The sequence below is a fragment of the Delphinapterus leucas genome, chromosome 13, assembly GCF_059928025.1.
Source record: "Delphinapterus leucas isolate spDelLeu-1000000601 "Yukka" chromosome 13, BTC_Dleu_Yukka2, whole genome shotgun sequence".
Lineage (NCBI taxonomy): Eukaryota > Metazoa > Chordata > Mammalia > Artiodactyla > Monodontidae > Delphinapterus > Delphinapterus leucas.
This window is the reverse complement of record NC_143141.1, coordinates 15,526,368-15,670,546: the sequence shown is the minus strand read 5'-3', so window position 1 is coordinate 15,670,546 and position 144,179 is coordinate 15,526,368. Positions and strand designations below refer to the sequence as shown.

The 144,179-nt window shown below is 42.6% G+C and overlaps 2 protein-coding genes across 2 annotated transcripts; both read left to right on the top strand.

Annotated features, from left to right (window-relative positions):
* The first annotated feature begins 3,249 nt into the window (after window positions 1-3,249).
* Window positions 3,250-4,270, top strand: TMSB10 (thymosin beta 10). The gene is made up of 3 exons (XM_022556071.2): window positions 3,250-3,349; window positions 3,596-3,710; window positions 3,987-4,270. The coding sequence occupies exons 2-3, from the start codon at window positions 3,611-3,613 to the stop codon at window positions 4,013-4,015; spliced, it is 129 nt and encodes a 42-aa protein (XP_022411779.1). The 5' UTR covers window positions 3,250-3,349; window positions 3,596-3,610; the 3' UTR covers window positions 4,016-4,270.
* A 59,779-nt stretch (window positions 4,271-64,049) lies between these two features.
* KCMF1 (potassium channel modulatory factor 1) lies at window positions 64,050-140,752 on the top strand. The gene is made up of 10 exons (XM_089922912.1): window positions 64,050-65,144; window positions 70,421-70,481; window positions 70,864-71,038; window positions 71,292-71,419; window positions 109,939-110,106; window positions 114,128-114,267; window positions 128,010-128,111; window positions 131,076-131,250; window positions 134,452-134,734; window positions 138,643-140,752. Exons 1-10 carry the CDS (start codon window positions 64,065-64,067, stop codon window positions 138,902-138,904), a joined length of 2,574 nt encoding a protein of 857 aa, XP_089779038.1. The 5' UTR covers window positions 64,050-64,064; the 3' UTR covers window positions 138,905-140,752.
* The last annotated feature ends 3,427 nt before the right edge of the window (window positions 140,753-144,179 follow it).

Genomic DNA, 144,179 nt, shown 5'->3' with positions numbered 1-144,179 from the left:
CGTTCCAAGCAGCAGGCTGATATGTTGTCAAACAAATGACGCCCCGAGACATAAGGAAACACAGGGCACAAGCATGAGCTTGTTGACTGACTCAGAGTCATTCAGTTACTACACTAGACTTGTCACTAAGAGTCTCATCATCTTTCTATCTTCCACATCCAGAATACTGCCAGATGCCCCGTGGGCATTTGATAAACCTCTGTTGAAGAGTACGTGTGTGAGTATTATAGAAGATATTTAGGGAAAAATCCCCAAATGAGACCTAAGACCCTGGCACCCCTAAGTTATGATTTTTCTATCTCATGGGAAAATGAGTTGTGTTGCTACGTAACAAAAATTCCCAAGACTTAGTGACTTACAAAAACTGCAACATTTATTTTGCTCATGAATCTGGAATTTGGCCCGGGACAGCCTGTGTCTGCTCTACTCAGCATTACCTCACGTGCTTGCACGCTTAGTGGTTGATGCTGGCTCAGACCTCAGCTGAGGCTTGTGGTTGGAATGCCTGCAAGTGGCCTTTCCTTAGAGGTGCTTGGTTTTCTCAGAGTGTGGAGGCACCCAGAGAGAGAGTCAGGCAGAGCTGTGTGGCTCATAAATCGAAAAGCATAATTTCTGCCACATTTTATTCACTAGAAGAAAGTCACGAAGGACAGTCTATACTCAGGAATTAGTGGGACAAGTGTCGAAGAATATGCTGACTTTTAAAACCATCACCCGTAGGATTGAATGAGACTAATAGGTTTGACCGTTGTTCTTAAGCAACAAATGCCTGAGAGGATCCCTGCTTCCTTAGAGATGGGCCACAGAAGTGCACTGAGTGAGAATAAGGAATGTCTGCAAGTCTACTTAGAGCTCCTTAGTTTGGAAATCATGCAGGCTTGATATATTTGAAACATGTGTCTCTACAACTGTATCGAGAAGACATAGATTCCCTTGTTTCCCAAATAAAAGGAAGTTGGAATTGGACTTCACCAAGGGTCCAAATTAGGACAACTTCACAGGCCATAGGTGGGACCCAGGAAGGTAATACCTAAATAACACTTGGCATTGCATCTGTAGAGGAATCCAATGCCATTGAGACCCTCCAAAGAGTCGACGTCTCTGGATGTCTGGGTATTTTCATGCTCAAGTTTGGCAGATCCTTCAATCGTGTATGGTAGAGACAGTTCCAAGACCCTCCACCTCTGCTCTTACTCCTGGGCACACAGCTTGACTACATTTCCCAGCCTCCCTTGCAGTTAGGTGAGATCATGTGACTGAGTCAGGCCAAAGAGATGAGGGCAGAACTCACGGAGACTACTTCCAACCTGGTCCATAAAAACTCTAGTGCAGTCCTCTGTCTTCTCTTTTCCCATCTGCTGGCTAGATGGAGTAAAAATCCAGGACCTAGAGGAGGGCAGAGTGATGAGAGAGAAGGTACATGAGTCACTACCTAGAGGAAAGCTGCCTGAACAGAAACAGCATAAAATGTTGCTGCGTGAATGGAGAATAAACCTCCTTTGGAGGTTGTTTGTTATGGTTGTTTGCCTGACTGTGAAGTTGGATTTTTGTTTAAGAAATGTTCATTCACCTCCCTCTCCCACCATGGGTGGAATATAATACTTCTCCATTCCATTGAGGGTGGGTTTGGCCTATGGGATGTTAACAGACAAGAGGTGACGTGACATGCTTTTACGCACACTTCAACACTTCTGCACTCTCTTATGCAACAGCCATCTTGCTGTTTTCCTGTCACCTTGAGAAGAACAAGCTCCAGCTAGATCCTGGGCCAGAGCATGAGACAGCTGTGGAGCAGGCCTAGATCCAGTGAGCCTAGCTAGCTCAGCTAGCTCAACCCAGCAGCTCCTGCCTGCAGACGAGTGAGTGAGAATAAGTGATACTGCTTTAAGCTACTGAGTTTTGTGATAGCTTGTTACACAGCATACTGTGGCAATAGTTGGCTGATACACTAATGAAGTGTGTGTGCCATTCTCATGGGGCTGCCACATTAAGCTTCCACTTGATGCCTGCTTTTTATCTCATTTAAGTTTTATGCCAAAACTCTTTTACATGTGAAGAGGTACAAGAAAAGACTTGCCCAAGGTCACACAAGGAGTTTGGTATATCAAATTCATGAGCCCAAATTTATTTCCTTCTGTTCCAAACGCACTGAGGGAATGTGAAAAAAATCGGTTAAAATCAGGAAGGGATGGAACAGAACTTAGGATGTTTCCATCAAATGCCACTTCAAAAGTGTTTGGTAACACTCCTTGACATTTGGAAACTTCAGGACAAATAAAACAATGACCAGCTTCACCTCCTGGGTTGTTCATTTGTGGAACTAAAGATGTTGCACAGGATGAAGATACAACTTTTCTAAGAAAGATTTGAATAGTTGCAGTATACCACTCCCATAATGGGTTAAAAAGGGAAACAAGAACCTTTGTAGGGACACCTTCAAGGTTAACTCAAGGAGGAAAATGGAACCTGGGGACACATTATCCCCAGGAGCCCTGTGAGAGAAAGAACACCGCAAGGCCCTGGGGACGGCCTGCTCTCACCACCGCCTTTCAAACCAGGCTTGCATCAAACATCTAAGGGAGCACCAGCCACGGGTCCTGCAGGAGCTGCCCAGCTCAGGGAAGGGAGACAACCGGCCCCCAACCTGGGCAAGGAGCAGTGGAAACCTATCTGCAAGCCTCACCCCGACCCCGTCTTTTCATCTCTAGGACGCTTGGCTCGGATTCTTTTAGTGTGAGACCCCGCAGGGGTTCACCTCCCCGAGGAGAGGAAAAGGGGGGTGGGGGTGGGGGGTTTCTGGTGTGCTAAAGGCCAAAGACGTGGGGACTGCCCAGGGGTGGGGTGTCTCCTGCGAGCGGGGACGGCTGCAAAGCGCGCGAGCACGGCAGAACACCCATACTCACAACGACACGCTACACACCCACACCCACACCCAACCATACACCCCTCCCCCGCTGGCCCCCCACGCCCCTCCTGCGGGTGAGGAGCAGACTCCCGGAGAGGGGAGTGCAGCACCCTATAAAACCGAGGGCCTGGCGCCCACCCTGGCCGCGCCTGCACCCTCCACGCTGGGGACCCGGAGAGCTGTGGGCACTGGTCGCAGGGGCCCCGCGCGCGGGAAGTGCCGCGCCCAGCCCGGCGGGTAGCCAGACGGAGGGCACGGCGGGAAAGCTAGCCGCCCGCCCTGGCCCCGCCCCCCCAGCCGCCGGTGCCGCCCCCGCTGCGGCGGGCGAGGGGCGGGGCGGGGCGCGGCATATATAAGGCGAGGGGCGGGCGACGCTCTTTTGTCTCTTGCTGCAGCGACGCGAGTCAGAGCTCCGGAACCGCGGGCTTGGAGCGGAACTTTTCGGTGAGCGGCGCGCTGGGGCGGAGGCCCCATCCGGGTGGGGTCGGAGCCGCCCTTCCCCGACGGGACGCCCGGGCCGGCCGGCCACGCCCTGGGGCTGTGGACGGGGTGCGGGACGCGCCCAGATCCTTGGCCTCCGAGCTGCCGGGAACGCCCCGGCCGGAGTGCCACGTCGAGGGGCGGCGGCGGGGAGCGCGGAGGGGGCCGCTGGCCCCGGCTCCGGGCCAACCGCCTTGGTTTGCCCGCTAGGTTTGTCTTAAGAAAATGGCAGACAAGCCGGACATGGGGGAAATCGCCAGCTTCGATAAGGCCAAGCTGAAGAAGACGGAGACGCAGGAGAAGAACACCCTGCCGACCAAAGAGAGTGAGTCCGCCCCCGCCTCCGGGTCCTCGAGCTCCCAGCCCAGTCCCCACCCCGCCCTTCGCCTAAACCGAGCCCCGCACCCCATCCGGCCGATGCCTCCCGTCGGGCAGCCCCAGCCCCCCTTTCTGTTGCACAAGGCGTCTGTCCCCAACCCCAAGCCTCTTTCTTAATCCCCAGACCTCGTGGGTGCCTCGCCCAGCCCAGGTTTGTAAGCGCCTCGGTTGGCGGGTTGCAAGAGGTTCCCATCCCCCAGTGCCCGCTTCCTGCCCTCCACAGCCATTGAGCAGGAGAAGCAAGCGAAGTGAAATTTCCTAAGAACCTGGAGTATTCTCCACCTCCATCATCTTGGAGACCCTAGTCGTGATGTGGAGGAAGAGCCACCTGCAAGATGGACACGAGCGACAAGCTGCACTGTGAACCCGGGCACTCCGTGCCGATGCCACCGGCCTGTGGGTCTCTGAAGGGACCCTCCAATCGGACTGCCAAATTCTCCGGTTTGCCCTGGGATATTATAGAAAATTATTTGTATGATTAATGAAAATAAAACACACCTCGTGGCATGGCTGGCGTGGTCTGAGTCTGTTAGTTGAGTATGCGTGGGTAGTGCCACTGCAGCAGAGCTCCAGCCACCGGAGTCGGAGTTCCTGCCGCAGAGCGGGGGAGGGGGTCGCAGAATGGGCTGGCTTGCAGGGACCATCTCTTAGTTTTGAGTTTCCCTGCTTCTGTGTAAGATTTTACGGGTTATTAGCCGCCTACTCTTGCAATCCATGCAAAATTTAACCCCACTTTTCATTCCTGGAAGCTGTTTTGGAAAATGCTTTTTTAAAAGAGCAGAATTTGTTTTTGATAAGCTTTTACGGTCTCACCGTTTTCTCTGGCCTCATAGTTGTGATGAACACCAGGAGAGAACAGTGATTTAAAGTCTGAGAAGAAAGGGGGAAATGACTGAATCTGGAATGTTGGAAATTGGGCGAGGTCACAAATTCCCCGAGAGGCTTTCTCTTGGAGCTTGAAAAAGGAGGCATTGGAACAAAAACAAAGGCGGGATCCAAGGAAAGAACAGCAAGAACATCACAACTGGAGGAACCAACACCAGAACTAGAGAAGCTGTGGGGGACAGCCTAGCTTTTTGTCTTTTAACCCGGGCTCAGAACCTTCCACAAAAGCGTTAGCCATTAGAGGGAGTGCTGGGCCGAGCAGCCTCCGTTGCTGTGATCAGCAGGGAGAGTGGGAATGTGGAGGGAGGGCTGGCGCCAGCAGGGGCAGCAGCAGAGCCCTGCTGGGTCACACCCGCTGGACCCACAGGGAAGGGGCGGGCCTGCCCAGAGGCCCTAGCGGAGGAGGAGGAGAACCTGGGGCTGCAGGGCATTCTAAAGCACAAGAAACAGGCTTGTGATTTCAGGGGTGGAGTTTCCTTTTAAGGAGGGAGGAGATGACACATCGTGTAGTGATTTGTCCCATATCTGCCTGCACGTCAGGGGCCGGACACTGGGTGAGGGCAGGTAATTTGAATGAGGTGTGATCCCAGTCCACGGGGCCTTAAAAGGCAGTGGGTGAGATCTCCGCCACAGTAGACCACAGTCGGGATACCTAGGCCAAGGGAGTCACTGCCCATGTGACATGGAGCGGCTTGACAGTGAAACCTGTGCTGTGGAGGGTAAGTGGGCCTGGGGAGGAGAAATAAGGAAGGGACACATTAAGAGACCACCGGGGCAAGGGACACTAACCTTTACTGAGGTAAGGTTAAGATTTCTGAAGCGATAGCTCACAGCCCGCCTGCCTATCCGCATCTCCTTTCCCCACCTTGGCGAGGCCCCAGTTAGCTCATTTTCTGAGTGTAAAACAAAAGTGCCCTTAAGTCTCCTGGATTTTTGTCTTCTTAAATTCTTAGGAAGAGCAAGGCTCTCATGGGCACCCACCACCTCAGAATAGAAAGGATTTTCAGAAATAGTTAAATTTCCTCAGAAATTTTAAATCAGAAATCTTAAATCAGCTGTGGGCCAGGCACTGTGCTTGGAACTTTAATTCTCAGAAACTCTTATTAAGGCAGTATGATTATCATCCCATTTTATAGACGGGGAAACTAGGGTTCAGAGAGACTAGGAATTTGCTGAAGACACACAGCCAGTGAGTAGTGGAGCCAGAATCTGGGGCCAAGGGTGTGCTTTGGGGGATCTCATAACCCCAATGTTCAGGACATCCACTGCATCCAACGTTTCATGAGCATCCACTACCTGAAGCATATTTATAATTGCCCCTGTTGGGGTCCATTGTTGGGAGGTTGAGGAAAAGGAAACAAATCACTACTACCTTCAAACGGTAACACAGTTGGTGGTGAGAGGGCTTTGGCATTCCCAGGACCCTCTTACTCTCAGAAGATTCCCATGACTTTCTCACCTGCTCCGCAGGAAATCCTTTCTATTCTGAGGTGGTGGGGTGCCCATGAGAGCCTTGCTCTTCCTAAGAATTTAAGACAAAAATCCAGGAGACTTGGGCTTCCCTGGTGGCACAGTGGTTGAGAGTCCGCCTGCCAATGCAGGGGACACGGGTTCGTGCCCCGGTCAGGGAGGATCCCACATGCCGCGGAGCGGCTGGGCCCGTGAGCCATGGCCGCTGAGCCTGCACGTCCGGAGCCTGTGCTCCGCGACGGGAGAGGCCACAGTGGTGAGAGGCCCGCATATTGCAAAAAAAAAAAAAAAAAATCCAGGAGACTTAAGGGCACTTTTGTTTTCCACTCTGAGACAATGAGCTAATTGGGGCCTCGCCAAGGTGGGGAAAGGAGATGCGGATAGGCAAGCGGGCTGTGAGTTATCACTTCAGAAATCTTATCACACCACATTGATTTACAAGGTAAGGCTGGCCTTCCTCAACCCATCCCAGCTCCTGAGCTGCTTCAATGTGTGCACATCTACACATCTCTTGGTCTGAATGGTAGAACCCCCGTAAGGCCCAGAAGGCCAAGCACTGGCCAAGAAGGCTGCCTTCCTAGGCCCCACCTCTCTCCCCATGGTGGATTGCAGGGAATCCCATGGGCATCACAGTGGAGTCAGCACCAGAACCTGGAGCTGGAGTGCCAGAGAACATTGAAGCACCTCAGGCCCACCGTTACCTTCCTTCCTCCCTCCCTTATCCCACCATTTCTATTCCTTGCCACCTGGGAATACTCACACCCTTGGGAGAATTATACTGAATTACCGGTTTCTGCCCTTTTCCTCCTATCTAAGCATTCAGGAACCAATTATTAGTCCAATCACAAAACAAGGCTTGCTCTGAAACTAAAATACAATTGTAACTTTTCTTTTTAAACCTGGATTTCTGGCTTCATTTTCTTATTTCATCCCTAAGACAAGCGTTAATAATTCGGCCTCCATGTTATGAATGGGGCTCAAGGCTTGGGACTTTCCACTGTCTTTGTTAGGGTGCACCAGGGGACTCAGGACGACAGAAGGTCCCCATACACACACTCCACCTCCTATTCAATAAGCATGTGCTGAGTGCCTGGTATGTACCCCAGGCTGCTCAAGGTGCTGGGAAAACAGATGGAGGCTGCCTCAGGGAGCACCTAGGCTAGATTAGAAGGAAGACCCAGTCTGTCTTCCCAACACTTCCCAATCCCCCAGATCGCTCTCCCACCCTCTTCTCTCATCCTCAGGCAAGCACTCCCTCTTCTCAGGCAATATTAGGTGCCTTAAAATAATAGAGTCCCTCTAGATCCCTCACTCAGCATCCCCTAACGTTAGCATCTTACTTCATTATAGTCCAATTATCAGAATCAAGAAATTCACATTACACTACTATTAATCCCACTCCTGGTCATGTACCCAGACAAAACTATAATTCGAAAAGATACATGCGCCCCTACATTCACAGCAGCACTATTTACAATAGAGAAGACACAGAAATAACCTAAATGCCCATCGACAGATGAATGGATAAAGGCGTGGTACATATATACAATGGAATATTACTCAGCCATAAAAAAGAATGAAATAATGCCATTTGCAGCAACATGGATGGACCTTGAGATTATCATACTAAGTGAAGTAAGTCAGAAAAAGAAAGACAAATACCATATGATATCGCTTATATGTGGAATCCAATATATGACACAAATGAACATTCTATGAAACAAAACACTCACAGACATAGAGAACAGACTTGTGGTTGCCAAGTGGGAGGGGGCTGAGGGAGGGAAGGATTGGGAGTTTAGGATTAGCAGATGCAAACTACTATATGTAGCATGGATAAACAACAAGGCCTACTGTACAGCACAGGGAACTATATTCAATATCGTGTGATAAAACATAATGGAAAAGAACATGAAAAAGACATATAACTGAATCACTTTGCTGTACAGCAGAAACTAACACAACATTGTAAATCAACTATGCTTCAATAAATTTTTTTAAAATTATACTACTATTAACTAAACCAAAGATCTTATTCAAATGTCACCAGTTTTTCCACTAACGTCCTTTTTCTGTTCCAAGATCCTATCCAGGACCGCACGTAACATTCACTTATTTCTCTTTAGTCTCCTGCAATCTGTAGTAGTTCCTCAGTCTCTCCTTGTCTTATATGACCTTGACACTTATAAAGAGTATGGCCAAGTATCTGCTGAATATATCTCAATGCGGGTTTGTCTTATGTTTTCTCATAATTGGACTGATGTTCTAGATGTATTTTTTGGTAAGCTGCACCACATTCTTTTTGGAGTGGAAAGAAAAGATTAAGTGCCTTAGTTCTCATGCTTTTTGCCACCTTCTGTCATTTCCCTCGCATGGGAAAAACACTCCTGTGTTTCTCCTCTCTACTCTTCCTGCACTACTCAACCATACGTGCAGGAAAAACTCTTCTGTTTCTCCTTTACTCCAGCATTCTACTCACAGAATACCCTACCTCAGGTCACCAAATGGGTGGATTTTCCACACCAAGCAATTCTCAGATTCTCCAGACACCAGCTGGGTGTCCCACAATTCAATTCAGTTCTGACACCATCTACCTGGAGTTAGCATCAGAGCCCACAGGTTAAGGGCTCAGTACCACAAAACTGCCCCCTCCTCCCACTTCAGACACCAATTGCAAGTCCAACTTGACAGTATGCATCTAATAGACTGAGGCTGAGCAGAGCTGCCCTGTGACACAGTGACCCCAGGCCTAGTGATACATTCCTGAGGGACGAGTGCATGTGTCCACCAAAGGACCTGTCCAAGAATGTTCCATTCATATGGAGAGGCCCACGTACCGCAAATATATATATATGTATATATATATATATATAAACGACATTCTAGAAAAGGCAAAAATAATTTTTGACGATAAAAGTCAACAGAACCTGGGGTGATGGAAATGTTATATATCTTGATCAGAGTGGTAACTATGTGAGTGTGTAAAAAATTATCAAGATAGACACTTAAGATTAACACTCATATACACTTCACTATATGTATGTTTTACCTCAATACAAAGATTTTTTTAATCCTATGAAGAACTAAGGATTCCCAGCTTTTAAGACCACATACTACTAGCTCAGAGAGAAGATCAGAAGATTGTATAAACAGAGCCTGTATCTGGTTCCAAGGGGCAACAGGAAAACATGTTTCTCTGGCCCTTTCCTTCCTTCTTTCCTGCCTTTGAGTATTTCCCCCCATTTGAATGACCCTCCATCTCTTTTCTAATTGGTCAAATATTAGCCTACAAGGCCTTACCAGTGACCACCTTCTCCGATTAGCCCACCTCATTTCCCAACCAATGCCATTCTCTCTGTCCTGTCAGCTCCTATCTGCCCCTCTCTACTGGTACTTGGACACGTCACCTTCTCAGTGTGACTGAATGGAGAAGGATCTGTATTCATTGATACTGGTGGCACCCACAGTAGCCAGTACCTAGTAGACACTCAATAAATAATTATTGAATTGTCACTGAAATACCCCACTGGCCTCACCTGCTGCGCCTTGGCCATACTACAGCCAGGCTGCTATCAGGCCCCCTACTGTCTCACTATGGGTTCTCTTCTGCATTGAAAGGGCCTAAGCATAATTGGCATGTGGGAGTGACCATGGTTCAGGGAAGCCAAATAGCTTCATTTCCCTCCCAGAACCAGAACAGGATGCAATCCTATGACAATGAAGGGAAGTACAGTGAATTCACAATTGAGGCTATTGATGGAAAGCTATTTATTAATTACCCAGATGGCAACTGTGAGTCTCAACCAGTTAAAAGAGTTTCGATATTGGGTTGCTGATTTCTGTGAAATACAGAGGCTGTGCTCTTGTTCAGTTTAATTCAGCAGGCATTTTTTGAGTGCTAGTGAATTCCTATCACTGTACTAGGGCTGTGGAAGCTGTAAAAGACCCGCACCAACTAACTACACAAAAGGTGGAATGAAGTAAATGGTAAAGAGGGAGATCAGCAAAGCACCATGGGAAGGTATATGAAGGAACCGTGAACTCTGGACAGGTGGTTGCTTCATCGGGAAGAAGCATTTGAATGAAGACCGAGAGGAGTGAGAATGGGAGCAGGGCTTTCTTAACAGAAGGAGGAGCAGTGCATTGTGATACCGTAGCACTGCTTTTCTCCGTGGAGGGAAAGGGCAATGGTTCAGTGAAAATGGAGGACACCTCAAAATTAGCCTAGAAAGGTAAGTTGAGTTCTTTATCCTATAGACGGTTGAGAGCCACTGCAGATTTGAGGCTGGGGCAAAGTGATCTGGAATGTATTTGATAGCATGAGAAGGATGTTGTGGCAGACACAGAGGGTTATCTACCCGACCACTATCACCATCACCACCAGTTCTACCATCGCCACCATCACCACCACTACCACCACACACTTCTCACCCTCTGCTACCCTGCCTTCTTCATGGCCAAGGGAAGCCCAGTTGTATTTAGATATAAAGCAGTTGATGAACCTCAAGGGGCACAGCCCCAGGAGCGATGCTTGATTATATAAACCTAAAGCACCCAGGGGTTCAGCATTATAGAAATTCGTGAGGTTGTTTTGTTTCAGTTTGATTGTCATAAAGATTAAGGGACACTGTCGATAGTTCATGGACAAGGATCAGGAATGTCTGACATCCTGCAATGCACAGGGCAATCCCATATATCAAAGATTTGTCCCATGCCCTGCATGACTTTTTAAAAGACCCTTGGGCTTCCCTCGTGGTGCAGTGGTTAAGAATCTGCCTGCCAGTGCAGGGGACACGGGTTCGAGCCCTGGTCCAGGAGGATCCCACATGCCACGGAGCAGCTAGGCTCGTGAGCCACAACTACTGAGCCTGCGCGTCTGGAGCCTGTGCTCCGCAACGGGAGAGGCCGCAACAGTGAGAGGCCCGCGTATCGCGATGAAGAGTGGCCCCTGCTTGCCGCCGCTGGAGAAAGCCCTTGCACAGAAACGAAGACCCAACACAGCCAAAAATTAATATAAATTAATTAATTAATTTTTTAAAAATGGTCCACATCAAAAAAATCTTTTAAAAAAAATTTTTAAAAAGACTCTTTATTGTGGTATAATTACGTATAGAAAAGTACACAGATCATTAAGTATACAGCTCAATGAATCTTCACAAACTGAACACAGCCTAGTGTCTCCTTCCAGTCATATACTTATTCTAACTGCAAACAGCATGTACACAGTATGCCCATTTTTGAACTTTATGTAAATGGACCCATGACTTGTGAATAAACCACTAGACATTCATGTAGATGAAATATCTCTTTATAATCATGTGACTCCAGCAACAACCAATTTTATTCTACATTGCATTTTCCTGGAATGCAACTGCCATGTAAATGTAAATTGAAGAATGCCTTTTTTTTTTTTGGCCGGCCCTTCTGGGATCTTAGTTCCCCCACCAGGGATTGAACCCAGGCCCTCGGCAGTGAAAGCACAGAGTCCTAACCATTGGACCGCCAGGGAATTCCCCCAGGGATGCCTTTTTTTCAAACTCAGAGCTTTACAAAGAGTTGATTGCCATTGCAGAAAATTGTGGCATGGAGAGCAGTATCTCTTTTAGGTTTTGAACTGTTGTTACAACACAATTGTATCAGTGTTCGTCTGAAGCTGTGGACCGCTTCTTTCTGTGCAGAATATTGTTGTGCCATATTATATTAGTCAGCTTTTGATAGGTTGTGAGGCAGTAACAAACAACTCCAAAAATCCCAATGGCTTACAACAACAAAAATGTATTTTTTGCTGTTGCTGTTCATATATACATCAGTTGAAGCTCTGTTCCTGTGGCACATGTCTTTTTCATTTTGAGAGCCAGGATAAAGGAGCAGCCCTATCTGAGACATGCTGCTGTCATAGCAGAGGAAAAAGGTATAGCAGAACCACGCAATGGCTTTTCAAGCTCTTCTCAGATGTGACACTTCCATTCACATTACACTGACCAAAGCAAATCATAAAGCAAGCGTGACATCAGTTGGGTGAGGCAGTGCAAGTCCCATGCCCTCAGGCTGGGATATCTAATTCTGGTATAGGGAAGGCAGGAAATAATTTGGAGTCATAATATAATTTACCATATATATTGAAATGCATATGCATATAATTTTTGCCAATTATCTTTCTTTATTTCACCTTTATATTCCAATGAGAGCTTGTATTGATTTGTTTTTCAAGTGCATGTGTGGATAGATTATATTATCTTTGATTTTCATTTCACGAAAGAGGAGTGCCATAAAATATTTACACAGAAAGAGATGTTGGTTCTAAGAGGTTGAGAACCGGCAGTCTGAACCAGTCATGGTAATTCCATTACCCTGCAGTGATTGACTGAAGAATAGGTATGGGTTGCAATTCTGGCCAAGGAGACCCAAGAGGAAGCCCACAGGGGGACTTCAGGGAAGATGGTATCTGTACTTTGAAGACATAAGGAAAAGTTGCACGTGTCACTGTGTGAGGATGTGAACCTCGAACCACAGCAGTCATCTCGAAGCCATGAATGGCCATGCCCAGATGCTGAGAGTGGAAAAATGAAAAGAATCTGGGTATTTGAGGAGTTCTTGAGCTGCTGAGTTTTCCTGAAAATGCCTCATCTTTGAACTTTCTGTTATATGAAATAATACATTTTTCTTACATTTAAGAAATCTATAATTGCGTTTTCTGTTCCCGGTAGTCAAAAGTATTCAACAATGATCACCTGGAAATGGGAAGACTGTGTGGGTAGAGGTGTTGGTTTGTAGGATACTGTTATAGTCCAGGCAAGAGGTAATGAGGACTTGAATGAGGGGAAGACATGCACATAGCGGTGTGCTGGTATGTGTTTCACAACCAGCTCTCAGTTCGGGGTGGAGGTGGAAAGGAGCTGAATTTGTAGCATCTGCCAATGTCTATGGCGTAAGTATTGCCAATTTCAAGCTGCCAACAGTTTAACCACCAACTTCCCTGCTTTCTGAAAATTTAACAAATGGATCTTTGCAAGCTAGCGCCAATTGGCTTCAGCACACCACTGGCTGGGGGGAGTAGGAAATCAGGACAGATACAAAAGATTTTGCAGAGGGAGAATTAGTAAGACTTCAGATTGTGTGGGCAATTATAGAAGTTGTAATCTGACAAACAGGAAAACAGAAACAAACCTTTGCTTGTCCATGTGACTTCATTTCTGTGCTTCAAGAGTGGAATATCAGGGCTTCCCTGGTGGCGCAGTGGTTGAGAGTCCGCCTGCCGATGCAGGGGACACAGGTTCGTGCCCCGGTCCGGGAAGATCCCACATGCCGCAGAGCGGCTAGGCCCGTGAGCCATGGCCGCTGAGCCTGCGCGTCCGGAGCCTGTGCTCCGCAACGGGAGAGGCCACAAGAGTGAGAGGGCCCCGTACCGCAAAAAAAAAAAAAAAAAAAAAAAAGAGTGGAAGATCAAAGCATCCAATAACCAGGGCATTTCCCGGAAAGTACATTGGGAGACACAGTATCACTTTGGAGGCAATTTTACAGTCCCCAAATAAGTATCATAAATTAATTTTATGGCCAACACATTGTACAGAGATACGATAAAACGAGGCCATGATAAAGTGGGTGTGTCTGGCACTGAGCCCTGGGAAGGGCAGGGTGAAATTGTAGGACCTCACAGCGTCCTAGAACCTGCGTCAGGCAAAACATCAGTGGGAGTCTGCGTGGAAACACCCGGTGGGAGGAAAGCAGGCCAGGTTGGCCAGAATCAACGAGCTATTAGGGCCAGCCGAAGTGGAGATGCTATAGTTCATTAATCGATCGATCCATTGTTTTCTCCATTTATTCACCACAATTTATTCAGCACCTGTTAAGTACTGGGTCCTAGGCTACGCATGCTCAGGATAAACAAAACGGATTTCCTGGACCTCATTCTCTTACAGGTAAGATAAACAGGTAACCTAGATTACTGACAAAATACGGGAATTCTGTACTCTGATTTAAAACTAAAAGGGCACTAGTATTATTTTTTTACCTCCCCAGTGAAATTTAGAAGACTGAACCCTTAACACTGGGAGATGACCCTGTTGGCTCAGCCCTGGCATTTTTCAGCATTTATTCTGAATTTCTGTAGCATTTATTTCTATCTCTGTATTGTTAAATTGATGTGTTTCATAGAAATCAACAAGATCAGAAGGACTTTGTTATTGGTAAGAAGATAAAAACCACTGGCCCCATGAATGCTATTTAAGATTATCAAGGGACTTCCCTGGTGGCACAGTGGTTAAGAATACACCTGCCAATGCAGGGGACACGGGCTCGAGCCCTGGGCCGGGAAGATCCTATATGCCGCAGAGCAACTAAGCCCGTGCGCCACAACTACTGATCCTGTGCTCTAGAGCCTGCGAGCCACAACTACTGAAGTCCATGAACCACAACTACTGAAGCCCGCGCTCCTAGAGCCCATGCTCTGCAACAAGAGAAACCACCGCATGAGAAGCCCGGGCACCACAACGAAGAGTAGCCCCCGCTCACTGCTACTAGAGAAAAGCCCGTGCGCAGCAACAAGGACCCAATGCAGCCAAAAATAAATTAATTAATTTAAAAATAAATCGAGCACCCAAACCACAGCTAAGAATATTTTCTACATTATGGAGGAATCCTATTCTTTAGGAAACAGAAAAATTCTCACTTTTGTATCCGTGCAGCCCCAAGACCTTCATCTGAGGCATCTGTGACTAAAAAGAACCAATTCTTTGAGTTATTTTTTTGTCCAACCGTTATCTCCTGCCAAGCTGTCCCTTACTTTGTTTCCTGCTACTTAGATGCCAGGTTATTTGATATGGCTTGTTCTTAGGAAAAAACTCAGTGGAGTGCATGATCTTATCCTGAGGATTCTTTGGTTTTTTATTCTTAAAAATCCTATCCAACCTGGCTTAAGCAAAAAGGATTTATTTACTCACGTCAATGAGAAATCCAGGGAGTAGTTTCTGCTTCAGGTGTGCTGATGTGAAGATAGTCAAATGATGTCACAGAGACCTGGTTTCTCTCTCTCCATCTCTCACCTCAAACTTTTTCTTTTCAGGCTAACCCTCCCCCTCATGGTGACAATACAGCTGCTAGTGCCCAGAGACTGCATTCTTCCCATGGGTAAGAACAGTTGAAGAGAAGAGGGAACTTCTCTTCAACCAGTTCAAACATAAACCCTGGACCTAACTTTCAACAGCCTGAATTAGGTCAAGTGTCCATCCCTGACACAATCACACTGGCCGAGATAAGGGAAGACAGAGCTTAGTTTAAAACTAGGTCCCATAACGACCTATATGGGAAAAGAATCTAAAAAAGAGTTGATATATGTATATGTATAACTGAGTCACTTTGCTGTATAGCAGAAACTAACAACACTGTAAATCAACTATACTCCAATAAAAATTAATTTAAAAAAAATAAAATAAGGGGACTTCCCTGGTGGTCCAGTGGTTAAGACTCTGCGCTTCCAATGCAGGGGGCTCAGGTTCGATCCCTGGTCGGGGAACTAAGATCCAATTAAAATAAAATAATTAAATAAGATTAAAAAAACTAGGTCCCATGCTATCCCTGGAGTTAGGGGATGGGTCAGCTTCACCAGAATCACAGGGACATCACATGCAGAAGGAGTACATGTGTGAATGAAAATCAAGGACTAGGGGCTTCCCTGGCTGTCCAGCGGTTAAGACTTTGCCTTCCAATGCAGAGCGTGCGGGTTCGATCCCTGGTCGGAGAGCTAAGATCCCACATGCCTCGCGGCCAAAAAACCAAAACGTAAAACAGGAGCAATATTGTAACAAATTCAGTAAAAACTTTAAAGAAAAAAAGAAAATCAGGGACTATTATTAAGAACAGGGTAGGACTTCCCTGGTGGCGCAGTGGTTGAGAGTCCGCCTGCCGATGCAGGGGACACGGGTTCGTGCCCCAGTCCAGGAAGATCCCATGTGCCGCGGAGCGGCTGCGCCCGTGAGCCATGGCCGCTGAGCCTGCGCGTCCGGAGCCTGTGCTCCGCAACGGGAGAGGCCACAACAGTGAGAGGCCCGCGTACCACACACACAAAAAAGGAACAGGGTAAACGGATATTAAGCACCCAAACTCCTCCATATCCACCACAGTCATGTGCTAAACTGGAGTCTAAAGGTCCCATTTTAACTTCTTAACCCCTAGGGACTGCAGGGGCTACTGTGAGTCTGATCCTGGGGGTAGGCAGATGTGAACTGGTGGAGAAAACCTAACTTCTCTGTTATCACAGCCCTATTCCCAATGTCCCTGCCAAAAACCAGGGCTGGGGCAAAGGCCCTGAGATTAAAGACACACACACACACACACACACACACACACACACCACCTGTGTACATACATACATATATGTATACATGTATAGATGTGTGCATGTTCCTGCACATATATAAAGAGGTTTTAAAGGAATTGGCTTACAGGATTATGGGGTCTACTGAACCCAAACCCCATACAGCAGGTCAGCAGTCTGGAAACTTGAACAGTTCTTCCATGCTACAATCTTAAGGCAGAACTTCTTCTCTAGGAAACCTCCGTTCTTGCTCTTCAAGCCTTCAACTGATTGAACAAGGCCCACCCTTATTATGGCAGGTAATCTCCTTTACTTCCAGTTAACTGATTGTAAATGTTAACCACATCTACAAAATACCTCCACAGCAACATCTAGACTGTGGGGGTTTTTGGTTTTTTTGTTTTTTTTGCAGTACACGGGCCTCTCACTGTTGTGGCCTCTCCCGTTGTGGAGCACAGGCTCCGGACGCGCAGGCTCAGCGGCCATGGCTCACGGGCCCAGCCACTCCACGGCATGCGGGATCTTCCCGGACCGGGGCACTAACCCGTGTCCCCTGCATCGGCAGGCAGACTGTCAACCACTGCGCCACCAGGGAAGCCCTAGACTGTGTTTGACCAAATAACTGGGCATCACAGTCGAGTCAAGTAGACACGAGAAATTAACCATCATCACAGTGACTGAGGTTGATTGTCCATTTCATCCTCACAAGCACCCGGATTCCAGCAGTCATTGTCTCCTGGGATCTGGGCACCAGACCATGCCGTGCCAAGTTTGGCTGGCAGCAAGGAACGCCCAGTGCAGAAGTCTGGCTCCCACTCCCACCCTGGGCCAGGAAATGAACTATATGTTGGATGATGGAGCAGAAAGCTGGAAGGAGCCTCAGTTCTGAGCCTGGGATCTCCATGCCACTATGCCAGACTTGGGTTGCCTACTTCCGGACTTCTTTTGAGCGAGAGGAAAAAGCTTCTATTATGTTTAAGTCATTGGGTTTGGGGGGCTTCTCTGTTATATGCAGCTGTTACATGAGCCCAATTCTATGTACTACAAAAACCAAAGAAAATGAAACTCACTTAAGAAAAGATGATAAACAAAGGACTAAACAAGGAAGCATTTTTTTTAATAAAGCATAATTCAAGATGACGGAAATAAGACTACAGAGATTTTTTTTTTTTTACCATAAGTATAAATTAGTTTTAAAAATCCTTCTGAAAGACTCTCAGACTGGGTCAAAACCATTTCAATCATATTTTTTCAGGGAAGGTATATCAGCAACAATTTTCAGAAAGGTTAGGGTGTTAATAACAAAAAAAGTAAAATTCAAGCCAGAAAACAGTCAACAATTAAAATGTTGTTTAATATTGCCACTATCTTAAAAACATTCACAAACTTTTATGCACTGAATAACACACACACACACACACACACACACACACACATGCCCATTGTTACCACTTAGAAGAGTGCCAGGCCCAGATGGTTTCACAGATGATTTCTTTCAAAGCTGCAAGAAAGTAGTAACTTCACTACCTCAAAATTTGTTTCAGTAGCTAGAAAAAGACACATGCTACCAAAACATTTTACATAGCCAAACTGATCCTGAAAACAAAACCTACTATGAATATTGTTGCAAAACTAAATAAAATACTACCAAAATTAATCAGGAAATAAATTAAAATAATACTACAACAATGCTGCTAATTAAAGTTTACTACAAGAATGTAGGGATTGGGACTTCCCTGGTGGCGCAGTGGTTAAGAGTCTGCCTGCCGATGCAGGGGATACGGGTTCGAGCCCTGGTCCGGGAAGGCTCCACATGCCGCGGAGCAGCTAAGCCCGTGCGCCACAGCTACTGAGCCTGCGCTCTAGAGCCGGTGCTCTACAGCAAGAGAAGCCACTGCAATGAGGGGCCCGCACACCGCAAAAAAGAGTAGCCCCCACTCTGGCAACTAGAGAAAGCCCGCGTGCAGCCACGAAGACCCAATGCAGCCAAAAATAAATAAGTAAATTTATTTTTTTAAAAAAAAGAATGCAAGGATATTTCAATATCAGAAAATTTACTGGTCATATTTCAGCACATTCATTGGGAAAAGGAATATATATATATATATATGTTTATCTTGATATGAGCCACAAAGTTTGCTGTTTTTTTTTTATTTCAGCTATATCTGATTTTTTAAAGTTCTTGGTAAATTAATCATAGATGAGTTCTTTCTTAACAGGACTAGAAATATCTGGTTCATACTAATTAGCCAACATTATTTAATGGTGAAACATTAGAGTAATTTCCTTTAAAATCAGGAAAGATATCAGGTTGTGAATTAGCCTCACTGTGCTTTAACATCGTTCTGGAAGTCTTAACTATCACCATAAGAAATAAGAGGCATTATTATGGAAAGGAAAAGAGAAAAATGTCATTATTACAAATAATTATCCAAATTAAGATTCAGCAAATAAATGTTAGAATTATTCAGAGAGTTTGGTTAGATTATTTAAATCACAAAATAACCATAGATCCACTGCAGCTATAATCAGTTAGAATATATAAAGAAAAAATGCCATTCATAAAGTTAAAAAAAGGACCTAGCAGATTATATTTTCAATAAACTCTGGCAGACTGTATTTTTTAAATTCTCAGCAACAGTAAATCCCATCCCACATGCTCTTCCTCAGTGTGCCCTGGCCACTCCCCTATAAGAGACAGAGTCCAGGTACCTGGCCCTTGAATCCAGGCTGGCCTTGTGACTTGCTTGGAACCAAGAGAATTCAGCTGACTTCTGAGGCTAGGCCAGAAAAGGTCAGGACTGGTTCCCCCTGGATGCCTGCCCCCATCCATATGCCAGGTAAGAAGTCCTATCCTCTGAGGCCACCAGGTTGGAGGGGTCACTCTTAGCACTCCAGCCCACAGGCTCCCACAGTCCCAGTTGAGCCCAGCCTTCCAGTGTCCCCATCAAGGGGCCAGATGTGTGATGACTCCACGTTGGAACTTCTAGACTACCCCATTTGCTAGCTGAGTACCATGAAGCGACCTCAACTGATGCCACAAGGAGCAGAATTGCCCAGTTGAACCTGCTCAGACTCCTGACCCACAGAATGCAAAATGGTGCAGCCACCGTGGAAAACAGTTCGGGGATTTCTCCAAAAGTTAAACATAGAACTATCATCGGACCCGGCCATTCCACTCCTAGGTACACATCCAAAAGAACTGAAAGCAGAACTTGAACAGATGTTTGCACACTCAAGATCGTAGCAGCATTATTCACAATAGCCAAAAAGTGGAAACAACGCTAGCGTTCTTCATCAACAGTTGAACGCTAGGGTCCATCAACAGATGAACGGATAAATAAAATACGGTATATATGAACTTTGGAATATTATTCAGCCATAAAAAGGAATTAAATTTTGATACATGTTTCAACATGAATGGACCTTGAAAACATTATGCTTAGTGAAATGAACCAGACACAGAAGGACAAGTATTGTATGATTCCACTTATATGAGGGACCTAGAATAGGCAAATTCATAGAAACAGAAAGTAGAATAGAAGTTACCAGGGGCTGGGGGAAGGGAGGAGTGGGGAGTTATTCTTGATGGGTACAGAGTTTTTGTTGGAGATGATGAAAACGTTTTAGGTATAGATAGCGGTGATGGTTACAAAATACTTTGAACGTATTTAATGCCACTCACTTGTACACTTTAAAATGGTTAAAATAGGAAATTCTATGTTGGGTATACTTAATCACAATCAAAAAAAAAATGTCCCTGATCCACAGAATACACGTGATACAGCAAAATAGTTGTTTTAAGCCACTAATTTTGGAGTCATTTGTTAAGCAGAAGGAAACCAGAACACAACACGTTTAGGAATAAATTTAGCAAGAGATGTACAGAACACTACCAAAAGTCTACTGGTGGAAACTGAGCACGATTTGCATAAGATGGGAGATAAATTAGTCAGAGTTCTCTAGTCAGGGTTTCTAGACAAACAGAAGGTCCTGCCACTTCCTCCCTAGTCTCTTCCTTTGGGGTCAATCCACATCATCCATCTCTCCCTCACTGGGGCAGCCTAAAGTATGTTAAACCCAACAGAGTTTGCTTCCCACCAGCACTGCTCACCCATGTACCTGTCACGCAGGACATGATTTGTACCAAGAGACGTTTGCCCCACTCTAATCTTTATCAAACTCGTAAATAAAATAAACACTTATAATAATACCCTCATGTAAATGTAACAAAGACATCTCTAGACAATGTTGCTCTTTTTATTAAGCTGCAAAAGGGTGTCCTTACAAAGCAAGTCTGTAGGTACCTCCCTCATTCCCATGCCACAGATCACTCTCTTCCAAACACATTGCTGCCTAGCCCCTTCTTTTCAGAAATTCTAGAGGCCTTACAAACTACTGACACAAGGCAGATGAATGGCCCTTTAGCCAAGGCTGTGCCATCGCTTCTGCCCAGCTTACCTGGAGGTACCTACCGGCTGTTGGAGGCCCTCACATGGCTGTGTCCCCCTCTTCTGCCCACAGGCTCAGGGTGCTGAGGGGGTCTTTCCAGAACCTCTCGGTCACACTCGGGGCGGGGCGGGGGGCGCAGGGCCTGTCTGCCTGGCCCACCCAGATGCCAGGCTTAGTCCTCGGCCTCCTCAAGCCTGGATGCCACGGGCGGATTCAGGGCAGGTCTAGGCAAGTGGGATGCGCAGGGCTGTTATTTTCAACTCAAGCGTCATGAGAGAGTCTGATGACTTGGGCAGCAATTTCTTGAGTCAACACCGTCCATCATGTGGGAAGGAATTGAGCCTGAGGGTGTTCAGAATCAGCCATGGGGCAGGATGGAGTGGAAGGCACCCCCCAAGGCCGGCCTCTACTGGGCTCAGGGCTCCGTGGCCACGTAGAGCAAGAAGCGGCTTGAGATCCAAAAGCGCCAAACAAACGCGTGCGTAAACCTGCACCCTCCCCCCCCACCCCACCCCCCCCCACCCCACCCCTGACCCCCGGTCCTCGTCCACAGGTGAACGCGGAGCCCCCGCGGGGCGAACAAGCGCCATCTGGCGGCCCGCCGTGGAGGCTTCCACAGAGAGAGTGACCCCAGTCACTTATGTCACACTGAGTGCCTGCTCCGTGCCCGGCAGCGGCGTTGCACAACTCATGGGATACCCGGGGGCGCCATTCTCACAGAAGCCAAAGTAAAGTTGCCCCTTGGAATGAAGCGCCGCTGTGGTCCTGTCTCAGCCTGTGAGGGACCCACAAGCCAGTGGAAGAGAGAGCACGCTTGAGCTGGACCGCGAATGAGGTGAGGAAAGGGAGAAAGGGCCTTCCGGACAAAGGGCGTGTGCCCAGCGCAAAGGCTGTGAAGGGTCTCGGCATGCTGGGTCTGGCTAGAGCCTAAGTGCATGGAATTTGGCTGGAAAAAGAGGGTAGGAGTAGCTGTGAAGCTTCCCCAGGGCCATTCTGGGGAGTTAGGGCTTTATCCTGGGCCACACATTTTTTTTTTAATAAATTTATTTATTTATTTTATTTATTTTTGGCTGCGTTGGGTCTTCGTTGCTGCACACGGGCTCTCTCTAGCTGCGGCAAGCGGGAGCTACTCTTCATTGCGGTGCGCAGGCTTCTCATTGCGGTGGCTTCTCTTGTTGCGGAGCACGGTCTCTAGGCGCGGGGGCTTCAGTAGTTGCGGCACGCGGGCTCAGTAGTTGTGGCTCGTGGGCTCTAGAGCGCAGGCTCAGTAGTTGTGGCGCACGGGCGTAGTTGCTCCGCGGCATGTGAGATCTTCCCGGACCAGGGCTCGAACCCGTGTCGCCTGCATTGGCAGGCAGATTGTCCACCACTGCGCCACCAGGGAAGCCCATCCCCCAGACATTTTAAATGTAAGAAGCTTGCAGATGTGCATTGCTAGGCCAGCACAGTGTTTTAAGAAATTTTAAGTTGGCATGGCTTCAAGAGGAGCTCGTGCTCTCAACCAGACCCCACTAAGCCCTGTAGTCTGCAAACATGCCCAGCCTCACCCCTATGCATCACTTCCCCAGCCCTGAAGCCATGAGTTTATGACCGTGCAAGGTCATGGGGCGTTGGCTCTGGACAGCACACGTAGGAACTGGCAGAGGAAAGAGGGGGTGCCATCAGACTCCATTCCCTCTCACTGGATGATTGGGGGTGAAGTGCCCCCCCAATCATTATCACGATATGAGGTGCCCAGGCTTCCAAGGAAAGGCTGTGCCCTGGTCCCTACCAGGCCCTGGACACAGAGTACTTACTTCAGGGTCAGCTTTCCTGTCCTTGCTTAGCTCAACACTGTCTGGGCTGCCCCTATTTCGAGGATTGCCCCTTCCTCCCTGGCCCAGGACTCCCCATTCTCTGTGACTCTGTCCTCTCCCAGGGGAGCACTGGATGTGTTAGAGGGAGAGCAGACTTCTCTCATGCAGGGTTGGAGGGACACGAAGGAACTCAAACCACCAGCCTGCAGGCAGCCACAAGCAGGTTCCAGGTACACCAGGGCACAGGTGGTGGCTATTGAGCCAAAGACCTTAGAAGGGAGAACGAGCGCCATCTTGTGTCCATTTCTGGAGTGGCAGCAGAGAACTGGGACACGTTTCTCTGTTTTGTTCCAACTCTGTTCCAGGTCTCGAGCAAAGCAGAAAAAATACAGAGAGTAGTGTAGTATCTAAAGCCCACAGCAGACCAGAAACAACAAATGTAAAACATTCCCTCTTCTCTGACCACAGCTGACCTCCTCCATGTTCCCCAGACAGTTCACACTGGGAGGCTTGAGGATGGAGGATCCTTTATGCGTTTTTGACCTCAGAAAGCTTCCTCCTGCTTTGATCCAACTTCGGAGTTAAGTCTGGGCTCTCAGGAGGTCCCCTATTTTCTTGGGGGCTTCCCTACAGACCCCTGCACTCTACCAACTCTTGTTCAGCACTCTATAGCTTGTTTACCTTTAAGCTTGAGAAGCATTTAGGAGAAGTAGAAGGAGATGCAACTTTCCTAGAAGAGGCCTTCAGAGGACCCTTAAAAGAGGGTGTTAGTGCAGCCACCAGGGCCTCAGCCGGGTCTCTGGTGGGCTTTTTCCTCCTTTCCAAAGCTGCTTTTCCACCCATACTCACACACTTGTGTTGGGCACCTCTCAACACAGCCCTATCTGAGTGGGTAGAGTCCCAAACCCAGACACATGGGCCCTTATTATCACCTTTACTGCTGAGCACCACTCGGAGACAGACAGGAGAGCAGGTCTGAAGGCATTTTGAAGAAAGCAGGTCTGGGACCAATGACCCCTCCCCAAACTGTCTGTAAGAGGAGAAGATGCCCCAGAGCTTAGATATTTTCTTAATTAAGGATTATAAATTTGCATGGAATATTTCTGTTTGATGATCCTTGCAATTCTCTCCCTGGACAATGTTTTTTCTTCTTCTCCTTTTCTTATTTTGTTGCACTGTTAATTTTTTTTTTTTTTTTTTTTTTTTTTTTTTGGTACGCGGGCCTCTCACTGTTGTGGCCTCTCCCGTTGCGGAGCACAGGCTCCGGACACGCAGGCTCAGCGGCCATGGCTCACGGGCGCAGCCGCTCCGCGGCACGTGGGATCTTCCTGGACCGGGGCACGAACCCACGTCCCCTGCATCGGCAGGCGGACTCTCAACCACTGCTCCACCAGGGAAGTCCTGTACTGTTAATACTCTTAAGGTCACCTTAAATCTATTCTGGCATAAGGGGGGTGGTATACATATATAGGTATGTGTACTCAGAGGCTGGCAAATAAGAGGTCTTTTGAATTCATGAGTGAGTGATTCATGAGGCAATGTAATACCCAGGTTGGAACAGGAGGGGGCGTAGGTGAACACGAGAGTTGTGTTCAGGTCACAGAAGGGGACAAACAAGCAGGAGACCGTCAGAAAATGAAGCAGGTGTTGGTGTCCAAAGGCTGCTTCAGCCAGCAGCTCATGGCAAAATGGACAAGCATCACTAACGCACCAGTGGAAGCAGGGAACTGAGTCATTCAAGAATACAGATTTCTGGGCTTCCCTGGTGGCGCAGTGGTTGAGAGTCTGCCTACCGATGTAGGGGACACGGGTTCGTGCCCCGGCCTGGGAAGATTCCACATACCGCGGAGCGGCTGGGCCCGTGAGCCATGGCCGCTGAGCCTGCGCGTCCGGAGCCTGTGCTCCGCAACGGGAGAGGCCACAACAGTGAGAGGCCCACATACCGCAAAAAAAAAAAGAATACAGATTTCCCCCCGCCCACCCCAAGGTGGCACAAATGCTATAAAAAAATAAAAACATGCTAGACTGGTCCAAAGTCCAAGGGCAAGCAAATCTTCAACTCACACATATTTTTTATAAACCCCTAAATTCACAAGCAATTGCCAGGTATAATAATAGTGATTCCTGAGTAAACATTTTCAGAAATATTTTTTTGTATAGAAAACATTTCTTTAATTAAATTAATTTCTTTAATTTTTTTAAAGAAAATGCTTCAGCCATCAAATTTGTCAGCAAAATGAAACAAGGACACTACATACTAAAATGCCAAAGTTACATGCGCAAAACCAACCAACAACAAGCCAAAAACACCTGATTTTTTTTTTTTTTAGGGCTGCATTCTGATGTATGTAGGGATGGACTGATGTCCGGCATTTGCTTTAAACTTCTTCAATAGAGACTAAAAGAAGAAAACTGAAAAGGAGAGGACAGGTAGACAAAACAAATGTGGGGAAATGTTCATATGTGTTGAATCTGAGCAATGGGTACATGGGGATTCTTTTTCTATTCTCTGTACTTTTGAATATGTTTGAATGTGTTCATGAAAAAATATGAAGACTTCCAGTTTCAGCTAGAACATGTAAACAGCTTGGAAATTGTCATCCCCTTCCTCACAAGAAGAAGAAAGTGAAAACTAACAACTTTTCTCAGATCCATCAAAAAATTGAAGAGATAGGGCAAATCTCCATGATGAAAAATGGAGAGAAAGGGGAGTAGAGATCCTCAAAACCAAGCAGACACTGCTGGAGCCAGAAACTGGTAGGGAACTTGACAGCTATTTTGACGAATGCCTGGAGGCTAAGTGTGGACTAGATTGAAAGTGAGAAACCCCTGGGGGTCCAGTCTTAGGGGCTCCACATTTTCATGAGTTTTGACACCAGGAACTCCATCTGGTTCTCACTGTAAAGATCCAAGAAAAATCTCCTGATGTTTCAGGTAGGGAGAGGGGAAATGTAACCATTGTGAAATATGCCCAAGTCATTCTCCATTACAAATGTCTGCCCACTAAGGGCAACTACTCTACCAGAGCCTTATCCAACTTGGGGGTGGGGATGGGGGCAGCATTAGGCAACTCCAGCCCCCTCTAGCCTTCCTGTCTCAAGTCAGGTGAAGGAAAAAAAGTCAAGGAAGTGCTTCTGAAAGTCACAGCTCAGGGACTCAGGCCCTCCCCTCCCCCACCCCCCAAAAGAACAGAGTTGTAATCAAAAGATTATAGAATCCAATACCTTACTACCACTTCAGCAGGACTCCTGTATAATAACAGTGGATTACCACTGAGATAGTTGCAATATACAGACTGTATTTAAGAAGGAGTTCTTGGAGATGGAAGCAACTTAAATGTCCATCAACAGATGAATGAATAAAGAAAATGAGGTATATACGTATGATGGAATATACCTATCCATTCTTTATGAAGAAGGAATTCCCGTCATATGCTACAACATGGATAAATCTTGACGATATCATGCTAAGTGAAATAAGCCCATCACAGAAAGACAAATAGTGCCTGATTCAACTTATACGAGGTATCTAAAGCAGTCAGGCTTACAGACACAGAAAGAAAATGGTGGTTGCCAGGGGCTGAGGGGAGTGAGAGGCAGGGAGTAGGTGTTCAGTGGATGTTGGATTTCATTCCGGATGGGGAGGTGCTGGGGTCAGCTGCATGGCAATCTGCATGGGGTTGACGGTATTGTACCATATACTTGGAAATTGTTGAGAGGGTGAATTTTATGTTATGTGGTTTTTTGCCACAATTTTTTAAAAGGCGTTCTCAGAAAACTAAAGACAACAATGAAGGGAAGAAAAATATGGTAACTAGAGGAAACTGAAGCCTCTGGCACCTACAGCTATAGTATACACTAAACACGGCCCAGCTATGTCTAGCCAGATTAACATAAACCTTTCACATGAAAGCTTGATTATCTCAGTTTCTATCACCGATACATCATGTCTAGTTTTCAACAAAAACTATAAGGCATGCTAAAAGATTTTTTTTTAATACAGTTGAAGAAACAAAGAAAACATCAGATTCAGATATGACACAGATTTTGAAATTATCAGATAGGGAGTTTAAAATAATTATGTGTAATATGGTAAGGGTTCGAATGGAAAAAGTAGACAACAGGCAATAACAGATGGTTAATGAAGCAGAGAGGCAGAAACTCTAGAAAAAATCAAAAGGAAAAGCTAGAAATAAAAAACACTGTAACAGGGAATTTCCCTGGCAGTCCACTGGTTAGGACTGGTGCTTTACTGTCAAGGGCACAGGTTCAATCCCTGGTCAGGGAACCAAGATCTCATAAGCCGCGTGGCGCAGCCGAAAAACAGAACAAAACAAAACAAGTAACAGAAATGAAGAATGCCTTTGATGGGGGACTTCCCTGGTGGCGGACTGGTTAAGAATCCACCTGCCAACGCAGGGGACATGTGTTTGATCCTTGGTCCGCGAAGATCCCATATGCCGCGGAGCAGCTAAGCCCATGCACCACAACTACTGAAGCCCGTGCACAGCAACAAAGATGCAATGCAGTGAAAATTAAATTTTTTTTAAATGTTTAGGATGATAAATTTAAAAAAAGAATGCCTTTGATGGTCATATGAATAGATTGGACATGGCCAAATCAGTGAGCTTGAAGATATGTCAATAGAAACTTCACAAACTGAAATGTAAAGAAAGAAAGAAAAACAAGAACAGAATAGCCAAGTACTGTGGGACAATTTCAAAAGATATAACATATATGTAATGGGAACACCAGAAGAAGAGAGAACAGATTAGAGAAATAACTAAAGTCATAATAACTGAGAATTTTTCAAAATTAGTGACCGCTTAAAACCACAGATCCAGGAAGCTTTGAGAATACCAAACACAATAAATAAAAGGTCTACACCTGGTTATATATTCAAACTGCAAAACCAAAGGCAACAAGAAAATCTTAAAAGAAGCCAAAGGAGAAAAACAGCTTACCTATAGAAGAATAAGGATAAGAATTACATCCAATTTCCCATCAGAAACCATGTAAACAAGAAGAGAATAGAGTGAAATATTTAGTGTTGAATGAAAAAAACACCTACCTAGATGTCTGTATCCAAAAAAATTATTCCTCACAAGTGAAAGAGAAACAAAGACTTCCCAGACAAAACTTGAATTTGTCATTCATAGACCTGTCCTTCATTTTAACAAAAAATGTTAAGTTTTTCAGAGAGAAGAAAAATGATAAAAATCAGAAAATCAGATCTACATAAAGAAGTGTTAGAAAATAACGCAACATTGTAAATCAACTATACTCCAATAAAATTTTTTAATAAAATAAAATAAAAAAGAAGTGTTAGGGAAGGAATAAATAAAGGTTTAAAAATCTTTTTTCTAACACTTAATTGATCTAATTGATAATTGTTCAAAGTTATGATAGCAACAATGTATTTGGCAATTATAGCATCTGGGTAAATGAAATTAATGACAGCAATCTTACAAGGGACAAGTGGGAGGAACTGGGAATGCTCTATTACAAGGTACCTGCACTACTTGTGATACTCATGAAGTGGTATAATCTTATTTTAAAATACATCTAGTTCATTGGAAATGTATACAACAAACTCTAGGATAACTACTAAAAAAGAAATATACTTGATATGCTAAGAGGAGAAAAATAAAATTTAGAAAATACTCAACTAAAACCAGAAAAGGCAGGAAAAGCAGGGAGGATAAAAAAGAAATAAAGAAAAGCAGGAACTTGAACAGATACGTATATAAGGATGTTCATAGCAGCATTATTCACAATAGCCAAAAGTGGAAACAACTTTTATCAAAACAATAAATGTCCATCCATCAACAGAAGAATGGATAAACAAAATACGGTATATCAATACAATGGATTATTATTCAGTCTTAAAAAGAAATGAAATTCTGGGCTTCCCTGGTGGCGCAGTGGTTTAGAGTCCGCCTGCCGATGTGGGGGACACGGGTTCGTGCCCCGGTCCGGGAAGATCCCACATGCCACGGAGTGGCTAGGCCCGTGAGCCATGGCCGCTGAGCCTGCGTGTCCGGAGCCTGTGCTCCGCAACAGGAGAGGCCACTGAAGTGAGAGGCCCGTGTACCGCAAAAAAAAAAAAGTATGCTTTCAAACCATGGTGGAATCAAACTAGAAATCAGTAACAGAAAAATTGCTGGAAAATCCCCAAATATTTGGAGATTAAACAGCACACTTCTAAATAACACAAGTCAAAGAAGAAGTCACAAGAGAAATTTTTAAATATTTTGAACTAAATGAAAATACAACTTATCAAAATTTGTGGGATGCAATGAAAGCAGTGCTTAAAGGGAAATTTATAGCATTGATTGCATATAATAGAAAAGAAGAAAGATCTAAGAATAAACAATCTAAGCTTCATATTATGAATCTAGAGAAAGAAGAGCAATATAAGCCTAAAGCAAAGAGAAGAAAAGAAATAATAAAAATTAGAGCAGAAATCAATGAAACTGAAAACAGGAAATCAATAGAGAAAAATCAATGAGCCAAAAGCTGTTTCTTTGCAAAGACCAATAAATGGATAAACCTCTAGCCAGGCTAAGCAAGAAAAAAGAGAAAAGACACAGATCACTAATAATAGAAATAAAAGATGGGTCATCACTACTGGTCCCAAAAACACTGTAAGGATAATAAAGGAATATAATGAACAACTCTATACCCACAAATTTGATAACCTAGATGAAAATGGACCAGTTCCTTGAAAGACACAAACTACCAAAATCCACACAAGGAGAAATAGATAATCCAAATAGGTTTACACCTATTAAAGAAACTGAATCAATAATTAATAACGTCCCCAAAGGGCTTCCCTGGTGGCGCAGTGGCTGAGAAATAAAGACACGGGTTAAATAAAGACAATATTTCTCCTGCCCTAAATCAATCCAGGGTCAAGTACCGGACACCTAGGAACAGCCCTGATGTCCCAAAGCCCACCAGAAGTATTCAAACTAGCCAGTCCTAAGCTGTTTCCTTTACCTGCCTTGCCTTTTCCATGGAAAACACAATAAAGGCTCTGCCCCAGACTTTCTTGCTCCCTCTGCCTCCTGACCAACCTTGGTGCTTCCTCACATGCCCCTGCCTGCAGTGGCATGCCCTCCTTCTCTTACGAAATGTAAGTAATAAATTATTCTTTCAAAAGTGGTTGTCTTTGTGTCTGTCACCTCACCATACCTGGTTAAAACAAATCCTGAGAACACATTTTAGAACAACTTCCTAACTCATTGAATGACGCCAGGCTTACCCTATCACCAAATCAGATAAAGATATTATAGGAAAGGACAACTACAGATCAGTATCTCTCATGAACATAGATGCAATAATCCTCATCAAAACATTAGCAAATCTTGGGCTTCCCTGGTGGTGCAGTGGTTGAGAGTCCGCCTGCCGATGCAGGGGACGCGGGTTCATGCCCCGGTCTGGGAAGATCCCACATGCTGCGGAGCGGCTGGGCCCGTGAGCTGTGGCCGCTGAGCCTGAGCGTCCGGAGCCTGTGCTCCGCAACGGAAGAGGCCACAACAGTGAAAGGCCCGCGTATGGCAAAAAAAAAAAAAAAAAAAATTAGAAAATCCAATCAAACAATCCTTAAAAAGAATTATACGCCGTGACTAAGTGGGATTTATTCCAGGTATGCAAGGCTGATTCAACATTCAAAATCAATTAATGTAATCTAACATATCAACAAGATAAAGAAGAAAAATCTTATGATCATATTGATGGGTGCAGAAACTGCATTTGACAAAATCCAACAACGATTCATAATAAATGAACACCCAATCAGCAAACTAGGATTAGAGGGGAACTTCCTCAAGTTGATAAAGAATATCTACAAAAACCTTACAGCTAACATCATACATAATGGTGAAAAACTAGATGCTTTCCCCCTAAAATCAAGAACAAGGAAAAGATATCTGCTCTCATCAATCTTATTGAACATAATACTGGAGGTCCTAGCTTGTGCAATAAAATAAGGAAAAGAGGGGGAAGGGTATATGAATTGAGAAGGAAAAGATAAAACTATCTTTGCTTACAAATGACGTGAATGTTTAGGTGCCTAAAGAATCAATAACAACAAAAAATTCCTGGAACTAATAAGCATTATAGTAAGGTTTCAGGATAAAAGGTAAATATACAAAAGTCTATTACTTTCCTACATACTACCACGAACCATTGGAATTTGAAATTAAAAACACAATACTATTTACATTAGCAGCCCCAAAAGATAAATATTAATACTTAGGAATATGTCTAACAAAATATGCACAGGATCCATTTGAGGAAAACTCTAAAACTCTAATTAAAGAAATCAAAGAAGATCTGAATAAATGGAGAGAGATGTTCATGGATAACATTTAATATTGTTAAAGTGTCAATTCTTCCCAAATTGATCTGTAGATTCAAGGCAATCCTAATCAAAATCCTAGCAAGTTGTTTTGTGGATATCTACAAACTGATTCAGAAGTTTATATGGAAAGGCAAAAGGTTCAGCATAGTCAACACAATACTAAGGAGGAAGAAGAAAGTCAGAGGACTGACGCTATCTGACTTCGAGACTTACTGTAAAGCTTCAATTATCAAGGCAGTGTGTGATATTGGCAAAAGAACAGGCAAACAGATCAATGGAACAGAACTGAGAACCCAGAAATAAACCCTCACAAATATAGTCATCTGACAAAGGAGCAAAGCAGTTCAGTGGAGAAAAGACAGTCTTTTCAACAAATGGTACTAGAATTAATAGACATGCATATATAAAAATAATAATAATCTAGACACAGACCTTTCACAAAAATTAACTCAAAATGTATAATAGATCCAAAGGTAAAATGCAAAACGATAAAACTTCTAGAAAATAACGTAGGAGAAAACCTAGATGATCCTGGAAACAGTGATGACTTTCTAGGTACAACACAAAAACACAACACATGAAAGGAATAAAATGATAAGTTGGACTTCATTAATGTTAAAATATTCTGCTCTGTGAAAGGCACTGTCAAGAGAATGAAAGATAAGCCACAGACTAGAAGAATGTATTTGTAAAACACATATCTAATAAAGGACTTGTATTCAAATATACCAAAAAATTTTGAAAATCAACAGTAAGAAAAGAAACAACCCATTAGAAATTGGGCAAAAGATCTAAACATACCACATCAAAGAAGGTATACAGATGGCAAATAAATATATGAAAAGATGTTGAACATCATATGTCATTAGGGAACTTCAAATTTAAACAACACTGAGAGAGCATCACACATGTATGAGAATGGCTAAAAAAATTTTAAATAAGAAATAAACCTGACAGGGCTTCCATGGTGGCGCAGTGGTTGAGAGTCCGCCTGCCGATGCAGGGGACACGGGTTCGTGCCCTGGTCCGGGAAGATCCCACATGCCGTGGAGTGGCTGGGCCTGTGAGCCATGGCCGCTGAGCCTGCGCGTCCGGAGCCTGTGCTCCGCAATGGGAGAGGCCACAACAGTGAGAGGCCCGCATACCGCAAAAAAAAATAAAAATAAATAAAAACAAAAGAAATAAACCTGACAATATCAAATGCTGGTGAGGATATGGAGCAACAGGAACTCTCACTGATTGCTGGTAAGAATGCAAAATGGTGCAGCCACATTGGAAAGCAGTTTGGCAGTTACTTATAAAACTAAACATAGTCTTACCAGGGAATTCAGCAATCACAGTCCTAGGTATTCACTCAGTTGAGCTGAGAACTTCTCTGTAGGCAAAAAGCTGCACATAAATGTTTATGGCAGTTTTATTTATAATTGCCAAAAACTTGGAAGCAATCAATGGAATATTATTAAGTGATAAAAAGAAATGAGCTATCAAGTCATGGAGGAACCTGAAACGCATATTACTAAATGAAAGAAGCCAATCTGAAAAGGCTGTATGATTCCAACTATCTGACATTCTGGAAAAGGCAAAACCGTTAGAGGCGGTAAAAAGATCAGTGGTTGCCGGGGGCTGGGAGATAGGGGATGAAAAGGTTAAGCACCGGAGTTTTTAGGGTGGTGAAACTATTCTATATGATGCTTTAAGGGTAGATACAAGACATTATGTACTTATCAAAACCCATAGAACTATAGACACAAAGAGCAAACCTTAATGTAAACTAGAGACTTTAGCTAATAATAATGTATCAGAAATATTGGCTCTTTAATTGTAGCAAATGCATCACACTAATGCAAGATGTTAGTAATAGGAGAAACTGTGTAGGAAGTTGGTCTTGTGGGAACTCTCTTTACTATCTGCTCACTTTTTTCTGTAAATATAAAGCTGTTCTAAAAATGATCTATTAATTTTATTTTTTTTAAATATTCATTTATTTATTTGGCTGGACAGGGTCTTAGTTGCGGCACGCGAGATCTTCGTTGCCACTGTTGCGGCATGAAGGATCTTTAGTTGCGACATGTGGGCTCTTAGTTGTGGCATGCAGGATCTAGTTCCCTGACCAGGAATCAAACCTGGGCCCCCTGCATTGGGAGTGTGGAGTCTTAACCGCTGGACCACCAGGGAAGACCCTAATTTAAAAAAATATAGGAAGCTTTTATTGATAGATAGCATTGCAATATAAGTGAGCACAAATGTTTTTGCCTGTGATTTCCTGCTACCCCATGATCCTCCCTATCTGGGCAGCTAGAACAAGAGTCTCCCCCTTCCACTGGTTAATGGCAGGGCTATTATAGAGGAATGAAGAAGAAAAGAGTCTGAGTCTTGGCTTTAAGGTTTCAAAACTCCAAAGATGATTGAGAAGACTATTCTATCCATTAGGTAAGGTTTTCCCATGAAGGAGGAGGGAAGAAATGTGCTGGAGTGAGAGAGAAGAGCTGAAGGGGAAGCAGGAGGGTGAAAAAGACCTGAGAAGCTCCACATCTCCATCCAGATAGCTTTAACGAAACATCATAGACTGAGTGGCTTGAACAACAAACACTATTTCTCATGCTTCTAGAAGCTGGGAAGTCCAAAATCAAGGTGCTGGCAGATTCCATGTCTGAGAGGGCCCTCTTCCTGGATTGCAGTTGGTAGTCTTCTCCTTATGTCCTCACATGGCCTCTTGGTGTATGCACAAGGAGAGGGAAAGATCTCATGTCTCCTTCTCTTTTATAAGGACACTAATCCCATCATGAGGGCCCCACCCTCATGACCTCATCAAACTCTAATTACCTCCCAACGACCCACATCCAAATACCATCACATGGGAGTTAGGGATTCAACATATGAATTTGAGGGGTACACAAGCATTCAGTCTATAGTAGTCCCCCAAGCTACAGGAGAGGCCAAGAAGAGGGAATAGTGAAAGAAACCCAGAAAGGCATGGGTGATGGTCCAGGGGCAAAGAGGCCTACCCTTCCCTTCCCGGGGAGGGAGGGACTCTGGGGCTCCCTCGTGGGAAGGGGGAAGAGGCCCAAGACAGCCTCCGGACCCTGACTTCCCAGGCTGGAGCCTGAGGAAGCATGGCCAAATTTCTCCCTCGCAGGAGCTGTGAAAAAACCAGAACTGTGGGGACCCTCAGGAGAAGCAATGACACAGCAGTGACCTTGATGGACCAGAAGGACAGTGTCCACCACAGTGGACACCAGCCTGACAGACAACAGCAAGGATGGACTCCTTGCTCATCCCAAATCCCCACCTGATGCTGTGATCCCTTCCACGTTCCTCAAAAAATCAGACTAACAATTAATCGAGGAAACTCTGACTGAAAAATAGAAGTTAGGTTGAGTTCTTTAAGTACAGAAAATTACATGTCTTACGCACCTGAGTTTGTGGGTTAGGATTCACTCACACAAAGACTAGATAAACCTTCCTTGCTTCAGCCTCCAGGGTAAAGACGCTCTCTCTCATTTACTGCTCTTTTAGCACTCTTTTCTCATCAAAGGCATCCATCATAACTTTCAAAGAATGCCTTAAGAAAAAAATCATTTTTTCAAACACAGCATGCTTTCTCCCTTAAAACAGGGTATGTAGCAACACATTCAGAGGTGTATGTTAAACCAGCATCTGAAATGCCTTCCTGGATAACACAGTCTACCCAGGAGCAGCAGTTCTTCCAAATGACATTTCTGATATGCAAATAGAGTGGAGAAGAAAAATTAGTTAAATATTTTTGCTGCCTTTGGTAACAAGGATGATCTGAACAGATTGCTACCATACACAGAAGCTTCTGTGTGGACAGCTCTACCTACCCTCCATCCCACCAGATCCCATGCCCATTCCAAACCTCCCTTTCACACCTGGTACTTGAAATGTGACTTAATTATCTTTTCTTACCCTGTATACAGCTCTGATTGGATGATTATATAATAATTGTATATACTTACATATCATTATATGTATAGATAATGATTATATATTATCTATATATATGTGTAATAATTATGTTTACTGTCTTTTTAGAGGATGGAAAGACATAGAAACATGAGATACAGGGCTAAACCCTTTAGTGTAATGGAGAATGGTTAACTTTTATTGGGTGATTACTATGTACTAGGTTTTCCATTTATTAACCCTTTTAGTCCTCACAATCCTATGAGAGAGGTGCCATTATCGTCCCAATTTTTTAAGTTAAGGACCATGAGGCACAGAGAGGTTAAGCAATGTGTTAAGCAAGGCCACACACACAGGAATCCAACACCAGAGGCCATGCTGGTAAGGACTGTGGTTTACTGCCTCCCATCATGTGAGTCTCATTTAATGACATTTACATACATTATTTACTCTTACTGTAGTACTACGAGTTAGACGTCATCCCCAATTTTCTAATGAGAAAATTGTGACCCAGAAAGGTTAAGTGATTTTCCCCACAAGACACCCAAATATTAAGTGGTAGAGGTGGAATTCCATTCTCAGAGAATTTTCCATCACACCAGTAGAATGCAAGGTCAGTGAGGGCAGAGATTTTTCACTTTTGCTCATTGCTGTTTCCCCAGCACTGAGAACATTGACTAGCACACAGCAGGTACTCAATATATATGTGTTAAATAAATGAAGGCTTCCCCTGCTACAAATGCCTAGATAAGCAACAATTATTGTCAGGAGGTTAGAATCACGTATCCATGCAGATAGCCTTGATTTCATTGTGCAAGATTCGGGGATCTCCCAGCTGTTTGCAACTCAGATTCTTCAATTTACATATGAGGGGAAAGTTATATGATATACATCTACTCATCTAACCTTCATCTTTTTCCAGAAAGGGTTTAAGGAAGTTTACAGGCTTATAACCAAAGAGAGATGAAAACTGAGGCAAAAATATGATGGAGAGAAAGTAAACCCAAGAATGGGGCTCAATAATTCGGAGCTTAAGGGACTCAGTGCTTGCAAGGTGGGCCTTATATTATGCTCCAGGCTTCCTAGCAGCCTGTGCGAAAGGAATATCTGATTAGTTACACAATCCACAATGTCTGTGAGATGAAGGCAAACTCCTGGACCTGAAGAAGTATAACTGTTCTTAGTCCTAAAATCAGAAAAACGTCTATATTGGAATTTCTCATGAAGGTGACTTGTGTGCGTTTTATTAGAAACTCAAAAAGTGAAACCAGAGGAGGAAGGTCCCAGGGTAAGAATTTAACTGGGACTTTACATAGTGTAACAGAGCTTATAGCTCAGTGCACTGGATTACATGCTAAGAAACAAGTCCCTATGCATTGGCAGAGTGATATGCCATTGTGTGATAGACCTTACAGTTTTCTAGTTTACTTAGCTGAGGACACACCAGTAAGCCTGCATAGAAGGGATGTTCCTAGTGGAACCCCACTGGCCCCTCTCAGATCCATGGGAATGCACTGGTGACTATTCCCTTAGCTGCACTAAGACATGACCAACATTAATTCTCTTCAGTTGTTTAGTTACCCCAATCCTTCAGTTAAGTCTCTTCTAGACATATGGAATTACAAAGTGATCATGGTGGTGATGGTGGTGGTGGTGATGGTGGTGATGGTGGGGTTGGTGTTGGTGTTGGTAGTGATATTGGTAATAGTAATGGTGTTGGTGGGGGTAGTGCTGGTGATAGTGATGGTGGTGATGCAGGTAATGGCAGGGGTGGTGGTGATGCTAGGGGTGATGGTGGAGATGATGGCGATGGTGATGGTGGTGTGGAGAATACAGGGAATGGGCAGTAAAGCTAAAGCAAATGTAGCCTGCTGCCACATTTCTACAAAGTTGGAAGAAAACACAAACCACAAAGGAGACTAAACCTAGGATTTCCAGGCACTGACCAGCAGCCACAGGAGAAGCAAAAAGGTGACCTACCTCTTTTGCAAGGCAGTACCTTCTGGAAGGGCCAGGATTCTCCTCAGAAAATAGCTTTACATTCCTGTAAGTGCACAGGCAAAAGAGACCTCAAAGTTCTACTCTAAATGACCTGGACAGGGACTTCCCTGGTGGTCCAGTGGTTAAGACTTCGCCTTCCGGGCAGAAGACCTAAATAGACATTTCTCCAAAGAAGATATACAGACTACCAACAAACACATGAAAGAATGCTCAACATCATTAATCATTAGAGAAATGCAAATCAAAACTACAATGAGATATCATCTCACACCAGTCAGAATGGCCATAATCAAAAAATCTAGAAATCTAGGAGAGGGTGTGGAGAAAAGGGAACCCTCTTGCACTGCTGGTGGGAATGTGAATTGGTACAGCCACTATGGAGAACAGTATGGAGGTTCCTTTAAAAACTACAAATAGAATTACCATATGACCCAGCAATCCCACTACTGGGCATATACCCTGAGAAAACCATAATTCAAAAAGAGTCATGGACCAAAATGTTCATTGCAGCACTATTTACAATAGCCAGGAGATGGAAACAACCTAAGTGACCATCATCGGATGAATGGATAAAGAAGATGTGGCACATATATACAATGGAATATTACTCAGCCATAAAAAGAAATGAAATTGAGCTATTTGTAATGAGGTGGATAGACCTAGAGTCTGTCATACAGAGTGAAGTAAGTCAGAAAGAGAAAGACAGATACCGTATGCTAACACATATATATGGAATTAAAGGGGAAAAAAATGTCATGAAGAACCTAGGGGTAAGACAGGAATAAAGACACAGACCTACTAGAGAATGGACTTGAGGATATGGGGAGGGGGAAGGGTAAGCTGTGACAAAGCGAGAGAGAGGCATGGACATATATACACTACAAAACGTAAGGTAGATAGCTAGTGGGAAGCAGCCGCATAGCACAGGGAGATCAGCTCGGTGCTTTGTGACCACCTGGAGGGGTGGGATAGGGAGGGTGGGAGGGAGGGAGACACAAGAGGGAAGAGATATGGGAACATATGCATATGTATAACTGATTCACTTTGTTATAAAGCAGAAACTAACACACCATTGTAAAGCAATTATACTCCAATAAAGATGTAAAAAAAAAAAAAAGACTTCGCCTTCCAATGCAGGGGGTGCAGGTTCGATCCCTCATCAGGGAGCTAAGATCCCACATGCCTCCCAGCCAAAAAACCAAAACATGAAACAGAAGCAATATTGTAACAAATTCAATAAAGACTTTAAAAATTAAAAAAATTAAATAAATGACCTGGCCAAAATGGTTTTCTTCAAAAATGTATGAAGGAAGCTGAAATCTGACACCTGACTTGGCCAAAATAAACACTCATTCAGTCACGCAGAGAACCATTGCCCAGCTTTGAGCAATGCTGCCTCCTCGTGCCCCTCTCCACCCATGAGGTGTTCGCAAAACTGCAAGATGGCATGGAAGGGTGACTTGATTGTTTAGGTCAGGGGTAGGCAACCTTTTCCCATCAAGGGACAGACAGCAGATAGGCTCTGCAGGCCATATGATCTCTGTCGCAACTACTCATCTCTACTGCTATAGGGCAAAAGCAGCCACAGACAATACGTAAAGAAACAAGTGTGGCTATGTTCCCATAAAACGGTATTTACGAAAGCTGATATTTAAATTAAGTATAGGGCTTCCCTGGCGGCGCAGTGGTTGAGGGTCTGCCTGCCGATGCAGGGGACACGGGTTCGTGACCCGGTACGGGAGGATCCCACATGCCGCGGAGCGGCTGGGCCCGTGAGCCATGGCCGCTGAGCCTACGCGTCCGGAGCCTGTGCTCCACAACGGGAGAGGCCGCAACAGTGAGAGGCCCGCGTACTGCAAAAAAAAAAAAAAAAAATTACGTATAATTTTCGCAAGTCCTGCAATATTATTCTTCCTTTGATGTTTTTCAACCCTTTAAAAATGTAAAAACCATTCTAGCCTTGCAGGTCCTATAAAAACAGGCGACAGACTGGATTTGGCCAGCAAGAAATAATATGCCAATCCCTGGATTAGAACGCCAGTTTCTAAACCAGTCAAGAGCTGGGGAACTTCTACCAGAAATCACAGACTGAGTTTTAGATTCATTGAACTGTGGGACCTTCTTTCTGATGACAGTTCTGCCAGCTGGGACCCCTTCTATCTATTTCAGTGTGACAGAGCCATCTCTTCATCTGTGACAGAAAGCTGGTCTTTCTGTCCTCTGCAGCAGAGGCTGAGCTTCCATTCCAAAGCTGGCCCAGATCATTAGGAAGAATGTTATAAAGAAGGGAAAAGAGGGAGGGTAGAAAACAGTTCCCAGGCCACCCCAGCCCCTGGAGGCTCTAACTGCTTTGCTTCTATTGCTGCTGGCAGTCCTGGTGGTGCTACTTTTTTTCTTTCTTTTTTTTTTTTTTTTTCCTGTGTTCGATCTTCGTTTCTGTGCGAGGGCTTTCTCTAGTTGTGGCAGGCGGGGGCCACTCTTCATCCTGGTGCGCGGGCCTCTCACTATCGCGGCCTCTCTTGTTGCGGAGCACAGGCTCCAGACGGGCAGGCTCAGTAGCTGTGGCTCACGGGCTTAGTTGCTCCGCGGCATGTGGGATCTTCCCAGACCAGGGCTTGAACCTGTGTGCCCTGCATTAGCAGGCAGACTCTCAACCACTGCACCACCAGGGGCTTCCCAGCTTTGAGCAATGCTGGGGCTTCCCACTACTTTGTGGGCAGAAGAAGGAACCAAGTTCTAACTTCTGAGGGGGCAGACCTGGGGAAGGCACTGGTCTACAGGATAGGCGTGGAAGCCACAAAAACACCAGCCCCTAGCCTTGATTTTTCATTCTTTCTCTAATGCCTGTTATCATATTCTTAACAACTGTCATGTCAATGTATAACATTAAAGGGATTTCCCTGGTGGTCCAGTGGCTAAGACTCTGCACTCCCAATGCAGGGGACATGGATTCAACCCCTGGTCAGGGAGCTAGATCCCATATGCCGCAACGAAGAATTTCTGCCGCAACTAAAAATCCCACGTGCCACCACTAAGACCTGGAGCAGCCAAATAAATAAATAAATAAATATTTTTTTTAAAAAAACATATAACATTAAAAATATAACAAAAAGTCACCACCATTGGTGGGGAGCACCCTAGCTAGAGCCTTAGCTTTGCTTCTGTAGTTCCTGCCGCAGAGTCAAAGGCAGTAGAAATATCAACAAAAGCTTTAAATTGGGTGGTGGTTCCAAGTTCAAGGTCTAGAGTCAGATAGGCCTGCTAGTTATTAGCTCTGAGATCTCAGTCAAGTTACTTGAAACTGCAGTCTGTACTCCACTGCCATGGCTACTGAGAATAGTCCGTACTTGTCCACCATCTTTGGGTCAGTCCTTCCAGATTTTTCTACCTGGGGGAAGCTCTGCATTGGCTGAGCCTGTCACATGGCAACACCCCAGTTGCCGGGGGCAAAGCATCTGGCCACCTTTCAGCTTCTACCTTGCTTTCTATCAAAGTATGTACGTTGGGAGATGCTCCCCAAATAGGAAAGAATACAACTAAAAATGACACTTCACTGAATTAATTACATTGTAGAATTATTGTAGAATAATACTTAAGGACATAGAAAAAATGCCATTTATTGGTAGGTCAAATTTTAAAAGATTACAAAGTGAATGTATACAGTATGATTTTGTATATATGTATATATATGTTGATGGAAAAATTAAGACCAAAAAGTTAAAAGTGGGTACCTCAGTAGGATGATAGGATTGTGGGTGGCTTTTATTTTCTCATTTGTGGTTTTCTATATATCCCACCAGGGAATACCCACTAAGCTGGCTATAATCAAAAAACAGATAATAACAAGTGTTGACAAGGATGTGTAATGGTGCAGTCACTTTAGAAAATAGTCTAGCAGTTCCTCAAAAGGTTAAATATAGAGTGACCATAATACCCAGCAACCCCACCCCCAGGTATATTCCCTAGAGAAAAAAGAAATATATGTCCACATATAAACTCATACGCAATGAGTGGATAAACAAAATGTGGCATACACATACAATGGAATATTATTCAGCCTTAAAAAGGAATGAAGTTCTGATACATGCTACAACATGAGCGAAGCTTGAAGACATTATGCTAAATAAAATGTCAGTCACCAAAGAATAAATATTGTATGATTCTATTTATATGAGGTACTAAGAATAGGCAAATTCACAGAGACAGAAAGTAGAATGATGGTTGCCAAGGGCTGGGGGGAGGGAAGAATGAGGAGTTATTCTTTAATGGGTAGAGTTTCAATTGGGGAAGATAAAAAAAGTTCTGGACGTAGGTAGTGATAGTGGTTGTACAACAGTGTGAAAGTACTTCATGCTCCTAAACTGTACACTTAGAAATTACTAAAATGGCAAATTTTATGTTTATGTCTATTTTACCATAATTTTTAAAATAATTACCAAAAGTTTTAAAAAGAAGTGGAAATGAAACAAATATAGTTCTATAAATGTAAGCAAATTATTTTATACACTTAATAAAGTATTCTACAATAATTTTATAATGATTAATATGGTAACATTTTTTTTTTGGCCGGGCAGCTTATGGGATCTTAGTTCCCTGACCAGGGATTGAACCCGGGCCTTCAGCAGTGAAAGCACAGAATCCTAACCACTGGACCACCAGGGAATTCCCTGGTAAATTTTATATTATTCATATTTTACCACAATAAAAAAATGTGTACATGAATATTCACAGTAGTCAAAAAGTAGAAACAGGGACTTCCCTGGTAGTGCAGTAGCTAAGAATCTGCCTGCTAATGCAGGGGACATGGGTTCAACCCCTGATCTGGGAAGATCACACATGCCGCAGAGCAACTAAGCCCGTGTGCCACAACTACTGAAGCCTGCGCGCTCTAGGGCCCACGTGCCACAACTACTGAGCCCACATGCTGCAACTACTGAAGCCCATGTGCCTAGAGCCTGTGCTCCGCAATAAGAGAAGCCACTGCAATGAGAAGCCCGCACACCGCAACAAAGAGTAGCCCCTGCTTGCCGCAACTAGAGAAAGCCCGTGTGCAGAAAGGAAGACCCCACTGCAGCCAAAAATAAATAAAATTATTTTTTAAAAAAGTAGAAACAAACCAAATGTCCATCAACTGATGAATAGATAAAATGTAATATATCTGTACAATGAACTGTTATTTAGCAATAAAAAGGAACAGAGTACTGATACATGCTAAAACATTGGTGAACCTTGAAGACATTACGCTAAGTGAAAGGATGGACACAAAGGCTATATATGGCATAATTCCATTTATATGAAATGATAGAATACACAAGTCCATAGAAAATGAAAGCGGTGCCTGGGGTTGGGGAACATATCTCCTGGCGAGTAAATGTGTAGTTGCTACTGGCTGGGTTTCTTCTGGGGATGGTGAAAATGTTCTGATTGTAGTGGTGGTTGTACAACCCTGTGAATGTATTAAAAGCCAAGAGCTGTACAATCTAAATGGGTGAATTGGAGCATATGTGAAGTCTGTCTCAACACAACTGTTACCAAAAGCAGTTAATGGGGGGAAAAGCAATCTATAAAGGCATAAGCAATTTTAAATTTTAAATGCTAGATGGTAGAGACACAGATTAAATAGTAAAAACAACCAAAACAAATGTTAAAACTATTCAAATCCAGGACTGACCTCTCCTTGAGACGCCATATTCCTCAAACAGTCTTTGGTTCCACAGGGCCTGGGGGTCCTGTCTGGTACAAGGTTGCTATGGTCTGAATGTTTGTGTCCCCCCAAAATTCCTATGTTGAAATCCTAACCCCCAAGGTGATGGTATTAGCAGGTGGGGGCGTTTGGGAGGTCATTGGGTTATGAGGATGGCGCCTTCATGAATGGGATTAGTGCCTTATAAAAGAAACCCCACAGAGCGCCCTAGCCCCTTCCTTCATGTCAGGACACTGAGAGAAGACAGCCGTCTATGAACCAGGAAGCAGGCCCTCAATAGACACTGAATCTGCTGGCTCTGGGAACTTGTACTTCGCAGCCTCCAGAATGGTGAGAGACAAGTTTCCGTGGTTTATAAGCTACCCAGTCTGTGGTAGTTTGTTCTAGCAGCCTGTGAGGACAAAGCCAAAGATGAAGTATCATGCAACCATCCTAAGGCAGTTCCAGACTGAAGGTTTCCTGCTGAGGGGTTCCTGAGAAAGCCGGCAGAAATACAGCTGCTTTCCTAGGGCAGAGCATGTGCTCAGGAGGCCTACGCTGGATTGGGACACTCATAATGTTTCAAAGATGCATGAAATTTCACATCAAAGTCTCATGTGCCTCTACGCCTCAAAAAAAAAAAAAATCCCATGTACCTATATGGGCTGGACCAGGGTAGCAGCTGCCTCATGTATAAGGCACGGATCTCACGGCTTCTACAGCACCCCACTCCTACCTGACTCCCGGTAGGTACTCACACTTGCTTTACCTGCCTGGTCCCTAAGGTACACCCCAACCCCTTGCTTAAGGTTTCTAAGGGCAATGAGGGAGTCAGCTCATCAACTCACCTCTTTGGTTTGAGGGGGTAGGGGGATCACCCTGGGGCTGTTTTTTGCCTTTAAAAAATGTTCTGCAATTCTTGGCTAAATTTAAAATGTGAATCAGAAAAGAAAAGGCTTGGTGGCAAGAGAGGCAAGGGACAAAATCCCTCCCTGGGGGGAAAACAAGTCTAGATTTAGAAATTACCAGGAGCTGGACTCCTTGAGCCACCTTGGCCTTGAACGTCCTACAAAAGAAGGACATCAGTGAGGATTTAAGAGGTAATTGAGATCCCGCCCTTGTGGTGGCCTTTACAGTTTGGTTTCAGTTTTCAGCACGTGGCTTTAAAGGGGACTTTCCCTATCAGTGCAGGAAGCGTTGACAACAGGAACAGCCCCAGAGCAAGAAGCAAACTGAGCTGAATTCAGCTACAACTGGTGAGCAATAAGCTTGAGATGCTGGATTGTCACACAGCTGCCAGCAGCTGGAACCAGCCAGGGGCCCGTCAGATCAGAGACTTGGGACCTGACACAGACCAAACCCTGAGGCTTGTGAAAGCACAGAGCCTTTCTTAGGAGGTGGAAAAGGAAATGAAAGCCAACATTAGGTTGAGCAGTTACTGGCAACACTGAAAGTTCAGGCCAAGTCCACGTGAAGAAAGATGCCCCAGGTGGCCTTTCTGATGCAGGATAAAGGGATCATCTCGATGAACCTCAGCCAGGGACACCATCCCAGACACACAAATTACCATTCCCCTCCCTGTCCTCAGGTAAGGAGAGTAAGGAGAGGGGTGCCTTTAAAAAAAAAAAAAAGGCAATACATTAAAATTGTAAATGGTGATCTTATTTGCAAAGCAGAAATGGAGACGTGGAGAACAGATGAGGGGAACAAATGTAAGGATACCAAGAGGGAAGTGGGGAGTGGGATGAATTGGGAGATTGGGATTGACATATATACAATCTTGATACTATGTATAAAATAGATAACTAATGAGAACCTACTGTATAGCACAGGGAACTCTACTCAATGCTCTGTGGTGACCTAAATGGGAAGGAAATCCAAAAAAGAGGGGATATACGTATACGCATAGCTGATTCATTTTGCTGTATAGTAGAAACTAAAACAACATTGTAAAACAACTATACTCCAATAAAAATTAATTTAAAAAAATTTTAATGGTGAGAAGTACACACTGAAGTTTCCCTCTCATCGTCTCTTGGACACCCAGTTCCTCTCCCCAGAAGAACTGTACGTTTCTTTTGTTTCCTTACAGAGCTAGTTTATACATATACTCTCTCGTGCGCTATATATATATATATATATATATATATATATATATATATGTATGTATAATTTATATATATATATAATTTTTTCTAAAAATGTCAGCATATTATAACACAGTTCAGACACTTGCTTGTCCACTTCTCAGCATATCATGGAGAATGTTCCAGATCAGCACATACAGAGCTCCCTCTTTGGTTTTACAGTTGCATAGGATTCCTTTGTGTGGTTTCGCCATCTTTTTTATTAATGTTGAACATTAAGGTTATCTCCAGCCTTTGCTATTACCAACAGCGCTACAGTGAAAAACCTTGTACATATGTAATTTCTTGCATGTGCAAGGAAAGGTACATTCCTGAAAGAGAAAATGCTGGAAAATTTTTGCGCGTTATTGCCAAATTTTCCTACATAAAATCCATGCCAATTTACCGCCCCCCCCCCACCATTTGCGATTCAGGGCATGTGCTCCAGGTAGGAATTGAGATGATTCAGCCCCAGAGGGAAAGGGCTGCTCCTTCCTTCCAGAGCTCTTCCTTTCTACCTGTATTATTCGTAGTCATCAAATTCAGACTGGTCATTTGGTCAGTCTCCCCAGCTCTGGCCTGTGAACCCGACAAGAGCTAAAAGTTGGGCCTTATCCACCTTTGTACCTCCAGTGTCTGGTCCAGAGCAGGTGATAAATAAATGTTTATTAGATGAGTGAACAAATTAATAAACTGGGCTCCTAGCTTCCATCTAAGAAAAAGAATTGGAAACTGTAGAATAAAGACTAAGCCTGTAATAACCGTAAGAGATTTCTTAACTCTCTACAACTTTCCTGTGTCTGGGGGTTTTGTCTTCTCATCTGTATTTCCCTAGAGAGATTAACAGTTAAATATCAAAACTCTTCTATTTGGCTCTTGCTGAGTCATATCCTTTATAAGAAACTGGTGAATACAAGTAAAGTGTTTCTCTGAGTTCTATGAGCCATTCTAACAAACTACTGAACCTGAAGAGGGGGTTGTAGAAACCCCCGATGTATAGCTGGTTGGTCAGGAGTACAGGTGGGAACCTGGGCCTTGCTATTGGCATCTGGAGTAGAGGCATGCTTGTGGGACTGAGCCCTTAACTTGTGGGATCTGACACTAACTCCAGGTAGGTAGTGTCAGAACTGAATTGAATTGTTGGACACCCAGATGGTGTCTGGAGAGTTGGAGAACTGGTTGTTGTGAGGAAAACACCCACACATTGGATGTCAGAGTATCGTAAGTCAAAACAGTTCAGGCCTCCCCAGCTCCCAAACCGGAAAACCTGGCATCATCTTAGATGCCACCCTCCCACTGCCCACCCTTACCACTAGCCAATACCACCCTTACCAATACCTTGACAACTTATCCTGATTCAACCTCTCAATATCTCTCATCTCCCCTCTTCACCTTTTATTCATCGGTTTACTCATTCAGTCCGATATTTACTAATTACCTTTTCTGTGCCAAGTTTTATGCCAGGCATTGGAAACCAATGAGACCTGGCCCCTGACTTAGGAAAATCACACTCTAGTCATGACTTAGAAAGAAAAATACAATCACAAAGCAATGGAATTCACGCAGAGACAGAGAAATGCCCAGAACCTCATGAAGCCCAGAGCAGGGGTCCCTAGCCCAGCTGGGAGAGGTGGGGGATGGGATGGAGATGTCAGTAAACTTTTCCTGGTGGGATGATGCCTGCGTTTTAAAAGTTTAAAGACTGAAGGGGAACTGGCCATGCCAAGAGGAGGGAAGAGGACATACTAAGCGGAGTAGGCAGCCTTGAGAATGGCCCAGAGGTAAGGGCAGCATGGACAAGAGATCGTTAACGGCTCTCCCCTCCCATTCTCCACCACCAGAAATCTCTCTAAAGCTCAAATTTGACTTCCTGTCTCCCCTGCTTGCTGCCCTCTGCTAGTTCCCCTTCCTGATCTGTGGCTTCTCAGCCTCACCTCTGTTCATAAATTTCTTAGGGTGCCCTGGACAGTATTTCCTGTCTCTGCACCTTCATCTCTGCTCTTCTCTCTGTCTGGAATTTCCTGCCCTGCCTTGGTGGATTTGGCGAACTCCTATTCACACTTCAGGGTGACTCAGCTGTGACTCAGATGTGACTCTTGCACAAAGATCCCCTCCCACTCGCACTCACCTCTGTGGTGCACGTATTCCAGGGCCGTGAACTTCACCTATTTACAAGTCTCCCTCCTGCTCCAGCTGTGCGGGTACAGACCTCCTCCACCCACTGGCACCAGGACTAGCCCGCAGCGGATCTTCAGCAAATGAGGAAATGAGGGCTACTGACCAGGTGAAAATGCAGCTGATGGCCCAGAAAGCAGGAGCTGCTAGAACATTCCTGAGACCCTTTAGAGCTAGAAGGGACTTGATGTTGGGGGTTGGGGGATGCTGACTACAGAAGGCCTGAGCTGAGGCTTGATGCCTCTGTCTTCAGCTCTGCCTCAGACCCTGGCTCCAGACACAGCCTCAAGCCTCCCAACCAAGGCTCTGACCTGGCTTCTCAACGAACCTGCCTCCTCTTGTCCATGGATCCGTGTAGACTCCCATTTATAACCGTGAGATGCCATGGCTTAGAGGCACTGTGTAATGGTGATTGTGTGGTTATTATGATCGCGAAGTTGTTCTATTTTATGTAGCAGATAACTTTATGTACATCGTGACTAAGACTAGTAAAATTCTCTGAATTCAAAAAATCCCAATTGAATTTTATTTAATCACAAAAGCAAAGCTCTCTCGTTTTGAATGTGCACAACATCCAGTAAAGTCAGGAAAAGAGCCCATCAGTCCCAACCTCCCGCTTTCCCAATCCTAATCACTAGGTGTGACTACTGTTAACAGTTGGGTGTGTGTCCTTGAAGGTGTATGCAATTTTGCTCCCTCCCCCGAAAAAAATATACACGTATATATTTAAACGACTTGATGGACATCTCTGTCAAAACACCTAATTCTATTTGATTCTCTTTAATAGCCACATAGTAAGAATTCATCATATCAGAGGTGAGCAAACCATGGCCTCCACACCAAAGATGGCCCAGCACCTAAATAAAGCTTTACTGCCACACAGCCAAGCCCATTCATTTACATATTGTCTGTGACTGGGTTTGCGCTACAGTCACCGAGATGAGCAGTTGCATCAGAGACTCTATGGCCCACAAAGCCTAAAACATTACTACCTGGTCCTTTACAGAAGAAGTGTGCCAGGAAATTCCCTGGCAGTCCAGTGGTTAGGGCTCTGTGCTTCCACCACAGGGGACACAGGTTTGATCCCTGGTCGGGGAACTAAGATCCCAAAAGCCGTGAGGCTCGGCCAAAAAAAAAAGTGTGCCAACCCCTGAAATATATGGCTGTCCCATGCTTTATTTAATCTGTCCCCTATTAATCACATTTACATTGTTTTCATTTGTTCACCATTACAAACAATTCCACCATGGGGATCAGTGAGCCAGAACATGACAGAATGTGAAATCAATGTGTTCACACGGAAAGACTTCCTTTAGGGACTTCCCTGGCGGTCCAGTGGTTAGGACTCCACGCTTCCACTGCAGGGGGCACAGGGTCGATCCCTGGTCAGGAAACTAAGATCACGCAAGCCATGAGACGCCGCCCCGCCCCCCCTCGCCAATAAAAAGAGATTTCCTTTAAAGGGGGTCTTCAAGTTAATAGACCAAGTGGCTCATGAGGAGTTTCTGGGATTCTGAGCAATTGTTAAAGTAATTGAGATCTCGTTTTCATGAAAAAGAACCAGGACACCCACCAAAAAGCATCAAAGCACCCTCCAGGATCCAGGATTAGATGAAAATTCAGGGATGTAAGACAATGAAAAATAGATTCTAACAACCAGTGGCCTACTCTCTATGATGGTGGGACATAAAGGAGCCAAAAAATAAGGAAAGAGAAGGAAAGGAAAGGAAGAGTTACCAACTGCATGCCAGGCATGTGTGCTGGATACTCTGTATACAGGCATGGTGTTCCAAATGTTAAATAACCGTTATGGAATGGGCATCAACCAGTCAGAAGAGACGCAGATCTTAAACAGTTGGTATCGCTGAACCAGTGTGAGCCACTGAATATCATACTGCCCATATTAACCTCAATTGAATCCCCATAGTATTATGCCACCTGACAGCCAAGAAAAGTAACTGAGGAAAAGCGTCAACCTGCACAAAATGTCTCTTCCTTCAAGGAAGCCTCAGGGATTATCCCCTCTGCTCTGACCGCCAATGATAACTGAAGAAGCAATTATCAGAACTTGTGCACAGTCTCAGACTGTACTGGGGAATATGGGTATGTATGTGTACAGTTAAAGTTATACATAGGTATTTACCCAAAGAAGATATACTAATGGCCAATAAATGTTTGAAAAGATGCTCAGGATCATTAGTAGTTAGAGAAGTACAAATCAAAGCCACAGTGAGATACAGCTTCACACCCACTAGGATAGCTCTAGTAACAAGATGTACAATGACCAGTGTTGGCAAGAATGTGTGGACACTGGAACCCTAGTACGTTGATGGCAGGAATATTAAATGGTACAGACACTGTGGAAAACAGTTTGGTAGTTCCCCAAAAAGATAAACATGGAATTACCTACCATAAATGACCTAGAAACTCTACTCCTAGGTAGATACTCAAGAGAAATAAAAACGTGTTCACACAAAAACTTGTACACAAATGTTCATAGCAGCAGCATTGTTCAAATCGCCAAAAGGTGGAAATAACACAAATATCTATCAACTGATGAATGGGTAAACAAAATGTGGTATATCCACATAATCGAATATTATTCAGCCACAAAAAGAAACGAAGTCCTGATAAATGCTACAACATGGGTAAGCCTTGAAAACACTGTGTTAAGTGAAAGAACAGAAACAAAAGGCCACCTACCTGTTGTAGGATTCCATTTCTGTGAAATGTCTAGAATGGGCAAATCCAGGGACTGGAAGTAAATTACTTGTAGCCAGGGGCTGGGGGGAGGGGGACTGGGGAGTAACCACTAATAGACTCAGGGTGATGAAATATTCTAGAATTAGATAGTAGAGATGGTTTCACAACCCTGCGGCTATACTAAGAACTGCTAAGTTCACCCTTTAAAAGGGTGAATTTCATGATATGCGGATAGAAACCTTTTAACAGTTACACATTGTTATATCAATGAACTTCATTGCTAATTAACCTTAATGGTTCGTGCCACAGATCTCCATGTACAAGAGAGAACATTTGCTTCATTTGCGTAATTTTGGCACATCCCACCTGAGCCCTCATTCCAGCTAATCCTGCTGGTTCCTTTTTGAAACCAAGCTCTGTGCTCAGCCCTGCTACTGAAGGGGCCTGATTCAGACTGTGTTTCTCCCCTAGGCCCTGTGGGCCCCATGCCACACTTCAGACCCAGCCTGCTGGGTTTCTTCCTGCATACCATGCCCTGCTCGGCCAGACTGCCACCCTGGTGGGGACAAGAGTTAGAGCCACTCCAGGATGGGAAATAGCCTCATTAAAGAAAGAGACAGAGAGAGAGATTGAGGAGGAAAGGGGAAGAGGGAGGGATGGAGGAAGGTCCCAGGTCACTGGAAGCCAAATCTTGCTCTTGACTCATTTATTTATTTGATTTGCTGGATATTTTCTTTTTTATTTTCTTTCTCTTTCCTTCCCCTCTTGAACCCATTTATCCATCCTTTCTGTCGGGTTGGCCAAAAAGTTCGTTCAGGTTTTTCCACAACGTCTTACTTTGTTCTTACAGACCAGGCACAGGATCGGGTCCTGAGGAAGCTGCATGTCGTCTCTTTCAGGTTTGTTCTTCCCTTTGGTGAAGCGTCTCCTCCTTCTGGATTACTCCCAGCTGACATCCTGGCTGACTTTTGCCAGCGGCCACGTGGCCTCGATGGTGGATGTCCTCGGTTCCGGGAGTCTGTCTGCAACACCTCAGCAGCTTCTGACAACTTGAGGTGCATTCCTTGTATCTTCCTATTTCAAGGCCCATGTTCACTGGAGTCCAGTTTCCTGCCTAAGAGACACCCCTCTTGCCCACAGTCTATTTACAAGAAGCCAGGGGGTGCTAGACACTCTCCAAGTCACCAGCTCCTTACACTTCTCTAGGTCTTTAGGGGAAGGACAATTAACAACCCTCAGTCTTCGTTCCGGTGAAGGGTCACTTGTAGTGAGGAAGAGGAGAGATGACTTCATAGGGGGATAGGACTGGATGAAAGGATTGTTGGCCACAAGTTAAGAGCAAAGCCAAAGGAAGAGACGAAGAGGGAGTCCTTGCTCATGAAAGGTCAAGATGAGTCCTACAAGCCAGATACATGGAGCACAGTTTGAGGCAACATGGCAGGGTTGAGGGGGTGTCCAACTACCTTTACAACAGGTTTTTTTTTTTAGCCGTGCCACGCAGCTGGCAGGATCGTAGTTCCCCCACCAGGGATTGAACCCGAGCCCTGGCAGTGAAAGCGTTGAGTCCTAACCACTGGACCTCCAGGGAACTCCCACAATAGGCTTATTATTTTTAACTGCTATATATGTCTTCCTCTTTGGGGGCCAAGTCTTGCCTAGTTTAATTACATGGTAATAACAACAACAGCAACAGTAAGTAACACTTATATAGGCTCACTCTGGGCCAGGCACTACGGTTGGTGCTTTACATGAGTGAATAAACCTTACTGGGTGGGAGGAGCCACTGTTTGTGCTTCTAGACCAGTGGTCCCTGAGCTCTCCCCACGAGAGTTCTGAAGAATTGTCCTCAGTGGGGGGTGGGCAGCCGTGGCACAGAGAGAGCACAGGGCGCTGGGTTCAAAAAAATCAAATGCAAACTCAGAACCCTAGTAGAGGAGCACCCGGGACAGTATCAGGAGCCAGGCTGCAGACCAGGATTAGAAAAGAAATCAGAGTGGGAGGTGGGTTCCCAAAAGGGGACGATGCTCAGCACCCCATGGAGGGGCTTGTTCTACACCACCTAATCCCAATAAAGCATGATAAATTTAATCCGGGTCTACGTCAAGAGTTCTTACGGGGTTTCCCTGGTGGTTTAGTGGTTAAGATTCCGCGCTTCTGGGCTTCCCTGGTGGCGCAGTGGTTGAGAGTCCGCCTGCCGATGCAGGGGACACGGGTTCATGCCCTGGTCCGGGAAGATCCCACATGCCGCGGAGCGGCTGGGCCCGTGAGCCATGGCCGCTGAGCCTGTGCGTCCGGAACCTGTGCTCCGCAACGGGAGAGGCCAAAACAGTGAGAGGCCCGCGTACTGCAAAAAAAAAAAAAAAAAGAGATTCTGCGCTTCCACTGCAGGGGGCTCGGGTTCGATCCCTGGTCAGGGAAGTTCTGCATGCCAAGAGGTGTGGCCAAAAAAAAAAGAGTTCTTCAGGCTGCACGTGGAGTAAGATTGGGGGCTAGAGGTATGGGGGTGAGGCCCAGATCTGGACGTGGAGCAGGGAAGAGGCCGGTATGGATTTCCAAACCTGGTTTTCCCATGAGCTCTGATAGGGCACCGTCTGGGGGAACAAGGGCAGGAGCCAATGCTCTGGGTGGTGCTCAGAGTCAAAGATCCAGTCCACAGGGAGGACATGGAAGACATCAAGACAGAACAGTAGGACCCAAAAAAAGGCCAAACCCAGGGATGGGGATCATAGACAGGGCAAGAAGTGATTTCAGAAATACGTAGGTTCATTGGGCGTCCCTGAGCCAGAGACTCCTGGGGCCATATTATAAAGAAAAGGCATGGGACACAGCAACACCGGAGCTCAGGAACAGCCCAGGGCTAACAGAGCTGAGTCTCTTTGCAATGTGCTCCCTGGAATGCAGGTGGGCCCATGGGCTACATAACAGGGTGCTGAGAAAGACGGTCCAAAGTGTCCGTCTGAGGGGCTGGGCAGAAATAGACCAAATTTCAGGAGGCAAGACAAGGACGTTCAGAATGGAGAGAGGAGACAGTCCTGGAGAAACTCCCCCTTGCCCCTTGGAGCAGGTCAAATGTGGTTTTATGCCCCCGGGAAGAGGGTACTGATGACAGCTCACCACATGCTGGTTCAGACAGAGACTGGGTCCTCTTTCTTGCTCAACCCCACCACACAGCCTTGGGAAGGACCGGCTCAAGAACTGGATTAGAGAAAGTAGCCGTGGGCCAGCTGTGAGGCAGCGTTTATCGAGTTCTTACTGTGGCCAAAAGCAGTGCTAAGCATGACTCTTTAGTTACAGTTCATCTACCCAGACTTTCCATTCTTTTTTCTTCAGTGAAGTTCTCCTTTTGATTATTTATCAACCACAACCTCTACAAGAGCCTTTGTTTTAAGCAAAATGACAGGTATCTGTTAATGTTTAGGCAAATGTGTAGGCAAAATGACAGGTATCTAGGAGTGGGGCCCCTGTAAACACGTTATTCTTTGTTTAATTTTTTTTGTAGTTTTCAGTCACTGAGATTTGGGAGTTGTTTGTTACTGCAGCGTAATTTACCTTATCCTGATTGATCTAAGTGCATAGAGAAAGGAAATCAGGACAGGCTTCACAGAGAAGCTTGGGAAGATGAGGCCAATTGGAGCAGCAGAGAGCAGGGAAAGGGACACTCTAGAGGGTGATTGGGGTGTGGAATCACAGGGCTGCACAAGCCCCTGACAGGCTCTGAGGTGGCTGTCATGCAGGACACAGAGAGGAAAGGAAGTAGGGTGAGACGAGGCTGCGGGGAAACATCGGGGCCAGATCATGACAAATCTTAAAAATATACTAAGGAGTTACAGAAAATGAGGAACCAACAAAGGTTTCATTGAGTTAAACCCTAGTGGGATATATATTTTAGGAAAATGACTAGCTGCAGAGTAGAGAGAAAACAGAGTAGGAGGAGGACCAGAGGCTAGAAGACCAGTTAGGAGGCAACTACAAGTTGAGAGTAAAGTGACGAAGGCCTAAATCAGAGATTGACAAAGTTTTCCTGTAAAGGGCTAGACTGGAAATATTTTAAGCTTTGACTACCATGCAGCCTCTGTGACCGCTACTCAACTCCTCCATGATAGCACAAAAGCAGCCAGAGATAATATGTAACAAATACACATGGCCATGTTCCAATAAAACTTTATTTACAAAAGAAGGAGGTAAGGGCCAGATTTGGCCCATGGGCTGCTGTTTGCCTAGCCTCGACCTAAAGTAATAATAGGACAGCTACCATTTTTTGAGACCTGCCACGTACCAGGCACTTTTCAGACATTGTTACTGATTCTCTCAACCTTGCAGGGAGGGATTATTGGCTCCATTTTACAGAGAAGGAAACTGAGGCTGAGAGCTGTTGGGTAACTTGCCCAGGGTCATACGGCTGGTATATGGCAAAGTCAGGATTCAAAGTCAGGCCTGACTCTAGAGCCCAGGCTCTTAACCCATGCCACCCGGAGGCAGCCAAGAAGGAAGGGACGGGGGATATACAGGACTGTCAGTTCTCAGTGCCTGAGAGAATTCATTCGCTCACTCATTCATTCATTCATCCAACCTCCCTTCAACACATATTTTGCTTTATGCTATTTGCGAAGTATTAGGGATTTGAAGATAAATGAGATGTGATTCCTGTCCTTGAGAAGCTCAGAGTCTAGCATTTAAACCTATAACTGGATGTGGGGATGAAGAAAGGGAAGTGTGATTTATTAATAAGATCAAGGAAGTAAAACAGTGAAATCGCTTTCATCCCCACCTGCTTCTTTCCTCTAAGCATCCAGAGAGCCCTCCAGTCCTTTGGGATCAGAGACACCCAATATTTTCACCTTCTAGCAGGAATATGTAGGTGATTTACCATGAAACTATTGAAGTTTAAGCTTCAGGGTCCCTTGCTTCCTAAAACAGGCCCTTCTAAGGCTCTGTGTCTAATTTTGTATTTCTTTCTTAGGAATCACCCCTCAGAAGTGTGTAGGCCTCAGGCTCCCAAATCTGGATCTGCCCTTGAGTGAATGTTTCACAGAGCCAGGTCTGTGAAACACTGTTTTTAGGAATTACCAGGGGCTAGGGATCCTGGTTTGGGCTCTCAGGGTTTCTCTCAGGGAAACTAAGAACCTGGGCTTGCCCTCAAAGTCACAGTTGTGGCCAATTCAAAGTCGTTCCCCTTAACATCAGCTGGTTCTGCTCCCTTTTCCTTTAAAATCAACCCTGGGCCCAGTGGTTTCTGCTGACTAAACTCCTTGAAATTTAAGACACCCAGGAATTCAAAAACCTTCCCATCAACCTCTCAACAACCTCTCAGTGGGCCACTGGGGAAGCAAAGGACACAGGCAATCCTAATGGTGCTGGGGGTGGGCCTGAGGCTGGGCAGGAACTGAGAACCACTGAAGGTAGGCTGCTGGCCATCACAGGGCTTCCCAGGCCGAGGACGTCTCTCCAGCGCATCCATAGGCCCAGAGGAAATCAAACTCTGCAGAGCTGGCTGTTTTACGCTCATCCGAGTCACACATGACTCAAAGCTAGAATGTTGTTTGTGTGAAAACAGGAGGCCTAACTGGCAAAATAATGGGCTCTGGCCATTGCTCAGAGTCCTGTGCCTTGCCAGGCAAACCCACAAAGCATCCCAAATTACAGGCTGGGAATTGGGTGAGTGAGTAAGCATGACGCTGAGACTGCTGAAGGGCAGGTACTATGCCTGTGTTGCCCACTGTCACATCTCCAGCAGCTGGTATGGCCCCTGACCCATGGGAGGTGCTCAATAAAGACTTGGATTAAAGAAAGTGGATTAGCTGTTCTTGGGAGATAAATCTGTTTCTCCTAAGATGAATTAGCCATCCTTTGGACAGTTCCCTCTAAATGAACAGCACTGACCAATGGTTTCAGAGCATCTTTGTCCTTGGACAGTGTGAGAGACACACTATGGTTTCTAACCTTGTGGCCTCCCCTTTTTTGGATTCTGTGCAAGCCACACACAAGCCTTTTGTTATGACTCGTTACCTGCCAAGCAGTCACCTTATTAACAGTTACATTCCAGGGCTCTTTTCCAAATCTTGTTTTAACTGCTTGGTGGGTGTTGGGGAGACAGGTGACATACTGAGAATCCCCACCGGCTGCAGGGACTGGCTCATCCATTTGGTGTGGGTTCCACTCACTTCACTTTCAGAGGGCCTCGGGTTCTGACTTTCCTTACAGCCACCAATCCTCCTTAAGTCCATTCTTCCCAGGATCTTCCTATGTGGGTTTGTAAGGGTTTTAGTTAGCATATGATTTTTTGGCATAGTTGAAGCAGGAAATGCTTTCATGAAGAATTCAGCAGCTTGTGGAGATAAACCATGATGTCAGAGGGACATCAGGACGCCTGGACTCATTTTGGACACACCATTCATTTCACAACTTAGCACCCGAAGCCCTCTGTGGTAGCCAAGTGCAAGGCAAAGTAAGCAAAGTTTGTAAATGAAGAGACACTCCCTCCCAAGGTCAGCAAGCTGGTAAAAGGGAATAGTTTAATTGCAATCACAGAGAATTGTAAAATGAACTGGGAGCGCTTAGTGGGGTGATCCTCCAACTTTGCATGACCGGGATCCCTGTGGGTGTTCTTTCAAATGCAGATCCTTGGGCTCCACCCCTCAGAAACTCTGACCCAGTAAGTCCGAGGGGGCTGGGAAGGTTTTAACAAACAAGAGCTCCCCCCTCAACCCCCCCAAGAAGGTGATGCTACTGGAAGTGGCCCCAGCACATTTATTGAAGGGGTCAGGAAATTGTTCACAAGGGCAGGGGTCTACTGCTGACTTTTTTTTTTTTTTTTGCACCGCAGCGCGCAGTTTGCAGGATCTCAGTTCCCCGAGCAGGAATTGAACCCGGGCGATGGCAGTGAAAGCAATGAAAGCGCCAAATCCAAACCACTAGACCACCAGGGAACTCCCTCTACTATTGATTTTTTTTTTTTTTTTTTTGGCGGTACGCGGGCCTCTCACTGCTGTGGCCTCTCCCGTTGCAGAGCACAGGCTCCGGACGCGCAGGCTCAGCGGCCATGGCTCACGGGCCCAGCCGCTCCGCGGCATGTGGGATCCTCCCGGACCGGGTCACGAACCCGTGTCCCCAGCATCGGCAGGCGGACTCTCAACCACTGCGCCACCAAGGAAGCCCTCTACTGCTGATTTTTAAAGGAGGAAGGGGTAGAAACTTACCAGGCACAGAGGCACAAAATGGCCTTACCTTCGACTTTGAGAAAATGAAGGCCAAGAGACACAGCTCTGCCTAACACAACTTTATTTCTTATGACTGTCAGCAGAGAATGAGTCCTATTGCCTGGTGAACGCTTACTTCACCTGGGCTCCTCTTGTCTCCTCCATCCTCCCGCTGCCTTACTCAGGCACACACACACACACACACACACACACACATGCCTTCCCCTAAGCCTCTAAACACACTGGAGTCTCCCCCATTCCTCAAATCATCAGAACCATCCCCTTTACTCTGGACCCCTCCACTTACCACCTTCTAGTTCCCATTTATTTCAATGAGAAGCTTCTTTAAACATAAAAGAAAGAAGAAAAAAAGAAACAAAAGGGATATGAAAGTAGTACTTGTTCATTAGAGAAAATTTCAAAACTAAGGGGGAAAAGGCCCTTCACATCCACCTCATAGACTCTCAAGACACTCTTATCAGAATGGCAATTCAATTAATTCCGTCACCAGAATGTAAATGGCTTGAGGATGAGGACGTGATTTTCTTTTTCATCCTTGTAAGCTCGGTGGACACAGAAGACTCCCAATAAACATGTATAAATTGAACAAATAACATAAATCCTTCATATTATCCATTCAGTCTTTATTTTATGTATTTGCTTTATTAGAAAACAAAAATGGCATCATGCTGTTTATACATCATTTACAAAAGGATCAGTGTATGTTTAAAGTCTGATTTTCTTATTGAAAAGATACCACAAATACATTTCTAGCTGCTTTGGGTTTGTATAAATAATTTATTTAGGTTGTCTTCAGTCTTAAGTATTAAAAAGAACATTGTGATAAACGTCCTTGTATCTAAAATCTTTACATGTATCAATCATGCTTTAAAGAGACCAAGTGAGTTGAAATGAGTTTGCTATATCAAAGACTGGGCAAAATTCTATGGTTCTTTGAAATCCTGTCTTAGAATGGTTGTAAGAATTCATATGAATTGTTATTAATAAAATGAACAAGATTTTAAAAAATCAGTGATGGGGGCTTCCCGCAGTGGTTGAGAGTCCGCCTGCCGATGCAGGGGACACGGGTTCGTGCCCTGGTCCGGGAAGATCCCACATGCCGCGGAGCGGCTGGGCCCGTGAGCCATGGCCACTGAGCCTGCGCATCCAGAGCCTGTGCTCCGCAACGGGAGAGGCCACAACAGTGAGAGGCCCGCGTACCGCCAAAAAAAAAAAAAAAAAAAAAAAAAATCAGTGATGGGACCTTATATTAGATAAAGTAGTCAGGAAAGGCTTCTCTGAGGAGATGACTTTAGGTTAAGGCTGCTACAGGAAGAATCAGGTACGGACACTCCAGGGATAGGAAAGGAAACCACTCTGCAGCCAGAGCAACCCATCTAACACGGATTACATAGTGGGGGCAGAAGACAAGCTGGAGTAAGTAGAGGCAGACCCTACCAGGACTTTAGACCTTGGTAGGAATTTGAGTGATAGTCTGTAAGAGATGGGGAGCATTGAAGGTGAACCATCTGAAGGACTCTAAGCAGTAGATATATGATCCATTTGTAACTCTGAACTGTAGCTCTAGGAAGGAAACACATCAAACTATAACAATGTTTACCTCTGGGCGGTAGGTTTATAAGTGATCTTTATTTATTTCCTTTATGTTTTTCTGTATTTGCCAAAATTTCTCCAATGAGTATGTATTACTTTATAGTTTTAGAAATTTAGTCAAAAAAGGGGAAAAATCTAACTAGAAGTGGTACAAAGGACAACAGAAGGGGTATGATTAGTGGTGAGGGGCCAAGATGTACTGAGGCTCGAGGAGGGAGGGTAGCAGCCTGGAGTGGCTTGGTTGCCATGGGAATGGAAAGGGATGAACCTGACCGATGTTGAATGGGTAAAATCCACTGGTGACTGATTGGCCACAGGAGGTAAATGGGAAGGAAGTCTAGATGACTACTGGGTTTCGTCTTGGGTAACTGACTAGGTTGATGATGACTCTGCTCAACCTAGTAGAGGATACAGGAAGAGCACAGACGTGGGAGGGAAGGTAAGAGTGGTATCACAGGAAATGAGAGTGGCCTACAGCATAAAAAGCCAAGCAATCAGATGAATCAGGTTATAAAGCTGAGGAAGAGGAGTGACATTTTATGAAGCTTGACTGTGAAGAGAAAGAAACAATAAGGTGGTAAGCAGAGGGAATGTAGGGCTGAGGTGTTTCTTGGCCAAGGGAAACAAACCAGCAGAGGCTGCGTGGCTGGAAGTATAGATGTTAAGGAGGTGACTGAAGGAGTATGATCCAAGATGGGGTGAAGTGGGATCATAAGCAGAGGTGGGATTGAACTGGAAAAAGGACATCTTGGCTCTTCTGGGATGGGAGTGAGGGCGTGAAGCAGCAGGATACACATGTACAGATTCCTTTGGGGGTTAATAGTGGGAAGGGGAAGTTCTTACTTTGTGAACTATATTCCCTCTGTGAATTAGAAGGTGAGGTTATCTATTGGGGGGGTGGATAGGTAAGTAGTGGAAGCCAAGTGGTGAAGGTCTGTAATAATCTGAGAAAGGAAGAGGGTGCTGATCAGATAAGAACTACTCAATGGTACTGAGGTCCAACTGAAGTTGGATCCACTAGATTTTGTAACAGTTCCCCCACCGCCTGACAAATCCGTTTATTTGCATCATATTTTACATTGTGTTCTGCATGCCAAGAAAATATAGGTGGGGGGAAATCGTCATGCAGTTGATTCCGGATTGGGAGTTTGCAGGGGTGGTGAAGCTTGAGAATGAGGGGTCTAAAGAGTTGAAGGTCATGAATGAGAATAGTTTTAGTTGACCATAGGGAAACCACTGGGTCAGGAAGAGAATAGGGTTAAAAGAAAAAGAAAAGAAGTTAAGTGGAAAGATCAAAGGATTGAGGTCCTGAAGAAGTAAAAGAATAGATTTGATGGCAGAGTAAGAAAACTGGAAAAGTAGGCAGTCACAATAAAACAGGAAGTCATGTAGTAGAGCTCTGGGTGTGGTCAGTAGAGGGGAATGGGTGGCTGAAGTGCAGGTGCACATAGTTAGATTGTTAGAAACCAAGGCATTGCAATGCTGTGCTTGAAAATACTCAGAGTGGCAGAATTTGAAATGAAAACTGGAAAGTTGGAGGCCTCCATGACTCTTACCTAGTGACAGTGAGGTGGGTGGAGAGCACAGAGCGGTGAGGTACCAGATAGCATGAGCCTTTCTGACCCTTTCCAGGGCTCTAGGGAGGTGGCAGAAAAGGGTGGTTAGCAGCAGGGCCTCTGAAACACACGGGGGCTCAAATCCTGGCTCTACCAGCGACTAGGTATGCGGCCAAGTCAATTAACTTCTCTGTGCCTCTCTTGCCTTATGAGTAAAATGAAGCTATAATAGCACCTACAAGAAAAGTGCTTATCAAAAGCTCTACCTGTAGCAGAGCACTACTTAAATGTCAACATCATTATGATTTCTTATTTGTGCAATGAAGGGGTTGTAACAGTCTCTAAGGCAGAGATTCTCAAACTTTTTGGTCTCCGGATCCCTTTATGCTCTTAAAAATTACTGAAGACTCCAAAGAACTTTTTTTTTAATGTGTATTATACCTATTGATTTTTAAAAATAAATTTATTTATTTTATTTAATTTTTTGGCTGCATTGGGTCTTTGTTGCTGCGAGCGGCTTTCTCTAGTTGTGGCGAGCGGGGGCTACTCTTCGTTGCAGTGCACGGGCTTCTCCTTGTGGTGGCTTCTCTTGTGGAGCACAGACTCTAGGCGTGCAGGCTTCAGTAGCTGTGGCACGTGGGCTCAGTAGTTGTGGCTTGCGGGCTCTAGAGCACAGGCTCAGTAGTTGTGGTGCACGGGCTTAGTTGCTCTGCAGCATGTGGGATCTTCCCAGACCAGGGATTGGACCGTGTCCCCTGCATTGGCAGGCAGATTCTTAACCACTGTGCTGCCAGGGAAGTCCCCTATTGATTTTTAATTAAAATTAAAATCTTAACATAACCCATTTCCTAGAAAATCTTTTAACATAACCCATTTCCTAGAAATACAAATATTTTTAAGAAAAGTAATTTTTCAAAATAAAAAATATTTGGAAGTGTGACATTGTTTTACATCCTTGCAAATAGTACCTCTAATGTTCAGCTTAACTGAAGACAGCTGGATTCTCTTAGCTGCTTCTGCCTTCTATCTACTGAGATGTGCTGTTTCAAGTATACAAGAAAACCCAAGCAACTCACCCTCTGAAAGGGTCTTGAGGACCCTGGAAACACTTTGAGAACAGTTACTTTAAGTTTTCTTCCAGCTTTAAACCACACTACTGGATCCGAGACAGAAAGGAATCATGTGATTGTCTGTCTTGGAGGAGTTTAGCTAAGAAACAAGATGAAAACTAATTATAAATTATGCACAGCATAAGTGAGCACAGGGAACTTACTGGTGTGCCTGAGGGGCAAGGAAGGCTTAACAGAGTACAAGGAATTTTAATTTAGGCTTGAATTTCTTGTCCTCCCTTTAAGCAGAGGGAAGCACAGGTGCAAAGGCCCAGAGGCAGGGATCAATATAGTATGAGATAGCACAGGGTACACTGGCAGAGGCAGGAAAAGTCCTTACGCTGGAAAAGAATGTTGGGCCTTATATGAGAAGTTAAACTTCACCCTCTAATCACAGGAGGCTGGGGTGACAAGAGTTTGCTTTTCTTTTTTAAAGTTAGGTTTAGTGAGGTACAAGTTACACAGAAGTAAAATGTAGTCTTTTAGGTTTACAGATCTGTAAGTTGTGACAAAGGTATACAGTAAACACAACACAATCAAGACAGTATTCTCATCACCTCAGTAAGTTCTCTGTAGTCAATCCCCATCCCCCACCCTCTCAGCTGCAGGTCACTATTAATCTGATTTCTGTTCCTACAGTGTAAGTTTTTACTTTTTCTTCTTTTGGCCGCGCGAGCAGCTTGCAGGCTCTCAGTTCCCCAACCAGGGACTGAACCTGGGTCACAGCAGTGAAAGCCTGGAATCCTAACCACTAGGCCACCAGGGAACTCCCTAAGTTTTTACTTTATAAAATTATACACTCACAAGAAGTTGCAGAGAGAGCCCATGTACACTCCCCCGTGGCCCCCATGGTAATATCTTACAAAACTATAGAAAAATATCAAACCAGGAAACTGACATTAGTGCAATTAACTAGACTACAGACCTTATCCTGATTTCACCAATGTTTATGAGCATTAGCTTGTGTTAAGGTACATAATTGGGCCACTGTATGGATTTGGGTTGGCAAGGCAAGGACACAGAAGAACTCAAGGAAGTGCAGGCAAAGGAAAGGACTGGAAGAAGCATTCCTGGAGAACAAGAATCATTTTTTTAAACATTTATTTATTTATTTGGCTGCACTGGGTCTTAGTTGCGGCACGCGGGATCTTTTGTTGCAGCATGGGCTCCAGGGCGCGCAGGCTCAGTAGCTGCGATGCGCGGGCTTAGTTGCCCGGCGGCACGTGAGATCTTAGTTCTCTGACGAGGGATCGAACCCGAGTCCTCTGCATTGGAAGGCGGATTCTTAACCACTGGACCACCAGGGAAGTCCCAAGACCAAAAATCATTTGATGAACAATTTGGTATGAGCGTTTACATTAATCCTTTTTTGGGAAATGCAGTCTCCTATACGAAGGACAGCAAGCAGGTTGTTTTAATTGAAGGGCCTGATCTCTAGTTGAATTGAGGAAATGTTTCATCTAGTCATGAAAACCCTGAATAACCATAATATTCCTGCTTACTCTTATTCAAATAGGAAAAAATACATTTTTTTAGTGTCTTCATTTTCTTACTTTTGCCTGATTGAAAACAATGTTAACTGTCAAAGATCTGATATTCCCTTCAGGTTTAGACAGTCATCTGTATGCTCTCCTTAATAGGATTAGCTAACATTTCCCCAAACCAAAAGAAACTAACTCTTATTCCTTCCTGGAGTGTTTGTCAGCTCTCCTACCTGCTCCAGCATTTTACCTGACTATATTACTGATAATGCCCTAACCTCTATAACTTATTATTTACAGACATCATTTACTCATCACAAGACTATGGGGTGTTGCTGTCTTCACTTTTACAGCCCAAGAAATTGAGGGTCCTAAGAGTTTGGTACCGGGGAATCACACACACAATACTGTACAATGCTTAGAAAGACACTGGCACAGGGCAAGCATTCAGTAGATATTAGCCTTGTTGGAAGCCCTGTTTTCTCTATCCCACCAAGCCCCCTTACGGCCTAGATGAACCTCTTTCTTCAACAACTGTGCTGGCCTGAATTTAGGCAAAAGCTCCATACATGCACTGGAAGTATTTCTGGTGACAGTCCTCATTTAAACCCGTTTGTTTAAGCCTTAGTTTGACTGGGAACTAGTTCATCATTAGTTACTACCAAATACAGCCCCTGGGTACAGCTGAGTGACCTAATACTTAGTTGCCTGACTTTAAGATGAGCTTTTAAAAATACCTTTCAAATCGAGAAGCATCTTGAAATCAGATGTAATGAAATATGGTAACAAACTGTGTTTTTACTGTGTCCCGTGCTGGATATTTTATATACACTTTAGCTCTTAATCGTCCAAATACCTGTTGTTATTATTATTGTTATTATCATGTGTAATCGCGCTCATTTTAAAGATGGGACATGGAGGCTAAGGAGGCTAAGTCATTTGCTCCAGGTCACACAGATAGTAATGGTGGAAAGGAAAAAGAGTAATCCCAAAGCAAGCAGTACCTTAGAATCCAATTTCAGTAGACTCAGCCTAGGGACACACTTCTAGTTTATGGAGAAAAACAAAAATTCAAATATAAAAGGGTAAATGCCCAAGGTTACATAGAGGATATCAGAACCAGAATCCACGGCACTTGTCTTGACTCCAAAGTGCGATCTCTTTCCACTAAACCACGCTACCAATCGACACGTGGTAAGGGGCTGTATAAATATTTGATGAACTAATTAAGGCCTGAAAACAAAGTTGACAAGGAAGAGGGTAAAAATGTAAAAGATAGATAAAAACAGAAAAGTAGTTCACGGACAGGAAAAAAAGGAAACACACACACATACAAACACACCCCAACAGTTTTCAGAGAAGAATATTCAGGGTCAGCCAAGGTGCTGGAACAAACTTTGCGCGGGTGCTGCCGGACACCCGGGCTGGCGGGAGCGGAGTCTTCGAAGTAGATGGTTCCCGAGGAGCCGGCCCTGGGGCACAGCAGCCAAGACTGGCCGCCTCCCGGCTGGCCTCTCGCGTCCACGCCCTACCGACCGCGAGTCACCCCGCCGGGCAACACCGGACGACTCCCGGAGGCCAGCCGCCTTTCCCATCGGGGCCGCTGGCTTAAAAAGAAATACAAACACATGTCCCCAGCCGGTGCGCAGCCTCCCGTCTGGATCGGAGGCCGCAGGGCGCTGCCCGCTGTCGGCCCGGCAGCCATGCGCCCGAAAGGGGGGAGCCTTCCGGGGTCGCAGCTCGCTGCCGGGAAGCACCCGCCGTCGCGGTTGGCCCGGCCCACCGGCGGGGCGCCTACGGCCCGGGCCCGGATAGGCCCCAGGGGGGGCTGGGGGCGGCCGAGCGCCCCTCGAGCCGCGCGGGCCGGTCATACTGGCGAGCGGCTGGCGCCGGCGGCCGGGCATTTCCTCTTCCTGCCTACGCGCTGCGCGGCGGCGGCGGCCAGGCCGAGGCCGGGCTCGGGCGCCCGACCGCGGCCTGCCGACGAGCGCGGGCAGCCGCCGCCGCGCCGCCCCCGCCGCGCCCTCCAGCCGTGGTGCTCCGGGTTGCTAGGCCCGGCGCGGGCTGCGAGAGGCGGGGCCGACGTGCGGGCGGCGGAAGGAGGCGGAGGAGGAGGAAGAGGAGGAGGAGGAGGCGGCGGCCGGGAGCCGGGGAAGAGGGGCGGGGGGTGGGCCGGGGGAGGGGAGGAGCGGGATTTGCGGAGCGCGGCGCCGCCGCCCGGAGCCGGCGGGCCCGAGAGTGACCGAGTCACGGCGGGCGCCGGCGGAGCCGCGGCGTCGGATCCGCCTCCTGGAGGAGCTCAGCCTCGGCCAGGCCCGGCCCCATTCCCGCCCCGTGCCGCCTCCCCGCCGCAGCCGCCGCCGCCGCGGGAGCGCTCCGCTGCCCACCCCGCCCCCGCGGCCGAGCCCGGGAGTCGAGTGGGAGTCGGCCGGCCGGCGCGGGCAGCGCCGGGACCCCGCGGGGGACACTGCAGCCGGAGCCCGGGAGGGGCCGCGCCGCCACCGTCTGAACTAGGATGTCCCGACATGAAGGTGAGAGGAGCCCCCACCCCCACCGCCAGGGCCTCGGCCTACCCCGCCCGGGCCGGGCGCCGCGGAGGGCGGCCGGGAATCGGCGGAGACTTGGGCTGAGCCCGAGCCGGGCCCGAGGCGCCGGGCCCGAGAGCGAGCGAGGGCGGAGAGCCGGGGCGCAGCCGCCGCTGCTGCCGCCGACACCGCCGCGGCCCTGAACTGGGCCTGGTGCCGGAGGCGGGGCGACCGGGCAGGCCGGAGGGTTTGCACTGTCATGGGGCGGGGGAGGGGGAGGGGAGGCGGCGGGGCCCGTTACCGGCGGGAGCCGGGCCCTCGGGACTGATACCGGACGCCGCGGTCCGCCCGCCCGGCCCCGGAGTCGCTGGGCCCCGGCGCGGCCTAGCGCTCCCGCCGTCCCGGAAGGGCCCGGCGCGGCCGCCGAGCGGGGCCGCAGACGGCGGCAGGAGACCGAGGAGCCGGCCCGGGACCCGGCGGGCGCGTCCGGTCGCCGGGAGACGACGGCGAGTGCCCCTGCCTGCGGGCGACTGCGGGGCGGGCGGGAAGGCTCTGCGGCCGGGGAACGGGAAACCCCCGCCGCCTGGAGCCCGCCCCGGCCTCGCGGCTAGGCCTCGGCGCGGCCCTGAGCTCGGGTAACCAAGTTCCCGGGGCGGATCCGTCCCGGCCGGGCGAGCAAACTCCCTGCTCGGTCACCCGGTAGGAGGGGGACTGGCTCCCGGCCGGCCGTGGGCCCCTCTCCCGGCGTGCATGTCTCCCTAAACCAGGTTTTGGTAAATGACCGTGGTGAGGTCTGTTAGTGGTCAGGGAGCGTTTTGGACTTTGTTTTGCGATTTAAAAACATGATGGGGGTACAGTTGCAAATCAGCAGACAGCTCTAACCCGGCGCCAGGACACAAAGAGAAAAATGTTTACAGCCGAGGTATAGGCGTTGATCTGGTAAAAAATAAGTTAACTTCAGTTTGCTGCCATATGGTTTAGAAAAGGGGGAGGGGGGTTGTGTTTTCTTTGTTTCACTACCACAGATCTTTAAATAAAAAGTATTACGAGACTTGGCGAAAAGTTTATCCTGGTAAGGTTAATGCAAGATTGTAGAAGTGGCTTGAAGATATTGTGTACTCTGGATGTTAAAATACTGTATAGGTGATATAGGAGTGGAGGAAGTTTAGTGAGTCACATTTGTGTGTGCATCACACTGTTAGAAGGGTATTCTTAGGGAAATACAGGCCTTAGAATTTAAAGATTGAAAAACTCAGATTGTTCAAAATTATATTCAGAGCATTACTAATTATAATGTAATTTGAGATGGACTCCAAGAAAATATTGTGTCCAAGGGTTCTGTATTTTAAAGTCAGAAAACTGATAGGAAATAGGTTATATTTTCTTCACTTACTGTGTACAGGTGTTGGACAGTTTGAAATAATAAGGTACATAGGCTCATAGAAATATTTAGAAGCTATGCCTATTTTCCCATTTTTTTCTACTTAATGGCAATACATTTCCTATTTTGTAATTTAAAAGAAGTTGTAATTAAAGTTATAATAAAATTTTAATTGGGGATATTAAAGTTTATCTTAGGCTGAAGTCGTGTGTACATTGACCACCTTCAAGACAAAACGAAAGTGAGTAATGGCTGCAGGCTCTCTTACTCATAAGAACTAGGAGAGTTAAAGTTACAGAATCATAGCAATGGAAGAAGGGTGTTTGAGACCCATTCTCCTTGCTTTAAGAAAATATCCAGGTAGTTCCAGATGGTATATTCAGATTGAATGGTGTCCTGGGAAGATTCCTTTACCCTCAGTAATCTTTTAGAGTAGTTAAAATCCCACAGCGTGAACATTCTTCAATGTAACACAAATTCTGTAATTTAAGCCCAGTTTTCCCTGTTTGGTCCTGTGGAAAGGCATGTGGTCATGAAACTTACATTTACCGTTTAGTTACTTGAATATTACCGAACTCCTCAGCACATGAATAGCACACCTTTTCTGGTAACTTACATAATGCCAGAGGTTTCTGAAAAAGGAGCATTCCTATAATATATCAGTTGAAGACTTATAGTACAATATTTGACAAGTGATTACTTTTTAAGGGTCTGGTTTATGGCCTAAGGCAGGAATGGCAATCTCATTAAGAATCACATTTAATTCATTAGATATATGTTTTGTGGAATTTTAGTTTAGGCTGCCAGTTATTTTCATCAGTAGAAATTTAGCCTATCAACAAATGTAGAGTTTGACACCCTCGATATTATAGTTTGTTTCTTACCCTTTCTTCTTTGGGCCAAGTAATCCCATTTCTTTAGTGGTATGATTTTTGAGCCCTTTCAATCATCTGTCCACCTCCAAATTCTCTGTAGTTGTTGTTTTCCTTTCAGTAGTATGACCCAGGACTGGGTGTAGTAGTCTGCGAAAAGATCTGAACTGAGCTGCCTGTACTGTTTGTGCTTGCATTGTGCTTCCTTTTCAGTGCCTTCTGTAGGCATGTAATTTGTTACTTTGTCTTTGGGCCCATCCTAATGAGTTGCACTATTTTATATGTAACATGTAACTTTGGACAACACAGCCCCAGGATGGACATCTGTCAAGCTTAGAGTCTGTACTTGGTGAAGCAGTGGACTACCTCTGAGAAATGAGATGCAACTAGAAGCACAGAAAAATGTCCTAGCCCAGGGGTCAGCATGCTTTTTTCTGTAAAGGACCAGGTAGTAAGTATCATAGTCTTGGCAAGCTATAAGGTCTCTGTCCACTCTGCCGTTGTAGTATAAAAGCAGACAGCATGTAATGAATGAGGACAACCATGTTCCAGTGAAAACTTTCTTTATGGAACTGCTGTTGAATTTCATTTTAATTTTCATGTGTCATGACATATGATTCTTTGTTTTACCATTTAAAACTGTAAAAACTGTTCTTAGCATGCAGGCTGTTCGAACACAGGAGGTGGCCGAATTTGGCCCATTTTGGCCTGCAGGCTATAATTTGCCTACTTTTACTCTAGAGTAGAGCTTTAGAGAGCTGATAGAACTGGAATTGTTGGGAGTCCAGAAAGGGCCCGCTCTGCTTGGTGTTTCCTTTGGGAATGGGGAGCAAGATCATGGACTGAGCCAGTTCTGTACCTGTTTCCAGCAGTACCATGTCAATTGGGATAGAAGTCATTGTTCCTGAGGCATGGGAAACAGACTCCCCAACCACCTTCCCAGACACTGTCTGAGTGGAGATGATGGTACTCTACATTGTCTCCCGCTTGCCCAACGTGACTTTTCCAACCAGAATTCCAGGGCCTTTTAATTCACTTTGTAACGTTCTTGTCACGTTAACAGACATTTTACAACATCAGTTCCTAGTCACTTTATGTTCAACATACCAACACCATCTAGTTCCATGTTATACACAGTGAAACCAATCATTTTCTATTTCATTTGTAAGAGTATTTTTTTTAATGTTTCACTACATACTTTCCTTTTAAATACATTTAAAGTATAACTGTGTTATGCAGAGCTTAAAAACTATATAATAGCTTTGCATATGTTTTTAAAAACATCAAATTACTCAGTGCTTATTAGCTAAAATGAAATTATGAGTGTTCTTGCATGAGTTGGAGCCTAATTGATTACCTGGGGTTATTACCTTAAATCATTCAACCTTTTTTTATTCGCTACTATGTATAAGGCCCTGGGTTAGTTACGAAGAATGTGGGGATGAATGAACAAGACACAGCTTCTCACCTTAAGTTTGGTGGGGAAGGTGCATATGTGCACAGCTTCTACTGCCCAGTAGACATACCATAAGGAAGGGATAAACAAATTGATGACAAAATAATTACCAACTTTTTTCTTGCTAATTTTGCCCAATTTCAGAGAGGGAATCTATTGTGATTCCTAACTCCTTTTTCTTGAGTGCCGCCTCAGCTTTTTTGTGGGCTACTCTTGATTTTGGATAAAATTGTTCGAGATTTCAAATAGAGTTCCTATCTCTACCTGATTTATATTTCCCCTAGTTTTTTGAAGATTTTCATATGTAAAAATGATAGTGAATAAATGGACAAGTGATGATACTCTGTTATTCTCAGAAGCATCTGATACTGTTTATTTTCAGAATGTAATGTACAAGAGCAAGTAGGCCATTACTCTAGTTTTTGAAAGTTGTACCATTTTTTTGAAATTGTAGAACTCTTCTGTTAGTAGATTTCTCTTCTCTGAAAGTGCTGTCTGATGCTAAAAATGCACATGCAGACAATCCCGTAGTGAATTGCAATAACTTTGTTTTCAGGATTTGGGGACTGGAAAGCCAGGATTGGCAATTAGCATGTGATTTTAATGTGGTGACTTTTGCCTTCCTGTGGCAAAGTAGATTCACTCCCACTGAAAAGATCTTTGCCGTCATGTCAGACAACTTATTTTACTTAAATGATCTGTTGAAAGATTATGACATTCTTACTTGACTTTAAATTTCAATAAATCATGAATTACATTTACCTTGACTTTCAATAAAAGAACATAAATATTTTAATTTCTGGGGTCTTTGATTTCATGATTTTGTATAAAGTTGATTTTGAAGCCCATTTTCCCCATATATTGACATCTGTGTTAGAGTTAAAATGTGACGAAATATAACTTCCCTCTCTTATTTTAAATTAGAAATTTAATTTGGAAGAAATTCCTTTCAGTCTTAGAATTTTAAGAATTTATTAGCAGCAATCTTGCTTAAAGATTGAAAACTTTTTCACAGTGGAAAACTAGGAAGCTTCTGATGTGAAACTACCAAATTCCTTCATACTACGCTTGCAACATTTCAGAAAAGAAATCCATGCCCTTATGAGTCATAACTTAATTTTCAAAAATCAGCTGTATAACATCTACCATATATATTTGCTGAGGTTTGGGTGTTTTTTTTAGACTGGGGGTTCCAGAAGTTGTTCTTAGTGAAGATTAAGGTATCGTTGTGTTATCCTAAAAATAGTGTGTTTTTAATTTCATTATAAATATTGCTGTGTGGCTACATTCATGAATACGGAAACGTTTCCTACCCATCATACTCATAAAATTTAAAAGGAGTGCTATTCATAATTAAAATCTTTGTTGATAAAAGTTTAATTTCATGTTAATTTTAGTGTTGTGCTAGGAGCCATGATGTTGTTCATTTCCTTAAAATGATATGGTATGCTTTTTTAGTCACTTAAGCTATTCATTATAATTGAAGAAAGAGTCTGTAAGAGGTATACAGATCAGAGCATTTTTTAAATGTGCTAATTTTTATATATTATCTATGTCCTGATTCATGTTGGAGATATTGGATAAGGCAGACAGTTTCCTGAGGGAACAAATTACCTGCGTTCCATGGGAAGGAAGTGAGTATTTTGGGTGAAAAGAGAGGACGTTTTGGGGATGGTAAGGACAAGAGGCCAGGAGGGTGATGGCAGAGGAAAGTTAGGGTGGGCCTGAAGCTTGGAAATTATCTGTAGTCACAGGGAGTCAGAAACACAAAACTAACTCTTATGCCGATGAAATGTCTCAAGAGCTGCATGCCAGGAGGTAAAAACTCACTGTCCTGTGAAACTAGCAAGAGATGAATTGCCTGATTGGGCACCTTCCAGGGTGCCATCCCTGCTACCTTTCTCACTGCCTTCACACATGTTTGTTAATCCGTGTTTTTAGCTGTGTCTTTCTGAATAGTGACAAGCAGAGTGTGGGTCTATCCAGTTCATGTACATGGTCTGTGTATCTTTTCAGGGCCACAGTACCAGCCATCAGTCCAGCAGACTTTGCCAGTAGCCGCAAGGGGTATCAGGGAGAAAGTATGGATGGATCCTTGCAAATCCATCACTGCTGTGAGAAAAAACCAGCTGAAATCACAGGAGTGGGTCGGTCAATCAAGTCACCTTCAGCTTGGAGGGACAGACAATAAGTGGGTGAAGCCTCTTGACATCATGACTAATTAGGTTTGCACATTATGTTCTGCTGAAGTGTGTGTCTGTGTGTTCCTTCTCTTGGTAGTATTCATTGCCACTGTCATGAACTTCAAATTTTTCTACAGTCAGAGGATCTTCATTCAGAGCGCCACTTTAGAGTGCTAACTTGATGAGTTGACCATTCGAACAGTCACAGGTATACTCAACTATAATGTTTGGTTTTGACTTTTGTTTCTTTTGTTCCTTAAGACTCTGTCACCCTCCCCATCCACCCAGCAAAGTTAAGTTCCTCCAGTGGCACTCCTGCCTCATTCTCCAGGCGTTTTTTTATGCTGCAATTGTTTACTTGTCTGCCTGCCCCACAAACTACCAGAGGGGTAGGTATAGTGTTACACTTACCTTTGTACCCTACCACCTAGCATAGTGTCTGGCCTTTGGAGGCCCAGTGAACATTTGCCGGTGATTGTTAGAGATGTTAATAGTATTGTCTAAAAAATGGTGAGACTGGACAATGCATTCCTGTTTTTATCTGGAGGAACTGGTTAAGAGGGAGAGAGATTGTAGGAAAGAGAACTTGGAACTTCCATAAAAGTAAGAGGGGATGAATAAACTATGTACATAGAATGAAAATAACTTAGGGTAGCTGACTCCTGTGGGAATGGCCTGGGACTGGACTCTGAGGTACTGTTTTGTTCTCCTTCTGGCTCTGGTTTCAGATTAGCTGGCTGTGGGTTCTGCATATTAATTGTACTGTGTATGAGTTTTTTGGTTCATTCAGTCATTCATTCAGCAAATATTTATGGACTACCTACTCAAGTACCACTCGAAGTCATCTCCAGAGCTTGCCACAAGTTGTTGACCCTTGCTGCAGGGTGATGATATTCAGCGGGTTAGAAACACGTTTGGGAATTAAATGCTGTTGCATAGGTTGTGGCTCTTTTCCAGTGTGCTCGAGTTAGTCCTTGAAGTTTATATTTTATGACAGGATAGTTAAGTCATGTAAGTGTTTTAATGTTTTGGCAATATTTGCTCCCCCCTCCTTTTTTTTTTTTTAAGCTTATTTTCATTCAAGCTTCACAATCACTTCTAATGCTGTCCAGCAGTACATTTCTTTCTTTAACAATATTATCCTTAGACTGTAAGACTCAACACACATCTGCATATATAAGTATCTTTTTGATATTGAATACTTAGAAAAGAGCTCAAGGGATTAAGCTTTTTGTATTCAGTATAGTTTTTTTGCGAAGTCCTTATGGTTATATAGCAACTGTTGGGGTGAGTAACTAGACCGTACTTCCTTCTGTTATTCTTCCTTAGCCAGCATTCTCCTTTGGTGTCCTCTGTGATTGTAGAGGTTTGGCAGTGCAACCAAATGAGAAACTTTCTAAGTCAGGAGTTAAAAACATTGAAATAAAATGGGCGGGGATTATATAAAGGAGTTGTTACAGATGTGTCCCTTCTCTGCAAGAATGAAATACATGCTGGGAGCTGGGGGCTGGTTTGGTGTTGGGAACCAGGTAGTTTTCATAATCAGAGATCTTATGTTCATCCTTATTGACACTACTAGGGATTCTGACACAGTTAATTGCAATTTGAATTGAATGTAACCTGTTCACGTGTTTGTATAGCTATAGATACGGGTATACATAGTAGTCACAGAGGTAGAACCAGTCTTCCTATCCTTGGGAAAAATGGTGATTAGAACCTCAAGTTACAGTGGATGAGCATCTGGCCCGTGGTGATCCTGTATTAGGCCAGGATCAGGGAGCTTCACTCCATGTCAGACATACTGCATATCTTCATGCTCATTCATTGTTCCATATCATTTTCTGCAAGCTTCTTAGAAATCACCCAAATGGTAGAGGAGATAGCAAATCTACTTGCAGAACTGGGGTGCGTGATCACACTGTCCAACAGAAATCTAATTGCAAGTCACATGTAATTTTAAATTCTCTGATAGCTACAGTAACAAAACTAAGGAAGTGAAATTAATTTTAATAATTTAATGCTTTTAACCCAATATATACAAAACAGCATTTCAACATGCAATCAGTATACAAATTGTTTATGAGATATTTTTACATTCTTTATTCTTTACAATGCTATAAAAATCTAGGGTATATTTCACACTTAATACTTTTCAATTCAGATGCTAGATTTTCATAAAGAATACTTGGTCTTGGGCTTCCCTGGTGGCGCAGTGGTTGAGAGTCTGCCTGCCGATGCAGGGGACACGGGTTCGTGCCCCGGTCCAGGAAGATCCCACATGCCGCAGAGCAGCTGGGCCCGTGAGCCATGGCCGCTGAGCCTGCGCGTCCGGAGCCTGTGCTCCGCAATGGGAGAGGCCACAACAGTGAGAGGCCCGCGTATCGCAAAAAAAAAAAAAAAAAAGAATACTTGGTCTTAGTTGAGACATACTTTAGACTCATATATCGGGGGTCTGCTAATTCATCTTTTGATCATGTACTGTCTCTTTTTGTAAGTACATGTTGATGCAGTATTGCCATCTACTTAATGGTCTGTTCATTAGCATTCTAGATTTCTGTTCCTAGAATTTCTCTCCTATGAAGCTAGGTTTTACCTTACTTTTTCACCTTAAAATTATTTTTAACCTACTTTAACTGCATATAACCATCACAATAGAAACCTACTTTATAAACAGCTACAAATGTATATAAATTCTAATCCCTTTGTGAGCTGTTCAGATTGATGAAGTATGAAGTAATGGCTTCAGGGTGATTTTAATGTGAGTTTGGGGGTTATTTTAAAGTCCCCTGCGTTGACAAATGTAGAATTTGCAAAAATTGTTACTAGTCCATTTCAAGTTCTGTTACGGTGAATTCATCATTTGAAAACAGTGACCCCTAGGCTTGGTAATTTATTGTCGATATATTTCATTGTATAGATTAGATCTCTAGTATCCATCTCCAAAAGTCTCTTGGCATCTAGCAATAGAAAGACAGGTGGTTATGATTGTTCTTTAAAGTAATTTTAAGGAAACTGACTATGGAGTTAATACTTAGCCCACTATCAAGGTTAGCCACCCACTGGTGACTTCTCTCTTTTACCTATTTGGCTTATTGTTTTTCAGTTACAGCTAGATTTGCAAGTGAAAACAGAGTGTTTGGAAGACAGTCTGTTAAAAATTAAAGACCTAGTGTTTTTCTGTCTTCATTTTATTGGAGCAACATTTCCACTGAGCAGTCAGTTTTACGGTTCTTTTTTTTTTTTTCCCTGCAGTCCCCCTCCAGCCAGATCACTGGAACATAAGGAATCTGTGGCTCGCTCTCTCTTTTTTTTTTTTTTTAATAGTATAAAAATGCTAGTACTGTCATTTTTGGGTACTCTCATCCAGTGGTTCTCAAAGTGTGGTTCAGGACCAACAGTATCAGCATCACCTGGGAATTTGCTAGAAATGCAGATTCTTGGACTCTACCCTAGACCTACCAAATCAGAATTTCTGGGGGTGGGGCCCAGCAGTCTGTGTTTTAACAGTCTCCTACCTGGACCCAGTTACAACCAAAGGCATTCTTTGCCTGAGGTTGTTATTGCTGGTGACAGGCACACAATGGTTGTGGGACCACTTTTCATGGTGTGATACTAACCAAATGGAAATGGAGCTCATGACCTTGGCGTCATTCTTCTTGAACGTCATGCTGTTGTCACCTGAGGAGGTGCAAGAGGAGCATAGCTCTCCGCTCCAGACTAGTTCTATTTGTTTGTTTACTCAACATATATTTATTGAATGTGTACTTGGGGCTAGGCACTATTCTGGCCACAAGGAAACCATAGTGAACAAAACAGAGAAGCTTCCTGTCCCTCTGACACTCACACTCTATTAGAAGGAGTATACTGGGGGTGTATGGCCTACAAGCCAAACTTGGCCACTGCCTGTTTTGGTCAATAAAGTTGTATTGGAGCACAGCCACATCTCCTCTTTCCCATATTGTCTAAGCTGCTTTGTGCTACAGTGGCAGGGTTGAGTAGTTGTCACAGAGAAAGCTGAACATATTTATTCTCTGCCTCTTGGCAGAAAAGGTTTGTGGATCCCTGAGAAAGACCATGAAAGAATGAATAAGTAACAGAGTGTTAGGAGGTGACAAGTGTTATGAGAACCCATACAACAGGTTAAGGGAATAGAGAACGGGGGCCTACTTTAGATACGGTGGTCAGGAAGGGCCTTTCTGAAGACAGAACTTTAAAAGAAAAAATTTGAATTAAGTGAAGGATGTGTAAAGGAGGGTACAGCAAGTACAGAGGCCTTGAGACTTGGAATGCTCTGGGAACAGCAGTGAGGCCACTGTGGATGGCGGACAGTGATCGAGGGGGAAGAGGTAGGAAATGGAGTTGACATGGCCAGGCCAGACCCTGCATACCCTGTATGGTGGGCTGTGGTGAGGACTGTTGAATTGTTAGTGCTTTGAGAAATACACTGTAGAAGCCCTTCTTTAGAGAGATCTTTCTGGCAAAGGCTGGAAACTAAATCCCTAATGAAGCACATTCCAGCATCTCTAAGAAACATTTCTTTTTGAACTTTCCCCTATACTCTTCATTCTAGGGAGTCCACCAAGTAGGAGAATGGGAGGGAGTAGACTGCAGAGCTAAGAAAACATGAGCGAGTTGGAGAGAGGTAGATGGGACAATACTGAGGAGACCGGGGTTTCTAGAAAGGAGACTCCCATATGCCAGTAAGTCCTAACTTCCAGTTCAGTGCTACGAATCTGGTTTCTGTAAAAGATTACTAATATACTTCTTTGGTCTCTTCCCAAGGGTGGTTGTGGAGATGAAATGCCAGCACATGTAAGAATGTTTTCTAAGTTAGATAAAGTGCTGCACAAATGTAAGGTGATGGTATTTTTATTATGGGAGATAAGATTAGAGCAAGGTAGATAGGGAAGGATTTTGATTGCCACACTAAGGTCAGTCTTTTCCTTTTTCCATACAGGTTATGGGATGGAAGGGGGGTTGGGGTAGTGCATCAAAAGTTTTAAGCAGAGAAAGGGCATGATGAAGAGTGGCATGTTTTAGGAAGAGTGGTGGGGTCCGTGTGCAGAGTAGGTTGGTGCCTGGGGCAGGGACCAGTTAGAGACTCTGGCGGAATGAGGTTGAAGTTAAAAGGACCTGAATTAGTCAGTGACAGTAGGAGCAAAAAGAAAAAATATGACTTGAGAGAAAGTCCTGTTGCAAGAGAGGAGGGACTGAAGTATAATTTCAGGACAACCGGCCAGGGTGCTGGGAGGATAGCAGGTTCTTTTGGTAGTTAAGGAAGATAGGAAGGGACAGGTGGGGAAAAGATGGGGGAAAAAATAATTTGCAGCTTTTGACATTCTGAATTTAAGGTGATGGTAGGCCATTAGGTAGAAATCAGGAGTTGAGAAGTACTACACTGGGGCTCAGGAGAGAGAAATCTTGGTTAGAAAAAACAATTTTATAGCCCCCTACATTGAAGTCTGGGGATTGGCTAGATTTCTAAGGAAGAAAGCATATAGAGAAGGGAGGATCAGAGATCAAAGGGAGAACCATGATTGTGATGTGACTTGGAAGCCACAGACCGTTCCTGACCACCCATCATGTGCAGTAGCACCTGTCATGCAAGTATTGACTTTACTCCTTTAGACGTAGGCTGCTCTGAGTAGGGGCGAGAGGTAGAGAAGATGAGGAGGTGGGAAGGGGAGAAGCTAATACTAACCAAACATCTGCTACAGTAATAGTAGTATTTATTGAGTGCTTACTGTCCGAGGGGCACTGTGCCCAGCATCTCACATGTACCAACTCATTTAGTTCTCACAACTGTCCTGTGAGGTGTATATTTATTATCCCAGTGTAATGGATGAGGAAGTTGAAGCACTGAGTTCAGTACCTGGCCCAAGGTCACACAGTCTGCGATGAAGCTGGAATTCAAACCCAGGTCTGGGTTCTCAACATTAAGCTGTACTCTGTACCAGGCACTTTATAGACTGGTTCCTACAGCAGGGATCACAATTAAAAGGCTTCGTAAAATTTCAAAACAACCCAGCAGGTATGTTATCCTGCTTTAAAAATTAGGGATTTGAGTCTAAGTAAGAGAGGTTAGCTTATTTGTCCTAGGTCACCCAGGTAGTAAGTGGTAAAGCCAGGACTTGAACTAAGTTCTGTCAAAAACCAAAGCCCATGATCATTTTATTTCATTCAGAGGTCAGTAAACTTTGTGTACAGAGCTAGATAGCAAGTACGGCTTTGCAGGCCACATGGTCTCGACTGCAGCTACTCCACTCTGCTGCGGTGGTATGAAAGCAGCCCTAAGACTAAACATAAACAGATGAGCATGACTATAATCCAATCAATCTTTATTTGTGGATACTGAATTTGAATTTCATATAATTTTCAGGCATCACTGAACATTATTCTTTTTAAAATTTTCTAAACATTTTTAAATGTAAAAACTGTTCTTAGCTTGTAGGTTGGACAAAACAGGTGGTGAGCCAGATTTGGCCCATGGGCAGTGGTTTGCTGACTCCTACTTTAATCCATTCATTTAATAAATATACATTGAATACTTTCTCTATGCGGAGACATTGTGTTGGGCACTGGGGATGAAAAGCAGAGGGAGTTCCAGTTCCAGCCTTCTAAGATGAGACAGGTAATTATAATACAATGTAGTATGAACTATAATAAATTTATACCTGCAAGGTATAGTGAAGGAATAGATATGGGAGGCTTCTCAGTTTTATGGATGAATTCATGAATGCATCCCAAAAGGAGTTATGTATTTGAGCTGTATCTGATGTTGCGGAAGAGTATCCCATGGAAAGAGACATGGGCAGAAAGAATTTTGCTCTGAGGGGAGACCATAAGAAATTGAACAATATTGGAGCAGAAAGGGAGGGGCTGATGCCAGGAGATGAACCTTGTCAATAGGATAGGTTAATGGGAACGAGTTTTTAGGAAATTTTAAACCAGTATGACTTTTGTGTTCTAGAAAGAGATGCTCTGAAGGATGGGTTTGCGGGGGGGTGGGGTGGGGGGACGGACAGGTAAGTTACCACAAGATAAGACAATTGCTATAGTGGGTGCAAATGAGAGACCTATCTGGTGAATGGTTAGGCGTGGGGATTTTGGAATAATGAAGAGTCTAGGAAAACTCGAGGTTTGGGCTTCATTAGTTGGGCAGTGCTGTTCATCAAGATTCATATCTAGGACAAAGAAGCATGCTTTAAGGGTGAAGGTGGGAAGTAGGGAAAAGAGAAGTGACTTCCATTTTTAGCATGTTGGGTTTGAGGTACCTGTGGGACATCCGGGTAGAGATGACCAGGGACAGTTGAACATGTGGGTCTGGAATTCAGGAGGAATAGGTCTGGGCTAAGATAAATCCATAGTGGTAGAGTTGATTGCTCAGTGATGGTGAGGACATACAGATTAAGAAGATTGGTAGACCAATCATTCAGCCCTTGGGAACAGTTCACGTTCAAGGAGCAGGAGACTGGCTGAAGGGGATAGCCTGGAGAGCGGGAGAGCCAGGGGAGAGCATTGTCACTGAAACTTAGGAAGGTGACGTCCTGGAAGGAGGATGTGGTTAGTATTGCCGCAGAAAGGTCAAGAAGATAAGGAGTGAAGTGTTCTTTGGCTGGGACTGTTGGAGTGAGGAAGGTTGTGGAACTTAATGAGCACCTTCAAAGGCATAGGCTGGAGCCCAGATTGCAGTGTATTCAATCCTGAAGGAACATGAGAAACTGGAAACACTTCTTAAAGATTAAGCTGTGAAGGAAAGGAGAGATGTCTGTAGCTAAAAGGTAGATACTACAGACTGATACTAAAGACTGGGAAAAGTCATTCACTCAACACATACCGTGCCAGGTACTGGTGTTGAAACTGGGGATAGAGTAATGAAAGATAAGAGGAAGTTCTCAGCGTAGAGCTTATGTTTTAATGGGGAGGTTGGATACAGAAAAGGAACACATAATTTAATTTTGGTTACTGATAAATATTCTGAAGAAGATAAAGCAGACTGGGGGATTAAGGATTGAATATGATGGGAGGTGAATGAGTGGTCTGTGTGTTTTTTAAAAATAGATTGGTCAAGAAAGCCTTTCAGAGGAGGGTGACCCATCTCAAGCAGAGGCTTCAGGTATACAAGCCCTGGAGTTAGAATGAAGTAGGTTATGCGAGGAACAGGGTGGCTGGAGCTGACTAGGTGAGGAGGTGGGGATAGCCTGGGCCAGATTACATGGGGCTTTACGGGTGATGGTGGGGCATTGGGGTTTAATCCTTTGAATGTGGATCTAACAAGGACACAGGCAGGCCAGGTGGGTGAGAGGAGGGCCATTTACTGAGATGTGGAGGGGAGGAGCATTTGTGGAGGCTGGAGTCAGGAGTTCCGTTTCAGACATATTAGGTAAGAGATGTCTGTTAAATGTTCAAGTGGAGATGTGTGCTGAATCAGCTGGAGTTGTTTGAATGAGTGTGAACAGGTACAGGCTCAGCAATATCATTAGGTATCTTAAAGTCAAGACTTGGTGTGGTTCTACTGCCTTTCTTTCCAGTTTATTGTGGCTCGAGTCCCTGAACCTTTTAGTAGGTAAGTGTCTGTTTGGGGGGCCTGTGAACCTGTTTTTTTCCCCCAAAGTAGCAAGAGAGAGGGAGCATAGAGGTCACAAGCCCGGTGTGTCTCCTGTGCCAGTGTTGCAGTGATACAGGTCCAGGCCAGGAGAGCTCAGTGTGGGACTTAGGCCCGTTTGGCAGCTGGATAATGAATTAGTTTATTTGAATCCTTTTCTCTCCAATAAAATCAAGAGAAGATAGAATAATAGACCTTTTGGTCCAGAAGGAAATCAACCTTTTTTTTTTCCCAAATAAAATTGCAGTCTGGAAAGGCTGAGTCACACTACTTGAGATCACAGTGAGGGCTAGAATTCAGATCCTATGACTCTTATTCCAGGCTCACTTTGTACTATATATGCTGCTGGGATGAAGTTACCCAAAACTGTAGGCTCAGGGAGAGTTATTAGTTTGTAGATACTCTGAGCCTAGATTTCTTCAGTGGATAAAATTTTCTGTTCACTCAAGGTTTTTTTTTTTTCTGAGTTGCTGACTAGTAAATTTATCAATGGGACTTTGGAGCCAGACCACCAGGGTTCAGACCCCAGCCTGGTCACTTACTTTACAAACTGTGACCTTGGGTAAGTTGTTCACCTCTGTGTGTATCATTTCATGAGGTGGGCATAATGCTAGGGTGGTTATATTTGATGGTGATTATATATATAATGTTTAGAATAGTGCCTGCCTGGCATATGGTAAGCACTCATGGTCTGAGCCGTCATCATCATTTTCGTCTTGGACGCACAAAACAGTTGTGTCTACCGTACTTCTCCGTTCCGTGCCTGTAATTTGGGTGTTAACGTTATGCAAAGTATATAAGAGAAGATATAGGAAGGTAGGGTAAGATAAGGTATATAAGGTAAGATATAGTCTCTCCCTTTGAGGAATTTGCGTTGTAATGGAGGGAGAAGTTTTAAAAGGCTTACCTATTTGTTATAGGACAGTGAAAGCCATGAATAATCCCTTACTTTCCTAACATTCTGTGAATCTGAGTGTTCAGATGAAGGCAAAGGGACTAAGGAGAAAGAGGTTTGAGCAGGTTTTGTGGATAAGGGACTTGCCTGGGTAGAGGAGAAGCAGACATTCCAGACCAGTGGGGTGGGCAGAAATGAGTATGTAATAAGAAGGCCAAGGTAGGAAAACACAATTTGTGAGAATTTGTGAACAAAGAACAGTTTTGCTAGGGAAAAGGCCCATGAAAAATAGTAGTGATTGGGATATATCGAGGATATATCAAAACCAAGCATACCAGACTTATCTCTTTTGATTGGGTTTCTAAATTGGTATATCAAAGTATCGCCATAGACAGTATCTTTCATTAAGGTGTATAAAAGACTGTCATTGTCCTCGTGGACAGGATATTAGCTATATTAGATGATGATGTCAGAGGAGTGCATCACTGATTGAGTAGCTCAGAGTGTTGATCCGTAGATTAGTGGCAACCTAAAGAGAGGACTAAGGAGGTGATTCTGTACCTCTTTTTTTCTGTTCTAAGATTTTTTTTTAATTGACTGAGATTAACACATTGGTAATATATTCCCCTGTTCTATTAACCAGGTTCATCACATCAGCATTTTGCCATTTTAAAATCAATTTCCTACCCCCTTCCTTTTGGGGGGTTTGAACATTTTTAAAGCAAATCCGAGACCTGTGTATTATTTTACCCACAAATATTTCAGTATTTATCCCCAGTTGATAGGGATGCACACACACGTGCCACGGTATCATTATCACACCTCACAAAATTAACAGCAATTCTTTAGTATTATATAATACCCAGTTCATCTTCAGTTTTCCCAGTAGTCTCAGAAACGTCTTTTTAAAGTTAGTTTGTTAAAATCAGGATCCAAAGAAGGTCCACATAATTACATTTGGTTGTTATGTCCTTTAAAATCTCTATAACAGCCCCCCACCCTTAAAAATGCTACTTAGTTTTTGAAGAAACCAAATCACTTCTTTGGTATTTCTAACATTCTGGTTTGCATTTTTATGATGTCGTTTTATCATATTCTTTCATTCTCTGTATTTCTTTTAAGCGGTAATCAGTTCTAGAGGGTTGATTCAGATGTTTGTTTCATAGAATATTTTATAGGTGCTGAATATTTCATAATACTTATTATATCACATTAAGAGGCCCATAATGACTGGTTGTCTTAGTGGATTCAAATGTCAGCTGTCCCTCCATTGGCAGTTACTGATGTAAACTGCCTGGATCTGTTGTTTCATAGTGATTGCAAGATGTTGATTTTTCCATTTTTGTTTTTCCTATGTTTATTTTATTCATTGGAATTTTTCTATAAAGAACTCTGATTCACGTACTTTAAAGAAATCACTGTAATGCTCTCATAAAGGATAAATAAAATGAAATAGTGCCTTTCAGGATGTAAATGCTCAGGCATAATTAAATTAGAGGAAATAATGAAGAGGTTAGATACTTGTACCTATGTAAGACTCACTGTGAGTCGGATAGCTTCAAATGCAAATCCATACAGACATGTTGTGTTGGCAGTTCACCTTCAACAATGTTGCCATCAGTGCTGTTTCTGTTGAACAACTCTTGGTGTCAAGTTTTAAACAATTTACCCAAACAGTTACTGATGATTTCAGTGTGTGTTTAAATCTTACAAAAGATACTTAGTATCTGTACGTAAAATTCAGTTAGCTTCCAAGTTCAAATAATTATAAACAGGTTTTTCTGTTTGGACCTTTGAAAGATATGTGAAAGGTAGAACAGCAGTTCTTCATTGTGTCGTATTGTCCATCACACTGCAGGTTTCTTAAATCCCTGGCACTGACCTCCCAAATGCCAAGATGACACCCAAATTTCAAAATGCCCTTTCGGAAGTAATACCACACTCTTTAAAAACCACTAGTCAGGGCTTCTCTGGTGGCGCAGTGGTTGAGAGTCCACCTGCCGTTGCAGGGGACACGGGTTTGTGCCCCAGTCCGGGAAGATCCCCCATGCCGCGGAGCGGCTAGGCCCATGAGCCATGGCCGCTGAGCCTGCGCGTCCGGAGCCTGTGCTCCGCAACAGGAGAGGCCACAACAGTGAGAGGCCCGCGTACCGCAAAAAAAAAAAAAAAAAAAAGAAAACCACTAGTCAAATGCAAATATTATTAAGACAGGAAATCAAATAACCACTATAAATAAACATTTGAAAATAGGAGATAAAAACCACCTCTCGGGCTTCCCTGGTGGCGCAGTGGTTAAGAATCCGCCTGCCAGTGCAGGGGACACGGGTTCGAGCCCTGGTCCGAGAAGATCCCACATGCTGCGGAGCAACTAAGCCCGTGCGCCACAACTACTGAGCCTGCGCTGTAGAGCCCGTGAGCCACAACTGCTGTGCCCACATGCCACAACTCCTGAAGCCCGCACGCCTAGAGCCCATGCTCCGCAACAAGAGAAGCCACCGTCATGAGGAGCCCGCGCACTGCAATGAAGAGTAGCCCCCGCTCACCACAGCTAGAGAAAGCCCACGTGCAGCAATGGAGACCCAACACAGCCAAAATTAAATAAATAAATTTAAAACAAAACAAAAAAACCCAAACCACCTCTCTTTTTGCTAATATCACTTTATGCCTAGAAAACGTGAAACTCTTTTAAAATTATTACAATTATTGAGATAATTTAGTAAGCGATTGGTGTATATACCTAGAGGTGAGAATTGCTAGGTCATAGCGTAAGTGAGCAACTTAATTTTCATTTAAAAATTGTTCTTGCACTCACTTATTTTCCACCTCGTAGAATTGCTTGTTTCTTCCTGATTGTTAACAGTCTTAAGGATATTAAACCTTTTTTATATTATAGGACTTTTTTCTGAATCGTATTTGCCTTGTATATGCTTTGGCTCCCCCAAAGACTTTTCACTTTTATTATAGACCTATCTCTGTCTTTTCTCTATGCCTTCTGGGTTTCATCCTGCCTTAAAAGGCTACTTTTTTGCCCTTTGCCATGCCCACAGTGTTTTTGTTTATTTATTTGTTTTTTAAGATAGAAAAGATAAAAAGAAATTGAGGGAGTGACTTGAAGGCATCCATATGGGGAGTAGGGAAGGTGAAAGCACCTGCTTTAGAGAGACAGGGAGGACCTGGAGGTGGGAGGTAGATCCCAGAGTAGACTGAGAGCCCAGGAGGTGAGGGACGTTTGTGAAGCAGGCAGCGAGTGTGAGGGACCTTGTAGGACAGTTGTTGGCCACCGATCTGTTCAGTAACTGGGGGACCACAAATTTATTTGACCTTGACTTCTAGCAAGAAATACATTTTTACAACACCCAGAAAAACACACACAACGGAAACAAAAGTTTCATGAAATGGTCCCCTGTTTGCAGTGTACTCTGATAATTTTCAGTTGTTTTCAAGAAATTCTGATTAAGATCCACTAAATTAATGATTCTCAACCCAGTCAGACCTAGTGCCTCATTTATTCTTACAACAAATATTTTAAGGCTGTTGATTATCCTGAAATAAAGTGAGTAGATAGGTCATCAGCTACCTTAGATGTTACAGTGAAGTAGTTGACGGCCTGTACCTGCTTACAGTAAATACCTTCGGATTTAATGTAAAATAGATAGCTAGTGGGAAGCAGCCGCATTGCACAGGGAGATCAGCTCGGTGCTTTGTGACCACCTAGAGGGGTGGGATGGGGAGGGTGGGAGGGAGGGAGACGCAAGAGGGAAGAGATATGGGAACATATGTATATGTATAACTGATTCACTTTGTTATAAAGCAGAAACTAACACATCATTGTAAAGCAATTATACTCCAATAAAGATGTTAAAAAAAAAAAAAGAAATAGGCTCAGAAGACATACCGTATAAAAATTATAGGAAAATGAAAGAGCTGAGATATATGTAGATACTAAAATAAAAACTGTTAGAATAAATAAAAACTATATGATAAGAGGAAGAGGGAAATTTTTAAAAATGGAAAATATGATAAGAGAGGGAAGTAATTTTACTTGATGTGAGGATAACATAAGAAATTAGACTGTGAACATGGAGAAGTAAAAGTAGTATCACATACTCACCAGTGAGTTTGACCTTATTTATACCTGTGATGTCAAAATAATTCCCTGTGAAATGACCTGGCATGAGACAAGGAAGTGATAAAGTCTCACAGAAAACCTGGAAGAAGCCATCATTAGCAACCTGCTTTCAGACTCTAGTACTTAACTACCCTGCAGGGCATATCCTTTGATGGGCAGTGGGGTGTAGAGGATGGATTAGAAAAAGAAACAGTTAACAGCCATGTGGTAAACTTGGAGAGACATTCTCAGAGTAAAAAAAGAAAGAGAAGCAGCCCCAAAATAAATAAGTTTAATATTTACTTTTCACAACATAGATTTCTAATATTGGATAACATAGGATGATCTTGATGTGAAATTTTTTTAATGTTAATAAAGTTTAGAAAGAACCCTCCGTTTCATAAATCCTTACTAACTTAGTGTTTAGAAATAAATCTATTCAGAGACGTCTCTGTTACATACTATTTGAAAGTTACGGCTATAAAAGCAGTCTGATAGAGGTATGCTGTACTGGAAACTCAGCTACTACAAACAGCTTGTCATCAGATTTTCTGAAATGCTAAACAGTCTTAGTCCTAAATGAAGCAAAACAGTCTTTTCTTAACTTATAGGATAGTGTCACACCTGGAAAATAAGTTTACTAAAGCGTCAAGAAATAGTTTGTGTTTATGGGGAAGATGGAGTTTGGTAGTATGCTCAATTTTAAAGTTTTTTGTTTTAATTTCCTACTTGAATGTCTGGTGGGAGATTTGGAAAATCTTGTTGGGATACTGGGCAATTCTTTATTGCATTTCCAGACTCCTAGCATCTTTGGTGCCTTTCCCCCAATAAATGCCAGTAGGACCCCAATCATTGTGGTGACCAAAAAATAACCCCCATAGGCTCCCTGGGGATGGTACCTCCCAGGTGAAAGCTTCTGTGATTAAACTGATTTTACTGGGTCCTGAGCTACAGTTTGCAAAAACACTTAGGGAAGCCTCTGGGTCCTCCTGAAAACTAGTAGAAGAATGACTTGCAACATTATTGCAAATGTAAGATGGTTATTTCCCTAGTGTTGATAGGTCACTTCAGTTTGCTTTTGTTCTTTACATTCTGGCTTTCATACTCCAAGACAGATATTGATGGTCTTAATAAACTCATTTGACCTCCAATTTAGATGGTCTCATCGTCCAGTGAAACACTCAGAAATTCTTTCAAAGGCATGTATCAGTTTGTCTAATCTCTAAACACAGCCCATGCATTGACAGAGCACTCACTACACTGTTTTGAGTGTCATTCATTGAACCATCTGCCTCCTTGTTTCTTGGTTTTTTCGGGTTTTTTTTTTAATAAACTTTTTATTTTGTAGTAATTTTAGATTTACAGAAAAGTTGCAAAGATGGTAAATAGACTTCCCACGTACCCCTCACCCAGTTTCCGCAAATGTTAACATTGTTAACTTGACAAGTTTGTCATAACTAAGAAACCAACATTGGTATATTGTTACTCACTAAACTATAGACTTACTCAGATTTTTACCAGTTTTTCCCCTTATATCCCCTTCCTGTTGCAGGATGCAGTTCAAGATTCCATGTTGCATTTAGTGCTTCCTGGTTTGGACTTGAGTAGCTGCACGGAGAGCAGTGCGTTCTTTCTCTGTACTGGGTCTGTGTGGAGCCGGCACATTTTCTCCACACTGCATGCTCTCTGTTCTTCTCATTTTGTCTCATAGTAATTTCTCTTGACTGAGTTTCTAGATCTTTTGCCATTCTGTCAGTATGTTGTATTTGTTTCTCATTTTAAAACAAGACGTCCAGAACTGAATGCAGTTCTTCACATATAGTCTGACGAGAGCAAAATGTTGCGCAAATACTACAGTTGTGGTGTATCCCACATGACTGTTAATGTAGCCTAAGCTTGTTTGTTTATTTCCTGGCTTTTGTAAGCAACTGCATCCCATATTGGGCTAATACTGAAGCTGAAGTTCTGCTTAGTTAATTCACCCAGAGTTTTTTTGTTTTGTTTGCTTGCTTGTTTTAATCACATGAATTGCTCTTTAATCCAACAGCAAGACATTATGTGAACCCCTTTAAAAATTCATCTCGTTTGTTTTGGCACACCCATTTGCCTCTTTGAATTTCTATCCTGTCCTCCAGTGTTTTAACTGTTTCTTTTATGCAAAGCTTATAAGTATGCTTTCTGTCATTTTCTAAGACACTAATAAAAATATCGTATAGAACAGGGTCAAATACAGGACCTTACCATGGCGCAAGAGGGCAAGTGAAAAGAAGCTGTATAGCAAGTATGTAACTGTATGAGGAAGCTAAAAAATGTTGTCAGCATAGGCTGAAGGCCGTGATTCAGTCTTACTTATATGCTGACTGGGGTGGCGCCTAAACTAGAACTCTTGCAGAATGAGAGCAAATGAATTTTTTGGAGGACTGGTAGGTGGAGGGTCAGTTTTACCTAAGAATGGAGCCAGCTCCTATTCCTAAGACTGTCAGCTTATGCTTCATTTGACTGGATGTGCCTGAAACTTCTACTTTAAGAGTTCATGAGCCTTTCTTGAATTAGGCCTTTTTATGAATGGCACTGAAAATTTTGGAGGACTTTAGACACACTTTTTTTTACTATCAAGGATTTTTTTTTTTAAATATTTATTTATTTATTTTTGGCTGCATTGGGTCTTTGTTGCTACGCACGGACTTTCTCTAGTTGCAGCGAGTGGGGGCTACTCTTCATTACGGTGCGCGGGCTTCTCATTGCGGTGGCTTCTCTTGTTGCGGAGCATGGGCTCTAGGCACGCAGGCTTCAGTAGTTGTGGCACGTGGGCTTCAGTAGTTGTGGCTCACAGGCTTTAGAACGCAGGCTCAGTAGTTGTGGCGCATGGGCTTAGTTGCTCCCTGGCATGTGGGATCTTCCCGGCCCAGGGCTCGAACCCATGTCCCCTGCATTGGCAGGCGGATTCTTAGCCACTGTGCCACCAGGGAAGTCCCTCAAGGATGTATTTGAATGATACTTCCTTTTCAGTAGTGCCTGTTCATGTATCATTTCCCATTTTTCTTTTTTGTTTTTCCTGTTGGTCTTTTCTTAATCTTTAAGAGCCCATTGTTTGTTGTATTTGTTGCAAATATTTCTCTCCGTCTGTCGTAATTGACTTATTTTGTGGCTCTTTTGTCAATATTAAAGTTTTATACTTACCTATTATCAAATTTACATTGTGCTTCCTTGCCTCCTTTATGGTTTCAGGTTCCCTGTATTGCTTAGAAACTTCTCACACACTAAGAGGTAAAATAAAGAGATCCTCTTGTAGTTTCTTTTAAGAAGTTCATAGCTTTTTTAAAAAATCTAAACATACTTGCCATTTTTAAGATATATGCCAAGCAGTCATTCCTTTTCGTTGAGAATGGAATTTTTATGCATGTATGAGAAATGTGTCATGCATTCAGAAATGTGCAAGATGTCTACATTCAGTAAAAAGATAATAAAACAAAGGACATTGTATCCATCTGTATTAAAACATAGGCTGTCTCCCAGACATGTCCATAACCACTATCTGGACCTTTGTCTTGATCATCCTCTTGCCTTTCTCTATAGTTTATCCCCAGTAAATCTCTTCCTATCTAAGCAGCGTATTGTTTAGTTATGAATCGCTGAGTGACAAGCTCAGAGCTCTCTGTGTGAGGAAAGGGCAGTTTGCACCATTGGACACAAGCTCCTAGGAGAGGAGAAGCTGAACAAAGTCTGTCTTCAGCCTCCCTGGGAGTTTCCCAGAGACCCTTTGCAGAAGTCACTGGGTGAGGTCACGAGTGGACCTTGAAAGATCAGGGCCACCACAGAGCGGGGGATTTGGCTGGGCCTTCGTGTGGACCAGGGTGGATCTCCAGCCGAGATGCGGTCAGAGGACAGCCGCTCGCATCCCCCGCTCTCAGGAGCAGGTCAGAGCAGAACACCTGTGGGGTGAAGCTGAACTCCCTCCTGGAGTGGAGAACAGGAACTTACTTCATCAGCCAAGTCCAGATGAGCAGCGGAGCCTGGGCCACACTCCCTGAGCATCATTCTGTCCTCAGGTCAAAAGGAAAAAAGTATATAATTTTGTGTGTGTGTGTGTGTGTGTGTGTGTGTGTAGTTGATTCTTGTTGTTCTTGGTAGCTGTGTTCTATAAAGTTGCCGTGAACACTGAAGTAGCAAATACTCAACCAATGCTCCAGTAGAAATACAGGGCTACGTTCCTGTGAGCCTCTGGTCACACTTTCATCAGCAGATCAATACATGACCTTGTTTTCTGTGTGTTTCTGTTGAAAGACACCTTACTTAATATACAGCTGATTCATAAACATAGAAGTCATAGCTAACAGCACTATAATTCATGACTGGACAGAGTTTATCTAACACATATTTTCTCAGCCTTGTGGTGCTTAGGAACACTAGACAGCACTTCAGCACTACACTAGGGGCCACTTTAAACAGTGAGATCACCTACAAACAATACAGAAAGTTGAAAAACGTGACAGTACGTAGACCATGAAAAGGATGCTTGTTTACAGGATGAACTGAAACAAGAAGGCAGAGCGGCCACTTGTTTGAGCTCAGCTAGGAACGTGCACATTGGTAACTCAGATGTGCATGAGTGACTTTGAAAGCGCTGCAGGTATGCTATGTAAGTATGTATGTGTATATGTGTGTGTGTACACACACATACACATACATACACACACATGTACACACACACACATGTACACACACATACACACACAAAAAAAAACAGGGAAAGTTAATCCAAGATGTTAGACGCCAGGATAGTAACTTGGGGTAGTTACTACTAGAAGGAGCGTAAGGGAGACTTCTATTCTGTTAACTTGATCTGGGTGTTAATTACGCAGGATGTGTTCACTTCGTGAAAACCAAGCTGCGTATTTATGATTTGTGTATTTTTCTAAATGGTGTTCCACTTCAGTAAATAGTGTAAAACAAACAATACTGTGGCCTCAGGATCTGGGCGGTGGCCACTTATTGTGCACGGCTCTTGAGTGTCACTGCTCTGTTATGGACAAGTTGTTCTCAGCTACTGCATGGCTGTCATTCTGGGGGTTCCCACTTCACCATCTTCCTGCTGATTTTAGTTGCTTCTCTCTTATTTTGGATCTCCTGTTTCCTAGATTCGATCTCCCCATTATTTCCTCTTCTCACTCTTCTGTAGTTTCTGGAGAAAGGGTGCACTGGGAATAATTTTGTAAGAACTTAACAAATATGAAAATATTGTTAATACTACCCTCATCCATGAATGATAACTTTGCAAAGTATATAATTTTAATTTGGAAGTTCTTTCCTTTAGAACTTTGATGACATTAGTGTATTACCTTTTGGAGTCCAGTGTTCCTGTTGAACATATCAAATTCTTGATCTTTGTGTGTGACCTCTATTTCCTTCCTCCCTTATTCCCTCTCCTGGAAGGTAGTAGAATCTCCCTTAAGCCTGCTCTTTTGAAATGTGGTTACTTGCTTTCCTTTTATCCATTTTGTTCGGTACTGTATGAGTCTTTTCAGTCTGTCAATTATATCCTCTCTTCTGGGAAGTTTTCTTGAATTATTCTGTTGATTATTTTCCTCTCCTCCATTTTCTCGCTTTCAGGGTAAAGTTTTAAGAACTCTTAGGATTTACTCTCTTAACAACTTTCATATATAACACACAGCAGTGTTAATTATCTTTGTCATGTTGTGCATTTCATCCCTAGTACTTATTTATCTTATAACTGGAAGTTTGTACCTTTTGACTGCCTTCATTCAGTTCCCCTTTCCCCCACCCCCTGCCTCTGGTAACCACAAATCTGATCTCTTTTTTCTATGAGTTTGTTTGTTTTTGAAGTATAATTGACCTACAATACTGTGTTAGTTCCTGTTACACAACATAGTGACTCAATATTTCAGTACATTTCAAAATGATCACTACAGTAAGTCTAGGTACTATATGTCACCATGCAAGGATATTACATAGCTATTCACTATATTCCCCACACTGTTTATTTCATACCTGTGACTTGTTTATTTTGCAACTGGAAGTTTGTACTTCCTGATCTCCCTCACCTATTTCTTTCCTTTCCCTACCCGCTCCCCTCTGGAAACCACCTATTTGTTCTCTGCATCCGTAGCTCTGTTTCTGTTTTGTTATGTTTGTTCATTTGTTTTTTAGACTCCACATATAAGTGAAATAATACAGTGTTTGTCTGACTTATTTCACTTAGCATAATACCCTCTAGGTCCATCCATTTGTCACACATGGCAAGATTTCGTTCTTTTTTTATGGCTGGGTAATATTCCATATTATACATATGTATATATACGTATGTATGTATACATACACACACACCCCCACATCTTCTTTACCTATTCATCCATTGATGAGCACTTAGGTTGCTTCCATATCCAGCCCATTGTAAATAATGCTATAGTGAACAACATAGGGGTATATATATCTTTCCTAATTAGTGTTTTTATTTTGTTCAGATAAATACCCAGGAGTGGAATTGCTGAATTGTATGGTAGTTCTGTTTTTAATTTTTTGAGGAGTCGCCATAATGTTTTCCATCTCCCTGATGATTAGTGATGATGGGTGTTTTCTTCATGTGCCTGTTGGCCATCTGTATATCTTCTTTGGGAAAATATCTATTCAGGTTTTAATCGGATTTTTGTTTTGTTTTTAATGTTGAGCTCTGTGAGGTTTTGGTGTGTTTTGGATATTAACCCTTTATCGGATATATTGTTTACAGATATCTTCTCCCATTCACTTGGCAGCTTTTTCGCTTTATTGATAGCTTCCTTTGTTGTGCAGAAGCTTTTTAGTTTGGTGTAGTCCCATTTGTTTATTTTTGCATTTGTTTTGCCTGCTTCAAGAGACATATTCAAAGAAATGCTATTAAGACCAATGTCAAAGAGCTTACTGTCTATGTTTATTTTAGAAGTTTTATAGCTTCAGGTCTTAACATTTAAGTTGTTTTTTTTTTTTTTTTTTTTTTTGGTTGCGCTGGGTCTTAGTTGCGGCAGGTGGGCTCCCTAGTTGCGACTCACGGGCTCTTAGTTGTGGCTCACCTGCTCCTAAGTTGCGTCATGTGTGCTTCTTAGTTGCGGCACGTGTCCTCCTTAGTTGCAGCCGGTGGGCTCCTTAGTTGTGGCTCACCAGCTCCTTAGTTGTGGCATGCCAACTCTTAGTTGTGGCATGCATGTGAGATGTAGTTCCCGACCAGGGCTCGAACCCGCATCCCCTGCATTGGAAGGCAGATTCTTAACCACTGCACCAGATGGGAAGTCCCACATTTAAGTCTTTAATCCATTTTGAATTTATTTTTGTGTGTTGCTAGAGAGTAGTCAGTTTAATTCTTTTACATGTAACTATCCAATTTTCCCAACACCATTTATTGAAGAGGCTGTCTTTTCCCCATTGTATATTCTTGCCTTTGTCATAGATTAATTGCCCATATAAGTGTGGGTTCATTTCTGGGCTCCCTGTTCTGGTCCCTTGATCTATGTGTCTGTTTTTGTGCCAGTACCATACTGTTTTGATTACTTTGTAATATAGTCTTGATGTCAGGGTGCATGATTCCTCTGGCCTTGTTCTTCTTTCTCAGATTGTTTTGGCTATGCAGGGTAGTTTGTGTTTCCATACAAATTTTAGAGTTATTTGCTTTAGGTCTGTGGAAAATGCCAATCGTATTTTGATAGGGAATTCATTGAATCTGTAGATTGCCTTAGGTAATGTGGTCATTTTAACAATATTAACTCTTCCAATCCATGAACGTAGTATACCTTTCCATCTGTTTGTGGTGTCTTGAATTTCTTCCATCAGTGTCTTACAGTTTTCTGAGTACAGGTCTTTAACCTCTTCAGTTAGGCTGATTCCTAGGTATTTTATTCTTTTTGATAGGATTTTAAGTAGTATTGTTTTCTTAATTTCTCTTTCTGATAGTTGTTAGTGTATAGAATATGCCACAGATTTCTGTATATTAAGTTTGTGTCCTGCAACTTTACAAATTCATTGATGAGTTCTGGTAGTTTTTTGGTGGTGTCTTTAGGATTTTTTATGTATAGTATCATGTCATCTGCAAACACTGACAGTTTTACTTCTTCCTTTCCAATTTAGAATCCTTTTATTTCTTGTCTGATTGCTGTGGCTAGACTTCCAATGCTATATTGAATAAAAGTGGTGACAGTGGGCATCCTTCTCTTGTTCCTGATCTTAGAGGAAATGCTTTCAGCTTTTCACCATTGAGTATGATGCATATGTGACCTTTATTATGTTGATGTTTGTTCCTTATATACCCACTTTGTTGAGAGTTCTTTTTTCTATCATAAATGGATGGTGCGTTTTGTCAAAAGCTTTTTCTGTATCTGTTGAGATGATCATATGATTTTTATTTTTCAGTTTGTTAATGTGTATCACATTGATTGATTTGTGGATATTGAACCATCCTTGCATCCCCAGGATAAGTCCCAGTTGATCATGGTGTATGATCCTTTTAATGTATTATTGAATTAGATTGCTAATGTTTTGTTGAGGATTTTTATATCTGTGTTCATCAATGATATTGGTGATATTGGTCTGTAATTTCCATTTTTTGTGTGATATCTTTGTCTGGTTTTGGCATCAGGATGATGCTAGGCTTGTAGAATGAGTTTGGAAGTGTTTCTTCCTCTGCAATTTTTTGGAATAGTTTGAGGATAGGTGTTAATGTTTGGTAGAATTCACCTATGAAGCTGTCTGGTCCTGGACTTTTGTTTGTTGAGAATTTTTTGATTACTGATTCAATTTCATTACTGGTAATTGGTCTGTTCATATTTTCTGTTTCTTCCTGATTCAGTCTTTGCAGATTATACATTTCTAGGAATTTGTCCATTTATTCTAGCTTGTCCATTTTATTGGTATATAATTGTTCGTAGTAATTCCTTATGATCCTTTGTATTTCTGTGGTGTCAGTTGTAACTTCTCCTTTCTCATTTGTGATTTTATCGATTTAGGCCCTCTCTCTTTTTTCCTTGATGAGTCTGGCTAAAGGTTTATCAGTTTTGTTTATCTTTTCAAAAAAGTAGCTCTTAGTTTCATTGATCTTTTCTATTGTATTTTTAGTCTCTATTTCATTTATTTCTGCTCTCATTTTTATGATATCTTTTCTTCTACTAATTTTGGGTTTTGTTTGTTCTTCTTTTTCTAGTTCCTTTATGTGTAAGGTCACTTTCAGGATATTGAAACGTCTAGATTTGGGTTCCAGTTTTCTTCTCTTTAACATTCTATTGTCTCCCTTTCCCTCCTGCACCTTCTCCTTCTGGAAGTAATTTAGTTAAGATTTAACTCAGACTCTTCTCTTTTCAGTAATACTTGCATATTATTCTGTTGTCAACAGTGCCTTGAGTTCCCTAGGTCAGAGGCCCTCTGTTTTACCCTCTTTAATGAATAAACTTCCCATTTCCACTTGGAGTAGAGTATGTTGGAAAGGCAACTTACAAATTTAACTGCTTCTGGAAGAGCTTTTACATCTTTCATCTTTAAATGGTTTTCCACTCTAATCCAAGTTCCAGCAATACCTGATGCTGCCAGTCCTAGACATTTTGTTGAATGTGTACTGTAAATTGGGTGGTTTTTTTGCTTCCCCCTTTACCCATACAAGGATTCAGCTTTCTCCAACCTCCTAACTCCATTACCACTCATCCATCTGCTTCCCAGCTTCCAAAATTTTGTTGCTATTATTTATTTGTGTTCTCCCTATTCTTATGAAATTGTCTTTTTAAAATTCCAATACTAGATTTTAAGATTTTCAGAAAAGAACAAAATTAGGTCTTACCTTATTATCTGTTCTAGACCTTATCATCACAGAATTATGGTTCAGTCTTAAATGCCACTGTCCAGTGCACTGTTGTCCAATGCAATAGCCACTAGCCATGTGAGCCCTTGAAATGCAGCTGTGCAATTCAGTGTGGAACTGAATTTTTAATTTTATTTGTTTTTGTTTGTTTGTTTGTTTGTTTCTGGCTGTGTTGTGCAGCTTGCAGGATCTTAGTTCCCCAACCAAGGATCGAATCCTTGCTTCCTGCAGTGGAAGTGTGGAACCCTAACCACTGGACCACCAGGGAATTCCCTTTATTTTATTTTAATAAATTACATTTAAATAATCACATGCGGCTAGTGGCTGCCATACTGGACAGTGCAGTTCCAGTGCTGGTGAACTAGGAGTTGGAATGTAAATTCTAGTCAGCATATCTACTACATGGAAGTTTTTTTCCTGTTTCCTTCTCCTTAATTTATTTATTCCTTCATTCATATCAGTGTGGACACGTGGATTTCTGTATTATTCAGTGGGCATTATTTTTTTATTATTGATTTTGATGCTCAAATTATCCCAGATTTGGACAGTGGAAACCCCATTCAGGTTTTTCTGTGTCCTTTTGACATGTACCCTCTTTCTGGATCATTCGTTCTAGACCTTAGACATTGCAGGCTCCTCACGTACTCACCCTGTCCTAACCTCTGGAATCATCCATTTCTCCAAGGAGCTCTGGTTCCTCTTAGTGGAGGATAATGGAAACCAAGATCTGGTTGCTTGGTGGGCTCATTGCTGCTGGACCAGCACTGCTTCTAGTCTCTGTAAGCTGACAAGGGATTTTTAAAGACTGATGGCTTTGGACAGCACGGATAAAGAGATATTTCTATCATTGCAAAAAGGGGAAAAGATGGGGTTACTAGAATTTAGGAGTTCAGAGACTCCTACTTCCCCAGGCCCATCTCTACACAGCTGGTGCTTGGCCTTTGAGTGGATTCAGCTGGTTGGTGATGAGAATGCCAGAAGAGCTTGGTGCTAGAACCCCTCTGCTGCTGGAGGGGTGCTTTCTTTCTCCCTCTTTAACCTCCCATTGGCAGAATGTGAACCAGAAGCCAGCTGCCAAGGGAGTATGAATAACTTGAGTTTGCAAACCCTAGACCATTGTTTCTCAGCCTCAGCACCACTGACATTTTGGGCCAGGTGGCCATCCTGTGCTTTGTAGGATGTTTAGTAACAACATCCCTGGCCTCTACGCACTTGATTCCAGTATCCACCCCACCCCCAAATGTTTCCATATATGGCCAGATATCCCCTGGGGAGGCAAAATGACCCCATTGAGGACCACCTCCTGGACCATCATTGCAGAAAAGAATATAGAAGGGTAGACTTGGAGCTGAGAAACAGTAGTACTAACCAGCACCCTACTTTACTTTACACAACCTTGAAGTGTGAAGGAAGGGAAGAGAAATTAACATTTACGTTCCTGTTACAGCCCTGCAATATAGAGAGATTAGTATATGCTTTTTTTTTTCTTTAGTTGATGAGGAAAGCAAAGACCAGTTAAGTAATTTCTTCACGGTCAGGCAGGGTTCAAATCCTTGCTGATAAAGTTATTCGTTTACATGCTCTTGAAGTTTGTGCTTGAATTTTTAGGTTGTAGTTATTGCCATAGTCTTTTTAAGTGGGGCAACTATTCTTTTGAGTGTTGCATTTTCAAGTCATTATGGATATATTGTCAACCTGGGTGCATTTTCTGGATGGTGCCCTACTGGAGCCATGCTTAGAATAACGGCTAAAAATGTTCACAAACAGAGGGAAGAAGAAACATGAATAATATTTGTTAGGCAATTCCCTGGTGGTTCAGTGGTTAGGACGCTGTGCTCTCACTGCTGAGGGCCCGGGTTCAATCCCTGGTCAGGGAACTAAAATCCCGTAAGCTGTGTGATGTGGCCAAAAAAATAAATGATGTTAAAGCCAATGTCTTATTTTGTTTTTTAGTTTTGGATACTTATATTTAAGTACTAGTTAACTTGATTTCCTAGAGATTTGCTTCAGACTATACAAGCACTGCCTATTTTTCTCATTTTGCCTTTATGCCTAGTCCGTTACTTCTTTCTATTCCATACTGTTGTGTATCACTCTCAGTGGTAGAAAGACATGTCCTCTCTCAAAGGAAATCTCCCAAAGATCAGCCTAATACTTTACAGTACCTTGCACCTTGCATGACTTATGATCGCCTCAGACCTAACATCCAAAGTAGGCTAGTGTGCTTTCTAAGCCAGACATAAACCGCTTTTTCTCTTCCAGTGCTAGAGCATTCTCTGTACTTTGCATTATTCCTAGTCCTCTCCAGAGTTTTATATCTGTTGTAGGTCTCTTTACTTTAAAATCAGTGAAGGAACTAGAGCAGACACAAACATAACGTAACAGTTGAAGGTAGGATTTTTGAAGACCTGTTAGATTTAAAATCGGTTCACCTAGAAAAGAGGAAGGGGACTTCCCTGGTGGCACAGTGGTTAAGAATCCGCCTGCCAGTGCAAGGGACGCAGGTTCAGTCCCTGGTCCGGGAAGATCCCACATGCCGCAGAGCCTCTAAGCCTTTACGCCACAAGTACAGAGCCTGTACAGATCCAACACAGCCAAAAAAGAAAAAGAAAAGAAAAGAGGAAGAAGTGACTTGATTCTTTTTTTAAATAAATTTATTTATTTATATTTGTTTATTTTTGGCTGCACTGGGTCTTCGCTGCTGCGCGCGGGCTTTCTCTAGTTGTGATGAGTGGGGGCTACTCTTCGTTGTGGTGTGCAGGCTTCTCATTGCGGTGGCTTCTCTTGCTGCGGAGCATGGGCTCTAGGCGCATGGGCTTCAGTAGTTACGGCACACGGGCTCAGTAGTTGTGGCTCGCGGGCTGTAGAGCGCAGGCTCAGTAGTTGTGGCGCACGGGCTTAGTTGCTCCGTGGCATATGTGATCTTCGCAGACCAGTGATCGAACCTGTGTCTGCTACATTGGCAGGTGGATTCTTAACCACTGCGCCACCAGGGAAGTCCCAGAAGCGACTTGATTCTTGTCTTAAGCTATGTAGTGGCTTTCTGAGAGCGGATTTAGAGTAATTGCTTTATGTGGAGGAAACATGGAACAAAGGGACCTGAAGTTGTATTTCAGTGTTTTGAAGAGAAGGTACCTCAGGGACTGCTTGGTATGAAGCGTTGTGTCAGGGTGAGGCTAATTGTGGGGCTCTGTTGCACTCTCCCAACTAGAACAGGTCATCTTATATTGCTCTTATTTGTTGGATGTGTTCCCATAGTTCTCTGCCACTTACTCTTCATACTCTGTTTTAATTGCTTGTTTACTTATCTTTATTCCCTATTAAACTTTAAACACTAAGTGGGTCCTATAGGTGCTCAGAAACTTGTGTTCATTGAAGTAATGTTGTTACAGTAATTTAATACAAAATTATCTCCTAATATCCGTGCAGGACAAATCCTTTACACTATAATAGAAAGGGCTGTCATGTGCAGACTGTGAATTTATCACAAATAAATGTGCAGCCATTTCTAGCTCAAATAATTATTAAATAGTATGGTTTTCTGGTCCCTCCCTATTCATCTTGTGGTTTTCTTCCCCTTTCCCTAAAACAGTTGCAGAAAATCAGTTTTAAAGTGTTTAAACCATAGGCAGAATGTTCTGGGGTGGGGGGGTGGCAAGTCCCATTAAGTATGTTTCACCCTTTAGTTGTTTAAAGTGACATTCTTCTCTCTCACAAATATATGTAGTCTGTCTTTCCAGGAAAGGCAAGAGGTCCCCTACTGCTCTTGGCCAACTATGCAATGGGAAGGCATTCTAAACAGCAACTTCAGCCTGTTGTCAGTGCCCACTAGTACGCTGTCCACGTTGTCTGTGCGGTGTCTAGCGTACCCAGATCATACACTGTGCTTGGGAGAAGTCATTCTGTGAACGCTTAGCTTGAAACTCAGTGACTAGTTGATACTTCAGCAAGAATTAACAAGTACGGGATATAGAATCCATCTCTGGGGTCAAAAAACATTAGTTTTATTCTATAATTTCATTAGGTCAACTATTTTACCCATTTATACCTCAGTGTAAAACCAGCCATCCTGTCAACCTTCCATGCTACTGTACAAGTTGAGATGGGATTGGGGGAGTTTTGTCTGTGTTAGGTTTTCGTGGAGTTTTTTAACGAAACATTTTAAACATGTAGAAAGAAAGAAGATTTTGCAGATATGGACGAATTTCACTTTGTACCCTTTCTTGATTCCATTCTATTTCCTTCCTTTTTCTCCCTACTTCCCAGAGGCCATCACTTCTTGGAGCTGGTGTGTATCCTTTCCGTTCACATTTCAGCATGCTTTCCACATATGTATGTGTCCATAAACTCTAATTATAGAGTATTGTGTATTTTAAAATTTACATAAATGCTTCCATGTGGTTTGTATCCTTTTACAACTTGTTTTTGTGGGGACTTATACATGATAATAGCAGTTTGTTGGAGTACGATGTTCTACAATTTCATTATGTGATTATGTCACGTATAATAGGTTGTTGATTCCCATGTCTGAAGATGTGTGTATGCCAGATTTCCTTACGTTTGAAAAGACCAAAAAAGAAAAATAAATTATATATTTGAGTCATATTGATATTCTGCTGTGATTTGAAAGAGTGAGGCCTGACATGTTTCTTGCTTACTGAAATTTTATTTTTTAAGGTGTTTTTTTTTTTTTGTCTTTGTTTTGTTTTGGTTTGGTTTTGGCTGCGTTGGGTGTTCGTTGCTGCGCACGGGCCTTCTCCAGTTGCAGTGAGTGGGGGCTACTCTTTGCTACGGTGCACGGACTTCTTATTTTGGTGGCTTCTCTTGTTGCAGAGCACAGGCTTCAGTAGTTATGGTGCGTGGGCTCAGTAGTTGTGGCTCGCAGGCTCAGTAGTTGTGGCACACGGGGCTTGGTTCCTCCGCGGCATGTGGGATCTTTGCAGACCAGGGGTCGAATCCGTGTCCCCTGCACTGGTAGGTAGATTGTTAACCACTGTGCCACCAGGGAAGTCCCTGAAATTTTAAATGAAAGAGATGGTAATGTTTTTAAACATTTACCAATATAGGACATGGATTTTCAAAAAGTTAAGAGAACACTACTCTAGAATAAGAACTTAACAAAATAGTGACTTTAGGTAGAGCTGTGTTTGATCAATTATCAACCTCTGGAAATATATATATATGTATATGTAAAAACACCTGCCTTGAAAGTAATTCCTCAATCTCAGGGTTTCATTTTAGAGAAGTTATGTGATAGGTAAAATTAAAGTCTCTCACAAAATAAAGAATTAAGGAAAGAATAATAAACATGACATTAAATGTATATCTCTATGCCATAGTAAATAAAAAGTTCTAAAGACATCAATTTCTGAAACAAACAAAAAACAGATTAATTGTTGTCAGATGATCTGCTTTAGTAGGTAACCCTTCATCGTCATCACCGTTTGTCACTTCGTGATGGTGCGCCTTAGGAGCAAGCTACGTAGTGCTTGTGGGCCTCAGTTTATTCATCTGTAAAAGAAGAACAACAGTTCAGTGACCAAGCCCTTAGCAGGTGCCTGAGGCATCAAGGTCAGTTAAACACTAATTGGTTAGTGGAGATGATCTGAGGGAGAGTCTCCTATGTCATTTTTTTTTTTAACATCTTTGTTGGGTTATAATTGCTTTACAATGGTGTGTTAGTTTCTGCTTTATAACAAAGTGAATCAGTTATACATGTATATGTTCCCACATCTCTTCCCTCTTGCGTCTCCCTCCCTCCCACCCTCCCTATCCCACCCCTCCAGGCGGTCACAGAGCACCGAGCCGATACCCCTGTGCCATGCGGCTGCTTCCCACTAGCTATCTACCTTACGTTTGTTAGTGTATATATGTCCATGACTCTCTCTCGCCTATGTCATTTTATACCTGTTTTAAGGGCTTTAATTTTTCAGACCGGTCCCAATAGGTTTGAAACGTAATGTATTTTTTACTAGTATTCTCCTTTACAAGGCTCTGCAAAATGCTCATGTAATCACTAGATATTTTTATAAAAATTACCACCTTCTTTAAGGGCACTTGTCTTTTTGGGAGGGCTAGAGCTTTCTGCCCTTGCCCTGTAGGCCTGCCTGGAGGGTCTTTAAAACAGGGCAGGGCTTCTCTGGTGGCGCAGTGGTTGAGAGTCCGCCTGCCGATGCAGGGGACACGGGTTCGTGCCCCGGTCCGGGAAGATCCCACATGCCGCGGAGCGGCTGGGCCCGTGAGCCATGGCCGCTGAGCCTGCGCGTCCGGAGCCTGTGCTCCGCAATGGGAGAGGCCGCAACAGTGAGAGGCCCGCGTACCGAAAAAAAAAAAAAAAAAACAGGGCAGTGTTTCTGATTAGTGTGCATTGCTTATAGCAACTAAATGGAGTTGCACACATATTTGGAAATACTGAGATTTTAGTTTCGGCTTTTATATATGAAATTGTTAACACAATCTGTGGCTGATAAAAAACCTGCTTCCCTTCGTTTATACAGCTGGCAGCCAAGCTCTTCTGGGCTAATGTTGCCGAATGGGGGCTGATGCGTAGAAGTATTCGGCACAGCATTTTTGCTGACTTAATTTTCCTTTCTCCTACGGGAAACAAGTACCTGTTGTTCAGTCCCTCTTTTTCCCCCCTACTTTCATCATTCAGTCATTCTTACATCAAGAGGTCTATTATAGGCACACATTAATCCTTGTTTCCCTTCTCTCTTTTGAGCTCTTATCTAAATACTCTAGGAAAATGTCCCTTTCTCTTTTCATCCACTTCATTCAGCAGATACCCACTGAATTCCCACTTTGTCCCAGGCATTCCTTACACACCTCTTCTTCCTTCGTTTTATGTGTGAGTCAGAAAATAGCTCTAATCATGGCTGAGTATAATAGTAGATTGAGTAATATAGAAGCTTCTCTATTTCCAGATGAGACGTTCTGAAAGACTATTCCTAACTAAGCTTACTCATGAGCAAGTCCGTTGTTACTAAGGTAGGTTTCTGTTCGCAGGCCAGGGATGCATTTCTACGAAATAAGAGCATAGAGCAGTTCTTTAAAACCAAGGAAAACAGCCAGTTGTTCCAAAATGGACCAAATTTCACTACACTAAAAACTTTTAGAAATGAATTAAACTTCCCTCTTTGAAAAAATGCGTAAGGAACTCCTTAAATATAATGTCCAGCCCCTGCCTTTCTGTCCACTTTGTTGGACAGACATGAACTAGCTTGGAATCATCCATAGCCATGAAAGAAGTTTTATCGTATTTTCCAACTACCTCATGACTTTGTTGTGAAGATTAATAAAGTAATTATGAAAATTGGCACACAGTAAATAATGATGGAAGTTGCTACTATTACCACTGGAGTATTATAGCTCTGTGTAGCAAAGACCTTTACTCACTGCTGTATCTTGGCACAGAATAGATAATAGTGGAAGGATTGGTGGATGCTCCTCATTGTTACATGTCATCAAACTTGTAGAATTCCACCTGAAAACAATAAAGCAGAAGTTAGAAAGCTGAGTCCCAGTACAGAAAAGGTTGTTTTAAGTGGCCGGGTAAATGTATCACAGGTTCAAGCAAGTCTGCTAAGTGTGAAGAACACACATACTACAAGATCTATTTACCAAGCTGTTCCATGTTTTCCCATAAAATTCCTCGCCATCACCCTGCCCTTGTTCTTCTGAATCGTAACCCTCCCCAGGTTTATACGCTCCTTCTGATTTCTCTATCTCTGCCCCTGGCATCTCTTTAACTATACGTCTTTTCTTTTTTTTAATTTTATTTATTTTTTAAATTTTTCTATTTCTGGCTGCGTTGGGTCTTCATTGCTGCACGCGGGCTTTTTCCAGTTGGGGCGAGCGGGGGCTACTCTTTGTTGTGGAGCACAGGCTCTAGGCACGCAGGCTCAGAAGTTGTGGCTCATGGGCTCCAGAGCGCAGGCTCAGTAGCTGGGGCTCACAGGCTTAGTTGCTCTGCGGCATGTGGGATCTTCCTGGACCAGGCATCGAACCCCTGTCCCCTGCGTTGGCAGGCGGATTCTTAACCACGGAGCCACCAGGGAAGTCCTAAAGGTCTTTTCTTTTTTTTTTTTTTTTTTTTTGCGGTACGCGGGCCTCTCACTGTTGTGGCCTCTCCCGTTTCAGAGCGCAGGCTCAGCGGCCATGGCTCACGGGCCCAGCCGCTCCGCGGCATGTGGGATCTTCCCGGACCGGGGCACAAACCCGTGTCCCCTGCATCGGCAGGCGGACTCTCAACCACTGTGCCACCAGGGAAACCCATCTCCTTTTGAGTCTCTCCCTTTATCATATGGCATAGATTTTTTTTTAATAAACATGTATAGAATTACGTGTGTATTTAATTGGGGGGGGGTGCGGGACTCTGCTCCTAATTCTAAAAATAGAGTAGGGCTTTCTTTTTTCTTTAAAAAGAAACAAACTCCTAGAGTTACTTTATCTTTGCAAGGCATGATTGATTCTATTTTCCCCAATGTTTCTTTAATAGAAGGGGGAAAAGCTTTCTACTCCTGATCTAGGCTCCCAGCTTGTGAAGCATTATAAAATTTGTCTTAGGTTCCAACGATTTTGCTTCTAGAAATATCCCTTGACCATCCATCATCTTTAATTCTGGCTACTTCTGCTGTTCACTGAATTACAATAGTTCATTTCTTTAATTGCTTGTGTTCATCTGAGATCCTCTTCAAAAGGTTGCATGATTCTTCAACCATCTAAATGCAAAGAGCCTCCTCTTTGGGAATTGCCCTTATCATTGTCAAGTTATTTTAGTGGCATAGTTCTCTGTGCAGATCTTAATATGAAAATTGTTCTATAGCATGTAACACACACACACACATTCTTTTTTTAAAAGTCACACTTATTTAGAGATGCATAGGGCCTGAAGAGAGAATTCACTGAAGTAAAAAGAGAGCCTTCTCTCCAAATTACATGGCATCTAGAAGTCAAAATAGATTGTCAGTGGCAAAGGCTGAATAATCCCAGGGCTTCAAATTCACGTGGAGTCTCTTCCTGTTGTGTTTCTTTTCACTGTGTATCTTGACAGGTAGCTTTCCCTTTGTCGACCTTCCCTTCCCACCACCTCTCTGTTCCCTACCTAAAAATTCATTCAAATCAAAAGAAAAAGCTGTCTCAACCTTTGGGTTTTTCTTTTAAAAGATATATAAATGTATATATAATGTACACGTAATATATATATATAAGTAAATAAACCTTTGTTTATTTTAGAAAATTAAGAAAGAAAAAAGACTTTACATATTATTTTGGCGGATTTGTAAACATCTGTTCCCACTAGAGGGCATTCTTTCCTTTGATTTTAGTTCATAGCTTTTACGTATTTATTTTACAGAACTGCTAAATATAAAGGTAAGTGTTGAGGGTATGAATGTGTTCAGATATACCTATTATAGAAAGGGGTTGTCAGATATACACCATTCTTTTTATGTAAGTTTCACACATGGGCATGTCAAAATTGAGGTTAAGCTGTATTTCCTAGCATTTTTGTTTGTCTTGTTAGGTGAACTTGATCAGATGGGGAATCACAAATATCCCACCATAACTTTAAGATGTAGCTTGTGTAGATGTAGATATGGTACATATGTACAATGGAATATTAGCCATAAAGAAAGAATCAAATAATGCCATTTGCAGCAACATGGATAGACCTAGAGATTATCATACTAAGCGGAGTACGTCAGAAAGAGAAGGACAAATACCATATATCACTCATATGTGGAATCTAAACTACGACACAAATGAACGTATCTACGAAACGGAAGCAGACTCACTCACAGGTACAGAGAACAGACTTGTGGTTGCCAAGAGGGTGGTGGGGGGATGGATCAGGAGTTTGGGGTTAGCAGATGCAAACTGTTATATATAGGATGGGTAAACAACAAGATCCTACTTGTATAGCAACAAGGTCCTACTGTATAGCACTATGTTCAATATCCTGTGATAAACCATAATGGAAAAGAATATGAAAAAGACTGTATACGTGTATAACGGAATCACTTTTCACAGCAGAAATTAACACAACCTTGTAAATCAACTATACTTCAATAAAATTTAAAAAAAAAAAGATGTAGCTTGTGCTAGTTGCCATGTTACGAAGTAGTGACTGTCCGAATTTGTTTATGACGATATGGCTAAAGATAGATTATTCAAGGATGAGTTGCGTATTTTATTATTTGGTTAAGTCAGTTTTTGCAGGGTGTATATAGTATAGAGTAACTGAAACCTAACATTTTTTAAATCCAGGAGATCTCAGTGCTAACACATAGTGGTTCTCCAGCCTTGCCTCTCAAGGCGATATTTTATTTGACAATATTTGAATTCTTGTTTCTATTATAAATGATACTTTTCTATAGGAACTTTTTTTTAAACATCTTTATTGGAGTATGATTGCTTTACGATGTTGTGTTTCTGCGGGATAACAAAGTGAATTAGCTATATGTATACATATATCCCCACACCCCCTCCCTATTGCATAGGAACTTTAGTTCTTAGCATCTTAAATATATCTTATTGTTATCTCACCAGAAGGAACTTCATTCTTCCTATCAAGGAATTGATCGTTTTACATATGCCACGTATATGTTCTGTTTCAGATTTTCCTGAGTCTCCTGGTACCAGGTAGAACACTGTTATTAACCAAGCGACTGTGCATTGAAGAGCTGGCTTGTTTTCCCTGATAGGAAAGCACCTGTAGTAGACACAAAGGGACCAAATTTTGTTAGTCTGTGTTATAGAGTGAATTCTGACAGGTATACTTGGAAGAGGTTGTGTTTTGAGTGAGAAATCTGGGGTTCTTTTCAAAGCTAAATGAGATTTAGTAATTTCGAGTTGGGGCAGAGGGAGACCGGGTTACTGTTGAGAAACTGTGGCAAAGCCTATGCATGCTTCTGTGCTTTTATTCAGAGACTTCGAGCTACTGTCGAGAGGTGGTATGGAATCTTCTCTAAAGTGAGATATTGACCAAAGCTTATGATGACAGATTAGAAGTATTAAATTGGCAGAGCTGTTACAATGAGAAGGAGTAGCAGGTTGTCTGGAAAATTATATGTGATAAAATATTTTTACTTCTGACTTCTTATTCATAGTACACTCTTCACCAAAACAAGCCCTCTGTAGCATACTTGCTGCTTTAGATTATTATTAAAGTTAGTCTTACTTACGTTGTAAGAAACCCTGCTGAGAACTTACCTAATATAATGTTTAATGGTCAGACTGAAATATATATTTGTGTTTGAAATAATGACCTTGAATCACAAAAGTTGTTAAATGTCTTTTTTTGGCGGGGGGGAGAGGCACATGACTTGCGGGATCTTAGTTCCCCAACCAGGGATTGAACCCGCGCCCCCAGCAGTGAAAGCACGGAGTCCTAACCACTGGACTGCCAGGGAATTCCCCAAAAACATACATTTTAGAAATGATTCCGTCAAAAATAGTTAATGGGGCTTCCTTGGTGGCGCAGTGGTTGAGAGTCCGGCCTGCCGATTCAGGGAACACGGGTTCGTGCCCCGGTCCGGGAAGATCCCACATGCCGCGGAGCCTGCGCGTCCAGAGCCTGTGCTCCACGACGGGAGAGGCCGCGGCAGTGAGAGGCCCGGGTACTGCAAAAAAAAAAAAAGAAACTGAGATTCTTTTAAAAAATTATTTTTTTTTTGGGCTTAGTTGCTCCGTGGCGTGTGGGATCTTCCCGGACCAGGGCTTGAACCCATGTCCCCTGCACTGGCAGGTGGATTCCCAACCGCTGTGCCACCAGGGAAGCCCAAGAATCTCAGTTTCTTAAAGGGCTAACAGTTACTGAACTCCAGCTGGATTGTAGGTGAAGCCTGACACCACTCGACTTCCTCACCCCTTAGGAGCGCATTTAGATTTAGATAGCTTCGAATTTTATCAGCCGAGTAGAACAGGCAAGGAACAGGCATCATCAGCATGTCCCTACTGAAACTGATGCAGTGTTTGGCAATATCGCCACCCCCAGTCGCCTTAAGCTTTGTTCATTTATACTTGTCGGTGGGCATCCCCACCACAGAAGGAAAAGTGGGGCCTGCAGAGTAATGGTGGATGGGACATGCCAAAAAGTTAGTGTTCAAAACTGAGCTTGCCTTTCAGGCACCTCTTTAGCTCAGTTCACACTACATTTTGTTTGACAAAGTTATTGTACCCTATTACATTAAACTTTCATTTGTGAATCTGAATAGATACTTACCCTTCTCAGTACCTTCAGTGCTGTGCTAAAAGCATTGTCATGCTTGGGTGCTATTTTGAAGTATTCCATCTTTTTGCCCACCATCTTTTCAGTGAAGCTTTCTTTGTCCACACTATTTATCCTTTTTTGCTTTATTTTTCTCCATGGCACCTATCTTCTGACTTGCTTTATAACTTAGTTTGGTTATATGCCTGTCTTCACCCACTATTTTAGGCTATCATTCATTCTTTTTTAATTCATTCTATAATGGACGGTTGATGGCCCTTTGGGTTGTTAACAGCCTTTTTTTTTCTTTCCAGTTGCAGAACCTGCTGTGAACATTCTTTTTTTACGTTCTTCTGGTGCTCCTGGGCAAAAGTTTCCCCAGGGAATAGATGTAAGAGTGAAATTGCAGTCACAGTAATTGTACATGTTTAACTTGACTAGAATATGAACAAAATTTGCAAAGTAGTTGTGCAGATATGTGTTCCCACTAGCAGCGTCGAAGAGTTTCTGTTGCCCCTTGTCTTCTCTAGCACTTGATATCAACAGACTTCCACGTTTCTGCCAGATTGGTAGATGTAAAATGATAGCTCATGATGGTTTTATTTGCGCTTTTTTGATGACTAATGAGATGAGAGTCTTTTCATATATTTATTGGTCACTTGTGTTTGTTGTTCTTTGTAGTGCCCACTGAGGTCTTTGCCCATTTTTCTGTTGGATGTTGGTCATTTTCTTACTGATATGTGAGAGTTCCTTAATGTATTCTGTATTCCTTACTTTTGTCTGTCACGTATGTTGTATTTATCACCAGTTTCTGGGCCTTGTCTCTTCTGTCACTCTAGGGTATTAAAAGTGAAGGAAAAGTCTTAATTTTAACGTGGTTGAATGTATCTTTTTATGGTTTGGGGTGTGTGTGTGTGTGTGTGTGTGTGTGTGTGTGTAAGAAATTGTTTCCTACTCTGAGCTCATAAAAATATTCCCTACATTGTCTTCAGAGATTTTTTCACTTTCCTTTCACGTTTGTCTTTAAACCATTTGGAATTGGTTCTTGTGTGTAGGATCTGTGGAAGAGATCCAATTTTATTTTCCCCATATATAGGTGGTCACCTGTCCTAGTACCATTTATTGTCTACTCCCTCCTTTCCCCACTGATCTCTAGTGACCTTACTGTCATGAAACAGATTTCAACATGTGTGCATCTGTTTGGGGGCTTTCTATACTGTTCCTTTGGTCAGTTTGTCTGTCTCTATGCCAGTGCCATTCTATCTTAATCACTGGAGCTTTATAGTAGCTCTTGATATGTTAAGCAAATCCCTCCATCTTGTTATTCTTCAGGAATATCTTGGCTATTCTTGACCCTTTGCAAATTGTGTAAAAATTTGAGTCAGCTTATCATGTTCCACAAAAAATTCTTTTGTGATTTTTTTATTAGAATTGTATTGAATCCACAGATCAATTTGGGGAGAATGATATTTTATTATGTTGAACCTTCTAGTCAGTGAACGTGGTATTTTTATTTTTTAAAGCTCTTTGTCTTTGAACACATTTTTACTAATTTACTTCATAAAGGGCTGCATATCTTTGGTTGGCTTTTTTAAATTTATTTATTTTATTTTTATTATTTTTGCTTTCGTTGGGTCTTAGTTGTGGCATGCGGGATCTTCGTTGCAGCGTGCGGGCTTCTCTCCAGTTGCAGCACGCGGGCTTAGTTTCCCCATGGCGTGTGAGATCATAGTTCCCTGACCAGGGATTGCACCTGCGTCCCCTGCATTGGTAGGTGGATTCTTAACCACTGGACCACCAGGGAAGTCCCCTTTCGTTAGCTTTATTCATAGGCACTTTTCAGAAATGCTACTACAAATGACGTAATGTTTTTATTGTGGTAAAATGTGCACAGCATATCGTTTTAACCCTTTTTGCATGTACAATTCAGTGGCATTAGTACATTCACATTGTTGTGCAACTATCACCACTGTCCATCTCCAGAATTTTTTTATCATCCCAAACTGAAACCCATTAAACAATACTCCCCATTCTCCCTTCCACCCAGCCTCTGGTAGCTAACCACTGTTCTACTTTGGTTTGTTGGGGGGTTTTTTGGGGGGGGAGGGTTGTTTTTGTTTTTTCTGTGAATTTGACTGAGTACCTCATATAAGTGGAATCATAAGTGGCATTTTAAAAATATACCAGTATTTGTCTTTTTTGAGTGAAGAAATCAGTGTTTTATTAAATTGGTTTTTGTATTTAGCTAACTTGCTTAAAATATTAATCTCAGTAATTTAGCTGGAGTTTTCTGTATAAGCAAGCATTATCACATGTGAATAAAAGGCTTTCCTACTATTAAACCTGCCCATTGAGTTTTAAATTTTAATTAATCTTTTGTATACCTAGATAGTTCATTTTCAAATCTGTTGGTTTCCTCTTCAAGCTCTTCTTTATGTCTTTTAAACTGTTAAGTGTTATTTGATATTCGATTCTGTTATAAACTGTTTGCCATTCTGATTCTGCTGTTTCTGCTACTTTCTGATGGTGTTTTGTTTTTTGTTGGTATTTTGTGTATGAACTGTCATTCCTTCAAATTTTATTTCTGCCAGATGCCTGGTGGCAGTACTAATTTAGGACCACTTTAAATTAAATTCTTGACCTGAGAACCATTTGGGAGTCTGAATTTGGGCTCTCCACTTATAAGAAGTCTGGACTGGATTGTAGTTATAACTTTTCAGGGTTTTGTTGTTGTTGTTGTTGTTTTGTGCCTGGGGAGAGGGGGATTTCACGGGCAAGTTTTGTAATCCCCTAGGGAGGGTTTCTAGCTCACTCATATACTGAGGGTATATTAGGGTCTCAGCTTTATGAGGAATTGCCTGTTCAGACACCCCGCCGTGGCAGACCTTGGTCTTTGCTTCCTGTGTCTGTCCTGCGATGCTGTGAAAATTTAAGCTCAGATTTTTCCAAATAGATGCCCACTACTTGAGTGATTCCATTTAACCATTCCTCTTTCACTTGGGTTTTACCCTCTTGCTAGTTCATCAAGGCATTTAAAACGTTTTTCTGCATTTTTTGAAACATTTTAAGTTACTTCCATTAGGAATGTAAATCAGGGGAACAAATCCACCATGTAGTTGGAAATTCCTGTATCATTTTACTGTGTTGTTTTTAGTCATTTTGGAAAGGAAATCTGGGATTAAATGCATATTTTTTATTTATAAAATGGAAATGGAGAGTGGCCTTTTACGGCTGCTGATTAATGATATTTCTTTTTTTTATAGGTGTCAGCTGTGATGCATGTTTAAAAGGAAATTTTCGAGGTCGCAGATATAAGTGTTTAATTTGCTACGATTACGATCTTTGTGCATCTTGTTATGAAAGTGGTGCAACAACAACAAGGCATACAACTGACCACCCAATGCAGTGCATATTAACAAGGGTAGATTTTGGTACGTATTTAATTAAAATTTTAATGAATTATCATTTAGAACTTTGTGTGTATGTGTATGAAGAAGTAAAGGCAAAATGTTCTAAAACTGTCCCCAGTAGCATACATGAGGCTCCAAATTCATTAAAAATAACATGAGTCTTACTTTTATATTCTAAGTAATTTTTCCTCTTATAGTTTATTTATGAAAGCCATTCAGAAATAAATACAACCGGCAAGGTATGAAACGGAAGAGTGCCTCAGTAAAGAAGGAATAAAGTTTAAACTGACCGTTCTTGCTAACAATACACAAGTCTTCTTGCTCTGGTTATCAGGAAGCAGATTATTTCTACAGTTGATTAGAAGGCACTGTCAGTTCATAAGAAAAGCTTTAAATGTTTCATGCTGTAATTTCTTACTAGTCAACACTTGTTATTATCTGATTATAGCCATCCTAGTGGGTGTGAAGGTGAAGTGGTGGTATCTCACGTGGTTTTGATTTGCATTTCTCTGATAGCCAGTGACGTTGACCATCTTTTCTAGTGCTGATTAGCCATTTGTGGATCTGCTTTGGAGAAATGTCTATTCAGATCCTTTGCCCATTTTTTAATTGGGTAATGTGTCCTTTATTATTGACTTTTAATAGTTCTTTGTGTATTCTATATACAAGTTCCTTACAGATAAATGACTTGCAGAAATTTTCTCCTATTCTGTGGGTTGTCTTTTCACTTTCTTGATGGTACGCTTTGAAGCACATATGTTTTAATTTTGATGGTGTCTAGTTTATCTGTTTCTTTCCTTTGTTGTGCTTTTAGTGTCATATCTAGGAAACCATTGCCTAATCCAAGATCATAAAGACTTAAAATTATGTTTTCGTCAAAGGGTTTTATAATTTTAGTATTTGCATTTAGACCTTTGATCCATTTTGAGTTAATTTTTGTGTGTGGAATGAGGTAGAGTTCCAACTTCATTCTTTGGCATGTGAATATCCGGTTGTCCCAGCGTCATTTGTTGAAAAGACTGTTTTCTACCCAATGAATTGTCTTGGCATTACTGTTGCAAATTGGTTGACCAGAGGGAAAGGGGAAATTGGGGTGTGTTGGTCAAAGAGTACAAAGTTTTGTTATGCAAGATGAATACGTTCCAGAGATCTGATGTATAGCATGGTGACCATAGTTAACGATATTGTATTGTATACTGGAAATTTTCAAAGAGGATAGATCTTTAAATTAAATCTTCTCAACACACACACACACAAAATGGTAACTATGTAGAGGTAATAGAGATGTTAATTAGCTTGATTGTGGTGATCTTTTCACAGTGTATACATATGTGAAAACATATTTATACCATAAATATATACAATTTTTATATGTCAAAGATAGTAAAGCTGTTAAAAAAGAAAAATCAATTGACCATAAATGTCAGTTTTAATTTCTGGACTCTCAATCTGTTCCGTTGATTTATATGCCTATATACCAGTACCCCAGTGTCTCAATTATGTAGTAAGCTTTGAAATCAAAAAGTATGCGTCTTCAAGCTTTGTTCTTTTTGAAAGTTGTTTTGGGTATTCTAGATCCCTTGAATTTCATGTGAATTTTAGGATCAACTTGTCAAATTTCTGCAAAGGAGCCAGCTGGGATTTTGATAGGAATTGTTTTGTATCTGTAGATCAGTTTGGAGAGCAATGTTATTAAGTCTACCAACCCATGAATGCGGGGTATCTTTCTGTTTATTTAGGCTATCTTTCTGTTTATTTAAGTCATCTTTCATTTCTTTCAGCAAAATTTTGTAGCTATCAGAGGATAAGTTTCACACTTCTTTCATTAAGTGTATTCCTAAATGTTTTATTCTTTTTGCTTTTGTAAACGGAATTTTTTTTAATTTTTATTTTGGATTGTCCATTGCAAATTACAGAAAAAGAATAGGTTTTTATATATAGATTTTGTATCCTGTAATGCTGCTGAACTTGTTTATGAGTTCTGATAGTTTTTTAGTGGATTCGTTAGGATTTTCTATATACAGCAGGGGTCCCCACAGCCACTGGAACCGGGCCTCACAGCAGGAGATGAGCGGCGGGTGAGCAAGCGAAGCTTCACCTGTATTTACAGGCACTCCCCGTCGCTCACGTTACTGCCTGTCAGATCAGCGGCAGCATTAGGTTCTCATAGGAGCAGGAACCCTACTGTGAACTGCACATGCAAGGTATCTAGGTTGCACGCTCCTTATGAGAATCTAACACATCATCATCTGAGGTGGAGCTGAGGCGGTGATGCCAGCGCTGGGGAGCGGCTGCAAATACAGATTATCATTAGCAGAGAGGTTTCACTGCACAGAGATCATAATAAATCAGTTGCTTGCAGACTCATATCAAAACCCTATCAGTGGGCTTCCCTGGTGGCACGGTGGTTGAGAGTCCGCCAGCCGATGCAGGGGACACGGGTTCGTGCCCCGGTCCGGGAAGATCCCGCATGCCGCGGAGCGGCTGGGCCCGTGAGCCGTGGCCGCTGAGCCTGCACGTCCGGAGCCTGTGCTCCGCAACGGGAGGAGCCACAACAGCGAGAGGCCCGTGTACTGCAAAAAAAAACCCTGTCAGTGAGTGGCAAGTGAAACAAGCTCAGAGCTCCCACTGATTCTGCATTATGATGAGTTGTATAATTATTTCATTATATATTACAATGTAATAATAATAGAAATAAAGTGCATAATAAATGTAATGTGCTTGAATCATCCCGAAGCCATACCCCCCCACCCCGCCCGCATCCATGGAAACTGGTCCCTGGTGCCAAAAAGGTTGGGGTTTGCTGATATACAGGGTCATGTCATCTGCTAATAGAGATAGTTTTACTTCTTCCTTTCCATCTCGATGCCTTCGTTTCATTTTCTTGCCTAATTACTCTGGTTAGATCCTCCAGTAAAACATTGAATAGAAATGGCAAGAGTGGACATTCTTGTCTTGTTCCTGGTCTTAGGGGGGGAGGCATCCAGTCTTCCACCAGTAAGTATGATGTTAGCTCTGGGTTTTTTGTAGATGCCCTTTATCAGGTAAGAAAGTTCTCTTCTTTTTTTTTTTATGTTTGTCTCCACCTACCCCAAATTCACTTGGCAAGTCTTATGCATATAATAAATGGTCAGTATATATGTAATGGGTAAATATTTTTAAGATAGTCTTAATTTCCCTAAAAATGAATGTGCACGAATCTACCATGTAGTAAACACTTTCTCTCATTTTCTCTTCTCACAAAAACGATCATATCCTCTTCAAGTAGGTATTTGTTTCATGTTAAATAATGAGATCTTTGTAATGAAGTGACATAACATACTAAGTGTACTTTCAATTGCATTTCCTTTTGTGCTACTAATGGAGAAAAATAGACTTATTCCTTGGCATGTGTTAATCAGGCAAACAAATTATTCCCACAGACTCTCACTAATTGGTCAGCTCTTCAGTAACCAAGCTGGGCAGAGTACGTTGTGGTAGTTCCCCATTCAAGTTAGCATTTATAATAACTGAATGCTTCGGGTCCTTCCTGCTATATGAATGGTATGTTCTGTAGATAAATAGCTGCATCTAGGAGTTGGCATATTGATCATTGTCATCTGTTCTTTCCCTCTGAGCACTTGTGTTCTTGTATATGATATATCCTGCTGATTCTTTGTATTGACATTGGTGTTGCCACAGTATATACAGAGATAAAGAAAAAAAATAAATTAAAATAAAATTAGAACCAAATGTGAAATTAGAGATGTTTCAAAATTAAATGAAGGGGTATAAAGCTGTTTGCTTGCTTTTCTCTTAAGGCTGTAGTAGCAAGTAGAGAAGGAATTTGGGAAGAGTGACATAGAGTCCTTGGGAGAATAAGGATGTTACAGAGGTAAACAGAGAGGTACCTAAGCACTCCTTGACAAAGTGAGGCTGTTGGTGGAGATTTCAGGCACCCTGGTTTTTTTTTTACATTATTGTACCACATGGTTACATTTTTATATATTTTTAAAAAACGAATAATAATTATTTCTCAATGCAGTTCCACTCTGTTTTTCAGATTTGTACTATGGTGGGGAAGCTTTCTCTGTAGAGCAGCCACAGTCTTTTACTTGTCCCTATTGTGGAAAAATGGGCTATACGGAGACATCTCTTCAAGAACATGTTACTTCTGAACATGCAGAAACGTCAACAGAAGTGGTAAGTGAAGCAGCCTTGTGTCTAAATGATATGGTAAAGTGTATTATTTCTAACATAAATAAAGCCATGTCACTATCATGTACCTCCTGTTAAGTGTACTGATACTGTTTGTGTGATAACTGTTAAATTATCTTCTAACAGCAAATTTTACACATCCTAGGAGGGAGGCTGCACGTGTACGACGTGATGCCCCCTATTTGTCCACACTAGCCTTTCTTGCCGTGTTGCTAAAAGCACAACGTGGAATCTTAACCAAATTCAGGAGCCTTCAGTAAACACGTGGTGAAAAGGTTTAAAGCACCCCGACCTGCAACTCATCTCTTTCCATAGTATTCTAGCTGCCTGATGGATTTCTCTTTTATAAGGAAACCTTCACAAGGAAATTTTTAAATCTTTGGTCATATACTAAGTAGAAATCCATTGTCACATCTCATTGTGATATATCACTGACCTTCCTTGGTTTTCATCAGATCGTATTTCTTGCTTCATAGGTCAGAGCTTTGAGGCCCCTAGAAGTTCCTCCTACTCTGATCTTTGCCAGTGGCCAGGGACCCAGAATAATACACAAAGAAAATCTTGGCTTGAAAGCTTTTTGGATATTTTACTTGACACCTGAGTCAGCATATATCCAACTTCAAGAAATGATGAGCGCACCCCAGAGTCCCCTTCCCCCCGTTTACCATTGGTAACAGTAGGTAAAGTGAGCCATGAGAGCTGGAACTGTGGGTGTGGAACTCGGAGAGTTTGGGCCCAAGCATTTGCACATTGCTTCAACTCATAAGCCCCTGAATGTACGCAAAACAAATTAACTGAAACTCGGGAGAAGTAAAGTAATAGTGTATCCAAGGACTCACAGCTAGTAAGGGGCAGAGTCAGGTGTTTGAACTCAGCCAGAATCCCTCTGGGTTGTAGAGTCCCTACTTAACCACTGTCTTATTCTGTCTCCACTACAGCCCTGCTGTTAACAGCTGTGAGAGTACAGGTTCACTGTTACCTCCACTTACACTGCTAGTTGATGTTAAAGTTGTTATAAGATTCATAGTTCAGACAGTTGGTAAATTTACATTATATAGTTCTCAAATCAAATTTTACCGTCTAACAACTCAAAAATGCTCTCATCCTGCACCTTGGGGAACCTCAGAACACTATTGTCACATTTTACTTGTGTTCTTAATTTGTTCTTTTTATTCTACAAAGGTGATTTTGCTTGCTTTTGGAACAGTCCCAGATAACAGTGTGAAGAATGAGTGCTGATTTGATTGCATCTCTGTCCTGGTTGTTGTGGGAAAGTTGGAATGATTTCTCTTTGATTTAAATTCTGTTAAGTTTGAGAATTTATTTACCTAGCTATAATAAGGAGGGGTTTCCCTATTGTAAACCTGGCATTCTTAAAATCATTATTATATTAGCCAGTAGGCCCTAGTGTAGTAGTTCCATGACCCCTTTGGGACAGGACAGTGTGTCGGTTTTCCACATCTAAAATTGGGGAATCCAGTGGAAATTCAAGTCCTCTCCATGAATGAAAAGCTAATTATTCATTTTTAAAAATGAGAGTCAACTGCCAGCAGCCTTGCCTTTATTTTTTTCCAGAAAGTAAATACAATTTATTTATACTCCTTTGTACCTGATACACAGTTTGAAAATTAAATACCATCTACAAATAGTTGTATGGTCTGTGTCTCATAAGTTGTGTTCAGTTATATGCCTTCGTTTAGTTCCCCAACTTTTGGAACATAGCTCAAGGCAGCGGCCATACCATTTTTTCATATTAGTATTTGTGTAATATTTTAAGGATTTCTCTCTCCTCATGGGCTCTTAGTCTGTGTGAGCACCGCATCTACCTCGCTTCCCACTCATTAGCACACCCAGACATTTCACAGTGAAAAATAGCAAGCAGGCAAGAATCTTTGATACAAAGGTGCTTGATTCTTTGAATCATGTAGGTCGTGTCCTAGATCCGGGGCTAACATCAGCAGGTGTACCACGTGTGGAATACTGGCCAGTGTCCATGCTCAATGATTGCTGCCTGTGCCTTGCCAGGTGTTAAGTATTTTGAATGCCTCTAGGTATATATGTGAAACACATTATCAGCTCTGATGTGTTACAGTTATACGTAAATGTCCATGTGATATTATTATGTGTGCCCTCTCAACACCCTCCCCGCTGTGCCAAGTCATGGTAATTAAAACATTTTTGAATTCTGGAGTTCAGGAGTGACTCATGTCATTTTGGAAGGTAGGGAATTAGATTCACATAATAACTGTATCTCTGTTTCTATTCCTGTTTATATTTTTCTTCCTAAATGCTCAATTTTCTATCCTTCTTTGCCCCTGCATTTCCTGCATATCTCTCCTCTGTACCACCAGCTTGTACCTTCCTCTAGGACTTAAGGATCTCACTCCTCTAACCAGCATCCCTTTGGAACATTTAGGAGTGAGAGGATATATCCCTGCAGATATTACTGTCACCACTAGTAAGCACTTACCGATACCTGACATAGCTAGTAAGAAAGTGTACGGAAGGTTAATTTTTAAAATAACTTTGTAGTCTTTGTGTGTGTATATATATATTTTTTTGTTTGTTTGTTTGTTTGTTTGTTTGTTTTGCGGTACGCGGGCCTCTCACTGTTGTGGCCTCTCCCGTTGCGGAGCACAGGCTCCGGACGTGCAGACTCAGCGGCCATGGCTCATGGGCCCAGCCGCTCTGCGGCATAGGGGATCCTCCCGGACCGGGGCACGAACCCGTGTCCCCTGCATCGGCAGGCGTACTCTCAACCACTGCGCCACCAGGGAAGCCCCTTTGTCTATATTTTTGTCTCCTTTTTCAACTTGGGACTCTAAGGCCCCAACCTAAGATTTGCCTCCTTTCTTAAGGTTAATTTAAGATTGCTCAAGAGGCTTTTGATTTTGAGGATATGGAGGATCCTTCAAACTAGATATTATTAAAAACATCTGACATAGAATGCATAGTGAAGATGATTAAAAATTTTACAAGCAGATTGGGTGTAGTCTCGGGGATCTTTTTATAAACACCAAATCTGATAAGCAGTGTGATTTTGAAGTTAAGCACAAGTTCTTAAAAACCCTCATAGTTATGAAATCTGGTTGATTGGGACTAGTTTTCGGTTGCGGGAAGAATTAAGAGGGGAAGTAGCACAGTATGTAATTATCAAAATCCATCAAGCTGGTAGTAGAAGTGAGCGCTAGAGGTGAAATGGGATTGCAAACATGAAGGATTTGTTGAGGAAGTGGTAGGAATGTGGAAGAAATATGGTGGGAAAGCTTTGAACATAAAAACATTAAGCATGACTCCTGAAATTTTTCTTAAATCTTACATTTGAGGTGACTTGCACTGCAGCTAATTAGAAAGCCTTCGGGGATTTTTGTTGTTGTTTTTAAATGAAATGTAGCTTTACCTCTAATTAATGATATGTAATTAATCTTTCAGTTCCTTGTTTAATAAATCTCTTGCAATTTATATTAAGAACATTATGCTTTAGAAAGTAAAAGTACTTTTGTTCACCAACATTTTCTTCTCACTTCTAGAAATCTGTGTTGCAGTATACTGCTCCGTTCATAATTGCATCAGTTCTCTAGCATTCCCTGCTGGAAGCTTTTTGCTTTCTATTTTTCATTTGGTTTTACTCTTTGGTTTCTTTCCTCTCCAAAAAGGGGAGGTTAGGGCAATCTCCAGCTTTTAGGTTTTCATACATGTAAGTGATACAGTCGCTCCATTTTTTGTTTTTTTTTTTAATTGTGTTAGTCTGTTCATTTTTATTTTCCTAGGGATACATCCGTATAAGTTTCTGAACTTGGCACAAGGTTATTCATAATATCATCTTATTATATTGTCGATGTCTACACTATCTGACTCTTTCTCATTTCTTTTTTGGTGTTTGTTTTTTTTTTTTACCTTTTTTCTTTTTTTAATTAATTTTTATTGGAGTATAGTTGCTTTACAGTGTTGTGTTACTTTCTACTATACAGCAAAGTGAATCATCTTGCACCTTGGGGAACCTCAGAACACTATTGTCACATCCCTCCCTTTTTAATGAAGACCTAGATATGTTTGTAACAAATTGAGTTTAATTTTGAAATAGCATGGTTGTATTGTGTTCTATTTATACTGATTTGATAAGAAGTAAAAACCAAGAAGAATTATTTTAGAAATTTTTCACAATCTGACTATACAATTTTATTCTTATGGAGAAACATGATGACATAAAAGGACTTTTAAATTTGTTTTTAATGAGTCAGAATAATCTGTTTTAGCTGATAATTTTTTAAATATTTAGACGGTTGTTTGTCAATTAAAAGGAGCCATAGAACACAGAATAGAAATTATCATCATTGTGGCATTTTGTGTATAAACAGATGCATTTGATACCTAAATTCAACAAGCAGGAAAATATAAGATCAAATATACTGCAAACCAAAATAATGTGACAGGTATGGTTGATACATGAGGGCTATGAAAGGTTGCATATCTTTAAATTGTGTATAGGACTTTTAAATTTTGACCATCAAAATAGTATCTGTATTTCATTGAAAGACCATTTTAATATGTAGATATATAGAGCTAACTTCCCAACACAGGTATTTCCTTATTAGGAACAATAATAGTGGAGTGAACCACAATTTTTACAGATCTTCTAATCTAATCTTGTACATTTTCTTAAATATTATAATTACCTATTTACTCTAATAATCAGGTAATCAAGAAAAGTAAGCATTTAAAAGCCAAATACACATTTTTTTTTTTAAGTAGGCTTTGATTGACTGTTACTACTTGCATTCTTCTTCTTCAAAGAATGCAGTTGGATGCTGTCTGCTTTTCTGTGAACTAACAATGGTATTTTATTTAATAATAGTGGAGGAATACATAAAACTACCGTTGCTACAGGCAACCGTATAGCTACTACTCATTTGCATTTAGCTAGAGAGATTATAGAAGACCAGGATTTGGTACTTTTACCATTTGTGCTTTTCATTACTTTTGACTCAGAACACTTTCTTTTTTATAAATCACTTTTTTACTATCTTTAGTATTTGGCTATCTTTGCACATTTTTAATAATAGTTATTTTGAGCATATTTACTTGTTTAAAATCAGATAGTAATACTTTTGATTTTAAGGGTGATACAGCCATTCGTTTCCCAGTAGATTCTTGAATTGATAGCACAGAAGGAAATGATAGGAGACACGTTGGGGATTCCAGATTGTTCTAGGATAATTCAATTTATGTGTGTATCATGATATTTTAAAAGATATTTCTATAAGAGATCAGCTCCTTAAGGTGATATGAAAACCAGGAGGGGCATCATTTAGAATATTATGAAAATGAGGTAATAAAAGCTTTTCCAAGAAGGTGTTGTGCCTGGTATTTCAGAGTATATTGTTATCCTGGGTAGGGTTTTCATTGCTCTGTACTTCCCTCTGTGTTGAAGTAAACTCCTGTAGGGGAAGGTGAGTAGGCAGTTTTCAGAATGGGAAGAACACCCAGTGTGAAGGGGAGTGCCTGGGTAAGAGCAGCAGGTGTAGAGACATTCACTTTGAGTTCTTTTTTTCTTTGGCCACTGGTTTGTTTTCTTCTTTGTCCTGTGAAATACTGGCTTGTCTAGTTCAGTGTCTGGACAGCTAATTTCAAGTCAGTGCATAGAAGTGGGGCCTCTTCTTGCAGGGCTTGCAGAAAGATTTGTAGGGAGGGGGGTATAAATTAAAGATGGGACCTCTCTGGCAACTATTGGAAAATTATAAGGTAGCTCAGTAGTCCTTTAAACACTTTTCAGCCTTGTCTCTTCTCCTGGTATCCCTTTCTTCCCCATCGTGCCTCTCAGGTTAAAAAAAGAAAAACTGGTTAAGAAAATTATTTGAAGACGCCAGTCTCGGTCTTCATAGCTGAGGTTATTTTTTCTAGGAAATCCGACCAAACTCAGCCTCACTTGACAAACTTGTAATGCTCTTGAGGAGAGAGCATACAAAGCTTCTGTCATTGCCAGACACTCAACTCATAAACAACATAAACCCACTAACTTACGTGGAGTCATTTGTGACTTTTCACTAAAACTGTTGCTGGCTTTGGGCTCTGCCTCCCTGTGCCTGTCTTCCTGCAGCTCGCAGGTGCTTACGGACACACTATGCAACAAGAGGTGCCCGTTTCCTTTTCTTTCTCTAGGTCTACAGGGGAAATAGATAGCTTACCCCAGGATAGGTGGAAACAGTAAAGCTTACACTGGGGTTTTTCTTCTCAGTACTCATGGATACGAGTGCTCATATTCAGAGTGAACTGTGAACAGGATGAAGAAATGCGAGCGCCCTGACCCCTGTGGAGTTATTTTTCATTGTGGCTAAATTATGTTTTTTCAAGTGTTATGAATTCCCAGGACATCAGTATACACATGTAATTTAAATCTATATCCAAGAAACATGTTTAAAACCAAAACTTTATTTATTTAGTACTCTTAAATCATATATAAAAATGTAAGGAAAACTGAAATTTTTATATTTAACAAAAACTCCCTAACATTCTAAATGCTACTCTTGGGAAGCAGGTGACAGTTCCAACCTCAGCATTAAAATGGGGAGAATGGAACTGAGGAGAAAAATAAATTCAATATGAAGTAGCTTATACTTAATTATAAGTTAATTTGAGTGTTCCACTGCAACAGCAGAAAATTAGATTATGATCGAGTTGAACATTGTGATCACTCGGGTCTTGAAAGAACCTATATCTGTATTGACAAAACAGATGGCTAAGGTGCATGTAGCTACAATTTAGATGGTTCTAGAGAAGGCCCAAAATGAGTTTGTTGACCATGTAACATAGATTTTCCACTAGTGCTTTTTGTATGTCCTCAAAGCAAAACTTCACTCTGGTCTTATTTTCATTATATCTGCAGATTTTATAAGATAAACTACTTTTAATTACTCAAGAGATCCAAAAATCTGGAGTTATCAGTTAGCCTTAGCAGTTGTTAATTCAGTAGAATGTCAACTCTCTTTTTTTAATATGAGGATTAAAATATAATGCATGTGAGGGGTTTTGTATGTCATGGCTTTAAATTATAATAGCTCCTTTGGGTCACCACCTTTCAGTAAAAGAAAGTTTGTTAAAAACACCCCCATTGAATTGCAGTTGATCAGAAAACCTGCCTTACAGAACAAGCCCGTGGTATTTCTAGAGCTGAATTTGAGTTCCTCAAAAGGAGAGACACAAATTGTGCCCCAGACATGAATTGTACCTAAGTATTTACTCAGTAAATACTTAATGAATTAGTTAATCCATAATAACAAAATTATACAGTATGGCAAATTTAACCAGTCAGAACTTTAAGTTTACCAGCTTACCTGGACTTCACAGCATAAGTCCTTTAACTTACGGAAATTAGGACACAGTTGTAAAGAGCAGCACAAGAGAAGGTATGCTTATCGCACTTCCAGAAGTTGCCCTTACCTTAAACGACACTCACAAGGCTTTACTTAAATGTTATTTGAATTTACTACATAGTCTACATAAATATCGTGAAAAAGGAAGACCCCAACTTTAAAAAGAGGCTATTTTTGTAAATGTCCTTTGGACACCTGGTTTGGAGCTCAGAGCACAGTAAGCACATAAGTTGCCAGAACACGTCATGTAGTGAACTTTGATTTCAGAGCTAGCTTGGGAAAACCTAGGTAACCTTATACTAGAAAATTAGTATAGTATCAAACAACACAGGAAAATTATTTGGCTTGAAATTATGTTCTTGTGTTATTATTGGGGAAAAACAGCACATTCACATAAGGATGAAGAAATAATCAGAGCTTTTCTGAAGACAGGAGAGCTATGGCAGTGGGCAGGTTCTTCACTGCATTTTAATTTTGCTTCAGAACTTATAACTCCTCAGATACAAGGCTGTTACTTTTAATCTTTTCAACCACGATGAACTTCATAACTTGACTCACAGCTGTAATAAAGGAATGAGGAATGGAAAAGGGGGAAGGAGTTTTGAAGTAATGACCGGACAAAAAACAGGGAAACAAAGGAGGATGGGGGCTGCAGAAGGACTAGGGTGTGAGAGAAAGTGTGGGTGCCTGAGCAGAAATTAACTGAGGTGTTAGCTGTGATGGAGGAAATGGGTCAGGGTGGGGTACAACATTTACTTTGCCCTCAGACGGATGACGTCAGAAGAAAGGCTGTTCTGGGTCATGCCTGGGTCAGTTATTAAGGACAGCTTAGGGAAACATTTGCTGGTCTTTCTCAAGACTTCATGTATTCCTAACTTCTCAATGTGTCTCTCCAACTATTAACCAGGAGCATTACATCTAATATGTCAAGTGTGAAGTAGTGCTTTCTGAAGTCATCAGATTCTTGGAGTAAAGCACGATGGCTGTCAGCATAATACATTTAAAACATGGCCTCTACCCACACAGACTTTATAGCATGTCTAAAAACCAAACTAGCTCTTTTGACACAATTGGAGAAAAACGCAAGGAGTCAGGGCTTTGTGACTTGAGGGAGGCCTTGAAAAATGGGTGTTACTTCAAAAAGTGGACAGAATGGAAGGAATGGTATTACTCAAGGGAAGAGACATGAACCAAGATGCAGTGTTAGAAAGAACACAGAAGGGGGAGAGGATGGTAAGGCATTGATGGTTGTGTGAAGTGGTGGGAAAACTGAATCAGCCAAATGAAGCCAGATAGTAGAGAACCTTTAAAGCCAGAATATTTGTCCACTTGGTTTGGTGGACAATAAAGAGAAGTGTTTGCCCCTGTACAGAGGAGAGACATTTTCTCTACCATCATGGCACCTAGGCTCTCATTTGGGAAGGGAAGGATGGTAGGGTTTGAGTGATTCTGTAGTTCTTTTGAAACAGGATGAACTTAATCATAATGATTATGTAGATGAACATGGATCAAAAAAGGCTAGAGGGGCTTCCCTGGTGGCGCAGTGGTTGAGAGTCCGCCTGCCAATGCAGGAGACGTGGGTTTGTGCCCCGGTCCGGGAAGATCCCACATGCCGCGGAGCGGCTGGGCCCGTGAGCCATGGCCGCTGAGCCTGCGCGTCCGGAGCCTGTGCTCCGCCACGGGAGGGCCACAGCAGTGAGAGGCCCACATACCGCAAAAAAAAAAAAAAAAAAAAAAAGGGTAGAAATTACAAAGAAGCTTTTGCTGCCTGTTATAAGACCATGATCATCAGAGAAGTGATGCCTCAGACATTTGGTATCACCAGAAAGTAGCAATAGAAGATGATGTAAGGAAATCACAGCTTTTGAACATGTATTCTCAAAAGGAAAATGTTTCTCGTGGGTGTAAAATTAGATCAGAGTAATAAATGAGTTTATCAGGTTTGTGATCCAGAAACCTAGTCAAGAAATGCCGATTGCCAGGGCAGTTATTTCACCTAAGGTGTTTGCTGTGAGAAGAAGCGTGGTGTCCCAGAATCTGAGTTCAAGGGCAGTTTCAAGTGGTCTAAGAAGATGGTGCATCGAAGTGGATCCTCCTCATGGTGAAGAACCTGCCCAGCTCCCCAGCAGCTGCTGAACGAATTGGGTGAAAGACCAGCCTCCCTATAACGCTGCAGTCTAGCTTCAGTGAAGGCCAGGTTATACGCTGGATCAGATAGGCAGTTTGGTGAAAGGCCAGCCTCCCTATAATGCTGCAGTCTAGCTTCAGTGAAGGCCAGGTTATACGCTGGATCAGATAGGCAGCTTTTAAAATGCGTTTTTCTGTAGCAGTGAACAAAATGGGCAAGAAGTGTATCCAAAAAAAGGAGGGAGAGAGAGAGGAAAAGAACTCACCACATCATAGGAACTTAAATCCTCCTCTCTTCTTGTTTTAAAGCACTGTACAGTAGCCAGACAGAATGCCACCTGGAGAGGGTTTTCGAGTTCAAGAAAGAAGCGGGGGGAAATCCGAACTTGCTTTAGACTGGTTGATAATTATATGGGGCGCTTGCTTTTAGATTTCTTTTTTAATGTACGTAGCCTGTCACAGGGAAAAAGGTTTTATAAATTCAGTAGTGACTTAGCGTTTACATGTTGAATAGTAACTTCAGAAGGTATGTTCTAGACATTGGTCACACAGGTGACCACCGGTGTTAAGAATCTGTACTGACTGGTTACTCACTGGCAATCATGCACTGGGAACATGTGGAAAAATGGAAACTCCATTATGTTTTTGGCCTGGGGTCTCACCCCAGTACATGGGTAACGGCTTGCAAAGGAGCTACAGGTAAAAAGCAGGACTGACGGTGACCCTCAGTGGCAGGATGACGCAGAAGGGGAAGACTCGAGCAATAGCAAAGATTGCTAAGACTGAAAATAGCAAGGACATTTGTGAATAAGCATGTGGGGGAGGGGTAGCTAATGACAAGATTTGGTGTTTCATACAACAGGGTAAGTATTATTTTTCAGTACCTTTGTATATTCAAGCAGTATTTACCAAACTTTCTAATTATAAAGTAACTGGGACCCTTGTCAAAATAAAGATTCTCAAACCTAGAATCACTTTCTAGGCAGGAGTCTAGGAAACTATTTTTTTTTATATATATATATATTTTTTTTATACAGCAGGTTCTTATTAGTTATCTGTTTTATACATATTGGTGTATACATGTCAATCCCAATCTCCCAGTTCATCCCACCGCTACCACTCCCCCCCGCCGCTTTCCCCCCTTGGTGTCCATACGTTTGTAGGAAACTATATTTTTCACAAATGCTCCAGATGAATTATATCCTTAGCACATTTAGGAAGCACTGACTTAAGCCAATTCAGTAAGCCTTAATGTTGACAAATTGTTGTAATTTTTTTAATTTTTTATTTTATTGAAATATAGTTGATTTACAGTGTTGTGTTGTCATAATTTTAAGCTAATGTGTTAGCTTAAAATTAATGGAATTTTCTTGTTCAGGTGATAGATATTTCTATATCATGTGGCGGTAGAAGTATGATAAATATTAATGTTGACAGGCTCATAATTCTAGGGTTAATAGCCTATCCTTTGTGTGGAATTTGCCTGTCTTGTAAAAGGTATTAGGTACCATCTCGGGGAAGTAAAGACACACTCAGAGCTAAGCTGCATTTGTGCTCCTGGGAGCAGGGTGGCGTCTGTCTCTATTCCCACCTCTTCTTTGTTTCTCCTGCCCCACTTTGCTCTTCTTTTTCTCCCTTCCTCTTGTTCTCTCAATTATCTCTCAGAAAGTACAACCTTGATTTGCCAAAGTTTTTATCCTAAAACATGAGTTAGCTTGCTAAGTATAAAATGTAAAAACTTGTAAGGTGACCGGGCCTCCAGTTCCATCAGCACTTAGTTTTCCCTTCCAGGTCTTCATCTGAATTAGCTTCATGTGGCCCCAAGTGTCACAGCATCTTCCACTTGGTTCTAATGTAGCCTCTTGATTTTTGTGTGCCAGCTGCCAAACTAGGTGGTCCTCCTACCCCAGTAGTTCCTTATCCTTGGTAATTCTTTATCCCTAGTTACTAGAGAAGTGTTTGCTTTTGTGTTATTTCTCTCTAAGTGAAGCAGTCTGAATACCTTCATCCTGCCTTATCCCGATAGTGAAATATAAAAGATTTTGAATTACAGAACTGAAATTAATATACAATATTGAAGGATCCTGATTTTCCTTCTATTTTACATCCCTAACTCAAAGGTGATTTTCTGGTTTGTAGGAGATTATCAGTCCTATTAGGACATTCTTAGTATGTTTGGTATCTGTACTTTCCCATTCTGTCTTCCTTCCAGGAATGCATGTTCTCAAGGAGACTTTCCTCATCTAAGTTCACTTACATGCATCCTCACAGTACTGCAACTTCTGTAGCTATCTTTGTGCAGTTCAAGTTATAAATAGATAACCACCTTTTGGTGGTTATTTTCTCTTTGGATAAAAATCTCATACATGCAACTGGAGGTTGTTTCTGCTTCTCCAAACATTGTCAGTCTTTTTCCTTTTAGCAAATCTGGTCACAGTTCCCAAACAAGAAAGAAATCACACTGTCCTGCATTTCTCAAAGAGTTTACAATCTAGCTAGACAAGACAGAAACATGTGAAAAGTAAAATAAGTATATCAGACTCTACCCCACAGTGTCACAGCACAGGAATGGTTCAGACAGTAAAACCCAAGTTCCTGGTAAGGAGAGAGTTGATCATCTGTACACTTGTAAACAGATCCAATTGCTTTTCTCTCTGGCACCAAAAAAAAAGAAAAAAAAACCAAGACGTTTCTGGCATCTTCTGAAAAAACACAGGCATAGCTATCTACTTCTTTCTCTCATTTGCCTCACAAGTATGTCCCATTGTGACCTCCCTAATTCTTTTGCACAGTCTTGCTTATATGTTATTTTTCTTGAGCAACTTTAGGTTTTCTTGAGGATATTTCTCAGAGTCCTGAGGCAGATAATCAGGACAGTTGACTGTTTGCACATTAAGAGGAACCTAGGATCACATCAGAGTCCGGGAACTTCTGCTTTCTAGTCATTAGAGATAGGGATTTGTGTTCGCTTAGGCTCTAGGAATCAGAGTGATTTGTTTTCCCCTCCGTATCCCGGTATTGTCCTTCCAGGTCTCGCCGTTTTCCTGCTGCCTCATCTCCAGTGCCGCTCTCCTCTCCCACTTGCTGTGAGCTGGCAGTAAGGTCAACCAGATGCCCAGTTTTACTCCAGGTGAAAGAACTTAGGCACAGGGCACATGTATTGGCAAGATGAGTCCTACCCTCAGCTCTCCTGTCCCTGGAGGGGCACAAGCTGAGACCTTTCATTGTCCGGGTCCTGTGGCTCCCTGTGGTTGTGCTCCTTTGCTGATATCAGACCTTTCTTCCTGGTTCTGTTCTTTCAGCTTGAAGTTCTTCATACTTCAAGGCTTGGCTACCACTCTTAGGCCATCATCTGTCCAGTTGGATTTCTGGAAGAGTAAGGGGCTTTCCCCTGAAAGTTGTGCATTCTTCCTGTCCTTCCCCCTCCTGCCTCCTATTTCACCACTTCTGTTGAAACTGCTGTTTCAGAAACGACGTTCCCAACCTGTCAAGCCTCCTCTGCCTGTGGACACGTTATTTTATTTCTTCTTTCTCCTCTGTCCCTTGCCCTCAGCCCCACAGCGAAGTTGTCTTCTACTCCTTGACCTGCTCTGATCACAAGCTTTTGTCCTACCTCCCATCCTTCTGGGAAGTAAAGTTCTAAAAATGGTCTCTCATACCCACTCGCCACCTTGGAAGTCCCATTCTTGAATCGATAGAGCATATTTGCATATTATCAGTAGTCATTGTGTGTCTTACCATACCACGTTCAAAGTATTTAAGTTCGTGCAGTTGTGTTTTTAGTAAGAGCTTTGCTGTCTTGTTTGGCTGTTGGCCCTCAAGTCTAGCTTACTTAGGGAAGCTTATGTCTCAGCCTTTACCAGTAAGGCCGGACTTAGACATGAATGTGCTCTAAATAGCGCACTAAAACCTATTTTTATGGAAACTGTGTTCCTAGACCATGCAGATGAATTGGCCAGGCTGTTGGAAGTCGTTGCCAGAGCTCAGATTTGACCTGTGTGTTTAGAATTATCTGTCTGAGCCTGACAGACATCTGCTTCGGTGGAGTCACAGCACTGATGCCTGTGGTTCTTGTTCAGCCTCCGCAGCTGTTCACTAGTTCAGGATCTGCTTTGTTTTTGCCTGGTTAAAACCTGGTCAAGGTAAAATGTACAGTAAAGTATTCATCCGGAAACATGTCTGATCAGTGTTCATCTGTAAGTAAACCTGCTTTCTTTACTTTCATTTCAGATTTGTCCGATATGTGCGGCATTGCCTGGAGGCGATCCTAATCATGTCACGGATGACTTTGCAGCTCATCTTACACTTGAACACAGAGCCCCTAGAGATTTAATATCCTTTCGAGAGGCAACAAGGGGAAAAGTTGTTTGTAACATTTATCATTTCGATGAATTTTAAGGACGGCATCCCCAAAGAGGAAAACTAACCTCCAGACTATCTTAGTTGATTTAACCTTTTCCTAAGAGTGACTCAGTGTTAAGGTGCAGTTTCTTATTTCTCTTTTTTCTGTGCTGTGACTGTTACATTAATCATGCTCAGTAAGTGAAAGTTCCCTTGCTCGTCATCTTTAGTTCGTTACCATCAGATTTTTTTTAAGACAGTTTGACCAGGTTATAAGTCTTCAGGAGGGTGTTTTCATACGAAAGAGGAAAATGCTAATCCAAACTAAAATCTCGTTCATTAACTATATGGAGGATGTATTTGCTTGCCACCCCTGTTCTCTGTTGCCTCACCCTGTTATAGGCTGGATGGTGGGCAAGTGTGCGTCGTGGGGCTTCCTTCCCTTTTGGAGTTTCCTTCTCCAGAGAGAGCCGTTTCCTGCCTCCTGCCTCCCCTGCCTCAGAGAGTCTCTGAGTAGGATAGCATAAGGTCAGGTCCAGGCCTAAATTCCTTTCCCACTTTCATTTCTGCTTCCCCTCCCAAACCAATCTCATGACAGTTCCTGGCAGTATTCCCTAATAATCTCCAAGAGATTACTGGCCCCCCAGAGTAAGTTAATTTTGTAGACTCGGTGCTTCTGGTTTCAAGTTATGAATTGTTTTTCTGAAACTATCACCTATTAACGTAGGCTTCTGTTCTCATGTAAAGGTTTTAGTGTTCGCTGCAATTTGAAGCAATTCAAGAGCTAATCACAACCTTTCTCCCTGCCAGACTTCATTCTGATTCCTTTGCTTGCCTCCTGGCAATCATAATTCAAGCTTAGACTTATTTGAGGAAGAAACTGGTCTGGTGGTTTTCTTGTCCTACAGGTCCCATCCCTTGCTCACAATTCCTAATATTCTAATTAGAAATATGGCCCTTTAGAGTTAGGGGAAGATAAGTGGAAACTAATGGCAAGAAAAAGATATCAACCCATCCTGAGAAGTTAGAATATCAGCCTGGACTGAGCCAGTCTAGGACAAGTACTGAAAGAACAGAGGAACCCACTCTTCCTCTCTCCTAAATGCAGGGGACACTAAAAGCAAAATGAAGAAAGCGGTGCTTGCTTGTTTTTGTTTTTGTTTTTTCCAAGAGAATATGAAAATCCAAATAGGCCAAGAATACTTTAGCCTTAGGGTCACTTCTCATTCTGTATAAAAGAATCCTATAACGATACTCAGAGTTATGCTTGATCCATGCTTCACTCCATCTTCATGGAGAAGCTGGGCAAATAACTTAAAACCATGCTGTTATCCTGCACTTTTTCAGCAAGTTCAAGGGCCTCTAGTGAAATTAGTATCCATTCAGTAGAATGTCCCGTATCATCTACATGCATTTTTGTAAGATTTTTATGAGTCTTTCATTACCAAGAAAAGATTAACTTATGCAAAATATAAGAATAAGAGAAGTCATGTGTTGCATTTTAGATTACTAACAAGTATTATCATTAAGTTCTAGAAAGCAAAATGTTGGCATAGCAGTTTTCCTGGAAACATAACTGATTTCTCAGGTACTTCAAGTGCTACTGTGTGGTAATTTTGTTTGACATGAGGGAGTGACTTGTTTCTAAGCCTCTTAAGCACCCAGACTTCTTTTTTTTTTAACTACTTTGATGGAACTCCTCCTAAAGTGCACTTTTTACACTTTTTAAAAACAGAGTGTGATGATCACAACATTGCTTTCTGCAGAACCCAAGCCACTGTCATACCACCATGAAACAGTGTGCATTATGGTGGCGCCTGAGGGCTTCCTGGAGCCGCCACCCACCCTGTCCCCACGTGACTCCTGAACCATCAGCTGAAAAAGCTGGGAAGTCAACGCAAAAATTAATCTGTATTATATAGCTGTCTGTTGGCTGCTTTGTTTCTTTTTTTTTTTTTTTTAATTTTTGTTAGAGTGTGCTTGATTTAGAGTGTTGTGTTAGTTTCTGCTGTACAGCAAAGTGAATCAGTTACACATATACATATATCCACTCTTTTTTAGATTCTTTTCCCATATATTGGCTGCTTTGAAAGAAGATCTCCCCTGCTACAATATCTAGTTCACCCAGTCGCCCTCCCCACCCTCTTTGCACCCTCACACTCACCTGTGTGGAGGCAACACAGTGTTGTCTTCATGAGTTTTGGCAGCTTTTCTCACTCCTCAGGACCTTCTTCAGTGTAACTCACACGCAGGTGCGTAAGATGGTCGAGGCTGCTGGAACTTTGACTTCTTGATAAATGTGCTGTTACTCTCTCTGTGTCCACCTGTACAGGAAATTCAAATCTGGTTTTCTGCTTAGCAGCAGCATTGGAAGAAAAAAAAAAAACTTGACAGATTAAAACTAATAGCCAGAAGGAGTCTTTTACTCCTGAATTTAAATTATTTATACTGTTCGGTTCTCATTACAGATGGTCATTGAGATTTGATTAGCCTGTATATTAGCACAATTCTCACCAAATATAAAAAATTGCTGGTTATTATTTGTGGTTACTTCGGTATGAACGTATTTGGAATTCAATACTGAGTTGAGGGTAAGAGAATGTCTCACCCTGGGTGTCTGACCAGGCAATACCTCTCACCTCGTTTGGCAGTGTTAGGAAGGAACTTCTTCCCACCTGGAGAAACTTTTTTTTTCTCTTTGAAAACACACACACATGCACAACATACACACACAGTATACACATACTCACATGTTGCTTTATATTTGAGTGTCTTTTTTTAGAGTTAATAGCCCTCATAGATATAGTTGTACCATTTGTATTCTAAATGAAATGTGCTATTTTAAAATGCTTATAATTGGGAAATCTGCATGTCTATCTTGCAAGAGGACTCGAGTGATTTTTTTTTTTTTCTTTCTATGAAATACTTCAGTTTTTTCCTTAACTTTGGAGTTATGATGAATCGAGTGGTGTTCGACATGTACGTAGAATGTTTCACCCTGGCCGGGGATTGGGAGGTCCTCGTGCACGTAGATCAAACATGCACTTTACTAGCAGTTCTACTGGTGGACTTTCTTCTTCTCAGAGTTCATATTCTCCAAGCAATAGGGAAGCCATGGATCCTATAGCTGGTAAGTTAGTTTCACATTAATAAAGGAAATGGCTGGGGATGGTGGAGCTCCCTTTAAAAATTTTTGGTAGGATCTGTATTCTTAGTCTCTTATCACACGCCACATGTTCCTTGACAAAATTCCTCTAAATTTCATAAGTATAAAATATGTTTAAAGTAGACCACATAAAGTAGTTCATATTGTTTTGGCATTTCTTTAAGTACTTAGAGGTATAAGAGAATAAGGAACAGTCAGTGTTCTATTTGTGGCCTCCAGTGAAACCCAAGAAAGTCATAGAAGATGTCAGAGTTGAAAGACCTGCAGAATTTCATGGCTCAGCCTCCACAAGCACACAGATAAGAAAATTAATTGACAGGACTAAAGAATTAAGCTCTTCTCATGGAAGAAAGTCAAGTAGGAGTGTCTTGTCCTTGCCTTGATTTGAGAACTATATTATTGTGGAACATTCGTGTTTTAATAGCTTGGGAAAATCTTACTTTAAAAAACATTTGGGGGCTTCCATGGTGGCGCAGTGGTTAAGAATCCACCTGCCGGACTTCCCTGATGGCGCAGTGGTTGAGAGTCCGCCTGCCGATGCAGGGGACACGGGTTCGTGCCCCGGTCCAGGAGGATCCCACATGCCGCAGAGCGGCTGGCCATGGTCGCTAAGCCTGCGCATCCGGAGCCTGTGCTCTGCAACAGGAGAGGCCACAGCGGTGAGAGGCCCGCGTACCGCAAAAAAAAAAAAAAAAAATCCACCTGCCAATGCAGGGAACATGGGTTTGAGCCCTGGTCTGGGAAGATCCCACATGCCGCAGAGCAGCTAAGCCCGTGCGCCACAACTACTGAGCCTGCGCTCTAGAGCCCGCGAGCCACAACTACTGAAGCCCACGCGCCTAGAGCCCGTGCTCCACAACAAGAGAAGCCACCGCAGTAAGAAGCCCACACACCACAACGAAGAGTAGCCCCCGCTCGCCACAACCAGAGAAAACCCGCGTGCAGCAACGAAAAACCAGCACAGCAAAAAATAAATAAATAAATTTGTTATTTAAAAAAAAAAACAAAAACACATTTGGGGCTTCCCTGGTGGCGCAGGGGGACACAGGTTTGTGCCCTGGTCCGGGAAGGTCCCACATGCCACGGAGCAACTAAGCCCGTGTGCCGCAACTACTGACCCACGAGCCACAACTGCTGAAGCCTGCGTGCCTAGAGCCCGTGCTCCACAACAAGAGAAGCCACTGCAATGAGAAGCCCACGCACCACAGTGAAGAGTAGCCCCAGCTTGACGCAACTAGAGAAAGCCCGTGCACAGCAACAAACACCCAATGCAGCCAAAAATAAATAAATAAATAGGAAAAAATTATTTAAAAAAAACAACAACAACATTTGAACATGTAGTTCATAGCCAAGTCACCAGTCTCATGCACGGCCAACCTGGGAAGCCAGCAGCAAAACACAAGGTTTGACCGTCAAAATGTCAGAAGTCACTGTAGCCTGAGACCCTGGAAGATACAGTAAGCGCTGGCAGGCAGTAAGAGTCCAGGGAGCCTGTACAAGTCCGAAATGTGTACGTACAGTGGAACGCATACCTGAAATGCAGCTGAGTATACATCTGTCATCGAAAGTAGGAACAGTGTTATTCATAAAATCTTCCTTAAAATGTGAGATATTCAGTGTAAAATCTTTTTTTTTAACTTTTTTTTTAAAATAGATTTATTTATTTATTTTTGGCTGCGTTGGGTCTTCGTTGCTGTGCACGGGCTTTCTCTACTTGCGGCGAGCAGGGGCTACTCTTCGTTGAGGTGCTTCTCACCTCAAGGCTTCTCCTTTCAGTGGCTTCTCTTGTTGTCAAGCATGGGCTCTAGGTACGCGGGCTTCAGTAGTTGTGTCACGTTGGCTTCAGTAGTTGTGGCTCGCGGGCTCTAGAGCACAGGCTCAGTAGTTGTGGTGAACGGGCTTAGTTGCTCCGCGGCATGTGGGATCTTCCCAGACCGGGGCTCAAACCCGTGTCCCCTGCATTGGCAGGCGGATGCTTAACCACTGCGCCACCAGGGAAGCCAGTGTAAAAATCTTAATTTCAAATGTGCTTTGGGCATTTGGATGTGCAGTAAGCCCCAAAAAACTGAGTTTTGGGAATTTTAAAAAATACTTCTTCATCCAAAAGTATATTTACCTGCTGTCTTTGGTAGCAGGCTCTAAAAGTTAATGTGATTTCTGGGGGCAAGATTCACAGTTGAGACACTTTCTCCATTCCGTTTTTTTCTGTCAGTGAAAATTAGTTTATGTTAGTGATGGACTATATGAAAGATTGGTGTTAAGAGCCCCTGGAATAAAACAACAGTGAGCAGTAAGGCAGAAATGTGCCCTGGAAATGAATTTTAATGGTGAAGAGCTTTGCCAGCCTAGTAATGTTGAAAGGGCAATCATCAAATCCATGTACGCCAGATAGACCCTCCACGTGGGAGAAGGCAACTACTGCACCTCACTTAGATGACAGGCAGGGACAGAGAGCCACCTGGTTTCTGCTGAGCACAGCCTTGTCCAAACAAGAGCGTCTAAATAGGCCGTACAGTCAGGAGCTAATCAGCTTCACTGGGCATCACCGGTGGTCCTCACTGCAGTGGTGCTCTGGGGCTCTCAAACAGCAGTACCAGAAGGTTCCAGAGAAAGAAGGCAGAGGCAAGTGTACAACCGTCACAGTTAGAAATGATGCAGGTCTCTTGGATTTAATTCTAAAGGTCATTCAATCATTAAATAAATGTTTGAGTGCCTACTATGGGTCAGGTGCTGTTCTAAGAACCAGGCATATCGTAAACAGTAGACTTGACCCGTGCCTTCATGGGGCTCATGTTGAGAGGGTTTTTGTTGTGTTTGGACCAGCAGATGAGCCACCTTCGCCTACTAAGATACTAAGAGAAAGTGTAACTAAATCAGCCCATTATGCAGACAACTTGAAAAACAATTTGCTATGTTTTGCTTAAGAATAATTGTACGTGAGCTAATATTCATATGTATTTGCATTTCCCGTACACAACACATACACGACTCTTGCCTCTAGGAGGCATCCTAAAAGGTATTAAGCTCCAAGCTGGAACTGTATGTTGCCACAGGTGCCTTCCTGTTGACAATCATTTTTAATGTTCCTCTGGTAAAAGAATGATCTGTAGCATTTTGTTTTCCTCATATTGAAGTAGACATTAATGTCTCCATTTCCATTGGCAGAGCTTTTATCCCAGTTATCAGGAGTGAGACGTTCTGCAGGAGGACAGCTTAATTCCTCTGGCCCTTCAGCGTCGCAGTTACAGCAACTGCAGATGCAGCTGCAGCTGGAACGGCAGCACGCCCAGGCAGCACGGCAACAGCTGGAGACTGCACGCAACGCAACCCGGCGCACTAACACAAGCAGTGCCACCACTACAATCACACAGTCCACAGCGACAGCCAGCACAGCTAACACAGAGAGCAGTCAGCAAGCTACCCAGAGTTCCCAGTTTCTTTTAACAAGGTAGTTCATCTATTAATGTAACTTTGAGAAGTAGTATTTTATTAGCACCGCGCAGCCTGAGATGACCTTTTCTCTTTTGTGCTTATATGTGTTCTTAAAGACTCAGCCTTTGATCAAACCATTAAAACTCACAGATCTCTAATCAAAGCTGTATATTCAGTATTTCCTTAAAAATATGAAAAGTAATCGTTTATTTTAGATGAACTAGGAATGCTGATGGTCCTGTTCTAACGGTGTGTCACCATCTGATAAGAATTTCTTTCCCATATCGCCCATAAAATGTAAACATCGCATCATTACATATATGGGACATACTAGGCACATTTATTGTCATAATTAACATTGCTGTCTTTTTATTGCCAGCTTCAGTCTGCTGTGAAATATCCAAAAGTACAAGAGAAGATTTTATAATGTGGTGGTTTTCTCCTGAGAATTTCTAAAGAAGTGGAATTTAAGTTTTTGTGGTTAGCATACACAAAATAACTATTTAAAAAAATGGTTCACCACAGTGTAAAAAGTACTTAGTACACACAGTACATGGCTCTGCTGGATGGAGTAGAGTTCTTATTTGCTTCTGAAAACTACCATTAGCAACCAAATGTGTTCCTCTGCTGAGACCTCGTAGGCATTTTATGTGACTTTTAAAAATAAAAGAATTTTAGAAAGAGCAGTAGTGAGTAGGCTCAGCAGATAAAGAACCTGGACTAATTTGGACTTTTAATGGAATAGAGAGGAATATAAAGTTAAAAACTGGGACACGAAGAAGAAAATTAGTGTAATATATCAGTTATCTCCAAAAAGTAATGTGTGTGACAACTAGATGTCAGAAGAAAATACTATTTCTGTGGATATTTCTTTTATCTCATACTTTTAAACATCTCTGTTAGTACAGTGGCACATGTGTATAGTTGTAAATAACATATTGTTGATGCAGAATAAAAACTCTTTGCACATCTCTGCAAATAGGACCCCCTGTCAAGAGCCCCAGCTTTTACTAGTTTGGACCTTAGGCAAGTCGCTTCACTTCTCCAAACCTCAGTTTTATAATATCCCATGAGTTTTGCCGCATTAGAATGAGAATTGTTTTGAGGATGAAATGGAGTACAGGTATGTTGTGTATGGTCTGGCTCAGTATCTGGCATGTAATAAAAGCCCAGTTAATGGTACTTATTATCATTTGGTACGGATCTAAGGAGGAAGTTTCAAGTGGAAAATTTACCTTTGTATTATCTCTGCAAAGTGAGTAACTGTGCCTGATTGATTATCACCTGAAAATGTGGCTTCAGCGTAGAGAAAGCACAGAGCCACAGATCTAGGTACCTACCTCAGAAAGGAGCCCTACCAGTGTGCGTGTCTGCTGAGGGTTCGCTGGCCTGGGGGGTGGAATGAATGTCTTGCCCCACTGCCCTTTGGAAAACACATCTTCCCACCTTTGTTCCACTCTGGTTTTTTGTTTTTGTGTTTTGAGCTCCAGACTCAGTGAGCTTGATCTGGGACTTTTCTCTATGTAGTTATTCTAGACCAGACAGCCAGCAACCAGGGCACACTATGGGTGGCCTCTGAGTGCTTTCCTTGGATTCCGGTTGTAGCTTCTGGAAGGCCCCCTTTCTGTCATCTGATACTGTATGTTGCATAGTACCTTGCAATTTGTTGACCACTTTCTACATCTTTCACTGTGTCATTAGATCCTGATGCATATAGTTTACCTAAGGCAATATTTCCCCAGAAATATTCCCTGGAACTTTATATATTCTAAGAAATATAAATAGTTATTTATGTTCAAGTTTTTTTCCTGATGAATAAGTTTGGGCAAAACTAACTAACAAATAGGTTATTTACTCTTGGGCGTCTCAGAACTTCAAATACATTAACATGTGTGCTGAGAATCTTCAAGGCTAGGAGAGGGTCTGCGATGTTTCCAAGGGGAAATCCTTGTCCCTGGCCACACAGCTGTCATGTGATATGTGTAGGGCTCCAGCCTCGTCTTTGGTCTCTTTGACCAGGGGCAATTCCTGTTCCTGTTGCCTTGGAACTGATGGTGGGACACAGTTTCTTTGGGATCCAAAAATGCTTGACCTTTTAGAAAGCAGTTGTGTAAGTGCTTATGTCAGATTCCAGTCTCTTGGTAATGGAGCCAACTAGCTTTGCTAACTCCGGTTTGAAGCTCCTTACAAGCTTTGCAGTTACTTCTAGATCCCAAATGAAGTTTGGCCATCAAGACATCTAGCCCTAGTACCGATTTTATCTACCCGCCTCAGGAGTGAAACATTTTCTCAGTTATTTCCTAAAAATCAAAACAGTAATACTAGAATTACATGCTCTCTGAAGGTTTGGGGGCCTCAGCCTGTATGTTTCTAGTTTGCCTGCTTGCTATGTAGGTAGTTTTCTATGCATCCTTTCTCTTTCTAATAGGTTTGACTTTAGTTTGTTTTTCTTTTTAAGGCCTTTTCCAAAACTAAGGATTTCACTTCTTAGCACTTTCAAAGTTTTTGATTGAGAATATGTAGCCTATTGCTCAATCTCCTGTTTCATTAGATACTCTCTTACATTCTTAATTTGGTTTTAATCATAAATGTCATCAGTCATTTCCTTTCAATTTGGATTTAATGGCTTTTATGTAGTTACCTTCCAGATCCTTTTGTGTTCTTTCAGTTCTTAAATTTAGATCTTTTGTTTTCTAAGCCATGGATCTAATCATTGAGTGGTTTTGAACTTGATGGCTGTGAGATTTTTGAGCACGTCCCTTAACCTCTTCAGTTTCTTCTGCCTATAAGTTGATAATAATGAGACCTAACTCGTAGGAGTTAAAAGAGATAATCCATACAAAAAACACTTAAAGCAGAGCCCATGGTGAGCGCCCAGTATGCCTCCTCCATTGCTACTTTGGGATGCCCCCACGCCTTCCAGCGTCGGTGGGACAGCAGGGAACAGGTGCGGGGTGTAGACGAGCGTGGGCTCCAAGTGCACCTGGCTTCTCCGGGAGGAGCACCTGTCACGCGTGCCTACTGAACCTCCTTTCACTGTCACCATCTTCTCCCTGTTTGTTACTTTTCTTGATCCCAGTGCTCCAACCAGTTTCCCTTTCTTTCTTTGCCACTAAAAATGTAGAGAAGTAAAATTAGCACTGAAACTAAGCAGAATTTTGCATAAGTCACTTAACAGATTAGTAATAAAAATTGAGCTCTTGACAGCCGTCCAGTCTCTGTGCAGGCGAACCAGGTTTCCCAACGTGACACAGGTCTCATAAGTGCCTGTTGTCAGGTGAGCATACTGGGCCCTTAAACCTTGGGTCAGACCTGTTACACAGTCCTTGGTAGAAGCGTAGGTGCGCACATGCTCGTGCGTGCGTGTGTGTGAGTGTGTGTGTTTGCCCTCTCAGTCTTCTGGACATATCTTCATTTCAGGAAGAATTAGATGGAAATAATAGAGAAAAGCCAAGAGAACTTTTAGGATTTTTTTCGGTTGACTATTCTAATCACTGCAGATTTTGTTTTTGTGACCAGGGTTGCTACTTTTCCTCTTTTTACTACCCACTGGTAAAATTTTGGTTAGGGAAATCACTACTTCCCCAAGTATCTAATCTGTTAGAAACTTTGTTTTCCTTAGGAAATTTTTCACCACAGTTTTCTCTAAAGGGAGTATGAGAAGTGTAAATGTATTTTTTCTCATTGAATCTAATTAAGGCATAGACTTGCACCTCGGGGTAACAGTATTGCTGTTACAAGTGTGGGGAATTCATCTCAACATAATTAACAAGGTAAATTAGAGCAAGGTGTTCCATTAAAACGTCTCAGATTCTGAGTTTTGCCGCCTGTGAAGCTTGTACAGAGTAGGACATTGTAGAAATTGACCACGACATTGTTCATTGACTCTTTACCAATAAGATCTTTTCTTTTTAATTTACACAGGTTGAATGATCCTAAAATGTCTGAAACAGAGCGCCAGTCCATGGAAAGTGAGCGCGCAGACCGCAGCCTGTTTGTCCAAGAGCTCCTTCTGTCCACTTTAGTTCGTGAAGAGAGCTCGTCCTCAGACGAGGATGAACGGGGGGAGATGGCAGATTTTGGTGCTATGGGCTGTGTAGATATTATGCCTTTAGATGTTGCTTTAGAAAACCTAAATTTAAAAGAGAGTAATAAAGGAAATGAGCCTCCACCACCTCCTCTTTGATGACATCCCAATTCGCAGACAATGTCCTCTGTGCTGTATTTGCCAATGAAAGTGGACAACAGCTATCTTGGGTTTGTTTGGTGATTGTAATTTCAGGTCTGTCACTCTGTTACATTGTGTACATTCAAAAGGAAGAGAGAAGATATATATGATAATCATTTCCACTTAACTAATTTTTACTTCTAGCAGGTAAATGTAGGTAGCAGTGCAGGGGTGATCTCTGCTTCCTGTACCTTGACATGCAAAAGGCTCTCCTAATACTCCACATTCAAACTGAAGAGGAAAATTGAAATCTCTAATGAAGCTGCTGTGTGTATTTATGAATATTAATGAATAAAAACTGCTTGGATGGTTTACCTTAACTACTGCATGAGGTTTTTTGCAGCGTGCATGAGTTTTAGTGACCTTGTTATTTAAAAAACTTAAATACAAGGAGTAAAACTTAAAAATAAAAGCCCAAAGCTTTCCCAAACATTATTCAATGGTTACGCAGCAAAAGGGTTACTTGACGAAGTAGCTTTTGAATAATGTCTGCCTGAATCACCTTTCTTTGTGTGCCTCTACGCACAAGCCAGCTCTGCAGTGGAACCTGGGGTCGTAGCCGGTGTCGCGCTCCGCCCTGTGTGACTGTCCTGTCGCCCTGTTAGTCATCTTACCGTGTGGAGCTCAGCCTGTCTAACTCATCCATAGAAGACACACCAGTACAGCTACTGTGGGAATCTGCTGCAGGCGTCTGTGTGCCCTGAAAACAAATCCTGTTCTACTTGTTTAAACTTTTTACTTTTTGTGGTTGTTTAAATTTTTTTTTCAATTGTTAAATATGTTTTATTCAGGTGTAGATGAATTTCATTTATTCACTGTTCAACAAATTTAACCTGAATTATGTTGTCTTTGTTTTTGAAAATCTCACATTCTCAATCATACTTTGCATTATTTATGTATTTGCTTCATAGTTTGCTGAGACAGATCAGTATCAGGGGAGCTTTGAGGATTTGCCTTCCCAGACTTTGTCAATGTATTACAACCAAATTCTTAATGCTAACTTTAGCACCTTTTATTTATTGGGTTTTTTCCAGCATAAAAAGCAAAGCCTTTTAATTGAATCATGCCACCTATATGCCTATATTATTAATCCTATGTGTAAAAAAAAAAAAAAAATGTACAACTCTTTTGGGTTTGTTTTGGGGTTTGGAGGGGCCGGGATATTTTTTATTTTCTGTTTCAGTTTTTGTGCATAGACTTTTCACAATAGCTCCAAGGCAGGGACAGTGGGTTTGGGGTTGGGGGGCAGTTTTTGGAATGTAAATGTAGGACTTTTAAAAAAGGTGCGCACAGCTTCTGATAAATTTATAACTAGACTTAACCTAATCATGTCTTGTTCCAGTGCTCTCTCCTCTGAGCCCTTTCCTCCATCTCCCCTCTTCCGCTGTAGTCCTTTCCTTCCCCGTCTGTGTTTCTCTGTTTCTTCAACACAAGCATACAGACTCAAGCACCCTTCGGTGTTCTCCCGAGAACTGTGAAGTCCATGCTCATCCAGATGTATCCAAAAAAGATGTCACCCCACATTTCTAAAAAACTGTTGCTTCTCCTTCTCTGAAACTTCAAACTCCAACAACTTCCAAGTATCCTAGCTTTGTTTTCTTTAGTTTCTGTGATGGAAAATGTTTTAAAGGAAAATTTTACACCAGGCTTCTGGTTATGCTAGAAGTCCAGTCCAGTAGGATTTTTTTTTTTTTTTTTCAATTGGTTGTTGAGACGTTTCAAAAACCAGTTTTCAAGCTGTGGTCTTTTCACACACATCTTCTGCACATACGTCACACATTTCAATAAAGCATTTTCAAGACTGTTGACCACTTGGATTTCTTTGGTGTTGGTGAATTAGCCTAACCATTATTCAGAGATTGTATATCTCTAATCTAGTCTTTCGGTTGGTTTGTGGTTTTGGGGGGTTTTTTGTTTGTTTGTTTCATGCTAGACTTGAAGGTCCTGATTCTGTGTGAATGCATTACTTCGGATGTGAGAAATAGAAATTGCCAATTATTTGCTTTCCCTTTACTGCACAAGTTCTGGGAAAATGTAAGATCCTTCCTTTTTTAACATGGTCTGAGGGAACAACTGCAAGTCCAGTCAGGGCAGTTTAATTTAGATGATCAATGTGACACTTCAGAAGACCTAAAGGTTTATAAGATTCCATCTCAGAATACTGTATATTAATCATTTTTACCAGATATTTTACAAATACCTCACGTCACCCTGTATGTAATCAATAATAATGTATTAGGGTAGAAAGACACAGATTATCAATATAAAAAATATATTTAAGCCCTTCAAATTCTTGTGTCCTTTTTCTTTAGTTTCTGAATTAACATCATATTATTGGGATTATTGAATAAAAATAATTGCAAAGACGGTGATGTAGAGGAGAGAAAATCACTATACCATTGTTTATTTTGGCTACAGCTTCACCCTTCTAAGGACCAGACCCTGAGTTTTGAGAGGTTTTTGTTTTGTTGAGTTTTGAGTGTCTAGGCTGACTGTACGTTTGTAAGTGTTCTGCAGTGCTTCTCTTCGCTTACTGCGTGGAAATAATTAAAATCTGCTCAAGGTGTTCTGGAAGAAGTTTAATGTCATGACTCACAGAGAAACCACCCCCCACCCCACCCAAAAAAAAAAAAGCTAGTGAAGAGGAAGACCTACAGGGAATGTTTGAAACTGTATTTGTTTCTATTTCTGTATAATTTATGGCCTAGAATATGCTGTGTCTTAAGAATCCCAAAGTATCAGTAATTCCTGCTGAACTGTAACTGTGTAGGGGTTTGTGGGCTTCCCACTCCTGGATAGTTAATCATGGAGAACAATGGAATTTTGGAATTTCAAATAGTAGAACCTACCGCATGACTTTCTCAGATTGTTTTTCGTTCCTTTAGTTTTCTAAAATACTTCCGCTCTTTTGAACAAACAGAAGTGCCTGTGCTTTTATGGCCATTGTCATAAGATACAATTTCTGCGATTGGCTACAGTGAAATATTTGGATTTGTATTTAGATTGTATTGGTCTTTTGTTTGTTTTCTTTTTTAACCCACAGAGTTGGAGCCTAGGTTTGTTACGCAGTAGATTATTTCATTTATAATTAGACTCAGGCAATAGAAGAGAAGGTCCCTCTCGCTGTGACCCATAAAGAAATGTAGATTAGGATAGCGGATTACGTCATTAGAATAACAGAAGCAACACAAAAATCCATCCATCCCATTCAATTTGAATTTCAATAACGTACAAAGAGATTTTATAATACTAAGCCTGTTGTATTTTTTCTGGTCTGTGGGCCACAGTTAAAAACAAAAAACAGGTAAGGAGTTTATAAAGAGTTCTCTTGACGGCCCCTCACAGCAAGTATTCCATTTCCCTTGTGTATTTTACTCCATGGCTCTTGGGAGCATCACAGACTTCAATAACTCATAGCTCTGTTTAAGACCACATAAGGAAAGGTGGTCAAGAAGAAAGAGAGTGGAAGGAGGTGCTTGGTGAAAAGGGCTCTTCTGAATGAGGTCCCTGCCACTGAAGGTGTCTGGTAAATAGGAAAGTCTAACTGGAGTCTGATCATCAGTACAGCCCTGTGAAACAGCAGTGTGTAACGAACTATCCAAGTGCGTGCTAAAAGCTCTTTAACACATGTATCCGTTTTGTAGCAAAAAGCCCCACATCAGTGTTTATATATGCGAGGTCTGCTGTTTCTCCCTTATTTGCAGGCACAGTTTTGGAGGCACATGCAAAATTGATTTCATGTGCAGGAATAAGTAAAATGCTGTGTATGAAATTTTCCCAGAATTATATGCTGAAGTTGTGATGTCTGGCACAAAGGTCTTGCTTTTCCATGCTTATTTTATTTATTTGGTGGGGCGGGGGTGGGGGGGGTGGGGGGGCATGCTTCACAGCTCATGGGATCTTAGTTCCCCAAATAGGGACTGAACCTGAGCCCTTGGTAGTGAAAGTGCCAAGTCCTAACCACTGGACCGCCAGGGAATTTGCAGACTTTTCTGGTCATTTGTGACAATGTTGTGAAATCCTGTGGCTTTAAACATGGCCTTAATCTGAATAAGTTCATCACAGTATTACAAAGCCAAATTTAGGTTACTTTGTTTTTCAGAATAGTGTAAAAATGTAATTCCTATGCCATCAGCTTCAACCATGCTCAAGAAATGCTTTGTCTTTGTTTCTGACTAGTACTCTTGGTTCTTCTAGTTTTCAACCCATCTCTGTCAAATAATTGTTCTGTAAATAAATATAAGAGCTTGGGAAGTTCCTGATTTAAGGAACCCTGCAGCAAGCCTTGCTAACTTGGTTAGCAGATTCAAGTATGAAAGATTATTCATCTCTCGGAGAGGCTGGTCCAGAACCTCAAATCCACATGACATTTTAGTCAGTTGCTATCAGGTGGGTAGTACCTTGGCTGGCCTCCTCAAATCACAAAGCGTGATGCTCCCCTCAAGTTCTCAGGTTTTATAAAGTCAGTTGAACTTTACAGCAGCTGGTAAAAGAGATGGTCCAATCAAAAAGAAACCCTTCAGTATGGCTTTGTGTCCCTGATAGCTGTCCTTGGTGTGCAGACTGTGCACAGACGTTGATGGATGTGCGCATGTGACCTGAAACCCTGCGGGCCACACGTGCGCACACTCTCCTGAGGCTGCTCTCCTCAGACCTAGACCGATGAGTTTTAGAGTCTGAGGTCTTCACTAATACTTCAGGAACCACCAAGAACCTAGTCTGTACTTTGTTTCCTTTGTAGACAGTGGGTGTGGCCTGTGGTTTGTTGGCCCCACTGTCTCCATAAACCACCATCACCCCTGATCTCTCATTCATGTATACTTTTTGAGCTCTCAGTAGGTACAGAGCTTTAGTCCAAGCCTAAGCATTCTTACAGCTTGTGGTTTTCACAGACGTTCCCCCCGTAAGAGAATTCATCAGAAATGACTCCTGGAAGAGCCTTTCACCCTCACCCAATTGGGAGTGTTTTCAAAGGTCACCAAGCCTGTTGCCTTTGGTAGATAGGGTGACCAGGCTGATCTGGTGAGAGAGCTACTTCTTTAAATCTTGCTGTCAGACTGGAGTGCCCGTGTTTAGAACCCCACCTTACACATAAAACATCAATCCGAATTTGATGTTTTAGCAGAGCTGGCACAAAAACAGTTGGGACATCCTATTCTGTAAGCTGCATGAAGTCCCAGTTCTCTCCTTTTAGATCTTCTGACCACACTCTGTATGAAAGGTTTAAACACTT

Excerpts from the sequence above, each read along its gene's own strand:
- KCMF1 (XM_089922912.1), top strand. The coding sequence starts at position 64,065 with ATGGTTCCCGAGGAGCCGGCCCTGGGGCACAGCAGCCAAGACTGGCCG. Across the intron at positions 70,482-70,863 it reads CTGCGTTCCATGGGAAGGAA|GGCCACAGTACCAGCCATCA; the intron begins GTGAGTATTTTG and ends GTATCTTTTCAG. Across the intron at positions 134,735-138,642 it reads TCCCAGTTTCTTTTAACAAG|GTTGAATGATCCTAAAATGT; the intron begins GTAGTTCATCTA and ends TAATTTACACAG.
- TMSB10 (XM_022556071.2), top strand. The coding sequence starts at position 3,611 with ATGGCAGACAAGCCGGACATGGGGGAAATCGCCAGCTTCGATAAGGCC. Across the intron at positions 3,711-3,986 it reads CACCCTGCCGACCAAAGAGA|CCATTGAGCAGGAGAAGCAA; the intron begins GTGAGTCCGCCC and ends TGCCCTCCACAG.